The sequence below is a fragment of the Pituophis catenifer genome, unplaced genomic scaffold (genome assembly GCF_029215685.1).
Source record: "Pituophis catenifer annectens isolate HBS135680 unplaced genomic scaffold, rPitCat1.0.hap2 SCAF_4, whole genome shotgun sequence".
In the NCBI taxonomy this organism is placed as follows: domain Eukaryota; kingdom Metazoa; phylum Chordata; class Lepidosauria; order Squamata; family Colubridae; genus Pituophis; species Pituophis catenifer.
Window position 1 is genome coordinate 120908392 of NW_027256884.1, and position 144179 is coordinate 121052570.

Below are 144179 nucleotides of genomic sequence, written 5' to 3' on the forward strand. Positions count from 1 at the left end.
GGCCCATGGTCCTCTCCAGCCTCCTCACTGTCCGACTCTGCTGCCAGCTCTGCAGGCTGCTGGTAGACCACAACAGCAGCCAGATCTTGTCTCCCCATCGAAGGAGCTGGGCCTTGCAAGAGAGTGACAAGGCAACAACAACAACAACAACAAAAAAATGCAATGGGGAAACGGAGCAGCCAGTTGGGGTTACTCCCATCCCTGCCCTCGGCTCCCTCTTGGAGTTGGGGCTGCTGTGCCCGGCACGAGGGAAGAGGAGGCTCCCTGCTCCTCCTTCCCTCATGCCAGCCACTCCATTTCCTGTTTCTCCATTGCAGTGCAGTGCCCAGGAGGACGGCGATGGGCCACCCCTTCTCTTTTCGCCCCCCCTTGTATAAGACGCCCTTCATTTTCAAGTAAATATTTTTTTTAAAAAAAAGTAGCATCTTATACACAGAAAGATATGGTAATTCTGGGCTAAATATGGTTGCAAGTCGAGAACTACCTGAAAATCTTTTAGGCCATAAGAGAACCTCATGTTGAATTCAGACTTCACTATTATAGCTACTGTGGCATGTTGTCTCCAAGAACTGAAACGAAGGAAGAGATCCTTTTTATGTCAGGTAGCAAAAAGATTTGTCGGCTGTTGTTATCCGCAAATTATGAGGAGTTTTGGGGGAGCAGCAGCAACAGCAAATGCTAAATTAGAACAACCCAAAGAAAATGGAAGCTCAAATCTGTCTACCAGCTCTAAGTTTTTGGGTGAGAGCTATAATCATTCAGATCAGGCAAAGCAAATGATTTCTACAACACGAAGGGTGATACACAGCTAGTAATTTAAAAAGATCAATATTTAATAACAATATTTGTTCGCCGAGCTCAGTTAGAAAGCCAATGGAGTAGCAAACGTATTGGCGCAGGCTGGGTGTCCCCCCCCCTCCTTCCACCAGGTATATTAACATTTTAGCACTATTGCAGATGAAGTGTGAAAAACTGGGATTTGAAAGTGTGGATGGCAATAGAATTAAAATTTAAGGATCTTTTCAAAGTGCATTTCTCATTCCCCTCTTTTTTAGGCTGTTAAGCAGAATGAAACTTTTGCTACTCCCTAAATTTAGCATTGCTGAGATGCCTCTCGTGACTCTGGAGAAGAACAACATTTAAATATTGGTTTCGGGGCTGAATGTCGATGCTGATCTACGGTTTTGATGAATTTATCAGAGGTGCACATATTGCTTTTTCTGCTAGACAAGAAAATCTTTTTATAAGAGAATGGGGCAAAAGCCACTTAGAAGCTTGGCTTCCCAGACATATCTCTGTGCTCTTGAAAAACAGTTTGAATAGCACTATCTTAGACTTTCAAAACAGAGCCATACGTCTGAATGTCAGTAAAGATATATTTCTATTTAATTCTCCTTAGCTCTCAAAACACTGAAATAGGCATTCTGCATGACTCACTTTCAACAATGAAATGGCTATAGCTTCACGAATAGAAATGCATTTCTGTTAGTGGTGTAAAATAAACATTTATCCTCACATTTAGAGGAAGAGGCTTAAACATTCATAATTTTATTTTTCAGGGGCAATCAAACATTTGGAAAAAGACGTATTGCATTTACATTGCTGTGTGTCGCCTTTTGTTAGGTGTGTCTCACACAAATTTTCTTCTTGCTTTGTTTTCCGTTGTTTTGCTCATTGATAGCTTTTGATGGCTTTCATATAACAACTGCCAGAGTCTTTCAGACATTTTGCAATGCAAATAGTTGTTTTCTTTCTGCTACAATAAAATGAAATAAATCTAGCACAGGAATTCAAGACCCTAATATGCTGTGCTGTATCTGATATTCAGAAATAAGAAAGTCGACAAATATGTACAAGAGAATAGAATTGCACTATATATAGTCTGCATATGCATATCCCTAGGATTAAGTTTATCAAACACAATAGGATTTATTTCCGAATAAATGTGCAATAAAATTGCTCTATAAAAGTAATCATTTTCTTCCCACTGTTCGTGTTTGCTGAATAAGCTGAATGGAGGCTAAAGTCTAGCAAAGAAAACATTAATTTCAGAACAATCCTTACCCTCAGGAACAAAAGAGAAGATAGAATGCAGTTTTCTTTACAAGATTGTTTTGTTTCTGTTAATTATCATCCCTCTCCCCATCTAATACAATTTTCAGTTGCATCTTAACCTTAGAGAGATATTTAACATCACCTGAAATTTGCTTCTTAGTTTCCAGGTACATAGAAATTTTCATGGACGTACCACTCCATAGCCAGATAAGTGACAAGAAGAGGAGAGGGTAGGACAAAATATGATGGCCCCCTTCTTTTTTGCATTTTGGGTTGGGTGGAATCAAAGGATAACAGAATAACAGATTTGGAAGGGAGCTTGGAGGTCTTCTAGTCGAACCCCCTGCTCAAGCAGGAAGCCCTATACCATTTCAGAAAAATGGTTGTCCAATCTCTTGGAGAAACTTGGATTAACTAAGAACTTGGATGAAATTCATCTGCACTTCCTTTGACTCCTTTCTGCTTCTAGCATCAATTATTACTAACATTGACCTTGGAAGTCCAAGAGAACATATGATAGATTATGGACAAAAAAATTGGACTGTAATAGATTATATTTAAGAAATCATTGTTGGAATACAATAAGTAACCATGATACTCATTTCTCAAAATGTACTTCCTCCTGCCTTGGAAAAGTTTTTTTTTTTTAAATTAGGGGGAGGGATGGTCCATTATGACCCCATCTGCCTCTGGACCTCTTAGAACAATAATATCTATCCTGCTTCAGACTTACGATACTGATTTACGACACTTTATGGCTATGGAAATTCACAGTTTACTCAAAGTCAAAGAGATAACAATAGGCAAAATATGCAATTCAAAACAGAATCTCTGACAGATGTTTGCCTCAATGATTAGTTTTTTAACAGGAGCATACAGAAAAATAGTCCTAAATCAGTCCAAGATTCCGAGAGCCAGGTTACGGTTGTTGGCCTGTTCCAAGGTCAGAATTTTATTGGCAGAATCCACACAAATTTTCATACAAGAGCTGACAATCAGATAGTTGTTTCTAGCAAAGGAAAATGGTCAAGGCTACTTTTTAAATCAGCCTGCAGCCAGCTTTTGCTAACCAAGAGATTTACTTGCTTGCATGGCAAGAACATCTTTGCTCTGCTCTTCTCTTGTCTCAACAGGTGTGGCAGCTGGGAGGTCTTACATCATCCTCAGATGTCTATGGAGGTTCTCAGTCATCCAGGGCAAGGTGGTCCCAAAGGTACTTTTTTTCAAGAGGCAACTAGACTTTCTGGTTTTTCTTTGAAGGCATTTTACTTCTCTTCAGAGCTGAAGAAGCTTCTTGGATGAGAAGTGAAACGTCTTCAAAGAAAAACCAGAAAGTCCAGTTGCCTCTTGAAAAAAAGCAAGGGGACATCATCCTCAGATGTTCAGATGGTTAGTTAGAAAGCTCCTCCAGCCACCCAGATGGTACCTGTTGTTGATCAGCCTCATGTTATTCCTGGCTCGGTGTCACCTGAAGCTGTCATTCCACAGATTCAACTTGAGCAGCTACTTCCTATCCAGAGTCTGAGTCCTGGACCATGACAACATCTAATGGAGGAATGTGATCTTATGGAACTTTTTATCATCTCTGAATAAAATTGTTTACATTTCATGGTTTCAAAATGGGGCCACATAATGGAAGAGAGACATTTTGGACCAATCTGGAATCACTTCAATTAGCTGAATAAATCCTACTTTTTTTTAAAAAAGTAACTATTTTTTACAAGTCACAGCCAATTCTAATTATCCAAAATAATTGGCCAGCACTGTCCGAAGATGTCTCCGTGGTCATGTAGCTGATATGACTAAACGCCAAAGGCACACAGAATGTTGTTACCTTCCCACCAAAGGTGGTCCCTATTTTTCTACTTGCATTTTTTACATGCTTTCAAACTGCTAGGTTGGCAGAAGCTGAGACAAGTAATGGGAGCTCACCCCGTTACGCGGCACTAGGGATTCGAACAGCTGAACTGCTGACCTTTTGATCGACAAGCTCAGCATCTTAGCCACTGAGCCATTGCATCCCTAATTAATATATACCTCAGCACAAAAAGTGCTACTGTGAAAAGGACATTTGTTTACAATAAGTTAAAGGAGTCCCTGCAGATTTTACTCTGTTAGTCATTGCTGACTTTAGGGAGTGATGCTCATCTCCATTTCAAGGCCATTGAGCCGGCGCCGTCCAAAGATATTTCTGCAGTCATGTGGTCAGCATGAGGAGTGGTGCAGTGGCCTAGAGGTGGAACGCTCATCTCACAATCAGAAGGCTGTGAGTTTGATCCTAGATAGAGGCAGATATTTCTCTCTCTGGGCACAATAAGAATATATCTGTTGAAAAAGAAACTCCGCATTGGTGACAGGAGGGGCATCTGGCCAGTAAACACTCAGCTCCGTTCAGTTTCCCAGACTCCACCCCGCAAGGGATTATGAGTCATTAAAAGAAGATGATGATGTGGCAGCATGATATCACAAAGCGCTGTTACCTTCCCAGGAAATTGGTACCTATTTCTCTATTTGCATTTGTATGCTTTTGAACTGCTAGGTTGGCAGGAGCTGGGTCAAGGATGGGAGCTCACCCGGTCATGTGCAGCTCAGCTCTCGAACCTGGGCTGCTGGCTTTCCAACTGACAAGTCCAGTGTCTTAACCACAGAGGCATTGTGCCACCTTATTTACAGTATGAGAGCCAAAGCAAGAAGGCAGAGTGTCATCTTGTTCAGCTGGAATGTGTGTATCAGATGGCTCAATTTTTTTGCCACTGAAAAAAATGTTCCATAAGTGACCATGAAAGCATTGATTTAAACCGGTTACAAATAAATGTTGCGAATAGGTGAATTTGCAGATACGGAATCTGTGAATAATGAGGATTGACTATATTTTTATTATTTGTCAGATTTATATCTCATTTTTTCCTGAGCTCAACTCTTTCAACATTTTATCTCCAAGAAAACCTTGTGAAGTAAATGAAATTGAGAGGCAGTAATTGGCCCATAGTCACCCAATGAGTTCTATTTGAAGGTGGACTAGATCATTGATATCTCATTCTAGTCCCAGAGGAAAAAAAAATAGATGAAAAATAAATTCAGTTGCCCATTTATCTGCAGAGAGTTATAAAGGTACCATATTTTTCAGAGTATAAGACGCATCGGAGTATAAGATGCACCTTAGTTTTTGGGGAGGAAAATAGGGGAAAAAAATCTGCCTACTGGCTAGCGTCATTAGCCTGGTCAGCTTCAGCACATTAGTTCACTCGCTGGTTTTGAGGTTGGGGCTGGTTGGGGCTAAAAAACAGCTTCTAAAGCACAGCTGATCATCAGAGGGAGCAGCAATTAGAAAAGCAGGCAAAGTACCGAAGATTGCTTTGCTCGCGATAGGGGCTGAAAAACAGCTTCAAAAGCACAGCTGATCATCAGAGGGAGCTCCAGTGACTAAAGCAGGCGAAGCGCGGAAGGGGTAAGAGAAGGCAGCAGCTGTTCCGGGTAGTCATTTTGGGCACCACACGTCGCGTTTTCAGCCTCCAAACGCATTGTGTTTTCAGGTGGCAATTGGCAGCGATATGCTTTGGCAATCCCTGCAGCCTTGAAAGGCTCTCAAATGAAGTGTTTGGAGGCTGAAAACGCAATGTGCAGAGCCCAAAAACACAAGCCATTGTCGGTGGCAATCTCTGCAGCCAGGAAGAGGATGCATGGAGGTGAAGGGTGGGGGCCGGCGGGTGGGCGGGATTACATTTGGAGTATAAAATGCACCCACATTTTCAGCCTCTTTTAGGAGGGAAAAAAGTGTGTCTTATACTCCGAAAAATACAGTAATTAAATAACAGGCCAGAAAGGCACTTCATAACTTTACAGTCATATCTTCATTATCATTGCCAACACCCATTTAAAAGGTGTTTTAGGTATCAAACATCAGTAACAAACTGGTGAAATCTTTTACGAACTGAGGGAAATGTTTGTTGTGAAGAGCTTAATCTATCTTTTGTTCACCATAATTTACTCTAAAATTGGGATTTTCCGCAGCTATTAGGAAATGGCATGCTTTCCTATATCAGGAATAAAACAGACCTTGCATGCAATTTTCTGGCCACGGTGAATTATGCAGTTTATATGAATTCCTCTGATAGAAATGGAAATTCTTATATAAGCTTTCAGGCCACTGACATAACTCTACAACAATTTTTCTTTAGTGTTTCTAAATAAATAATAATATATTCTATTTTTTTTTCACCCGTTGGCATTAACAAATGGGCCACTGCTACATATATTTAAAGGAAGTGTTATTAACTTCAGCTCATGCATAGCACCAGATTATTGAAAGATTGCCTTTGACAATTTGAATTTTTGTTCAAGGTTTTTGGAACTCATGGACTTTGGAAAGAATTTTATCACATGGGTGAAATTGATAATATACTTTGCAAGTGGCACAGTTATTTGTAAATGGCGAATTGATTAAATCATGTGAAATACAGAAAGGAACTAGACAAATATGCTTCACTGTTTATTATTCTTTCTGACTCTTGAAGATTTAAATAGAGATATAAGACAAGAGGGGGCATGATGGGTCAGCGGTTGAAGATGCTGAGCTTATCAGCGTGTCAACTGGAAAGCTGACAGTCTGGGTTCGAGATGCGAGCACTGAGTAATGGAGTAAGCTCTCATTTGGAGTAAGGCGTGGTGGCTTACTGGGCAATGGAGTAAGCTCTCACCAATGGGATAAGATGTGGTGGCGCAGTGGTTAGAATGCAGTATTGCAGGCTACTTCTGCTGACTGCCGGCTGCCAGCAGTTTGGCAGTTTGAGTGTCACCGTCTCAAGGTTGATTCAGCCTTCCATCCTTCCAAGGTTGGTTAAATGAGGATCCAGATTGTTGGGGGTAATATGCTGACTCTGTAAAGTGCTTTTGTTGTTGTTAGTTGCGAAGTCGTGTCCGACCCATCGTGACCCCATGGACAATGTTCCTCCAGGCCTTCCTGTCCTCTACCATCCTCTGGAGTCCATTTAAGCTCACGCCCACTGCTTCAGTGACTCCATCCAGCCACCTCGTTCTCTGCCGTCCCTTTCTTCTTTTGCTTTTGTTTTTTTCCTCCTTTAATTGCTTTAATACTTTTTTCTTTACACTTTTCTAATTCTTTCTTTATATTTTGCATTTCTCTTTTTAATGTTGTAAAAAAAAATCTTCAATACAGTGTAGTAAGAACAAAATGGGATCCAGTTACTACCTGCATTTTTAAATCGATGTTCATGCATTTCAGTGCATTTGCTGATATTTTTCTTGAGGTCCATTAGGTTCCTAGCATGTTTGATTTTAAAGATTCTTTTAATTAAAAAAGGAGGGGTAATCTAGCCTGTGATAATGAACAGCTTTGGCCTTAAGTATAACCTTTGTAACCTCAAAGGCATCCCATAACTCAAGGTGACTCCTATTAAGAAAATCCAAAGCGAAGTCAGGTATAAACCAGCAGAGAGTATTTTGGGAGAAGAGGAGGGATTCTGGGCAGATATGCAGTTCAGTAAACCAGATCATGAAATAAAAACTGCAGGAAAGCTAAAAGTACTTTTATTGAAATTGGCTATAATAACAGAAACTTGCAAGTCTGATTGTGGTCTATGGCTGACAATTTTTATATCCCAGTAAAGGAAGAAGATGTCTCTCTGAGCCACATCCAAATATGATCTTCTTTCTCAGGGCCGTGTATATTTCTGCAAAGGCCATCTTTCTTCCTCTATAAATGTGATGGCGATCCTATGGCATGTGTGCATGCAGGTGGCACACAGAATCCTCTCTGCGGGCACGCAAGCCATCACCCAGCTCAGCTCCATTGTTCATGCGTGCACGCCTCCCGCCAGCCAGCTGATTTTTGGGTATCTGCCACGCATGCATGGGGAATGGGGGTGCATGCAGGAGATGCGCACACATGCTTGGGGAATGGGGGAGAACAGGGGGCTTACGACTGTCCTCACATTTTACGTTTTTGCCCTATCTTGTCACCATGGTGAAGAGTAGCAGTTGTGAAATGAGTGACACGGTTGTTAAGAATGCTACAATGGGCATAAATGATGACCAGTCATAAGTGCGAAGACCGGTCAAAAGTGCGAGGACCTGTCAGAAATCACTTTTTTCAGCCCTCCGGGTAGTCCTTTTGTGCATATGGACTACTCAGAGAGCTGAAAAAGTTATTTTTGACTGGTCCTTGCACTTTTGACCAGTCCTCAAACTTACGACTGTCCTCACATTTTACGTTTTTTTGCCCTATCTTATCACCATGGTGAAGAGAAGCAGTTGTGAAATGAGTGACATGGTTGTTAAGAATGCTGCACGGGCATAAATGTGAGGATGGTCATAAGTGTGAGGACCTGTCAGAAATGACTTTTTTCAGCCCTCTGAGTAGTCCCTATACACATAGCCATGGCCACCCGGTCACATGGCCAGCTAGCCACGCCCACCCAGTCACATGACCTTTAAGCCACGCCCACAAAATAAACCATGCCCACAGAACGGGTAGTAAAAATTTTTAGAACCCACCCCTGTCACACATGCATGCGCAGGTGGTGGGGGGCGTGTGTGTGGGGGGTCACACACGTATTAAGTTATGGGTTATAAGTCCAGGGAGGCCCATTTTTGCTCCCAGGAGGCTGCAGGGAGGCCTACTAGGCCCAAAATAGAGCATGGGGGGGGAGGGGAGGTGTCACATGCGCATGCGCAGGGGGGCAGGGCCCATGTGTGTGTGTGTTGTGCACGCATTGCATTATGGGTGCGGGCACACACACACTTTTGGCACCCAACAACAAAAAGGTTAGCCATCACTGCTCTATAACATACTTCCATCGACAACCATTTTAGGGAATGTTCATAATGTGCTCTTAATTATGGTGTTCTGATTATTGATACACTAAAATGATTATTGCTCAGGGGCAGAAATACGTGATTAAACTTTCTGTTCAGATATGTCGGTTCTATTAATTACCATGCTTGAAGAGAGTTCTAAAACATATGTTGGATAAAGAAAAGGAAGTGGTACAGCTTTATTGGTTGTACAAGTGATATCTGCCCATCTTTAAAAATAGTCAGACTTCTGGGAAATATCAGAAGATTGGTACTGGAATGTGAGATAGAAATCAAATAAATATAGGGTTGAGCTGGATATATAAATAGCAATATTTATAAATAGTTTGCCTTCAGAAGTTGTGAGTGCTTCATCACAGGAGGTTTCTAAGAAGAGACTGAACAGTCACTTGTCTGAAATGGTATAGGATCTCCGGCTCAAGCAGAGGGCTGGACTAGAAGACCTCCAAGGTCCCTTCCAGCTCTATTCTGATTCTAATTTCAATAGCACTTAGACTTATATACCACTCCTTAGTGCGTTAAAGCACTCTCTGAGCAATTTATAGAGTCAGCCTATTTTCCTCAACAATCTGCGTTCTCATTTTACTGACCTTGGAAGGATGGAAGGCTGAGTCAACCTTGGGCCTGTCAGGTTGAACTGCAGACTGTGGACAGAATTATCCTGTAATATTGCATTGTAACCATGGGGCTGAGTGTAAAATAGATATATTTTCTAAAAAAAAAAAATAGTAAAGATAAATCAAATTCCAAATGTACTGTCTGATGAAAAGGGGTGGGAATACTTACTATATTGACTTGGGCCAAATTTATACTGATATGATTTAGCTGCAATGTTGAGGGTCAATTCTGGTTGAAAACTTGGAAACCATGAGTTTCAGTCTTGCTTTTGGAGCTTTTTGGGCCAGTTACTTTCTGTCAACCCTAGGAAGAAGGCAATGGCAAACCATTTCTGAAAATAATCTTGCGAAGAAAACTGTAGGGACTTGTCCAGGGGTGAAATCCAGCAGGTTCTGACAGGTTTTGGAGAACCGGTAGCGGAAATTTTGAGTAATTCAGAGAACCAGCAAATGCCACCTCTGGCTGGCCCCAGAGTAGGGAGGGAATGGAGATTTTGCAATATCCTCCCCCCAGGAGTGGGGAGAGAATGGAGATTTTGCAGTATCCTTCTCCTGCCACGCCCACCAAGCCATGCCCACCAAGCCACACCATACCCACCAAGCCACACCCACAGAAAAAAAAATTGGATTTCACCACTGGATTTGTCCAGGCAGTATCCAGGAAATGGATATGATTGAATGGAAGAAAACAAAAACAGTTTCAATGTTACGAAGAGCAACATAGAACAATGGCCTGTGAAGTATGAAGGTTGGTAGTCTCTGAGTAATTGAAAAAAGCATAGAATAACATGAAATTATACCATTCTTCAGTGTTTCGGAGTCAGCTCCAAACAGATGCTTTGGAATACACTGAATTACATGGTACCGGTCAGAGGTGGGATTGACTTACCTTCCCTACCGGTTTGCAAATTCTCTTCTGTTTTTCCTCCTAGACAGAACAAGAAGCTGAATAGACATCATATTAAATTCATCAACTCTCATGACAAAAGCCTTGAATAACAAAAGCCCAATTCACCAAGTATACAACTAAAAATAGGAACATTAAAAATCTGCTTTGTGAGCTGGATGCAGATTGAAAATTCTTGAAGTCAGACCTACAGAAATTTTGATCAGAGATTCCAGTGGGAATCTCTTCTGAACACCATTCATTCGGATTCCTGCCCAATTGAGTTCAGAACCACTGGTTTGTTTTTGTTTTTCAATTTTGTCCTTGAACTAAAGAAAATAATGGGGAATGAGCCACTGAATCTAATTTTTAAACTTTATATTTCAAGAATTTTGCATAACTAAAGAACAAGCAGGAAACAAAGTAGGGGCAAAAAGAAAAGAAACAAATTGGATATTGTTAGAGTTTGCAGCAATCCAATCAGCACACAAGTAAATAAGTCAGCAGGATTCATGTATAAAAGAAACTTCTTTATATACAGTAATATAAAGCATGATGCATGTATACAATACCCATGCAGCAGAAGCCAGAACCAGAACTCAGAATCCAGAAGCACAGAATCAATATAACCACAGAAGTACCAGGCTCTGAGCCATCTCCCATGGCTCACAACAGATCCTGTTTCTTAGTCACCAAACAGTTCCCATTGACTGACTTGTAGTTATGGCTATCCCAACTCATAATTACACTGACAGATATGAATCCAATGTTTCATTATTGCAGTCATTGCTTCAAACAGTAACCATAAAGAAGGGATTATCAACTTGAAACCAATAGGTCCTATATTCCCTGTTTCTTGGGGCATTCTTAAAAGGTAAAGGTTCCCCTCGCACATATTTGCTAGTCATTCCCGACTCTAGGGGGCAGTGCTCATCTCCGTTTTAAAGCCAAAGAGCCAATGCTGTCTGAAGATGTCTCCATGGTCATGTGGCCGGCATGACTAAACGCCAAATGTACACGGAATGCTGTTACCTTCCCACCAAAGGTGGCCCCTATTTTTTCTACCTGCATTTTTTACGTGCTTTCGAACTGCTAGGTTGGCAGAAGCTGGGACAAGTAACGGGAGCTCACCCTGTTACGCGGTGCTAGGGATTCGAACCGCTGAACTTCTGACCTTTCGATCGACAAGCTCAGCATCTTAGCCACTGAACTACCACATCCCTTTATTCTTCCCATTTTATTCTTCCCAATAAAATCATACCGTTGAAATTGCATACACACTGCCAAATTATGGCACTTTTAAATATAAAACCATCAACAAATAAGCCTACCAATACTCCATGACATTTAATAATCTTATTTCCTTGTAACCCAGAAAACCTAGATATTGTGGGTGAAGGAACAAAACAAAAACCACTTACCTAGATGCAATGGTGATGTCGCCATTTTACCACAACGTTTTCTGAAATCCTTGGATGTCTAAATTAATCCATCTATCTATCTGTCCGTCGATCAATTGGTCTTAAAATGTGGAGTCAGTAGGGGCAAAATGACTACTTAATTAAAAGAGAAATAAACCTAGTTTGGAGCAAATAAACTGAAAATCTATATATATAAAAGCCAAATCCACTCACTCATCATGAACTCTCTAGAACTGTAAAGCCTACAAACTTGAAATTTGACATGTATGTTCCCCTTGGCTTCTAGGTGCTTGCTAAGAAAGGATTTTTTGAAATGACCATCAGATCATTAGAATTTCATATACAGTTTATTCATATATGGTGTATTAACATGCTCTGATGCTAAGAAGTTAGACATTCTACTCCCTCTCCCTACCTGAAAAGTTCCAACTGCCAGTTGCCTCACATTCCATTACCTCAGTTCAAACTGGCAGACGTTCCACGCCGTCACTCAGGAGCGGTCTGGGGCTCCTTACGGTACTAAACGTCCCTACTTCACCAAAATGTCTATGCCTTTCACCTATGGAACTGCTTCTGGACTCAAGGTGGTGGGAGAGATATTCCCTTATGTGTTTCAATCACCGACCACCACTGAGCCAACGGATTGTGAACCGAATTTCTCCTGCATAGTGTCCCAGCCCCAACTCACTTCTTACATTGACCGCCTCAGTTCAGACAAATCTGTTCCTTCTATTGTAACACCAGTTAAAGGGGAAAGACTGTTTTTCTGTTGCCCAGAAGTACAATGGATGCTTCAAAATGACCTCTCTTGGAGCCAGAGAGGTGAAAGAGAGAAATTTTATGCCAACATTCAAAGTGCAGGGGCAGGTCTACCACAGGATAGGGAGTATCATGCAGCAGCCTTCATTTCTCCAGATATACTTTGTTGGTGATGATGACAATGAGAGTCTGTCGAGACCATGGGGATGCTAAAATGGTCGTAAGTGTGAAAAATGGTCATAAGTAGCGAAGCACGGGTAGCCAGCTAGTTATCTATAATGTTATTTGCTTTCAAAACAGAGGATGTCTAAAGGCCTTGATATCTTTCAGCCAAGCTATCTTCATTGCATTCTGCAGCGTCTTTGATGACCTCCAAGATGGTATTTTTATATCTTATGCTCTTTCTGTTCTTTCTATATTTTAAAATCACTTTTTTTTACTACTAAATCAAGTTCCTCTTTGATCCAGCGTTGCCCTCTTGTTCAACCCCTGGAAGATAAGTGTTTGGTATAAGAGTTTTCAATTTGCTCCTTTTACTCTGAAGCATCCTTTTGCTTTTGAATCTGAAGCAGTATATATCCTTGTACTTATTACAGACACTTGTGCTCCAGAAAGCTTTAAAAGATCAACATTTTTGGTGGGGAAATTAACAAGAAAAAAAAAGGCCTTCTTGAAATTATTTAAAGTCTCTAGAAATCCCTGCAGTCTGGGGTCCTTCACAATGGATTGTAGCCCTAAGCTACATTCTGTGCAACCAGTAAGATTCAGTTTCTTTAAATGGGAGCCACGTTCGTTTGTTGCATTTGTAAAATTTGCTGTTGACATAATCACACTGATGATATCGAATGTCTAATGCATTAGACATTAATCACATCGATGATATCTAATGCAGATGACTGATGTGCTCTGTGAGCTACACTGGCTATCAACATAGCAATAGTAATAGCACTTAGACTTATATACTACTTCACAGTGCTTTACAGCCCTCTCTAAGCGGTTTACAGAGTCAGCATATTGCCCCCCAACAATCTGGGTCCTCATTTTACCCACCTCAGAAGGATGGAAGGCTGAGTCAACCTTGAGCCTGGTGAGATTCGATCTGCCAAACTGCTGGCAGCCGGTGATCAGCAGAAGTAGCCTGCAGTACTGCACTCTAACCACTGCACCACCACGGCTCTTCTGTGTCTCATTCTAGGTGCTGGTAATGACCTAGAAAGCCATATCTTGTATGGGACCAGAATATTTGAAGGGCCACCTATCTGTAGTTACACTTCATCCAATCAGATTCAGCAGGAGAGGCATATTATGAGTCCTATTCACTAAGTAGTGTCACCTGATGGAATTGAGAAAGTGTGCCTTTTCTGCTGTGGTACCCACACTTTGGAAAATTTTCCCCTAAGATTGGTCTTGACCCAACTGGCCTTTTGAAAGGATCTGAAGATGTGGCTATGTTACTATTCTTGGAGGTCCACTATAAGGTCAATTCAACTGAATGTGATATAGGGATGGATGATGTTCTGTAGCTGGTTATGATTATGGCTTTGTGTATTTTGATACGGTTTTTATAATGGTTTTAGTATGCTTTTGTGTATTTGTTGTTTTTATTTGTATTTTGTTTATTGTTTTGGACTGTTGTGAGCTGCCCAGTGTTACATATGTGAGATGGGTAACTAGATCAATCTATCCATCCATCCATCCATCCATCCATCCATCCATCCATCCAACCAACAGTTAAGTTGACATTTCTGCTTATTTTTGGTTTGCTTAGTATGTCTGATTTTCTTTTTAGTAGAACTCTAGCCAATAACTGCAATAAATTCCATATTCTACTGTACTATACAATAAAATTGCATGGCTCAAAAATATATAGATTGGGAGAAACCACCTTTTTGATGGATCTAGAGTTGGCATTTGAAATATTAATGCTTGATGTCATAGATGTAGCATTGAAGTTGTCTAAAGTACTGTAGCTATTGTTTTAAGGTGCAGATCCTATACATCCAACTCAGTCTGTCTCACCTGTAATTGTGGGAGTAGTAGACCATGGTGCCCAGAGGATGCTAAATGGCTTGCTGTAGTTGTAGAGCAACGGTTAGGCTCCTCTGTTGAGAAAATGATCTTACAAAGAGGAGGAGGAGGAGGAGGAGGAGGAGGAGGAGGAGGAGGAGGAGGAGGAGGAGGAGGAGGAGGAGGAGACATTATAGATATTAGTTTCTAACTTTCCTTATATTATTTATATTTATATATTTATATAAATTTGTGTATATTTATAAACATTTTTTTTTAAAAAAAAATGTGTTTCTGATTTCAATTTTTAATCTGTTATGACCAAAAGAGGAACTTCTGAGATTTCATCGTGATCAACAGTGTGCAACATCATATCATTTTGAGAAGATCAAATTATGCTTATGGACATTTTCAGATACTGTGTATTATGGGCTGTGGTTAGTCAGTGGAGCATCTGGGTGTGACGGAACTGATTTTGAACTATACATCTCTGACATAATTTATAATGGCTCATACATCATTCCAAGGAAAAGGAAGTTATTTTAAACCTTATTACATGAATAATGGGAATATTAGCAGAGCAAAGATAAACTGAAACTGAGCATTGATTGAAAAAATCTATTGGGTCTTTCCCTGGAACAGAGGTCTGCAACCTTAAACACTCAAAGAGCCATTTGGACCAGTTTCCCACAGAAAAGAAAACACCAGGAGTCACAAAACCCTTCCCGTGCCTGACTATTTCTTGAGCAGCCACAAAACTAGCATATGTAGTTGAATTAAACGTTCTGTTTTCTTCTGAATTTTTTTCCCCTTGGATTTATCCATGGTTGGCCTACCGGGGGTTGAAAAGCTCAATAAATCGTGTGCCGGTGGATGTCACAGATTGGCAGTTGTGACGCGTATTTTGAGTGACAGGGAGCCACCGCAGAGAGGTGAAAGAGCCACATGTGGCTCCAGAGCCACAGGTTGCTGACCCCCACCCTGGAAGTTAAAAATGGCTCATACTGTATAAGATGAAAAGAAAGCTGTCAGAAAATAAATTGGAACAAAATGATCAGTTTAGGAGAACAGAGCTCATCATACTTGCATGAGAGAAGGTAATCTTTTTAATTGTTCGCTTGTCTTCAGCATCTGCTACTTCATCCCCCTGAAAGTAGACCTTAGGGAATGAAATGAGCTCTGTCCTTTGCAGTCAATTCCCCACACTGCATTTCAAATACCTGATGGTCTTTCTTCCTATTTGCCTGAGGAAAAACCAATCTAGGGATTAGGGTCACACCAGGGGTGAAATCTACTTACCTTCCTTACCAGTTTGGAAGTGCGTGCACACGTCACATGTGTGCACAGACCCTCTGAGCATGTGCAAAACTTTCTGCGCATGCACAGAGGGTAAAAAACACATTACTTCCTGGTTAAAACCAGGAAGTAACGACACCCGGCCGGGTGGGCGGAACCTCATGCTGCCATCGCTACCGGTTCTTTGAACCACCTGCCACAATCGCTACCGGATCGCCCGATCTGGTCCGAACCGGGAGCATTTCACTCCTGAGTCACACCCATAATACATCTGACTGAAGATCTCAGGTATTTTCAAGACTCAAAAGCATAGGATGAAGCAAGTCAGATTGCCAGCCAGCCAGAGGTGGTATTCAGCCGGTTTGGACAGGTTCACCTGAACTGATAGCGGAAATCGCTGGTGGACCTGCCCACCCACCCTGGCTCTATGCCATCCTATTTAGGCATGTTTTTGAGGCCAGGTGCATGCGTGGAAGGCATGTGTGCGAGCAAAGTGCATGCAGGAAGGCTGGGCGCATGCACGGGAGGTAGGTGCACATGAACTGGATGCATGTGCGCATAAAGGGAGCATGAGCAGATGTGGTGAATCGGTAGTAACATAATGAGAAACCCACCGCTGCAACCAGCCCCATCACAACACGAGGCCAATACTTAAAATCATAATGATCCATTCCTAGCCACAATATTTCAGACACAAATGGAAGATCTAAGACGTTGTAGTCATTCATGAAAAACTCCAAGGAATGCAACTGGAGTTAACTGGTAATTTAGCTTAGGTTGCTGGGCTGTGCAGTTCTTTAATATCAGGAAATCTGTGGCTTTCTAGCCTCTCATTCAAGAGTTCAGTTAACTGTTGGACCACATAGCTGTTTGTGTTCTCTCTTGTTAATCTTTGGTGTTATGGATTAGCATTGTGGTTTAGATCTCCTGTTTGTAAGTTTACAGAATAATAGAGTTGGAAGGGACCTTGGAGGATTTCAATATAGTTCTTAGTTTTATTGTGTTTTATTTTTTTTCTATGGTTATAGTCAGCAATTGCTTCAAGAAGGAAGATGGCAGTTCCAGTGATATGAATGAAACCTTGGCCCTTGAATAGGATCTTGACACATGCTAGCACTGATTTGATGTTCTCCAGTTGGATAAACGTCTGCAAGAAAACCAGGCTCACAGAGCATCAAGGACCCCAAAGTTCAACCCTGAGCTGCAAATATTCTCTTTTTTTGGTATCTTAACCAATGTAAAAAAAGGTCATGCTGTAATCATAATGCTGTGACCACCATTTTGTTCTGTTCTTCCTCCCCAAGTCAATGAAGTTAGGGGAACCATACTTAATATGCCTGTTAAGGAATCTTCAGATGTTTTCTTACAACTTTGTGTAATTATAATGATCTTCGCAAATGTTGGGCTAGGATCAGTGGTGGGATTCAAGTAATTTAACAACCGGTTCTGTGCCCTAATGATTTCTTCCAACAACCAGTTTGCCAAACTGCTCAGAAAGTTAACAACCGGTTCTCCCGAAGTGGTGCGAACTGGCTGAATCCCACCACTGGCTAGGATGTATGTTAAATCTGATGTTCTTGGACTTCTCTTATATTTCTTCCCCACAGAGCAGGGCTGGGCAATTATGGCCCTTTTATGAACTGTGGACTTCAATTCCCAGAATTCCTGAGCATGTTTGCTCAGGAATTCTGGGAGTTGAAGTCCATAGGTCATAAAGGGGCCATAGTTGCCCAGCCTTGCCATAGAGGGTGCATGTACTTGCCCTTAGTAGAGCTGGTCTTATTGTGCTTCTCTCTTATTTGCTCAAAGTATTTTTAGATGGGCTTAAATCAGGACCTCTCTAAGTGAATGGTTTAATCTCAGATGAACTGTTCTGTCAGGTGTGTTTGATTAACTCAACGTTGCAGATAAGAAATTGAAAGATAGGGACTTGCCAATGCTCACTAATTTGTCTGTAAAATTATATTCAAGCCATTGTCTGGGATCATAGTTTATTCTCTTAATTCGTAGGTAACACCATCTGTTGCTCCAGACGAAAAAGTTCACAATTTTCCTCGACTGAAAAATGTATATATTCCCAATGTGGGGAAACTGTGACCCTCCAGATGTTACTGAAGTATCGTCTAAGCAACATCCTTCAGTATTGGCTAGAACTTCTTGGATTGGTAGTGTGTCCACATCTGGAAGGACATCTGCTGTATCCCATAACTGTTGTAGGCTTTTCGTTATAATTTGAAACTGAAGCTTCTACTAAGCTACTGGTCCAAGAACAAAAAAGTTTTGTGGTCCTTATGGTGACTGAATGGAGTTCGAAAGTGGTCAGATCTGAAGTCAGAGCTGGCTCATCTCTTGATTTTTTTTTTCTTCTACAAAATTGTTTTAAGCAGCAGAACAAGCTTGGTTTTGGGAAGTGTTATACCTAAGTGTTGTAACCCCATCTTCTTCCTAAATTATACAAATATTTGAAAGCAAAAGGATGATTTGTTTTAAAATTATCCCACACAGGATTGGCATCTTCCTTTCAGCTGAGCTTGTCAGCTACACCGACTGCAATGGAATTTAGTTTCCTCACATTCAATCCTTAATTTATTTTATAAAATCACCAAACTTCCTATTCAGTTCTTTAGCATCTCTTTTTTTTTTTCTGCTTTATGGCTCAATTTACCTATGGCTGGAACTTTAGATACAGAAGCTATATTAAAATTTCTGGGAATTTTTTGCTTCTGACACTGCATTTTAGAGCAAATTATATTTTTACCTTTTCTTTTGTGCATTTAGGGTATGCTCCTGTAAGGATCGAGTGCCTAATTTTAAACTGTCACCTTAACAGGCTGCTTATCCTAGATTGCAATGGAGCTTTGGGTGTCCAGGGAGAAGAATAAAAAGAAACAGAGGACGAAACGTGCATCACAATATGGTGACAGAAATTGGAAACAGAAATTGGCAAGTGGTTTATGAATGACCAAAGAGGATAAATGTTTAATTTAGAATTTTATTAGGGAGTAATGCTGAAAAAGAAGGTATGGAAAGGATTTTAGTAACAAATGTGAAATGTGATAAGAGAATTTATAAAGGGGTGGTTGATGAATAATTTTTAAAAGAGGAGTTAAAAAGTGTGAGGGAGTTTTGAATCTTGTAGTAAATTAGCATATTTTAGCTTATGCTTGTTTAATGTTATACCCTGTTTTTGCTCTGGGAAGTCGGGGGGGGGGGCGTGGGGAGGGAGGGGTTTGAAAGTTGTGTGGGGATAAAATTGTTGTCTAATTTTTAATAAAATTAAAAGATAGATAAATGTATTAATAGAGAAGTAAGAAATGTGGGGGAAATGTTATAATAAAGGAAATGATAATATTAAGATATGATAAATACTGGAGGAGTAAAAAGAAGACACAAAAGATGTATTCAGAAGATACACTGAATGATTGATTATGTATTGTTTGTTTGTTTGTTTGTTTATAAAATAAAAAAACTTTTTAAATTAAAAAAAAACAATATGGTGATGCAAATTCAATCCATTTGGTACATGCGTTGTGACATTGCATATATGTATATGAAGGGCGGTGTTTGTATTGTGATGTCAGAATGCTCCAGATTTGTGGATGTCATTGTATGTGAGTCAGTGGTGGTATTCAGCTGGTTCTATCCGATTCGGGCGAACCGGTAGTGGCGACTATGGGAGGCTCTGCCCACCTGCCCGGATGTTATCACATCCCGTTTTTGACGCTCTGCACATGCGCGGAAGGCCCTGCACATGCGTGGAAGTGGTGTGTGTGCTCACATTTGCGAACTGGTAGCAAAGGTAAGTGACTAACACCCCTGATGTGAGTGCATAAATTGTTCTAACTGTCACAAAATTTCTCCTTACTTCTAGGTTGGATCTCCTTTTGAACAAGCTTCCATTCATTACTTTTTGTCCTACCCTCTGGTGCTTTGGAGAACAGGTTGGGCTGCTCTTCTCTGTGACAGCCCCTCAGGTATTAGAAGACAGTTATCATGTCCCCCCTAATCCTTCTCTTTGATATGCTAGACCAGAGGTTCCAAACTCAAGGATCACGGGCTGGATCCGGCCTGTGGGATGCTTAGATCTGGCCCGCAGAGCTGCCCTGGAAACAGGGAAGGACCGGCCCGTGGTGCCTCTGCCAGTGAAAACGGAGCTTGTGAGGGCCACATGGCCTTCCCAAGCTCCATTTTTGTTGGCAGAGAGTTGCAGAAGACCATCACAACCAAAAACGGAGCTCAGGAATCCATTTTCACTGACAGAGAACTTGGGCCACCACACATGCCCCTGACATAAGTGACATCGAGCTGGCCATGCCCACCCTGGCCATGCCTACCGCAGGCCCCCGAGGTCAAACACAACCCTGATGCGGCCCACAATGAAATAGAGTTTGACACCCTTGCGCTAGACATACCTCTGTCCCTCAACTTTTCATTATAAGATTTACTCTCAAGAACCTTTATTAAGAGCCGTAGTGGTGTAATGGTTATAATACAGTACGTACTGCAGGCTAACTCACTGCTCACTCCAGGAGTTTGATTCTGAGAGGCTCAAGGTTGACTCAGCTGTTCATCCTTCCGAGGTTGATAAAATGAGGACCCAGATTGTTGGAGGCAGTATGCTAACATTGTAAACTGCTTAGAGAGGGCCGTAAAGCACTACGAAGGGTATATAAGTCTAAGTGCTATTGCTATTATCTTTGTTGCTCTTCTCTGCACACTTTCTAAGATCTCAGCATCTTTTTTTGTGTGTGTGTTATCATGTGGCCTGACTATTGCCTTCTAAAGCAGCATTATCACTTCTCTGTTGATGCAGCCCAAGTTTGCATTGGCTTTTTTGGCTGCTGCAGCACATTGCTGGCTCATATTTAAGTGATGGTCCACTAGGACGCTTAAATCTCTGTGGGGCTGCAGATCAGAGGTGGGTTTCAGAAGGTTCTGACCAGTTCTGGAGAACCGGTAGTAGAAATTTTGTGTAGTTCGGAGAACTGGTAGTAAAAATTCTGACTGGCCCCGCCCCAATCTATTCTCTGCCTCCCGAGTCCCAGCTGATCAGGAAGAAATGGGGATTTTGCAGTAACCTTCCCCCGAAGTGGGGTGGGAATGGAGATTTTACAGTATCCTTCCCCTTCCATGCCCACCAAGCCATGCCACACCCAGCAAGCCACGCCCACAGAACCGACAGTAAAAAAATTTGAAACCCACCATTGCTGCAGATCCAGAATCCAAGACCCAATTGAGGTGCCGTTTCAGATTGGACCAGCTCTAAATATTGTAAGGACTGATTCGAAATGTCTCTGATTGCATCTATTGATGTAGACGTGCATGTATGGAAGACCAATTTAAAATCTAAGGCTTCAGTACTCAATCTGAAGCTTAGCTCCAGCATTCCAACTTAAACTCCTGCTTCCAACCAAAGATTGGAAAAATGTAAATTTGAACAAAATGATGTCTTATATTTGGTCATCTCATGGCCTGTGTGCCTCCCTAAGCTAACCTACCTGCTTCCGTTTAGCCAATCATGTAAATGTGTGAACTATGAAAGAAAGTATGGTTGACTCTTTCTTTCTTTCTAGCAACCATTCACTGCTTCTTCAGATCCCTTCAATCTGTGGTCTGCCTCCTCTCACCAAAACCCATACTGTAAACCTGGGATGTCCAACCTTGTCAACGTTAAGACGTGTGGACTTCAATTCACAGAATTCCATGCTAGCTGGGGAATTCTGGAAGTTTATTTATTTATTTATTTATTTATTTTTCATATTTGTATACCGCCCTACTCCCGAAGGACTCAGGGTGGTGAACAGCCATAATAAATACAAATACATATAGAAGTTAAAAACTATTTAACTTTAAGTTAAAGTCCACAGGTCTAAAAGTTCCCGGTTGAATACCCCTGCTGTAAATATTTGATTGAACATTCTTTCTTATACATATACATCGTTCCCACCACCCATCTCCTTCCACTTATGACTGTATGACTGTAATTTTGTTGCTTGTATCCTTATGATTTATATTGATTGTTTCCTGATTGCTTATTTGTAACCTATGACTATCATTAAGTGTTGTACCTTATGATTCTTGATTAATGTATTTTTTCTTTTATGTACACTGAGAGCATATGCAACAAGACAAATTCCTTGTGTGTCCAATCCACACTTGGCCAATAAAAAATTCTATTCTATTCTATTCTTCCCTTTTTGGTGAATGCAAGCTTGCGTCTTCATTATCTATTCTTAACCTGCATCACTGTAATGTAGATTAAATATATCTTTCTTCAGTTCAGCTCCTACCTATTTCATGGGACCTGTTTCCAGTCCTCAGATTTTCTAAAATAGCATTTATAGTTTTAGGACCAGGGTAAATATTTAAGCTCAGACAACTAGAATGCTCTATCTTTCTGCATGCTTAGCTGAACAGCAAAGATAATAATTTGAACATTCACTAAAACTATATGCTGCCACATGAATGCAGTTGGACAGTTTCAAGTATTTCTTTTATAAAGACAATAGAGTATTGATGGAGGTTTTGTTTGAGATTCCGTGGGTCAAGAGTTACCCTGGAAGGTAGTCTAAAATCCATATACAATCACCTGTGTAGATGAACTAAAATTCATATTGGATATTGAAGGATTGAGATGCGTACATTGCTATTTAGTCACATTTAAAATTTGACTAAAATTTAATAGAATACATTTTTCCTATAATGATCATATCTAATAAGAGAGTGCCTCTAATTTGCATGCCATTAGTGTAATATTTCAGTAATCACTGGTAATTATGAGCCTAAGCTATTACATTTGAAATACAATTCCATATTTAATATAAGAAATGTTCTCTCGTGAACGGTTTCTGACTTTAATTTTCTTTGTGTGTTTTATCCGTGTCATTCACGTCTCGGTTTTGGAAGAGATACTTTGTGTGTCAAAATGAGATTGAGTGGTCTTTTCTATAGATGCTTCCTTGATCATTGTCTCACCAAAGCTTTTGAAAAAAAATAATATCTTGGCTCTAAAAAGTTTTCAGTACTCAGCCTCTTCTTTGAAATTTCAGACTTTTTCTAATAATCTCCTATGTGATGAGGAAAAAGTATGTATATGTTAAGCTACTTCAGTTTAAAATTGGAAAACACTGATACTAAATTGATGGAAAACAAGGAAAAGGAGGAGAAGACATTACAGATATAGGTTGTCCTTGACTTATGACTGCAATTGAGCCCAACATTTATGTTGTTAAGTGAGAATTTGTTAAGTGAGGTGTCAGCATTCCAGAAAACGCCAACTCTGAGTAAAGACACGGAAGCAAGCATTTTCCAAAGTCCTCTTTACTAGAATAGATAAACTGGCACATCTGGGAAAACCCGAATCTGAAAGGTTCAGGTTTTCCCTCAGTAAATCAAAACCCCCCAAACCATCCCCTCACTCCTCAGTCGATCACATGCTCCAATCAACATCTGTCCCATCTTGACTCAGCACTCTGACCACTCCTTCTCCAGATACCGGATTGCCCTGACCTTGACCGACAGGAAGAATGCTCTTATGTCTACAGACAACCCCCCTACTAAATCCCCCCTCCTACTTTCCCCACACATGAGAAGGTGGCAGCATGGAAGCTTCTGGCCTAATATGGCTTCCAAAGCTGACATGAGGTGTGCTCTATTTGATGACATTTCTTGCCACCGTTGTTAAGTGAATAACTGAAGTTGATAAGTTAGTAATACGGTTGTTAAATAAACCTGTCTTCCCCACTGACTTTTCTTGTAAGAAGGTCTTAAAATGGGATGACATGACCCGGGGACACAGCAATGGTCATAAATATGAACCAGTTACCAAGCACTGACTTTTGATCACATGATCATGAGGATGCTGCAAAGGTTGTAACTGTGAAAAACAGTCATATGTCACTTTTTTCAGTGCCGTTCAGTGGTGGTATTCATCCGGTTCTATCTGGTTTGGGCGAACCAGTAGCGGCGGCTATGGGAGACTCCGCCCACCCACCTGGATGTCATCACATCCCATTTTTGATGCTATGCACATGCACGGAAGGCTCTGCGCATGCACGGAGGTGGCACATGTGCTCCCAGTAGCGAACCAGTAGCGAAGGTAAGTGAATACCACCCCTGGTGCCGTTGTAACTTTGAACGGTCACTAAATGAACTGTTGTAAGTCGAGGACAATCTGTATTAGTTTCTAACTTTCCCTATGTTATCTGACTAATGTACAATATTTATAAACTTTTTTTTAAATAGAATTCTTTATTGGCCAAGTGTGATTGGACACACAAGGAATTTGTCTTGGTGCATACGCTCTTGGTGTACATAAAAGAAAAGATACATTCATCAAGAATCATAAGGTATAACACTTAATGATAGTCATAGAGAAACAGTCAATATAAATCTTAAGGATACCAGCAACAAGGTTATAGTCATACAGTCATGAGTGGGAGGAGATGGGTGATAGGAATGATGAGAAGATTAATAGTAATGCATTCTTAGTAACTAGTTTGACAGTGTTGAGGGAATTATTTGTTTAGCAGAGTAATGGCTTTTGGGAAAAAACTGTCCTTGTGTCTAGTTGTTCTGGTGTGCAGTGCTCTATAGCATTGTTTTGGGGGTAGGAGTTGAAACAGTTTATGTCCAGGCTGCAAGGGGTTCGTAAATATTTTCACAGCCCTCTTTTTGACTCGTGCAGTATACAGGTCCTCAATGGAAGGCAGGTTGGAAGCCATTGTTTTTTCTTCTGCAGTTCTAATGATCCTCTGAAGTCGGTGTCTCTCTTGTTGGGTTGCAGAACCAAACCAGACAGTTATAGAGATGCAGATGACAGACTCAATAATTCCTCTGTAGAACTGGATCAGCAGCTCCTTGGGCAGTTTGAGCTTTCTGAGTTGGCGCAGAAAGAACATTCTTTGTTGTGCTTTTTTGATGACGTTTTTGATGTTAGGTGTCCATTTTAGGTCTTGAGATAAGGTAGAACCTAGAAATTTGAAGGTCTCTACTGTTGATACTGTGTTGTCTAGTATTGTAAGAGGTGGAAGTATGGGAGGATTTCTCCTAAAGTCCACCACCATTTCTACAGTTTTGAGTGTGTTCAGTTTCAGATTGTTCTGGTCGCACCACAAGGCCAGTTGTTCAACCTCCCATCTGTATGCAGATTCATCGTTGTCTCGAATGAGACCGATCATTGTTGTGTCATCTGAGAACTTCAGTAGTTTAACAGATGGATTGTTTGAGATGCAGTCATTGGTATAGAGAGAGAAGAGAAGTGGAGAGAGCATACAGCCTTGTGGGGCCCCTGTGCTAATTGTACAGATATCTGATGTGATTCTGCTTAGCTTCACCTGCTGCTTCCTGTCTGTTAGATGTTTTAAATTTTTTTTTTCTGGTTTCAACTTTTAAGCTGTTATTTTTTTCTTTTAAAAAACCATACTTTTCCTGCTTAAAAAAAATCATACTAATTTGCAGAAATCCTGATTCTGCCAATTTTTGAATCCGAGCGGGCACCTCTCTGACCTGCCTCAAAACAGCCACATAAATACTGTGAAGTAGTCACACTGTTGTTGGCAGGGTTGAAGTCTAGTAAATGCTGAAATACTATACTGCACTTATATAGTCTTAAACATCACAGAAGCCGTAATTATTATTGCTCATTCATGAAATATTTAACATTTCAATAAGTTCCTAATGAAGGAGAAATAACCTTTTCGGGGTCAGCATGTAGAATCTAGCTATGTATTTTAGTTCTTTGATTCCTATCAACTGGAAACTATTCTAAATGCAATAACATGGCAATGATGACAATTATATATTACTCCAACCATTTAATATAGCAGCCAATGCCACCCTATACTTGATTTAAGTGAAGCAATACTTTAATAACATTCTTTTTATTTTTCCCCCGTGGAAGCATTTTTTTTTAAAAGTAAGAGGAAGAAAACACCCAGGCAGAAACTGAGCAACGTGGTATATATGGTCCAATGCAGTGAGCCATGTGCAGATCTGTACATTGGGGAAACAAAACAACCACTTCATAAACACATGACACAACATAGGAGAACAAACATATCAGGACTAGATTCAGCATTTAAAAGACGCAGGCCACTCTTTTGAAGACAACAAAGTCCATATTTTGGACAGAGAGGATTGCTGGTTTGAAAGAGGGGTCCAAGAGGCCATCTATGTCAAAATTGAACAGCCCTCTCTCAACAGAGGGGTAGGGGTAGGACATCATCTATCTCAAATCTACAACACAGTCCTTTCAGCAGTTCCAAGAAGGCTCCACACCAATTTGCACCACTCAGGTGACCCTGATGACACAGATAAACCTCCAGGTGACCTTAGCAACCAGCTAAAAGAATGCAAATGATCATCTGTCTGCAAGGAATATAAATGCTTCCATTCCCCACCATCCAGTCAGAGCTTCTTGGATGAGAAGCGAAACGTCTTCAAAGAAAAACCAGAAAGTTCAGTTGCCTCTTGAAAAAAGCACATTTGGGACAACCATGACCTGGATGATGGAGAATCTCCATAGACATTAAGAGGAAGAAAATTAAACAAAATAAAAATTATTTGGGAATTAGTTTAGGGGTAATATGAAGCCTATCCCTGGAGAAGATGCTAAATAAAATGAGAAATGACCTGGGACTTTGAAATTGTTTACTGATCGATGGTTAGATAATAAAGAATATTTGTACTACATAATGGTCTTCTGACATAAGAGACTACAGTTCCTATTAGCCATGACCTATAGCCAATGATTGATAATAGGAGAAGTTGTGTGAAGAGAAATGGAGGGTACTGAACTGGAGAAAGCTGAGATAGAAAACAGCTTTTCAGAAGAAACATGAAACATTACAGTCACCAAATGTTATCTTAACTCTCATGGCCAAAGGTAAAAAATGACGGGAAATTTAGTTCCAATGCAGTGCCAGAAAGATTGCTATGAAACAGCCTTGTGATTCTATCCCAACCAAGGAGATGCTGTGATTGATTAAAAAGTATGTTCATCTTCATCCCAAATGTCTCACAAGCATTGGGGGAAAATAAATTCAAATCTGCCTTGTAACGTGAAGGAGACTATCTAATGTAAACACAATTATTATTTCTCTTAGCCACTCATGAGCACAATCAAGAAGCACGGTGGCTCAACTGGTTGGCATGCTGGGCAGGAGATTAGCAAGCCTGTGTTTGAGACCTGAGAGCTGTCATGAGACGGGGTTGAGCTCTGGTCCTTCACTCCAGCTCCTCCAGGGACATGAAATATGGTGATCTAGGACATGGCACAGAGATAACACAAGAGCTGACAGCTCAAACCACCCCTTTATAGTTCCAAATTTCTCCAAATGTTCCCACGTTTCTGGCAAATCCCAGAGCAAAGTGATGACACACACACACACCTCAGGCAGCCTCTAGCTGCAATTAATCCAGCCCAACGCTGTGAGCACCAGGGCTGCAAAGCAAGAAATCCAGAAAGAATGCAAGGAATCCAGGAAAGTTCAAATGTCGGCACTCAACACTCCAGGAATTCAGTGTTTGTTCCTGACAAATGCCCCCCCTCACAGCATCACCTTAAGGCTCAGTCCCCAGGTGTGCCTGTGAAGAAGGATGGGGCGCTCTCCTCCTGAGTAGTCAGGTCAGTCTGCTCTGTTCTTGCCTTCTCTCCACTCTCCATGCTTGAGGATCAGGAGGGTGTGGTCCTTTCTCATTGCCTGAGCTCTGTCTCTCATATTCACTGCTTAGGCTCTTCTGGTCATCCAGCCCCCCTTGCTCCCTGCCTACAAGCAGTCCCAATTCTGAAAGGCCCTGCCCTGACTGGGCTTGCTCCTCCCCATTTTCCTCCCAAGCCAACAAAGCCGCCCCCTCGATCTCTGTCTGCTCCAGCTCTGGCTCATCTTCTTCCACCAGTTCAGGCTCTGATGGGGGCATGACATGAAAGGAGCACTCAACTGGACATGCCCATGGCTGTGGTGATGTCACTGGTTAATCTTTTCAATCCAGAAGAGCTTCAATGCTTCTGACATGTGTGAAAGAAAAAAGTACACAGTCAAAAGCAGTGATGTGCCCAATTAAATATGGTTAAGTGTGACTAAATTATAGTCATACTTAACAGCTTCTGAAATAGAGTTTATGGCCTTTGAGAAACTTTGATAGAGAAGATGAAATTTGGAATTCAGCAGTCACAAAGAAGGCATTCAGACGTTTAGGGTGAATCATAAGAGGTTGGAGGGATAAGGAACTTGTGACACTTCTGATGTTGCTAAAATAAAGCTTCCAGCATCCTTCACCATTGGCCATGCTTTCTAGAGAAATTGGAACTCATTGTTCAGCAAAATCTACTTCTAGACTAGATTGCTTCTTCCAAACCCATGATCAATTTCATTATTGCTTTTGTTCTTTAAGCTTCTCTCTCATCAGTTCCATCCAATAAAAACTTCCTTGGTTTTTCTCCTCCTCTCAGTCCAAGGTACTCAAGGCACTATAATACTTTATTGATTAATCAGTTGAGCATATCAAACTATGAGTATGCTTTGAGATGGTCAGCTGTAAAACACAATAAAATGAGATTAACAAAATGAGGTAAAAGAGACTCTGGTGAGATAAAACGGAATAAAATGTAGAAAATGTAGTAAGGTGAGATAAAGTAAGGATAAATGAGTAAAATAAGATAGTATAAGATAAAATAAAATGCAGGAATGTATAATAGTGTGACAGGGCTGCGGTGGCTCAGTGGCTAAGATGCTTAGCTTGTTGATTGAAAGGTCGGCAGTTCAGCAGTTTGAACCCCGCATAACGGGAGGAGCTCCCGTGACTTGTCCCAGCTTCTGCCAACCTAGTAGTTCGAAAGCACGTAAAAAAAATGCAAGTAGAAAAATAGGGACCACCTTTGGTGGGAAGGTCACAGCGTTCTGTGCGCCTTTGGCATTTAGTCATGCCATCCACATGACCACAGAGACATCTTTGGACAGTGCTGGCTCTTCAGCTTTGAAACAGAGATGAGCACCGCCCCCTAGAGTCGGGAATGACTAGCACATATGTGCGAGGGGAACCTTTACCTTTTACCTATAATATTGTGAGCTGTCCAGAGTTACCTGTGTGAGAGTTGGTTGGCTATATAAATTTGCATAATAAATGATAAAATAAAATGTATATTAACATTCAAAGCCAGTGTGTTTTGGGTTGAATTCATTACCTTTACAGGCCATCCCAATGTGTTCTCTAAAATGTGTTCTCTGTTGGACACACATTGGAGTATAAACTTACCAATTCTAGTGACTACATATATTTTTGTGCCTTGAAAGAAATAAGATAATATTTGATCAGAGTCCCAGGGCATGATTCCCTCATGTACTGTCTATAAGTATTAGGCTCTTGCTGAGGCGTATAATTGACAATTGAATATTTTGATGTTTCACAAATACATGTTCTCTCAAAAGGTAGTACATGTTAGACCATAGAATCCAGTTGCTCGAATCTTGCTGTGATAAGGGCTCTCCTATGATATTGAGTCAAACCCATTGTCAAGTACTGTATTTTTTGGACTATAAGACGCACTGGAGTATAAGTGTATCAAGATTCTGAAGAGGAAAACAAGAAAAAAAAAGTTTTTGGCCTCTATGCATCCGGTTTTTGCCTTCCCCGGCCCTCAGGAGCACTCTGCAGGCCTCCCAAACCCTCTGTGCATCCTGTTTTTGTGAAAAACAGGTCCATTTTTCGCGCTTATACTCCAGTGCGTCTTATAGTCCAAAAAATACAGTACTTGACAATGTGTTTGACTCAATATCATTTTTCATGAAAATGGGCCTGTTTTTGGCCTCCCAAAACCCTTTTGTCCTCCCCAGCCCCCAGGAGCACTCTGCAGGCCACTCAAACCCTCAGTGCATCCCATTTTTGCGAAAAATGGGCCTGTTTTTTTGGCAAAAATGGGATGCATGGCATGGGGTTTTGGGAGGCCAAAAATGGCTGTATGCAGTGCATAAAACACACCAACATTTCCACCCTCTTTTTTTTGGGGGGGGAGTGTGTCTTATACTTCAAAAAGTATGGTCCTTAGTGCTCTCTGAACTTGGTTGTGCTAGTCTAGGACCCACTCATTTGAACACTGATCTACAAATATTTTCTTTTATTGGTATCACATATTGGTGTCAAATGCTTCAGAAAATGACTACCGGTACTACTGATGATGTTATCTAGTTTGGGTAATCTAAAGCAATCTCAGAGAGCACTAAGCAATCTTCATCCCAATGTTATTATTGTTATTGCACAGATGCCCTAATTAAATCATGAGCTTTGAGTCAAGCTTCAAAATAAATTCACTTATTTATTAGGAGCTTCATGTCTGCACGTTCCCAAGTGAAGCCAGCTTTGACCCCATGTAATTTATGGTCCCAATCATGCCTCTGTTTCCCCCCTTCCCCCAGGGTCATATCAATCACATTCGCCAACAGGGCAATTTCGCAGGTTGTAGAGATCACTCCCCTCCAGCCACTGTAAGTAACCCTGGGATACAGCCTTGAGAGAGATAAGTCTGGAATGTGCATCTGTCTTTGACTGCCATACCCTTTCATCAGTTTCCCATCCCCCTTTTCCAATGGCAACTTGAGAGCAGGCCAGGGATGCTTTGCGAGTTGACAATTAGGCCATTACATGTTGCTGGTCAAATGGCCAATTTAGACGACAATATCTAGCTCAATAAACTGTGGAGAAGACACATTAATATGCTCTTATCTTTTTCAGGAGGCTGGGATTACTATCTTTTCATTTTGGAGAAAACCCATGAGGTATTTTCTCCAGGAAATGGTCCCCGCGAGTATTACTTTATTATTAGTATTTTTTCCCTTTTTCCATTTTAAGATTGGCCTGTTAGAAGGATACCTGACTTCAATGAAATAAGAATTCATTTTTATCTAGCAATTTAGTTGAATGATCATAGATTTGAAATAAAACTCTGTCCCAAGTTCAGGGAATGATTCCTTGCCTTCTTGTGATAACATCATTACTAACTGTGAGATCATTTATTAGCCTGCTTGGTGTTCACAGGTGAAAGGATGATCTCACTTGTTAATGCTCTATATTGACTGAGCAGCATGGTGGCCTAGTGGTGAAGACACTTGCCTCCAACTCAGAAAATTGAGAGTTCAATCCAAGGTAGCGACAGATGTTTCTCTCTCAGAGCGCAAAGAGAAAATATCTGCTGCAAACTCTACATGGCATCAGGAAGGGCATCTGGCCAGTAAATGCTCAACTCCACCCAGTCACCCAAACTCTACCCAGAATTAAGGGATTTCAGGTTCATAAAAAGAAAAAAATATGTTATTGTCAAACTTCGGGGTTTGCCTTACCGAGGGGAAGGGATGGTCCCAGTGGTGGGGGTGAGTTCGTGATGTCAGTGGCTACAGCCATGTGCCAGAGCTACCCTGTTGGAGCACCAATCAGCTGTGTGCCTGGGCGGCAGCCAGACCAAACCAACCAGCCCAACATTCAGCTGTGCAACCGGAACGCCCGACGATCAGCTGTGCTGCTCGGGTGAGTGACTTCCGGGCAGGGCCTGTGCTGGCGGTAAGCGCGGCCTGCCAATTTAACTGCTTTGGGAGGCAAACTTTCTCAGTGCTGACTTTAATTCCGGATTGCACCTGTTTCAATACCAGTGCTTTTTGGAACTCAATAATCCCAGTTATCACCTGCCCACGCATCTGGGGTTGTTACTACTGGAGTAGGTCCGGAGCTCAGACCTTTTGAGAGTTATATATTGATTGAGATGGAGGAATAGTCATACTGTTTATAGTTTGCAACCCTGTATATACTTTCATTTTATTTTAGCCAAGTACTCTTTCCTAATCCAGAGTTTAGTGGATCAAACCTTTCTGTGTCTTACAGATTTTTTTAGGAGATGGTCAGTTCAGATCACATTATCCCGAAAGAACATTTTTGACCACTGGAGGGCTCCCATTTTTCTAATCTCTCTCTCTCTCTTTCTCTCTCTGGTAAAATAGCTAAGAATGAAAAGGAAGTGTTAATGAACAATTTCTTCTGTAACTGGCTAAAGAGTAAGAATGCCTAATTTATGGTAACTCTTGTTTATCCTTCAAAATGGAAGGGGGAATGCTGAAGGAGAAACGAAAGAGAAGAGGGAAAATTCCTTTCTGTATGTCTTCAGAGAACACATAGCAGAACATTTTAGAAGCTAATCTGCCCATGGCTGTAATATTTCATTAGAACTTTTATCATATGCATATTTTAAGGTAAAATACAACATGAAATCGAGTCATAGAATGCATATTTCGTGAAAGAAAGAGAGAGTAAAATGGATGTGATTTTAAAAGTGTGTATTGATTCAGAGATGTGGAGGGATAAATTCATGTGAGACAAATTGAAAATAAATGAGTTTGAGGACTGCGGATCAGTCAACATTTGCTTTGCATCATCAAATCAGTCTGAATTGTTGATACGATTTGACTGAGAATTTGAATAAATCTGATTCAATTCAATGCTTCAGTCTGAAAGGCTGAATTGGGTTAGTTCAGCTCTTTATCTGATTTTTCAAACTAGTTCAGGAAAGGAAAAAAAACACACACTTTCCCTCATTTGGCTCAGTTGAACTTTCTTATGGAGTTCAGTAAGCCAATTCGATCTGAAAATTTATTCAGATGTGCTCTGACTGGAATCTCTGAATCAATACTTTCCCCAGTCCCAATAAAAATCCTACCTTAATTACAACTCAGATACAGATTAACGGAGTTGGAAGGGACCTTGTAGGTCATCTAGTCCAACCCACTGCCGAAGCAGGAGACCCTACACCATTTCTGTCAGATGGCAGTCCAGTCTTTTCTTGAAAGCTTCCAGTGATGAAGCTCCCACAACTTCCGAAGGCAGCTTCTGTTCCATTGGTTGATTGCTCTCACTGTCAGAAAATTTATCCTTATTTCCAGGTTGAGTCTCTCTTTGTTCAGTTTCCATCCATTATTCTTTGTCTGGCCTTCAAGTGCTTTTGAGAATAGCTTGACCCCTTCCTCTCTGTGGCAGCCCCTCAAATATTGGAACACTGCCATCATGTCTCCCCTGGTTCTTCTCTTCACTAGACTAGCCATGCCCAGTTCTTGTGACCGTTCTTCATATGTTTTAGCCTCCAGTCCCCTAATCATCTTGGTTGCTCTTCTCTGCACTCTTTCTAGATTCTCCACATCTTTTTAACAGTGTGGTTACCAAAACTGGATGCAGTTTTAGGTAATCTTTAACATTTTTCTTGGTGAAAAATGTTAACTCAAGTAACCTATAACATTTTTCTTGGTGACTCAGAGTAACAACGATGGAAGAATGCAATACAAGTCATCCTCAACTTACAGCAGTTCATTTAGTGACCGTTTGAAGCTACAATTGCATTGAAAAAAGTGACTTTTGACCATTTTTCATGCTTATGACTATTGCAGCATCCTCAAATTTTGATCAAATTTTGGACATTTGGCAGGTATGACAGTTGCAGTACCCCAAGGTTACATGATCACCTTCTGTGACCTTCTGGCATGCAATGTCAATGGGGAAGAGAGATTCACTTAACAACTATGTTACCAACTGAACAATTGCAGTGATTTGCTTTATAACGGTGGCAAGGAAGGTTGTAAAATGGGACAAAACTCACTTAATAACTGTCTCGCCTAGCAACAGAAATGTTGGGCTCAATTGTGGTCATAAGTGGAGGACTACCTGTAATAGACACAGCTAGTATCTATGTGTTGTTTTATAGAGCTGTGTTTAGTTGGGAAGAGCAGAAGTCACTACTAGATTGTCTTGGGGAAATTCATTATTTATTTATTTATTGCATTGCATTGCATTGCATTGATAGAGCTGTCCTATCTTTCAGCCAACTCTGGGTGGCTCCCAGTCAATACTGAAGACAATGTAAAACCATCTTAAAAACTATAAAACACAACCAGTTAGAATATAAAGCATTAACATCACAAAAACTTGAGTGCCAGTCCATGTTAATGTCCCATCATCTAACTTTCTCCCAATGATTAGGGGAAAAGCTTTGCCTTTAAAACCTTACAGAGAGCTAGAAGCGTGGAGATCTGTTGAACCTCAGGGGACAAAGTCTTCCATAGTGTGATGCCAGTTCAGAAGAAGGTGGTTCCAGGAATGTCAGGGGGGTGGGGTGAGAAGGAGCACCAAGAAGCTGTCAAAGACTCCCAGCCAGGAGTGGAGGGTCAAAACACAATGGAGAGGATCATTGGAGGGACAATCGGACAAAGGGCTGGATGAGGAGAGACAAGAGAGGGGCAGCTGCTACTGGAGAGGTCTGAGGCATGGCTGGAAGTGCAGGGGGCAGAATAGCAATAGCACTTAGATTTGTACACCATTTCACAGTCCTTTATAGCCCTCTCTAAGCGGTTTACAGAGCCCCAACAATCTAGGTCCTCCTCATTTTACCAACCTTGGAAGGATGGAAGGCTGAGTCCACCTTGAGTCGGTGAGAATCGAACTGCCAAACTGCAGGCAGCCGGCAGTCAGCAGAATTAGCCTGCAATACTGCATTCAAACTACTGCACCACCACGGCTCATGGAGAAGATGAGAGGTGGGGAGTAATTGCCTTTTTTACTTGATCCATGGGCACGCAGGGCATTAACAGAAGGTAGATGCATATTATTTATTTAGTTTATTTATTGTGCAGTTTGAAGCGACTCTGAATGGCTTACAATAGAGTCTTTTATGTAGTTAATAAAGTTTGGTGGACAATAATGTTATAAATCAATATAATAATTGTCATTTATCGAAACTGGAGGCTCAGAAGGTGGAGTGGGCTTTCTCCTAATTTATCTCACTATAACAAACCTATTTATTTATTTATTGGTTCGATTTATATGCCGCCCTTCTCTGAAGACTCAGGGCGGCTTACAATGCGTTAAGCAATAGCCTTCATACTTTTGTATATACCTGCTTAGTAGGGCTTTCGGGCCCCCCAAGCGGTGTTCTTTTTTATACAAAGTCAGCTTATTGCCCCACAATCCGGGTCCTCATTTTACCTACCTCGAAAGGATGGAAGGCTGAGTCAACCTTGAGCCTGGTGAGATTTGAACTCACAGTAATTGCAGGCAGCTGGTGCTACTTAACAGCACTTTAGTCTGCTGCACCACCAAGGCTCATATGATAAATGTTGGGGTAATGTTGGGGCATGGCAAACCTAGCAACTTGAAAGAACAGTACAGAACAAAACAGACTAACAAACAGAGTAAAACAGAATAACAGAGCTGAAGGGACCGAAGAGGACTTTTATTCAAGTCCTCTGCTCAAGCAGGAAACTCTATATCATTTCAGACAAGTGGTTGTCCAATCTCTTCTTAAAAACCTCCACTTTTGGAGCACTCACAACTTCTGGAGGCAAGTTGTTCCACTGATTAATTGTTCTAACTGTCAGGAAATGTCTCCTTAGTTCTAGGTTGGTTCTCTCCTTGATTAGTTTCCACTTCGGTGGAAAAGTAACAGTGTTCTGTGTGCCTTGGTGTATAATCAAGCTCGTCACATAACCCGAGAAGCATCTTCAGACAATGCTTGCTCCCTCCTCTGGGAAATGGAGATGAGCATCATGATTTATTGTTGTTAGTTGCGAAGTCGTGTCCAACCCATCACGATCCCATGGACAACATTCCTTCAGGCCTTCCTGTCCTCTACCAACCCCCGGAGTCCATTTAAGCTCATGCCGACTGCTTCAGTGATTCCATCCAGCCACCTCATTCTCTGTTGTCCCCTTCTTCTTTTGCCCTCAAACTTTCCCAGCATTAGGCTCTTCTCCAGCGAGTCCTTCCTTCTGATTAGGTGGCCAAAGTATTTGAGTTTCATCTTCAGGATCTGGCCTTCTAAAGAGCAGTCAGGGTTGATCTCCTCTAGGACTGACTGGTTTTATCGCTTTGCAGTCCAAGGGACTTGCAGGAGTCTTCTCCAGCACCATAGTTCAAAGGCCTCATTTCTTTGGCGCTCAGCCTTTCTTATAGTCCAACTTTCACAGCCATACAATGCAACTGGGAAAACCATAGCCTTGACTGTACACACTTCTGTTGGCAGGGTGATGTCTCTGCTTTTTAGTAAGCTATCTAGATTTGCCTTAACTCTCCTCCCCAGGAGCAAGCGTCTTTTAATTTCTTGGGCATCATGATTAGACAGGGGAAAATTTTCCCTTTTCTTTTAAAGAAAGAAAGAAAGTCTCAAAATCAATCATTAAGTTCTAAGGTTGCTTAAGTCCTGAGCCAGGGTTTTCCTTGGTCCAAGGTTGACATCTTATTTACCACATCTATTGTTATTCCTACCTGTGGGAACTTACCATAGCAAAATAGAACGTTTAAAACAATATATTCTCTACGTTCTGTGTTGTCAAATGAAACAGGACCAGAACTCAGAATGCATTTGTTATTGTCACTAACAATTTTCTAATGCCAGCTTATCAGTGCCCCTTATTAATACTTGCTCTATCATAATTTAGCTCTAGGTGTTCATTTGTTCCTGAAAGCAGCTATTAAAGTATCTTTGTAGACATCTTTGTCTATCAGTCAGTGACAAAGCATAAATGCATTAACATTAGCAGAGTAACTGTGGAATTCAATTAACTTATTAATAAGACATCAAGGTATTTTAGAGCTTGCTGTGGGATATGATCTATTCAGATAAATCTTCTGGAGTATGTAAGTGGCAAGTAGGATAAATCTCCCTGTGACTGACATTGAAAATACAAAACATTGGCGTTGTTAATTAATTTGAGAAGTGATTGGTTTGAAAAGGTGGGAACCGGTGTAGTACACAAACCAAAACCTGTAAAACAGAACAACGCAATCAAATATAACAGACTTGTAGAAGGCTATGGAATACTACAGATAGCCAAGAAGAAAAATGGAGCATAGAACATATCAATTCAGAATTCTCATTCAAGGCACAAATGACCAGGTTCAAATTATCGTACTTTTTGGAGTATAAGACACACTTTCCCCCCCAAAAGAGGGTGAAAATTTGGGTGCGTCTTATACATTGAATGTAGCCCTGCCCACCCCACCCCACACCCTTTGGCCTCTGCCTCCCAGCAGTTTGCCTCCTTGCAGCAAACAGCAAACAGCCCATTTCAGTTTCAGCTTCAGCACAGCTTGATTAGCACAAGCAGCTGATTGTCGGTTGGATCGGCCTCCCAACCATCAGCTGTTTCAGGCTGCAGGGATTGCCATTGCCTATTGCTGCCTCCGCACACCCCATTTTCAGCCTCCGCTGCTTGTTGCAAAGAGGCAAATTGATGGGAGGCAGAGGCAGATTTTTTTTCTTGTGCTAATCAGGATGTGCTGAAAATAAAAATGAAACAGGCTGTTTGCTGTTTGCTGCAAGGAGGCAAATTGCTGGGCGGCAGAGGCTGAGCCGCTGAGAATCGAACTCCTGGCAATGAGCAGTGAGTTATCCTGCAGTACCGCATTCTTACTACTGCGCCACCATGGCTCTTATATACCTCTGTAATGCCTCAACACCAAACTTTCCCTTGCCTTGACATATGTTATACCTCTGATTTCAAATCAAGTTCAGGAAGATATTAAGGACAGTAAAACTGTATGAACTTTGTATATATTTTCAAGCCCCAACAATGACCCACAGATGAATTGCAAACTACTTCAAACTACTGAAGAATTTGAACCGGAAAAATATATTTTTTTGTTCTCATGACAATTCGGAATATTTAGTGCTAAAATCCTGCACTTTAGTTAAGGGTTGACATCTTGGAAAATTTCACTCAGTTCTGCTTTTAATTTCTTTAATGCAAGTTCATTGCTTTAAAGCAATTTATTTCTTATCATATTGAATATTAATAGTTAGAAAAATGCAGAAAAATAATTAACACAGCACTTTTACATACAGCAGTGGCCAAAATTGTGGAAACCTTTTGGGGAAAGTATATTTTTGAGGTTTGATGGCTAATAACACTTTTTTTTTTTTTTTGGAGTTTCAAGATAATCATATTCCACTGATGGAATGGCCTTGGAATATCACAGACCTTAACCCAATTGAAAATCTATGGAGCCAACTAAAGAAACTTGTTAGTCAGAAATGACCCAGCAATAAAACCCAGTTAACAGAAACCATCATTCAATCTTGGTTTCATGTTATAACAGCTGCAGAACTAAAAGATTTGGTTCGCTCCATGGGAAGATGTTGTAAGGCCGTAATTCATGTTAAAGGTTAAGTATTAACTGAAATGGTGATATATCTTATTTTTTCTACATGTTTCACTTTTCTTCTTTATACTGTAACCGCTATTATAATAGCATATCCTTCATAAAAGTTATTGCATTACATTCTTGGTTAAATTATCTTTCCATTGATATATAATTTTATGGTACTATTCCCCCCAAAAAGTGGTGTTATTAGCTAGTTTTAGAAAATACACTTTTCCCAAAAGGTTTCCACAATTTCGGCCACTACTATACACATGTTTGAGTACATACAAATCCACATGAAGACACACATTTCTAACTACAAGTCACTGGAAGATTTTAACCAGAGCTTAAGATTTCTTTTTTCTGTCAGTAAGAGAATGAGATTTATTGCCTCCTTATAGACATTTTCCATCTCTGATTCTGTTTTGCTACGTTACTTAAGCAATTTCCTCTAATAAATAGAATAATTAAGCAACAGCAATGACTATTTCCATGTTTCTGTAAAACAAAACACTACATAAGCAAATAGTAATAACACTGCTGTTGATTGTCACCGGATTTTTGGAACTGAATTACAGATATGAATAGGTCAACCCGAGAAAAACCAATCTTTTACTCACCGTACAATATAATCTTCTCAGCTGGTTTTCAAGATCTCATATTTTGCATCGTTATTACTTCCACTGTTGATACCAAGAGGAAGGATAAATTATTAATGACATTTTCAATGCTGATAGGAATTTGAATGATCTTAGATCCCCGACTGAGTTCTAAGAGTTCTTTCTACTGTGGATGACTTATTAATTACTATCATTATTGTAGAGTCACCCCCCTTTTTTAAAAAAGCATGAATTTTCAGCCGCACTAAAATTTTAAACACCCAAGTTTATTAATAAGGTACAGATCGAGAAGAGTTCAGGGGTGGGGATGGCAATGTATAAAGGGAAAGCATCTTTTATTTAAAGCAAAGGAAGTTATGTAATTTTAATTTCATTACAAATGCATGCATTTGACGAAAGACCACACTCAAATGTATCTCCAGGAGATCATCACATTTCAAATACTAATTCTCTCTCTCTCTCTCTCTTTTTTTTTTTTCTGGCACAATCTCAGCAATGAAATAATAATGATAACAAGAATAATAATGCCGCTTCTGTTAATAAAAGTTCCACTAAATAATGCTTTGTTTTGTTTTAAAGAGGAAAAATTAAACTTTAGTATATTCTAAGTACCTTTCTTTCCTTATACTCCTGTTTACTGCAAGTGCAATGTGACAGGGATATGAATACCGGTTCGTCCCGGTTCGGTCAAAACAGTAGTAGTGGCGGTGGGAGGCTTTGCCCACCTGCCCGGATGTCATCAAATACACTCTGCGCGAGTGAACTGGTAGCAAAGGTAAGTGAAACCCACCACTGATACAGATTTATATATTTATCATCTGGAAGAAAATAATTATGATAAAAGGATAAATGAAGGCCAGGAGCTGACAATTGTTTTACAAGCTGCACAGTGGCAAACAAGCTCTCTTCTCATGTAATGTCTTCAGCTGTGATAATGTGTTTCTTGTGGAGTTTTTGGTGCTCTCTGAGATTGGTAGTTTTCTTGCAGATGTTTCATTATGAGCGCACTGAGGATATTTCCTAGTTTGGTCATGAAATTGTGGGAAGCCAACACACCCCCTCCTAGAAGAATGAAATATTTTGAGAAACATTAAAAACACAGATTATTATATTCCCCTAAATGAGAAATGGAGAAACATGTTTTTTTAAAGGCAGAAAAGCAGCCCCCACTTTTTCTTAATAGTCCACCGCAGATATCAGCACTTAAGAGATAAAGAGCTTATTGAAAACTAGTTAGCTTTTAGAATAGAATAACAGAGTTAGAAGGGACCTTGGAGGTCTTGTAGTCCAACTCCCTGCTTAGGCAGGAAACCCTACACCATTTCAGACAAATGGTTATCCAGTCTCTTCTTTAAAACTTCCAGTGTTGGAGCATTCACAACTTCTGCAGGCAAGTTGTTCCACTGATTGTTCTAACCAGTGGTGGGATTCAAATTTTTTTACTACCGGTTCTGTGGGCATGGTTTGGTGGGCCTGGCAGGGGAAGGATACTGTAAAATCTCCATTCCCTCCCCACTCCAGGGGAAGGTTACTGCAAAATCCCCATTTCCTCCCGAACAGCTGGGACTCTGGAGGCAGAGAATAGATGGGGGCAGGGCCAGTCAGAGGTGGTATTTACCGGTTCTCTAAACTACTTAAAATTTCTAGTACCGGTTCTCCACAATTGGTCAGAACCTGCTGAATACCACCTCTGGTTCTAACTGTCAGGAAATTTCTCCTTAGTTGTAAGTTGCTTCTCAATGGGTGGATTAGTTTCCACCCATTGCTTCTTGTCCTGCCTTCATGTGCTTTGGAAAATAGCTTGACTCCCTCTTTTTTGTGGCAGCCCCTGAGACATTGGAACATTGCTATCGTGTCTCCCCTAGTCCTTCTTTTCATTAAACTAGACATACCCAGTTCTTGCAACCGTTCTTCATATGTTTTAGCCTCCAGTCCCCTAATCATCCTTGTTGCTCTTCTCTACACTCTTTCTAGAGTCTCCACATCTTTTTTACGTCGTGGCAACCAAAACTGAATGCAGTATTTCAAGTGTGGCCTTACCAAGGCGTTATAAAGTGGTATGGACACTTCACGTGTCTATTCATAGGCAAAGCAAATACTGCAGGCAGAAATCTGTTCAAGACAGGATAGTTTGAAGTTCCCTGCAGCAAAGTCTGAACAAAGGCAGAGTGATAGGATTAGCCCTCACTCAAGATCCAACACAGGGCAAAGTCATTAAGCCACAATAAAAATTGCATCACCTGCAGAGCAGTCCAAATTGCAACCAAACCTGGGAGCTCAGACAAACACCTAGGATTTGCATTTCCTCTTTCGCCTATAGTGTCAGCTATGACCCCCTACATAACCCCTACATGACCCCATAGGAATTGGACAACAACCAATAGAATACATGTTCTTGCACTGGAACAGGAAGCTTCCTGTTTCCAGTGTCTTTCTCCCAGCTTGAAACTGAACTAGATGGATATTTCTTCCCACAAAACGTTTGCAAAACTACCAAACTCAGAGACCACCCCCACAGTTCTACCCTGAGCTAAATATTCTCTTCTATCAGTAACACGTTTCTTTCCCATGTTGCTTGGATTAGAAGTAATCTGACAGTTCAGGTAACTACCGGACACAAATTAATGAGATAGGACAGAGTTAACATTAATTAGAATATCTTGAACATTTTTCTTTGTTTTCCAGGTTAATCACTTCTACCATTAATGTAATTATAATTATGAATAAACCTTGTTCTTGTAAAAGAATTCTACAAAGGTGGACCCTCATCCAAAGTTTTTTTTTTTAAAAAAAATCTTAATAATGATGATGATGATGAATGATTCAAATTGCTGACTGTGCAAAGAGGCAGGAAAAAAAATAGTAGACCGTGTACTCAGCTCATACAAAAAGATTGCACAAACGGATCATAAACAACACCCTAACACAATCACCAAAATGATTTATTGGAACATCGGTAAAATTTATTATGTGCCAGTAATGAAAAATTGGTGGGGACATAGAGATGAAAATCAACATTGCAGGATTTCTGAATACAAACTGATAAAGTTTGGCTCATAAAACACCAGATTAAAGTGTGGTTGAAAAGAAGACAGTCTGGATAATTAATGTAGCCATACAAGACAGAGTAGAAGACAAAGAACTGGCAAAAGATCACAAAACATCAGATTGCAGAATAGTAGAGTTGGAAGGGACCTTGGAGGTCTTCTAGTCCAACCCCTTGCTTAGGCAGGAGACTGTATACCATTCTAGGCAAACCGCTATCCAATCGCTTTTTAATTTATTGGTTATTTATTCCACCTGAAGGCAACGAACATTGCAATAAGGAAGTCTTCTTCCCCTCTCTTGGGATTATGGGAATAGCTTTCAAGGAAGTACATTTACCATATTTTTTGGAGTATAAGACACACCGGAGTATAAGACACAGCTTAGTTTTTGGGGAGGAAAATAGGAAAAAAAAAATAATCTGCCTACCAGGTATTCATCTGGCTAGCGTCCTTAGTCTGGTCAGCTTCAGCACATTAGTTTGCTGGTTTTTTATCCCCTGCTTGGGGATAAACAACAGCTTCTAAGGCACAGCTGAGAGGAAGCAGCCATGAGAAAAGCAGGCAAAGCACCGGGAGACCGCTTCACTCAGCTAGCGCCTAGTTAGGGCTGAAAAAAAGCTTCTAAAGAACAGCTGAGAGTTGGAGCAAAGCATGGAGATCGCTTCACTCGCTAATGCCTCGTTAAAGCACAGCGGAGAGTTGAGGGAGCAGCCAAAGCATGGAGATTGCTTTACTCGCTAGCGCCTCATTAGGGCTGAAAAAAATCTTCACAGCTGAGAGTCTGAGGGAGCAGGCAAAGCACGGAGATCGCTTCACTCGCTAGCGCCTCGTTAAAGCACAGCGGAGAGTTGAGGGAGCAGCCAAAGTACCGAGATCGCTTCACTCGCTAGCGCCTCGTTAGGGCTGAAAAAAAGTTTCACAGCTGAGAGTCTGAGGGAGCAGGCAAAGCACGGAGATCGCTTCACTCGTTAGTGCCTCATTAGGGCTAAAAAAAACTTCGAAAAAGCTACATTTGGCATATAAGACACACCCAAACTTTCAGCCTCTTTTAGGGGGGAAAAGGTGTGTCTTATACTCCAAAAAATATGGTAAATTGGCCAATAAATACTTCGGAAAACTTGGACAGGAAGTCTCCAGGTGATTCCTACAATACGAACAACTAGTCCTCAATTTACAATAGTTCATTTAGTGACTGTTTGAAGTTACAACAGCACTGAAAAAAGTGGATTAGACCGATTTTCACAATTAATGACTTTTGTAGCATCCCCATGATCATGCGATCAAAATTCAGAAGCTTGTCATTACTGCAGGCTACTTCAGCTGACTGCTAGCTGCAGTTCAGCAGTTCAAATCTCACTGGCTCAAGATCACCTCAGCCTTCCATCCTTCTGAGGTGGGTAAAATGAGGACCCAGATTGTTGGGGGCAATAGGCTGACTCTGTAAACCCCTTAGAGAGGGCCATAAAAGCACTGGAAAGCGGTATATAAGTGTTGTGACCCCAGCCCCGGAGGCTGATTTATCTTCGCATGCTGAGTCAGAGGATGATATGGAGGAGGAGGAAGCTGTCACAAGTATGTGCTGGAGGGGCCGTCTTCACTGGTGAGTCAGCAAGAACTGACAGTTGATGACATGCCTCTGGATCCCAGCCAAAGTGAGGAGGAAACAGAGGCTGGTAACAAGGAGGGGGAGCCCTTATTGGATGCAAGAGAGAGACGTAGAAGATGTTGTAGAGAACAGCTATTGCCACGTCCCAAGAGGTGTGATCAGGAGATGTAGGGCCACACCCTACAAAGTATAAAAGGGGTGTGACTGGGCTGGAAAGGCGTGGTGAACAATTTGTTGGCCTTTTGGATGTAGTGGATTTACAACTGTTAGTCTGGAGTTTTTTGACAAGAGTCTGCATTCCTGCAGTAGCCTGCTGGCCATCTGCCAAGACCTTTGGAAAATTGCCCGGTAACTATTGGACTGATAAATGCTTTGGAAGAGAACTATTTATTAAAGGGCCAGCTTCAGTCTATCTAGTCTGCATTTGTTACTGCCGAGCTATTTGAGTCTCTGCAAGGCCACTCGTGGGAGGGGACAGAACAATAAGTCTAAGTGCTATTGCTGTTGCTATCCCCTTTTGCAACCTTCTGACGAGCAAAGTCAATGGGGAAACCAGATTCACTTAACAACTGGGTTATTAATTTATCAACTGCAGTGATTCACTTAACAACTAAGGCAAGAAAGGTTGTCAAATGGGGCAAAACTCATTTAACAAATGTCTCACTTAACCACAGAAATTTGGGACTCAATTGTGGTTGTAAATTGAGGATGCTACATGCATTTAGCAATGGGCTAATTATGGGAAAATTGAGTTTGGCGTGTGCATTCCTGTAGATGTTGCTATTGCTAAATCTGGCTTTTGCTAAATATCCTTTGTTTAGAGAAATGGATTAATAAGCAAGAGTGCTAATTAGTGTCAGGTATGCTTCCTTCAAAATCCAGGAAAGAATGACCCAAACTCCATTAATTATAGAGATTAGTACTTTTACTGAAAATGAAGCGATCGCAACCCAGGTAAAGCTGGAACTAAGCAAAATGCGTGAAATTGCATCTAGAAAGCATCTTCCCCCCCTTGTCCATCATCCATCATCCAATCCAAAAGTCTCCCAAAGGTCAGGTGGAATCACATCTGGCAACGTCATCCATCAGGAATGTAATGACAGTTAGTCTGACGGCCCCTTTGGAGAATCGGTTTCGTTTCTTGGAAACGTTTCTTGGTTTCGTTTCTTGTAACGTCTCCTCTTGTGCCCTTCCCCCCCTTCGCCCCCCTAACTGTTTCCCACCCATTTCTTATGGCAGCTGAAGCAGTAAAAGCGGAGGCTGACAATTAGATTCACCCCATGAGGTGACCTGGTATATAAAGGAAGGGGTTTATCCCGTGACTCTTCCCCACTCAGTTTTTACAGATGCTGGGCTTGGCAGGGTGCCACTCATGTTCCCTAGCTAACAGATGAAAATTATGACCCTGGTTAGCACATCATGTAAAGGTAAAGGTAAAGGTTCCCCTTGCACATATGTGCTAGTCGTTCCCAACTCTAGGGGGTGGTGCTCATCTCTATTTCAAAGCCGAAGAGCCAGCGCTGTCCAAAGACATCTCCGTGGTCATGTGGCTGGCATGACTAAATGCCAAAGGTGCACGGAACGCTGTTACCTTCCCACCAAAGATGGGCCCTATTTTTCTACTTTCATTTTTTACGTGCTTTCGAACTGCTAGATTGTCAGAAGCTGGGACAAGTCACAGGAGCTCACCCTGTTACGCGGCACTAGGGATTCGAACCGCTGAACTGCCGACCTTTCAATCGACAAGCTCAGCGTCTTAGCCACTGAGCCACCACATCCCTCATCACATTATGAGAACCTAGCAAATGGTAATGTTGACAACACAACAATGGACTCACAACAGTATTTTCTAATTAAGAAAACTCTGACGCATTGGGCCAAAAGATGGAAACATGTCAAAGTTTCATGCCTGATAATATTCTAAGATCTGGATTTCAGAGTTATTTGAAAGGTCTAACTCGACGTTTGCTAAAGAATAACCTTGAATTTCTTTGTTCATTCTCTGGCTGGGACAGGTCATCTCCCCGAGCATGTCGGACAGTTTAGTACTTTCATGCCCATCTTCCTTTTGTTCTTCTTTTTTTTTTTTAAATTGAGTAGTCAACTATACTTATTCAGATCCCTTTTATTTTTTGACATCCCTGCCGCTTTTGGTTGGGCTACTTGTCAATATATCAACGGTATGGATTTTTTCCTACTTTGAAGTTCAAGAGGTGAAAACTGACATTCTTGAAGAACACTTTTGAAATGTCAAGCCTGTCTGGTCCTGAGTTTTACAGTAGCATTTTCCGTTGTTACTCCAAATGGATCTTTAAAACTAAGCTTTCATTAGTCCTGTGGTAGACCTAACCTTGATAAATTCCATAACTGGAGAACAAACATTTATAATGCTTCTGATCTGTGGTGAATCCTCACATCCTGGATATATATTATTTCAACTTCTACCCTCAAAACAACGCTATAGAGCATTGCACACCAGAACAACTGGACACAAGAACAGTTTTTTCCCCAATTGCCATCATTTTGCAAATAATGTACTAAGACTGTATTATTATCATTCTTCTCTTCCTTACTAGTATCCATCTCTTTCCACTTATTACTATAACCATGTTGCTTGTATCTTTCAATTTGTATTGTTTTTATTTATTTCCTAGTATGATTTGATAGCTTATTAGTAACTTTGACTATTGCTAAATGTTGTAGCTTTTTATTCTTGATGAATATCCAGAGCTGGATAGCTCAACAGACAGAGCACTGTAATTTAACACCAGCTGTCTGCAATTAAAGTAAGATCGAATCTCGCCAGGCTCAAGGTTGACTCAGCCTTCCATCCTTTCTAAGGTAGGTAAATTGAGAAGTCAGTTTGTGGGGGCAATAAGCTGACTTTGTATAAATATACAAAAGTATGAAGGCTATTGCTTAACGGACTGTAAGCCGCCCTGAGTCTCTGGAGAAGGGCGGCATATACATCAAATATATATATATATATTCTCAGGTTTTCGCGGGTGTTTGTATGTAGGTCTTTGGTTATTCGGGTCTTCTCCCACGTAAAATTGGAAGTGTCTTGGTGACGTTTCGACGAAGTCTCATTCGTCATCTTCAGGCTGGTGTTCTCGGCTTCGTGCTTCCAGGAGCAATTGCATGAAGCCGAGAACACCAGCCTGAAGATGACGAATGAGACTTCGTCGAAACGTCGCCAAGACACTTCCAATTTTACGTGGGATTCTCCTTATGTACTCTGAGAGCGTATACACCAAAGACAAATCCCTTGTGTGTCCAATCATACTTTATTCTATTCTATTCTATTCTATTCTATTCTATTCTATTCTATTCTATTCTATTCTATTCTATTCTATTCTATTCTATTCTATTCTATTCTATTCTATTCTACTCAGTGGTGGGATTCAAATAATTTAACAACCGGTTCTCTGACTTAATGACTACCTGGGTAGATGTGGCTTGGTGGTCATGTGACTGTGTGGGTGTGGCCAATTCAACGTCACTCACGTCGATGGGCACTTCGCCTTAGCTATTGCAATGTAATAAGGATTAAGCAGAGAGGCAGTTTCTGTAAGCACGGCAATAAAGATTAAGCTAGAAACAATACCAGAACGTTTCCTTCCTTCCTTCCTTACAGGATTAGCCCTGTAAAGTGGAAAAAAACAAAATAAGATTTCTTCCAACAACTGATTCTCCTGAATAGGTCCGAACTGGCTGAATTCCGCCATTGATTCTATTCTATTCTATTCTATTCTATTCTATTCTATTCTATTCTATTCTATTCTATTCTATTCTATTCTATTCTATTCTAATCTGTGGATAAAAGAAATGGGCAAAAACATTTGGACCTTTCTACTACACTTCCCCCCCGCCCCCCATAAAATAGTAGTTTTGGAAGGGACCTCTGCAGAGGAATATCTCACTTTTGGTTGAAATGGTTTGAAGCCTACTAACTCTTTGAGTAATGGTTCTATAGTAGAACTGCTCTGGTTGTTAGCCAGTTCTGTTTTATATTCAGTTGGAATCTGTCTTCCGTAACTGAGTGCAGAAAAGAACAACCAAGATGATTAGGGGATTGGAGGCTAAAACATATGAAGAGCAGTTGCAGGAACTGGGCATGGCTAGTCTAGTGAAAAGAGAATATCCAGAGTTGGCTTTGTTTTCATTCGTGCCAAAATGACATATTCAATAAAACAGTTCTTTGAGAAAGCCGCAAAGCATCGGATGCACTGCAAGCAAAACTCCACAGCAATGTGCAGGAAAACCATTTAAACCAGAGAGATAACTGTCCAGCTTTTCCTTACAAAATTCTTTAGAAATGGGGAACTCCTTAGGTCAGGGGTGGGCAACTGTGGCCCTTTTACAACCTGTGGACTTCAACTCCCAGAATTCCTGAGACAGCCAAGCTGGCTCAGGAATTCTGGGAGTTCAAGTCCACAGATTATAAAGGGGCCATATTTGTCCACCCCTGCCTTAAATCGATTGTTCCACCGTTATACAGATCTTACAGTCAGGATTTTTATCTTAACTTTTCTTTTAATCTAGGTACCCTTTATGCTCATTGTTTATATTGTTTCTGTGATCATAGTTCATGACTATTAGATTTATTTCATTTATAGGCTGACTTCATCCTGTCTCTACCTTGCCTGTAGCTTTTCTTTATGCGCCTAAACTTGTCATCAAATATTTACGTCTACTACATCTATGCATCCAATTCTTCTTTTCTGCAAAGGGAGTATCCCAAGTTTAAATGGCAGGTCCTTAAGTCGATATATCATCTTCGTTGCCTACTTTGAACCCTGTCTAATTTGTAAATATCATGCTGGCAGTGGGGTGCCAAGAAGTATACACAGTATGTAGGTATGGTCTCTGTACTCTGAAGTAGAAATGAATAATGACTTTTCATGTCTTGATAAATACTTTTAATGCAGCTTAAACTTGTCCTCTTTTTCAAATGTCATGCTCAGCACTGGACATAGTACTTTATCTGCTCAATATGTAATAAATAGTTTAACTATTTAACGTTTAAATTTTCACATACAGACAGTTTAAAGTATATGAAGGTATATAAAGGAAGGGGTTTACGCCGTGACTCTTCCCCACTCAGTTTTTACAGATACTGGGCTTGGCATGGGTGCCACTCATGTTCCCTAGCTAACAGATGAAAATTATGACCCTGGTTAGCACATCATGTAAAGGTAAAGGTAAAGGTAAAGGTTCCCCTTGCACATATGTGCTAGTCGTTCCCGACTCTAGGGGGTGGTGCTCATCTCCATTTCAAAGCTGAAGAGCTAGCGCTGTCCGAAGACGTCTCCGTGGTCATGTGGCCAGCATGACTCAACACCAAAGGAGAAATGTCCAAACAGTGAGAAAAATTAACCAGTTCCCTCAGAAGTTGGGGTGCTCCATCACTGGAGACCTTTAAGACAGCGGTCACCAACTGGTGGTCTGTGGACCACTGATGGTCCGTGAGAAAATTTTGGTGATCCGCAGAAAAATTATTTGCATTTTTTATATTGCACTAAATCAGGGGTCCTCAAACTACGCCCCCTGGGACAGATACGTGCAATGAACATTTGTGTTGCTGCAGAGAGTCTCCCCTTTGGGGGTCTTTTTGTGTGAGTCAGAGGGGGACAGAAATTCTAACTTGGGGTCTGCTTCGGCCTCCTGCTGCAAGGCTTTGGGCGAAGGATGGAGAGAACTGAAACTGGCTTGGAACTGGCTGCCCATCTCAGCCCGCTAAGCCTCCAGGCACCTGTACCCGCAGGTCTTCCCTCTGCTTGGAAAGCCTATGCTCGTAGTCAGTGGTGGGATTCAAGTCATTTAACAACCGTTCTCTGCCCTAATGATTTCTTCCAACAACCAGTTTGCCAAACTGTTCAGAAAGTTAACAACCGGTTCTCCTGAAGTGGTGCAAACCGGCTGAATCCCACCACTGCTCATAATCCTCAGTGAGGTGCTTCTGCTGAACCTCCTTCTCGGTCTGATCCAATTTGAACTGAGCTGTTTTGCCAACTCTTTCTCATGGTGGCTGCTTAGCTCCAACAACTGCTTCCTGTTGGGGCCCTAAGGAGCCTGGGCAGGGAGGGGAGGGGTGGCTGGGAGGGGAGGGGTGAATAGAGGCTGGAAAGATGCTCCCCGACATGAGTGACATCAAGTTGGCCATGCCCACCTAGTCACATGACCATCTTAGCTACACCCACCCAGACGGTCATTAGGCAGATCATATTATTGGTCCGCAGGATTTAAAATTATGAATTTTGTGGTCCCTGAGGTCTGAAAGGTTGGTGAGCCCTGCTTTAAAAGGAGAATGGAGAGCCACTTGTCTGGAATGGTATAGGGCCATGATGGCAAGCCTATGGCACGCGTGCCCAAAGTGGCACATGGAGCCATGTTGCCTGGCATGTGCAGCATCGCCCGGTCCTCTTACGGATTTCTGGCATGCATGCACGCGCAACTATCAGCTGGCTTTTTCGTGTGCAGCTGTGCCGGAAACTGGAAGAGCTGGTCTTCTGTTTTCCAACGTGAGCATGCGCACCAGCCAGCTGATCGTTGCATGTGCATGTGTGCCAGAAACCCGGAAGAGTAGCTGGCTGGTGCACATGCATGTCCCAGAAACCGGAAGTTCATTTTTAGGTGCACACATGCGCCCCGGGCAGCTCCTCTTCCAGATTTTGGCCCAGACAAGCACACATGTGCACCATCACTGGTGTAGGGCAGTGGTGAAATCCAAATTTTTTTACTACCGGTTTTGTGAGCGTGGTTTGGTGGGCGTGGTGTGGTGCAGCTTGGGCATGGCTTGGTGGGCATGGCAGGGGAAGGATACTGCAAAATCTCCATTCCCACTCCAGGGGGAAGGATATTGCAAAATCTTCATTCCCATCCCACTCCTGGGGGAAGGATACTGCAAAATCCCCATTCCCTCCCCACTCCAGGGGGGTGGGTATTGCAAAATCTCCATTCCAACCCCAGTCCTGGGGGAAGGATATTGCAAAATCTTCATTCCCTCCCCACTCCTGGGGGAAGGATATTGCAAAATCCCCATTCCCTCCGCACTCCAGGGGGAAGGATATTGCAAAATCTCCATTCCCATCTCACTCCTGGAGGAAGGATATTGCAAAATCTCCATTCCCACCCCACTCAAGGGGGAAGGATATTGCAAAATCTCCATTCCCATCCCACTCCAGGGGGAAGGTTATTGCAAAATCTCCATTCCCACCCCACTCTGGGGCCAGCCAGAGGTTGTATTTGCCGGTTCTCCGAACTACTCAAAATTTCCACTACCGGTTCTCCGAACTGCTTGAAATTTCCGCTACCGGTTCTCCAGAACCTGTCAGAACCTGCTGGATTTCACCCCTGGTATAGGGTCTCCTGTGATAAGAAGACCTCTAAGGTCCCTTCTAACTCTGTTATTCTGTTTTTCTGTCTCCCTCACACACCCCACAGTGTTATATACTTGTGTTCTTGGCTCAGTAGAACTCCTAGGTCAAGACAAGTTAAAAAGAATTTGATCTCCAACTCATCTTAATGTGAAGGAATAACTTTCTGATCTTTTTTGAACTTTTCTTGGTTCTAGAAAATATCAGTATAGCATTGTAGGGTAATATTCTTCCTTTTCTCTCTCTTTCTCTCTCTCCTCTCTGCACCCACAGTGTTGTGCCAGGCTCTGTTATCTTGCTTCATTGACTTCTCTGGTAGCATCATCCAATTAATCTCCTTAGGGCCATCGGTTCCATACCAACGAGCCTACAAAGAAAACCTTTCTAAACCGCCTGCACGGTGAATATCCATTCGGTCTATTCCTTCCGAACTATATAGTAAGGATGCTGTATTTCCCACCTCTGCTGACTCATGCAAAATCTCTCTTGCATGCTGATCAGGAGAAGCAATCATTCAGGTCATTTGATTTTAATGTACGCTTCACAATATTGTTAACCTTTCAGCATTCACTGGCTGCATTCCTTTATTGCAGCTCAAATTGGCTGTACAAGGGTGGCAGAGGGAAAGGAGCGGACATTTTACTAGAGAAGATGGAAACTCCTATAGGGTTTCTGCTTCTGTTTTACAGATTCCTAGACAAGTCCTTGCTCTGTTCTCCTTTCTATGGCATCTTTCATCGAAGTGGGTCAAAATTGGGTATTTTTGTTATGATATTGGAGCAGTTAAAAGAAACACATTAGGTCTATACCAGGGGTCAGCAACCTGCAGCTCTGGAGCCACATGTGGCTCTTTCATCCCTCTGCTGTGGCTCCCTGTTGCTAGTTGGCTCCACAATTGATAGGGCTTTCGGTTAGGACAGGTGGAGGAAAAAGGATGCCGCGCTAGGAGGAGACTCTATGGTGGGGGAACCAATTTCCAGTTGGCAGAGGAAAAAGGAGACTATGATGGGGGAACTGGACTTTGTCAGGTGTGCTTCCTTCAAAGTCCAGGAAAGAATGACCCAAACTCCATGATTTATAGAGAAAGGTACTTTTACTAGAAAATGAAGTGAACGCAACCAAGGAAAGCTGAAATTAAAGGCAATAAGTGTGAAAAGTGCATATAGAAAGCATCCCCTCCCACTGTCCATCGTAAATCCCCTCCCACTGTCCATCGTAAATCATCCAAGAGCCTTGGTAGTACAGGGGTTTAAGGCACCCTGTTATTAAGCTTATTAAGACCAGCTGCCTGCAATTATTGCAGGGTTCGAATCTCGCCAAGGCTCAAGGTTGACTCAGCCTTCCATCCTTTCTAAGGTAGGTGAAATGAGGACCCAGTTTGTGGGGGCAATAAGCTGACTTTGTATAAATATACAAAAGGATGAAGGCTATTGCTGAGCACATTGTAAGCCGCCCTGAGTCTTCGGAGAAGGGCGGCATATAAATCAAATTAAAAAAAAAAATCCAAAGGTCTCCCAGGGTCAGGTGGAAGCACATCTGGCAGCGTCATCAATCAGGATTGCCACGACGGTTGACCGATAGCAACTTCAAAGATTCAGTTTCGTTTCTTCCAAAGTCCTCCAGCACGCTTCCCCCACCCACAGCCCCCTAGCTCTCCCCCTCCCGTTTCTTATGGCAGCCAAAGCAGTAAAAGCGGAGGCTGACAGACTTCCTGTCGGCTCCAGAATTGAACGGGGGCTTCCAATTAGGACCTTTGTGGCTCTTTGAGTGTTTAAGGTTGCCGACCCCCTGGTCTATATCTTGCTCTACAATGAGTCACAGTGGCAAAGTGGTTAGAATATAGTACTGCAGGCTGCTTCTGCTGATTGCCGGCTGCCTGCAATTTGGCAGTTTGAATCTCACCAGGCTCAAGGTTGACCCATCCTTCTGTGATTGGTAAAACCTCCACCGAGTAAACCTACAATAAACCACCTTGCACTGGTCTAAGAATAAGCAAATTGGGTTTGATCCTGAAAAACAAGCCTTCAAAAAATATCAGGCATGATGAATCTTTAGGTGAAGTTCTAAAAATGTAACCCGTTTATTCCGCTTCATGATGTCAATAAGAATTATGCCCTTCCCAAACATGGAAACATACAAAGATATCTAGCAAGTGAATTTCTCCCTCAACCAGAATTCCACTATTGAGGTTCTTGGAACAAAATGGACCCCAAAGTAGAATATAAATACAATGGCTGTGGAAACAATGTCAGCTGTAAGGATGAGGCCTTGAGTGACAGCTTAGATCACACTTTTTCTTCATTGCACTGCACAGAAATACCAAATATCAAAAATGTTCACATGAAGGCTAAGTTTCTTCTTCTTCTTCAATAATAATAATGATCCAAAGATCTGGTGTACCAATTAAACACCACCGACATTGACAAAATCACCTTCAGTCAATTGCTAAGGCAGCTTCACATAGAACAGCCAAGGTGGTGCAGTGGTTAGAGTGCAGTACTGCAGGCTGCTTCTGCTGACTGCCAGCTGACTGCAATTTGGCAGTTCGAATCTCACCAGAATCAAGGTTGACTCAGCCTTCCATCTTTCAGAGGTGGGTAAAATGAGGACCCAGATTGTTGGGGGAAATATGCTGACTCTGTAAACTGCTTAGAGAGGGCTGTAAAGCACTATAAAGTGGTATATAAGTCTAAGTGCTATTGCTATAAGTCATTCAGGGCAAATGACATTGCAAGTAAGGTTATATAGCTAATCAAATCTTTTTTTAAAAAAAATCACAAAAGTTTTCGGATAAAGATTGGCAATTTCAGATTGATTTTGGATCCATATGTATTGTGGATATTTTCCTTTCTAATTGGGCTTCCTTTTGAAACGAGTAAAACATTAAAGCCCTATTAAGTTATGTCAGTTGTCTATATATTTTTATACTGTACTATTTTCATGGTTTTTTTTAAAAAAAATAATCCTGTTTGTGAATATATAGGACAGACTAGAGTGAAATTTAAATCAATCAATCCCTTTTCCATACAGCAAGCATTGAACCTATGATATGTCTTTAATTTAAATTAAATTAAGTATAATTAATTAGGTTTGATTAATTATTTAAGATTAATCAAATTAACTTTAATTAAATTAAGAAGTTTCACTTACCGTGGGTAACTTACCATGTGTTCTCATCCACATCTATATGCAAACTCGGTAAGCCTCTAGGCGTAAAAAAAATTGGAGAAATGGGATGGAGGTCATGGAATGGAGGAGTAGAGAACAGAGAGGAATTGTTTCAAGAAAGACAATCAAGGTTTTATGAAGGCGCTCAGGTTGTGCAGTGGTTAAAGTGCAGTATTTCAGGCAAATTGTGCCTACAGTCTAGAGTTCGATCCTGATGGGCTTAAGGTTGACTCAGCCTTCCAGCCTCCCGAGGTCAGTAAAATGAGGACCCAGATTGTCAGGGGCAATAGGCTGACTCTGTAAATTGCTTAGAGAAAGCTGTAATATGCTGTGGGGCGGTATATAAGCCTGAATGCTATTGCTATTTATTTCACAGAGCAGCTGAAATCACACTTAATATGATTCCTACTTTTCTTGAATTTAAAAAGCAAGTGAAATGCATCTTTTCCCATGAGCCTTTGGTCTCAGCTGACTGGAGACACTGTTATGTTTTTTATTCTTAATATTTTAGATGCTTTGCCAGTCAGAATTCTGGAAGACTGAGTACTCAAATACTCTCAAATAAATTTAAGCAAACGGGTAAACAAAATAAGATTCCAGGAAAGCACTTGGACTGATATATTCTGAAAAGAGAGAGTGGGTGGGAGAGGGAGACAGACAGACAGACAGACAGAGACAGAGAGAGTGTGAGAGTGATGGAGACACAGAGAGAGAGACAGAGAAAGACAGACAGACAGAGCGGTGGGTTTCAAACCTTTTTTACTACCGGTTCTCCGACCTACTCAAAATTTCTGCTACTGGTTCTCCAGAACTGGTCAGAACCTGCTGAAACCCACCTCTGACACACACACACAGAGATGGAGACAGAGAGAGACAGAGAGACACAGAGAGAGATACAGAGAGAGAGAGACAGAGAAAGAGAAAGTACAATTTGTAGGAAAGTTAAAATCATGGGAGTTCCTTGAGAATTTCATAATACTAGGAAAAGTTGAAGGCAAAAGAAAAGGATGGCCAGTAGCAAGGTGGATGCAGTTGATTATAACACTAGTGAATTACCACTGAGAAATTTCCAAGTCCAAATTGAAGACAGGTGATTCTGGAAAGAATCTACCTATTGGTTGCTAAGAGATGACAATGATTTGGTGGTACGTAATCAATTGATCAGTCAATGATGTTAATTATGACACTGGGAGGGCAATAGCATTGATTATTAAATAATTACTTCCAGTTCATATTGCTGTAAATCTGAACACAATCAAAGCCCTTCCAGATTGTAATTTGGAGTTTATCAATTTTCTTGATACACATTTTACATTTCTTTACGGGAACAATTCCTTCACATTTTTGCCGATAGATTTTGGTATGATAATTTTGTTCAATACTGTAGGCTTGCGGAATATAACTAACTCTTGTTGGTCTGCTATTTAGAGGTTCACCTGAATTCCCATTCCTGTTGAATCACTATTGCACCTAGAGGTTTATTACTCCATAGACTCCCCCCCCCATTCCAGTCTTACTTGTGTGTATCCTGAGTTTCATTGTTAGTTAGTCTCTGTTTGGTATCTTATTGCTCAGTTCTTTGTTGAATTACAATACTCAGACAGCACTGAGATAGAATCAGCAGAAAACAAGAAAAGGGACATAAAATGATAAGTCTTCCACTTAGGCAAGAAAAACCAAAAGTACACATATAGACTTGGTGAAACCAGGCTTAATAGTAGTAACTGTGAAAGGGATCTTGGAGTCTTAGTGGAAACCAATTAAATATGAGCTAACAGTGTGTGGCGGCAGCCAAAAAAATATAATGCAATCCTAAATTGCATTAACAGACGGATACAGTCAAGATCAAGTGGGGTACTAATACTACTCTATAAAGCCTTAGTAAAACCACACCTATAATACTGCATCCAGTTTTGGTCATCGCACTATAAAAAAAATGTCAAGACTCTAGAATGAGTGCAGAGAAGAGCAACCAAGATAATTAGGGGATTGGGGGCTAAAAGATACGATGAATGGTTGTAGGAACTGGGCATGGCTTGTCCAGTGAAGAGAAGGACCTGGGGAGACATGATATCAGTGTTCCAATATTTGAGGGGCTGTCACAGGGAGGAGGGGGTCAAGTTATTTTCCAAAGCACCTGAAGGCCTGACAAGGAATAATGGATGGAAACTGGACAAGGAGAGATTCAACCTGGAAATATGGAGAAATTTTCTGACAGTGAGAGCAATCAACCAATGGAACAGAAGTTGCCTTCAGAAGTTGTGGGAGCTTCATCACTGGAAGCTTTCAAGAAGAGATTGGATTGCCATCTGTCAAAAATGGTGTAGGGTCTCCTGCATGAGCAAGGAGTTGGACTAGATGACCTACAAGGTCCCTCCCAACTCTGTTAATCCAAAATAACTGAATCAGCCTTTACTGTTCATTCTGTGGAATCCTGAGAGTCATGAAGTCCACCAAGGTTGCTGGATTAGGAAATCCTAGATTGAGGAATAGCAATAGCATGTAGACCAGGGGTGGGTTCTACTTACCTTTACTACCGGTTCGCAACAGGATCGTGTGCACACTTCTGTGCATGCGCAGAAGCTTCCTGATGATGTCGGGATCAGTGGACGGAGCCTCCCGCTGGTTTTACTACCAGTTCTTGCGAACTGGTCCAAACCAGGGCCAACCACCACTGATGTAGACTTATATACCGATTCATAATGCTTTACAGCCCTCTCTAAGCAGTGTATAAAATCAGCATATTGCCCCCAACAATCTAGGTCCTGATTTTACCAACCTTGGAAGGATGGAAGCTTGCGTCAACCTTGAGTCCCATCAGGATCAAACACCTGGCTGTGGACAGAGTTTGCCTGCAATACTACATTCTAACTACTGCACCACCACAGTTCTGCTGGTCTAATTCAGTGGAAACTGTTCAATAAATGTGATATATATATTTGGGAATATAAAAAGCAGAGTGTGGGAGGAATAACTGAGGCCAAATTGTGTGATCAGATCACAATGCAGGTACTTTGACCCCACTTTCAAATATTGTGGCAACTGAATCATAGGCAGATGCAACTTCCTTGGGACTAGCTAGATATACTTTCAAAATAAAACATATAGATTAGGCAAATTCCTAAACAACTTGCAAACAAAAAGAGAAAGGAAAAAAAAAACCCTGTAGAATGATGGTCTATAACAGTCAAGGATGCTTTCGACATCATCTGGAATTCAACTTCTTCAGACCACATCAAACAGTTTTGCAAAATTGGTTATGCCATCCTTTAAAAACAAGCATTTCACCATGAAAGTCTGGGACTTGCAGATGAGCTGTTGAGTTATGAAATTGCATTTCCTCTCCCACAAAATTATTGCCAGTGAAGATGATCTTCAGCAGAGGACTCAAGGTTAAGTTGCATCTGTTTTATGTTCCATACCAAAAAGGATGCATATATCAAAAGCCAAAAGGATTGGCGACCGCCTCCGGGGAAATTACATTTTCTTAAAGGGTCACTGGCTTCTTTTCCCCGGCACTCATCAACTCTTGCATAGCTTCAAATGTCCACTCCAGTAGCTGCACCTTGAGTGCATCTCCCTGAATTTCTTCAGCTTAAATTACAGACACCACATTTTTCTTGAATCCCAGCATATGCCTGCTATTTAGGTTTTTATCTAGAGTGGACTAAAATACCGGTAAAGTGGTGGTGGTGGGGGGAAACAGGCTACTCTACATAAAGCAACCAGGACACAATTTTTGAAAACATTAATTATATGTGTTAGGCTAGCTTGTGCAACCAAACCAGGAAGAGGGGTTTCACTTATCTTTACCACCGGTTTGCCGTGAGTGCACACAATCGCTTCATGCATGGGCACGCTGTCCACGCATATACACCTGGCCTTCCACGCATGCACTTTGCTCGCTCACGCACCTTCCACGCATGTGCCCGGCCTCAAAAACATATCTAAATAGTACGACTTGGAGCCGGGGCGCCGCTACAGGTTCGCCTGAGCTGGTGTGAACCGGCACGAACCGGCTGAATACCACTTCTGACCAGGAAGTATGTGGTTCAAAAAAACACTACGTTTTCTTAAATCCCACCTCCTTTTCCCATTATTAGAAGCACAGACTTTGGACCTAATATTGTTCCGAAGTTTAAAATTCAGCAGGGTGTATAAACCACAACACTGGTCACCCGGAAACGAATTGTAGGAGATTTCCAAAAGAAGCTTTGGTTTCGAAATCAGTCAGGGTGAAAAATAAAATACAAGAAAAGTAAGAATAAGCAGCAAGGTGTTTGATGAGCAGCTGCATGATGTGTTGAGAAAAGTCTATAATTCTCTGAAAATACGCATCTTTTTAATTGTGTGTGTGTGTGTGTGTGTGTGTGTGTGTATTTTGACAAACACCAATGTTCTCAGCCAGGGGCTATGTGGCTCTCTAGGGGCCTCGGATATTCCATGGAGGTCACAAGTGAAAAACATGTACAGGTAGTCTAACAATTGAGCCCCAAATTTCTGCTGTTAAGTGAAACATTTCTTAAATGAGTTCTGCCTCATTTTACGACCTTTCCTGCCAGAGTTGTTCAGGGAATGACTGCTTTTTTAAGTTACACGCTTGTCAAGGGACTCTGGCTTCTCCCTTGACTTGGCTTGTCAGAATGTTGCAAAAGGGAATCCACATGTCCTCAGGACATTGCAACTGTCATAAATATGGATCAGTTCTCAAGCATCTGAATGTCGATCACATGGGGACATGGCAATGGTCATACATGTGAAAAACAGTCATACCTTATTTTTTTCCCCCAGTGCCATTGTAACTGGGAAATGAACTGTTGGAACTGTTGCCTGTAACTGAAAACTTCAAGACAAAAGAAGTCAGTGATTAGATTCACCCTTAGATCAATGGTGGAATTCAAATTTTTTTACGGCATGGCTTGGTGGGCATGGCAGGGGAAGGATACTGCAAAATTTCTATTCCCACTCCACTCCAGGGGAAGGATACTGCAAAATCTCCATTTCCATCCCACTCTAGGGGAAGGATATTGCAAAATCTCCATTCCCTCCCCACTCCAGGGGAAGGATACTGCAAAATCCCCATTCCCTCCCCACTCCAGGGGGAAGGATACTGCAAAATCTCCATTCCTTCCCCACTCCAGAGGAAGGATAATGCAAAATCTCCATTCCCACCCCACTCCAGGGGAAGGATACTGCAAAATCTCCATTTCCACCCACTCTAGGAGAAGGATACTGCAAAATCTCCATTCCCACCCCACTCTGGGACCAGCCAGAGGTGGTATTTGCCAGTTCTGCCGAACTACTCAAAAGTTCTGCTACCAGCTCTCCAGAACCTGTCAGAACCTGCTGAATTTCACCCCTGCCTTAGATGTAAGGGTAGATGTAACACAATGTGTTGGCAATAACATATTCATGTCCGTTTAAGTCTCCAGAATCCCTGGCCATAAAAAAATCGCTCTTGTCAGCTTTTTGCTAATAAATGGATGCTGTCGGATGTCTCCTTTCAGTTCCTTGTACTTTTTCCCCCCTTCCTTCTTTTCTCATCTCCCCTTGCTTGTCAAACAGTTTCCGAAAACACAAAGACCACTCAATTAAGCTCTTTGGCTGACATATTTTCTGTGTCAGGAACCTCGAGTCCGTCTTAAGATACGGTGTGAGGAAAAAATACCTCTTCGTCACACTTGCTTTCTTAATTCAGAGAGCATCCCAACACATGCGGTCCTTTGCATATGGAAGTAAAAAGAAAAAAAGAAAGAAAGAAAGAAACATATTCAGGTGTGCACAAATGGAAGGCTGTTTAGCATTACACAACTGAATGTTGAACCAGGCCAACAAAAGGCTGTAATGTAACACTTGAGGGTTTTTTTTTTTGTTTTTTTTTTTTTGTTTGTTTGTTCTTTTGATCAGTCTTCTGGAGTCTTTGCGTTTTTGTTGGCAAGTGGTTTGCCCTTGTCTTTTTCCTAGGGCTGAGAGAAGCAACCTAGGAGAAACGTCCAAACAGTGAGAAAAATTAACCAGTTCCCTCAGAAGTTGTGGTGCTCCATCACTGGAGACCTTTAAGACAGCGGTCACCAACTGGTGGTCCATGGACCACCGGTGGACCGCGAGAAAATTTGGGTGGTCCACGGAAAAATTATTTGCATGTTTTATATTGCGCTAAATTAGGGGTCCTCAAACTACAGCCCCTCAAACTACAGCTCAAACTACTACAGGCCGGATACGTGCAATGAACGTTTGTTTTGCTGCAGAGAGTCTCCCCCTTTGAGGTCTTTTTGTGTGGGTCGGAGGGGGGCAGAAATTCTGACTTGGAGTCTGCTTCGGCCTCCTGGTGAGGGGCTTTCGGTGAAGGCTGGAGGGAAACGCCGCTGGTGGCGAAGAGCCGGAGGGCCTTGTTCCAGTGGGACTGCATCATGGCCTGGAACTGGCTGACCATCTCAGCCCGCTGAGCCTCAAGGCGCCTGTACCTGGCCTTGCATTCCCACCTCAGTGAGGTGCTTCTGCTGAGCCTCCTTCTCGGTCAGATCCAATTTGAACTGAACTGTTCTGCCAACTCTTTCTCGTGGTGGCTGCTTAGCTCCAACAACTGCTTCCTGTTGGGGCCCTAAGGAGCCCGGGCAGGGAGGCAAGGAATGGCTGGGAGGAGAGGGGTGAACAGAGGCACCCCCCGACATGAGTGACATCAAGTTGGCCATGCCCACCCAGTCACATGCCCACCTAGCTATGCCCACCCAGCCAGTCATTAGGCAGATCATATTAGTGGTCTGCAGGATTTAAAATTATGAATATAGTGGTCCCTGAGGTCCAAAAGGTTGGTGACCCCTGATCTAGTTGGTTTTGTACCTAAGGCCAGACTAGAACTCACAGTCTTCTAGTTTCTAGCTTGGTGCTTTTAACCATTATGCCAAAGTAGCTCTCAGCACTTGGTTAATTTCTTGTGTCCTTAGTGTGATGAAAAGCAAAACCATTTTGCTTTACTTATGAGTTAACGTATTGTGTACACCACTCCAAGATACATTTTATTATCTTTTTTTTGCAGCAGTTGTTAAGTGAATTACAGCAGTCATTAAGTAAACATAGGGGATAGTAAGTGAACACCTAAATCCGTGATGGCGAACCTATGGCACGGGTGCCACAGGTGGCACATGGAGCCATATCGGTGGGCACACGAGCTCAGCTCCGGCATGCATGCGTGCGCAAGCCAGCTGATTTTTGGGCCTTCTGGGCCCACCAGAAGTCAGGAAACACACTGTTTCCGGCCTCCGGAGGGCCTCTGGGGGGGAGGCCGCTTTTGCCCTCCCCAGGCTCCTAGAAAGGCTCTAGAGCCTGGGGAGAGCAAAAAACAGGCCTACCGGGCCCACTGTGCCATTGCGTGCCAAAAGCGGAGGGAGCATGGGGGGGGGGGCACATAGAATTATGGATGTAGGCATGCGTGCGTGTGACCCCACCACGCTCCCACCACTTTTGGAACCCGATGGCAAAAAGGTTAGCCATCACTGACCTAAATCATTAAGTAAATCTAGTCATTGTTAAGCAAATCCATTGTCTGGATTGTCATGTTTTCTTGGACATCAGAAGTGTTGTATTTCTTGTGTGGTCAAGAAAGGACATATTTTGAGAAGCATAGCTAACCAAAAGAGAGATGCACTAATCATTTGCAAAGGTAAATAGCTTTATTGGATACACCTAGCATTCTAAATAGTTGGAAGCTTTTGATCTGATTAAAAATGTTCCTCAGATCATTCCAGTAGTCCTCAATTTAACAATAGTTGGTTTAGTGACAGTTCCAAGTTACGACACTGAAAAAAGTAACTTGTTATGACCATTTTTCACACTCACAACCGTTGCAGCATCCCCTTGGTCACATGATCCAAATTCAGATGCTTGGCAACGGGTTCAGACCTACGATGGTTGCCGTATCCCCGGGTCACGCGATCCCCTTTTGTGACCGTCTGACAAGCAAAGTCAAATTGGGGAAGCCGGATTCACTTAACAACTAGGTTAACTTAATTTAAGAACTGCAGTGATTCGTTTAACAACCATGGCAAGAGAGGTCATAAAATGGGGCAAAACTCACTTGAGACATGCCTCACTTAGCAACATATAAATTGGGCTCAATTGAGGTCATAAATCGAGGACTACCTGTATTGCTGAACATTGTTAGAAAAAGGAGGAGGGGAAAATACTGGTTGGCGTTAAAGCCATTATTGTACTGATAGTATTCTTAAGTGGAATGAGAAGGAGTCTGCAGAAATATAGTTTAGATGTTAATCAGATGTTAATATGCTAGCAAAGCAGACGGATTATAAAAGCATTTGATTTAGTAAAGCCTGCTTCCTTTTTTTTTTTTTTTTTGGTAAATACAAATTCCAGCACCTAAAATCCATCCTGTTTCTATCCCATATGGGATTCACAGATATACTGCTGGCATAAAGCAGAGATATTTATATTTATGAAATATAAATATTTCGGCTAAGCTTAGATATACTGCTCTAGTTCTCAGTAACGGTGCCTTTAGAGACAAACAGCCTATGGTACATAAATGGTTTAAGAGAGGGTCCTAAACATTATTCTTGGTAGAAGTGTCCGACTACAAATTGAGCCGCCCAAAAAACTGAAATGTATAATAAACTGGGTAGGCCTGAAAGCTTCAATCTTTCCCCCAAAAATATGAGCTTCCGGGACAGATTGGACTGCTAAGGTCTTCCCTATCATTTTTTTTCCTGTGGGTTTTTCATTCAGATAAATTTAATCCTTCAAAATCATTAAAGCCCAGCGAATGAGTTTGTATTTCTAAAATGCAAACTTCTCACTTGTATAATAGTGGAAAGAAAACCCTGCACTCTCTGGACACTTCCATTTCAAAAAAAAAAATTCCAATGCAAAAAAATGTAGGTTTGGACATAGAATAGATAGAATAACAGAGTTGGAAGGGACATTGGAGGTCTTCTAGTCCAACCCCTAGCTTAGACAGGAAACCCTACACCACTTCAGACAAATGGTTATCCAACATCTTCTTAAAAACTTCCAGTGTTGGAGCATTCCCAACTTCTGCAGGCAAGTTGTTCCACTGATTAATGGTTCTAACTGTCAGGAAATTTCTCCTTAGTTCTAGGTTAGTTCTGTCCTTGATTGGTTTCCACCCATTGCTTCTTGTCCTGCCCTCAGGTGCTTTGGAGAATAGCTTGACTCCCTCTTCTTTGTGGCAGCCCCTGAGATATTGGAACAATGTTATCATGTCACCCCTAGTCCTTCTTTTCATTAAACTAGACATACCCAGTTCCAGCAACCGTTCTTTATATATTTTAGCCTCCAGTCCCCTACATCAACCTATAATTTCCGGTTACATTTTGCTTGGACTCAAAAGCTTTTGCACAGCTGCACACTGTGTCCTAATGATGCAAAAGGCAGTTAGTGGCGTGTTGAACATGGGTTAGAAAAGAACATCCAAGATGGCCTTGGATATGTTTTTAGAAGCCAAACTGAAATTGCGTTAAGCGTTTTCTGGGTTGCCCTACGTAGATAATGCAGTCAATATTCTTTAATTATAGAATGACGCAATTGTTTCCAATGAACCAAAATTGTCTCCTTCACCCATTTACCATTCATGACTTTATATATAGATAAATGTTACACACATTATTGTCTATTTTTAAAACGTGCTCAGTCAAACATTTCTTCTGCTATGTAATTTCTCCTATGAAGGTAGGTAATTTATTATGTGAGTTATACATTAATTGTTATGTTACATTGCGTTTTTTTTTATGTTACATCATGCCACATCATAATGTCATCATATCATGTTATATCATAACAGTGGTGGGTTGCCCCCGGTTTGGACCGGTTCTATAGTAACCAGTAGTAAAATCGGAGGGAGGCTCCACCCACTGACCCCGACGTCATCAGAACGCTTCTGCGCATGCGCAAAAGAGCGCACGTGCGCAGCCCCGTTGCGAACCAGTAGTAAAGGTAAGTAGAACCCACCCCTGAATCATATCATATCATATATCATATCATATACACTATTGTACAAAAGTCTTAGGCTACCAATATATGTATGTATGTATGTATGTATGTATGTATGTATGTATGTATGTATGTATGCATATATATATATATGTGTGTGTGTGTGTGTGTGTGTGTGTGTGCACATATATACACACACATACACACAGTCACACACACATACAGAAACACACATATACACAATATCTATGTATACAGGCAGGCAGTCCTCGACTTAGCAACAGTTCATTGAGTGATTATTTTAAATGACAATTCCACTGAAAAGTGAGTTGTGACCGTTTTTCACACTTACAACCCTTGCAGCATCCCCATGGTCACGTGATCCAGATTCAGACACTTGCCAACTGACTCATATTTATGACGGGTGCAATTGTCCCAGGGTCACGTGATCCCCTTTTGCGACCTTCCGACGAGGAAAGTCAGTGGAGAAGCCAGATCCATTTAACAACCGGGTTACTAATTTAACGACTGCAGGGATTCACTTAACAACTGTGGCAAGGAAGGTCGCAAAAGGGGGCAAAACTCCCTTAACAAATATCTCACTTAGCAGCAGAAACTCAGCCGTGGTCGTAAGTCGAGGACTACCTGCACACACATACAAACACACATTGCAGTGTACATATACACACACACACACATATATATACAATGCTTAGTGCATTGTAAACCACCCTGAGTCTCCGGAGAAGGGCGGCATATAAATCATATATATATATATATATATATATATACATATTCTTTCTAGCCAGGTTTACCTACGTAAACTAAGTTGTTCTGCAGCCCTGGTTCTGTGAAATCTCATTCACAAGCTTCTGGACACATTGTACCTTTACAGGGAGGATATCTGAGAAGTGGGTGTGGCTCACTGACGACGCCTTAAAAGGCAGAAATAGCTATCTGAGTCTCCCAGAGAGCAACACAGAGTTGCAGTTTGTCAACAGAAAGAAAAAAAAAGCCCAGAAGCTTGTGAATGAGATTTCACAGAACCAGGGCTGCAGAACAACTTAGTTTACGTAGGTAAAACCTGGCTAGAAAGAATATGCACATAAAAGCCTACGAAAAAGAAAAAGACATATATATACATATATACACACATATACGCTGCATAGAAATTTCCTCTAATTTTTTTTTAATTGAATTCTAATAACAGAATGAGACGTAATTAGATATGGTCATTATACCATTGTTACAACAATCAATCTAATAGTGGCCTAAGACCTTTGCACAGTAGTAATAGATAAATGAATAGAGAGATAGGGACAGATGATAGAGATATAGACATAATTGTGTTATTTGGTATATATATTCCAACATTTGAACATATTTTTTTTTGTTTGGCACATGTATATAAATGCAAAATGTTTTTTTTTTATTTTATTTTAAAACAACAACAAAACATAAAACCATCTTTATTCCAAACAATTACAGACAATGTGTCGATCGGTTAACATTTTTTTTGTGCTTAATCCCATCTTCAGAATATCAATATATAACCAAAGCTTATTATTCATAAGAAAAAACTTCACATATTTTATCTTTACATCAACTTCATATTTCATATTTCATCTCCATGCTTTGTTATCTATCCATTGATAAAACAAATCCCATACCAAATATATATTTGGTATATATATATTCCTACATTTGAACATATATATTTTTTTTTGTTCGGCACATGTATATAAATGCAAAATGTTTAAACCACATTCCGTGGAAGAAAAAATACATTAAAATGAAATGATCATGAAATGATGGTTCATACGGCATATTTTAGCATAACTTGGAATTAATATTTTTGCACCCCCAATTTTAGGTCAAAGGCTCTTATTTTTGTTCCTTGCAGGAGGGCTTCTTCTGTTCAAAGGGTGCTATAATACTTATAATACTTATAAGCATACCCATCAATTTATTTGAAGACAAGAATCTTGGTTATATTGAAACACTAATCCATAATGTATAATACAATGTTCACTTGGAAATCATATTTCATTTGCTTTCTTGCTAAAGTGAAACTGCAGGTAATTTGTGGATTAACGGTCTTTAAATCTTCAAAGGGATGTATATTAATTCTTATCAAATGAACATTTTTTCCTCCTCTCCAAACTGTCACACTGGGAAAGATTTCTCTATTAACCCTAAGCTGATTCCATGATGCTTTTAATTATTTCTGCTTGAAATGAAAAGCCACTGCCCTGTAATGGGCCAACTGTGATTCACACCTAAACCCGAGATATTTCCAAAGGCACCAGGCAGGAATATACTTGAAATTAATGCTGCACTAAAATCTCTTCCAATTTTCCATCAATTTCATTTCACATAAAAGAAACACCCATTTTGAACCTGTGCATAGGGAGCTTTAGAATTTCTTCCAAATTCCTTGCAATAATGTTTTTTTCAGCTTACTTTATCTTAGGGCGTTAGTGAAGATACCGTATTTCGAGGAAATTTAGATGTCTTCTGTTTGCAGGAGGTGGAGCCAATGAAATGGCATGATTTGATTGGGTTGTGGCTGCCAAAAACATGAGGGTGAGATATGGGGTTTCTATAGGTTTTTATTATTTTAAATGTGGTAAGCTACTTGGAGTCACCTAAGCATGACTATATTGGGCAGCTATATAAATTTGTTTAATAATAAAAGAATGGAATGGAATGGAATGGAATGGAATGGAATGGAATAGAATAGAATAGAATAGAATAGAATAGAATAGAATAGAATGCAGACAAATGCAGGATAGGATAGGATAGGATAGGATAGGATAGGATAGGATAGGATAGGATAGGATAGGATAGGATAGGATAGGATGGTGTGGCGTGGCGTGGCGTGGCGTGGCATAGCATATCATAGCATAGAATAGAATGCAGAAAAATGCAAGATAGGATAGGATAGGATAGGATAGAATGGGATGGTGTGGCGTGGCGTGGCGTGGCGTGGCGTGGCATAGAGTAGGTAGCATAGTGTAGTGTAGCGTAGCGTAGCGTAGCGTAGCGTAGCGTAGCGTAGCATAGCATAGCATAGCATAGCATAGCATAGCATAGCATAGAATAGAATAGAATAGAATAGAATAGAATAGAATAGAATAGAATAGAATAGAATAGAATAGAATAGAATAGAATTCTTTCTTGGCCAAGTGTGATTGGACACACAAGGAATTTGTCTCTGGTGCACAAGCTTTCAGTGTACATACAAACATACAGTTCACATACAAACATAAGTTCTTAGTGTACATACAAACAACCAAGTGATAAATCATAAATCGTAAATCATAAGATACAAGCAACAAAGTGATAAATTAAAATATAGCAATAGGAGACGGTAATAGGAAGGATGAGAAGGATAATAGCAATACCGCCCTACTACATAGGTATTTTTCATTCAGTCATATTAAACATGACATATTTGGGGAATTATTTGATGGGCTCCAGAAACCACATTCAATTTTTTTTAGGGGGGTGGGGGGGTGAGAAACCTCAGGCTGTACACCTCATCCTTGCCATAACAGTTATGTACAAACCACAATGGCGAGTTTCAGATGTCTTGCTAAGATGAAATCAAACTTGTCATGTTGTAATCGTCTGCAGTCTAGAGTTTTATGGTATGTCCTGCCCAGTGGTGGGATTCAAATTTTTTTACTACCGGTTCTGAGGGCGTGGCTTGGTGGGCGTGGCATGGCATGGTATGGCATGGCTTGGTGGCCGTGGCAAGGGAAGGATCCTGCAAAATCTCCATTCCCTCCCCAATCCAGGGGAAGGTTACTGCAAAATCCCCATTTCCTCCCGATCAGCTGAGACTCGGGAGGCAGAGAATAGATGGGGGCGGGGCCAGCCAGAGGTGGTATTTACCGGTTCTCCGAACTACTCAAAATTTCTGCTACCGGTTCTCCAGAACTGGTCAGAACCTGCTGAATACCACCTCTGGGCCTGCCTAGAAGTTAAGTCTGTTTAATTTTCCGGCATTTCGAAGCCTCTGCACATTGTATTTTTTTCTGCAACCGTGACCCCTTTTGTGTGCAGTCTGAGAATGCAAGTAGACTGCAAGCTTTTTGCTGATTACGAAGATAAAAAGAGACGTGCATTGGCGAATTTCAGATCAACTTCATTGATCTTGCTGGGAATTAGTTTTTTAAAAAAATGGGGAAGGGAGGGGGTAGAAATCAATCCAACCACATTGGTCATCAAGCAGAAACGTAAGATTTAAGCAGCGCAGATTTTACAGGATGAAGACCATCGGTTTAAAGGGCACCGATGATACCTGACATGATGGAATGCAGTGGGTATTGTGTCGAAGTGGTTATGGTATTGACAAAAAACTCACACGGGTTTAGCTGAGAAAAATCCAAATAAGGATGCTTGCTGAAGAGCAAGAAAAAGCATAAAGGAAATGTAAAAAGATTTCCCAGCTAGTATATACTGTATTTGCAATTCAGGAGAAGTGCTGTTATATCCACCTGACTATTGATGCAGTTGATAATGAGACTCATAGCTTGGGGTACACAGGATGGAGTGTAAGTATTTGGGGGTTCAAATTGCAAAATCAATTAGAAGCTTTTTTTTTTTTTAAAGATGAGTCTGGAGGAAGAGAAGGTATTTGAAGAACTGGTGGCTGCCTGGGATAGGGCGGCCGCTGGAGCTTTGGACCGCGTCGTGCCTTTGTGGCCTCTGACCCGGTGCCGATCTCAGCTGGCTCCCTGGTTCTCCAAGGAACTGAGAGAGATGAAGCCCGGAAAAGATGCCTGGAGAACGATTGGAGGGCCAGCCACTCTGAATCTGACTGAACACTGGTGAGTCTCATATTAAGATCTACCTAGTGGCGATAAAAGTGGCAAAATCTAATTATTTTTCCGCTCTTATCGGGTCTGCAGAGAACTGCCCAGCAGCCCTGTTTAGGGTGACCCGCTCCCTCCTTCAACTGGGAGCGAGGGAAGACCCCTTACAGGGCAGGGCTGAGGATTTTGTGCAATTTCTGCATGACAAAGTCACTCAGATTCGGGAAGGCTTGGACTCTGATTGGGTAGAATCAGATGGGGTGATGGAGGTGGGTCTTGAGAATGTTATCTGGGAGGGGTTTGACCCTGTGGCTCCCGAGGACGTGGACAGGATTCTGTAGGCTTAGTGCTGCCACATTTTTATTGGACCCGTGTCCTCCTGGTTGGTGCTGGCCTCCCAGGCGGTTACATAAGGCTGACTCCAGGGGATTATTAATGCTTCTTTGAGTGAGGGTTTCTTCCCTCCCTCTTTGAAAGAGGCGGTGGTGAAGCCCCTCCTCAAGAAGCCTTCCCTGGACCTGGCTATATTAGCAAACTATCGTCCAGTCTCCAACCTTTGTTTTGTTGCGAAGGTTGTTGAGAGTGTGGTGGCGCGACAACTTCCCCAGTACCTGGATGAAGCTGACTATCTAGACCCATTCCAGTCAGGCTTCAGGCCGGGGTACAGCATGGAAACGGCATTGGTTGCATTGGTTGATGATCTCTGGAGGGCTCGGGACAGGGGTTGTTCCTCTGTCCTGGTCCTATTAGACCTCTCAGTGGCTTTTGATACAATCAACCATGGTATCATGCTGCAACGATTGGAGGGGTTGGGAGTGGGGGGCACTGTGTTGCAGTGGTTCTCCTCCTTCCTCTCCGACCGTGCACAGTTTGTGTTGGCAGGGGGACAGAGGTCAACCTCGAGGCGCCTTGTTTGTGGGGTGCCGCAAGGGTCGGTCCTCTCACCCCTTCTGTTCAACATTTATGTGAAGCCACTGGGCGAGATCATCCATGATTTCGGGGTGAGATTCCATCAGTACGCTGATGACAATCTGCTGTACATCTCCACCCCGGACCATCCCAATGATGCCCTTGATGTGATGTCCCAGTGCCTGGAGGCCATGCAGATCTGGATGGGGAGGAACAGGCTCAGACTCAACCCTTCCAAGACTGAGTGGCTGTGGTTCCCGGCATCCCGGTATAGTCAGGTGGCGCCATCGCTGACTATTGGGGATGAGATCTTGGCCCCCTCAGAGAGGGCTCGCAACTTGGGTGTTCTCCTGGATGGGTGTTCTCATGGCTGTCTTTGGAAGAGCATATGATGGCCATGGCCAGGGGAGCTTTTTATCATGTTCACCTGATATACCAGTTGCATCCCTTTCTGGACCGGGATGCCCTGAGCATGGTCACTCATACCCTCGTCCCGTCCCATCTGGACTACTGCAATGCTCTCTACATGGGGCTCCCCTTGAAGAGCACTCGGAGATTCCAACTGGTCCAGAATGCGGCCGCGTAGGTGATTATGGGGGCTACTTGTCACATTCACGTGACACCTCTCCTGCGCGAGCTGCACTGGCTCCCAGTGGTCTTCTGGGTGCGATTCAAGGTGTTGGTTACCACCTTCAAAGCATTCCATGGCTTAGGACCGGGGTGTTTACAAGACCGCCTTCTGCCATTAACAGCCTCCCACCAGCCAATACGCTCCCACAGAGAGGGGCTCCTCAGGGTGCCGTCGGCCAAACAATGTCGGTGCCATGGAGCGCTTTAAAGGTGGTGACCAACACCTTGAATCTTACCCGGAAGACCACTGGGAGCCAGTGCAGCTCGTGCAGGAGAGGCATCACATGGGTGCGACGAGTCGCCCCCATAATCACCCGCGCGGCCGCATTCTGGACCAGTTGGAGCCTCCGAGTGCTCTTCAAGGGGAGCCAACCTTGAGCTAGTGAGAATTGCTGCTCAAGTTCAAATCTCACCAGGCTCAAGGTTGACTCAGCCTTCCATCCTTTCTAAGGTAGGTAAAATGAGGACACAGATTATGGGGGCAATAAACTGACTTTGTATAAATATATAAACAAAAGTATGAAGGCTATTGCTTAATGCATTGTAAGCCGCCCTGAGTCTCCAGAGAAGGGCGGCATATAAATCAAATTAAAAAAAAAAAAATTGAACTGCCAAACTGCTGGCAGACGGTAGTTAATAGAAGTAGCTGGCAGTACTGCATTCTAACCACTGTGCCACCACTGCTCATAGATAACAGATTAACAGATTAAAAGAGTTGGAAGGGACCTTATAGGTCATCTAGTCCAATCCCCCACTCAAGCAGGAGACCCTACACCATTTCTGACAAATGGCAGTCCAATCTTTTCTTGAAAGTCTCAAGCGATGAATCTCCCACAACTTCCGAAGGCAGCTTCTCTTCCATTGGTTGATTGTTCTGTCAGAAAGTTCTTCCTCATTTCTAGGTCGAATCTCTCCTTGTTCAGTTTCCATCCATTATTCCTTGTCTGGCTTTCAGGAGTTTTGGAAAATAGCTTGACCCCCTTCTCTCTGTGGCAACCCCTCAAATATTGAAACACTGCTATCATGTCTCCGCTGGTCCTTCTCTTCACTAGACTAGCCATGCCCAGTTCTTGCAACCGTTCTTCATATGTTTTAGTCTCCAGGCCCCTAATCATCTTAGTTGCTCATTTCTGCACTTTTTCTAGAGTCCCAACATCTTCTTTATAGTGTGGTGACCAAAACTGGATGCAGTACTCTAGGTGTGGTCTTACTAGGGCTTTATAGAGTGGTATCAGTACCTCACTTGATCTTGATTGTATCCCTCTGTTAATGCAATTTAGGATTGCATTGGCTTTTTTGGCTGATTGCTTATTCTCCTTAGTTATTTCAGGGATACATACATATCATTTTTCTTGCCATGGTAAAGAATTAGTTTTTATTCTCTTTTTCCTGAGATGTTTTTCCATCTTCCCTAGCTAGCAAGTGACCTTCTGGGGATTTCCCTTCCAAGTCTAAGCCTGATTGACCCTACTTAACTTTTCTGAGATCAATCAATATTAATTTAAATTAATTCTTTTTGTACGAAGATAGCTTTGTGCAAATAAGAAAATAAAAGAAAGAGAATGAACAAAAAGACAAAAAAATAAAAAATAAATCCAGGATAGATCAGCTTGCATGCAAAGTAGCTACCTTGTTTTCATTATGAAAACATGAAAAAATAAAATAGATTTATTTTTGATCTGTCCCAGGGTAACCTAAGACTATTACTTATGGCTGTATCCATGTTGCTTGTATCTTTACAGCTTATATTTATTGTTTCCTAGTATGATTTGATTGCTTATTAGTATCCTGTGGCTATCACTAAGTGTTGCGTCTTATGATTCTTGATGAATATATTTTATTTTTCTTTATGTACAGTAAGAGCATATGCACCAAAGACAAATTCCTTGTGTGTCCAATCACACTTGGCCAATAAAGAATTCTATTCTATTCTATTCTATTCTATTCTATTCTATTCTATTCTATTCTATTCTATTCTATTCTACCCAGAATATCATTGGGCTCCTGCTACCAGCCCTGGACAACATCTTCAAATCTCGCTGTTTGAGGAAGTTGCATAACATCCTCAGTGACTCTTCCCATCCTGCTCACAATCTTTTTGGACTGTGGCCTTCTGGCAGAAAATACAGAACAATTAAAACTCGGACCACACATTTTCTGAATAGTTTTTATCCCAGAGTTATAATTGCACTCAACAATGAACTAAAGGGCCACCATCAGTGAACTGTTGGACAGTACTACTTGGTCTGTTGTGTGGATGTTTAGGGGTGGAGAATTATGGTGGGTGGGAGTGTGTTTGGGGATTGTTATGTGTGTTGGACCTGGTCTTTGGGTGTTAAGTGAATTTAGTTGTATGGGTATACTATGTATACATGTACAATGACAATAAAGATTATTATTATTATTATTATTATTCTATTCTATTTTCTGTCTTTGCAATACATACTGTAGCAAGTTAAGGCATCAGGCTAGAAACCCGGAGACTGTGAGTTCTAGTTGTTCCTTAGGCACAAAGCCAGCTGAGTGACCTTGGGCCAGCCACTGTCTCTCAGCCCTAGAAAGGAGGCAATGGCAAACCATTTCTGAAAAACCTTGCCAAGAAAACTGCAGGGACTTATCCCAGCAGTCTGTCCCGGACACAGTTGAACAAAAGACCAAAAAAAAAAAAAAAAAAAATCAATCCCACATATCGTGATATGAACCAATATTTATAACTATAAGTGGTGAAATAAATGTAATAAAACATTAATTAATTATAACTGATCTTTAATAAGAACAGCTCAGCCAGGTCATTATAAATTTGTTTTTCTCTTTACTCGGTCACCAGAAGTGGCAACACGGAATGTAAGGCCATATTTTTTTTTCATCTTCTAGTAAACTGTTAGGGACGCGGTGGCACAGTGGCAAAGACGTTGAGCTTGTCGATCGAAAGGTCAGCAGTTCAGCGGTTTGAATCCCTAGTGCCACGTAAGGGGGTGAGCTCCCATTAATTGTACCAGCTTCTGCCAACCTAGCAGTTCGAAAGCACATAAAAAATGCAAGTAGAAAAATAGGGACCACCTTTGGTGGGAAGGTAACAGCGTTCTGTGCGCCTTTGGCTTTAGTCATGCCGACCACATGACCACGGAGACATCTTCGGACAGCGCTGGCTCTTCAGCTTTGAAACGGAGATGAACACCACCCCCTAGAGTCAGGAATGACTAGCACATATGTGCGAGGGGAACCTTTACCTTTAGTAACCTGTTAGTTTAACAGATTTTTTTGGGAGGTTCAAATTTAGATTTGCGCAGATCAATTATTGGAACTAGGGATGACTCTATATCCCATGCCTTCCCAAGTGAAGCTTTGGAAATCTTGCATTTACTGGGTTTCTCCCGTGTGCAAATGAATTCTTTTCTCAGCATTGCAGATAATAGCGTCTGCTTGTTATAAGAAGCATCTACTCTGCCTTTGATGTAACAGAAAGTGACACGAGTTGTATGTCAAGTCATGTTTTATATTGGATATTTTGAAGTGATGCAAAATGTGTCAGCTTCAGCGCAAATTGCTGTTCAGTTTAGTCCAGTCCAAAATGTTCAGTTCGTGATGGTTTGAAAGGTGCCGAATCCTGTTCCTTATTGCCAACGAACCATTGCTCACTATGAAAAAGACACTTGCTGATTGTGAGTAGGATTTGTGTAGCAATAATGGGCATGTTACTGCTGAAATGTATAAACTTTTACTGAAAGTGAATACGGAAGATGTATGATTAACTGCACATTTTTTGGGGGATATAATATAACGCTTGATTGGGTAATCTGCTTGAACAGGGGGTTGGAATAGAAGACCTCCATGGTTCCTTCCAACCAGTGGTGGGATTCAGCCAGTTCACATCACTTCGGGAGAACCGGTTGTTAACTTTCTGAGCAGTTTGGCAAACTGGTTGTTGGACGAAATCATTAGGGCAGAGAACCGGTTGTTCAATTACTTGAATCCCACCACTGCTTCCAACCCTGATGTTCTATGTTCAACCTTCATATTGGTTGCATTTCCAACATATATTCCAACATACATATTTCTATTACATATCATTGACAATTGTTAAATATCAACTATACATCATTTTATAAAAATTCTCTTTCAAATTATTATTCAGTGTAAATGGAAGTCCATTATTGCATATACGTACAGTAGTGTATTGCATATATATACAGTAGTGGCCAAAATTGTGGAAACCTTTTGGGAAAAGTGTATTTGCTAAAACTAGCTAATAACACCACTTTTTTTGGGAGTAGTACCATAAATTTATATATCAATGGAAAGATAATTTAATCAAGAATGTAATGCAGTAACTTTTATGAAGGGTTTGCTATTAGAATAGCAGTTATAGTATAAAGAAGAAAAGTGAAACATGTAGAAAAAATGAGATATACAAAAAATATCACATCAGTTATTACTTAGTTAGGTAACTTTTAGCATGAATTACGGCCTTACAACGTCTTCCCATGGAGTGAACCAAGTCTTTGAGTTCTGCAGCTGTTCTAATGTGAAACCAAGATTGAACGATTGCTTCTATTAACTCAGTTTTATTTCTGGGTCGCTTCTGACTAACAAGTTTATTTAGTTGGCTCCATAGATTTTCAATTGGGTTAAGGTCTGTCTGGGCTATTCCCAGGCCATTCCAGCAGTGGAATAGGATTATCTTGAAACTCCAAAAAAAAAAAAAAAAAAAAGTGGTGTTATTAGCCATCAAACCTCAAAAATACACTTTTCCCAAAAGGTTTCCACAATTGTGGCCACTACTATTCAAGCAGATTACCCAATCAAGCATTATATTATATCCAAACAATTTCAGACAAATGGCTGTCCAATCTTTTTTTTAAAGCCTCCTCTCCTTCTCCTTCTCCTTCTCCTTCTCCTTCTCCTTCTCCTTCTCCTTCTCCTTCTCCTTCTCCTCCTCCTTCTCCCTCCCCTCCTCATATACCTTCTTGCTCTCTTTTTTCTTCTCTTTCTTTCTCCTTCCTCTTTTTTCCTTTCTCCTTCTCCTCCTCATATATCAGAAACAAAAGAAAAGGAAATATCGGGCCTCTTTCTTCTTCTTAAGGCCATTAACGTAAGAAGCAATAAATGACAATATATAATGTCAAAGCATTTACTGTTCCAAAGTATAAGAAATGCTGGCATTTGGAGACATATATAACAACCTTGGGGAATACAGAGCTATTATATCTGGGCTGTTATATAACTCATCAATGGATCTGACCTTTCCAACAATCATACCATTGTCCTATCACTCTCTCGGATTGCTCTGAAATAGGCTAAGAACAGTTGTGTGGCGCGCACATCTGGAGAAAGCATTGTGAAAGCTTGCTCCCACTTCTCTCTCTCTCGAAATCCTCCCCGGAAAACTCTCACAAAAGAAGAGATTTGAATGATATCTAGCATATTAGTGAAGTGGATATACCAGCATGAAGGCATTCTGGGGGATGAAATGGACTGGGGAGGATAAAATTGGAGGGAAACTGTCTTTGTTAAGGGGCAGGTTGGAAAATGCTGCAATGCTAGCCATAAATTGTCTTTAATGGAGATATTTCAATGACCACTTTTTATCCTCTCTCAAGGGAAACATTTGTTTCGAAAGTCCTACAGTTGGAAGAAACCAGTTAGGTCTCCGAATCCAACTTCTTCTGAATCCAACTCTTTACGCAGTCCAAGCCAAGCCAAGCCAAAAATGTAAACCAAAGAGGCTATATATAACATCAATTATATTTCTCTGCAGAATAACATGAGAGAACATCGCACCGAATATAGAGAAACTTACATCCAGAATAGACAGACATAGTACAGCACTGGCACGGTTTATATGTTTCCATCAAGAATCACCGAGTCCTTTTGAAGGAACTGTGTGGTTTGGGGTTTTTTTTGGGGGGGGGGAATTGTGTATTATCGGCGATTTATCAAACCTTTCGCCAATACGCTTGGTGTGGGATAACCCCCTCCCCCCCGAAATAAACTGCCTCACAATGCTCCTTTGAAACGGGTAACTTAGAGAGAGAACATTGACTGCTCCAAGGTGATTCATCATGTTTTAGAGCCGAATAGAGCTGTTTTTGAAATTGGATATTCTACCTTAGAATGTAAGTGGCAGATTAAATTAAGTCCGTTGTGTTTGATTAAGTACTATGCATTCTCTTGGCAGATTACATTTCCCTATTTTCCCTTAGAGGAGACTGTATCAACAAACTGGCTGGCAGGCTATAGAGAATATCTGTTGTTTGTCTTTCTGTCTGTTCATCTTTCCATCCATCCATCCATCTATCCATCCATCCATCCATCCACTTACCGCTATCTATCTATCCGTCTGTCTGTCTGTCTATCATCTAATTGAAGAGCTGTGGTGTTGCAGTGGTTAGAATGCAATATTGCAGGCTAACTTTGCAAGCCACTGCCAGGAGTTCGATCCTGACCGGCTCAAGGTTGATTCAGCCTACCATCCTTCCGAGGTTGGTAAAATGAGGATCCAGATTGTTGGGGGAAATATCCTGACTCTGAAAACTGCTTAGAGAAGGCTGTAAATCACTATGAAATTTTATATAAGTCTATTGCTAATTACTATTGCTATTACTATCTATCTATCTATCTATCTATCTATCTATCTATCTATCTATCATCCATCCTTCTATCTATCCATCATCTATCTATCATCTAGATCAGGGGTGTCAAACTCGATTTCATTGAGGGCCGCATCAGGGTTGTGTGTGACCTTGGGGGGCCCGGGTGGGCATGGCCAGCTTGATGTCACTTGTGTCAGGGGTGCCTGATGGCAGCCCGAGTCCTCTGCCAGCGAAAAGGGGCTCCCAAGCTCCGTTTCCAGCTGCGATAGCCTCCTGAAACTCTCTGCCAGTGAAAACGGAGCTCGGAAGGGCCACGTTTCGCTTGCAGAGGCACCACAGGCTGGTCCTTCACTGTTTCCAGGGTGACCACGCAGGCCAGATCTAAGCACCTTGAGTTTGACACCTCTGATCTAGGTAGGTAGGTAGGTAGGTGGATGGATGGATGGGTGGATGGAAGGATGGATGGATGGATGGATGGATGGATGGATAGATAGATAGATAGATAGATAGATAGATAGATAGGCAGGCAGACAGACAGACAGACAGACAGACAGACAGACAGACAGACAGACAGACAGACAGACAACTAGCTACTTTTATTTAGAGCAGCGTTTCTTAACCTTAGCAATTTTAAGATGTATGGACTTCAACTCCCAGAATTCCCCAACCAGTATTGCTGGCTGGGGAATTCTGGGAGTTGAAAACCACGCATCTTAAAGTTGCTAAGGTTAAGAAACACTGCATTAGAGGATCTCATGGTTCTTTGTGACTATGGGGGACATACAAAGAAAGATGAACCTGAAAAAATTAAGTGAAATAATTCATCCCTTTGTTTTTTAAAAGATATCTGCATCATGACAAGATGTTTAATAAATCCTTCTTCAACTAACTTTTGAATGGAGTCTGAATTCAATAAATCTTCCATATAGTTGCTAGGGGTTGGCAACAACTTAATGGCATGCTATCATTATCATTATCATCTGAATTTAATGATCATCGTTTCATACTAATATATCTTCTTGCCAGTAATAATTCCTTTTGTGTCAGAAAGAATTTCATGAGATTTTGAATACTGGTTTAAAAAGATTATCTACTAGCTGATTTAAATTCTCTATGTGAGATAGAGAACCAATTTGGCATAGTGGTTAAGGCACCCAGGCTAAAACCTGGGAGACTGAGAGTTCTAGCTCTACCTTAAGCACAAAACCAACTGAAAAAATAGCAAAGTTGGAAGGGACCTTGGAGGTCTTCTAGTTCAAACCCTACACCATTTTCCGCAAATGGTTGCCCAATCTCTTCTTGAAAACTTCCAATGTTGGAGCACCCACAACTTCTGGAGGCAAGTCTTTCCACTGATTAATTGTTCTGTCAGGAAATTTTTCCTTAGTTCTAGGTTGCTTCTCTCCTTGAAAACTTTCTATCCATTGCTTCTTCTCCTGCCTTCAGGTGCTTTGGAGAATTTAATTTAATTAATCATATTTCTATGCCACCCAACTCCCAAGGGACTCTGTAGAATAGCTTGACTCCCTCTTCTCTATGGCAACTCTTTAGATATTGGGAGTATCATGTCACTCCTTGCCAGGGGTGAAATGCTCCCGGTTCAGACCGGATCACCCGATCTGGTAGCAATGGCGGTGGTGGTTCAGAGAACCGGTAGCAGAAATCTCTGCCCCCCTATGCCCAGCTGAGCCGCGCGATCATCAGAGGCTGTTTTTTTTTTAATGTTTAAAAGCATTTTTTCTACCAATGCTTTTAAAAGTAAAAAAAAAAAAAAGAGCCTCTGACGATCAGGCAACTCAGCTGGGATCGTCAGAGCCTTTTAAAAGCATTTTTTCTACAATCTCTTCAGCCAAAGAGGTTGTAGAAAAAATGCTTTTAAAAGCCTCTGATGATCCCAGCTGAGCTGCGTGATCATCAGAGGCTTTTTTTTACTTTTAAAAGCATTTTTTCAGCTGAAGAGGTTGTAGAAAAAATGCTTTTAAAAGCCTCTGACGATCCCAGCTGAGTTGCCTGATTGTCAAAGGCTTTTTTTTTCTTTTAAAAGCAAAAAAAAAAAATGCTTTTAGAAGGAAACAAAAGCCTCTGACGATCAGGAAACTCAGCTGGGATCGTCAGAGCCTTTTAAAAGCAGAAGAGGTTGTAGAAAAAATGCTTTTAAAAGTAAAAAAAAAAAAAGTTGGCCACGCTCACCCAGTCACATTACTCCCCACCAAGCCACACCCACAGAACCAGTAGTAACAAATTTTACATTTCACCACTGCTCCTTGCCCTTCTTTTCATTAAACTAGGCATACCCAATTCCTGCAATCGTTCTTTGTACGCTTTATCCTCCAGTCTTTATCCTCTTTGTTGCTCTACTTTTTGGAAACATTTTCCCCTCAAAACAGTGAAGTGATAGTGAGCAGCACAGTAACTAGATGTTGCACGACACAAAAAACAAATTCTTATCACTGCTATGGGGGACACAGCTTGACCCCTCCCCCTTCTTTGCCACAGCCTCTCAGATATTGGAAGACTGCTAACAGCTGACCTTGAGCCAATCACTCCCTGTCAGAGTTAGTAAGGAAAGAGGCAGGGGTGAAATCCAGCAGGTTCGGACAGGTTCTGGAGAATCGGTAGTGGAAATTTTGAGTAGTTCGGAGAACCGGCAAATACCACCTCTGGCTGGCCCCAGAGTGGGGTGGGAATGGAGATTTTGCAGTATCCTTCCCCTGGAGTGGGATGGGAATGGAGATTTTGCAGTATCCTTCCCCTGGAATGGGGTGAGAATGGAGATTTTGCAGTATCCTTCCCCTGGAATGGGGTGAGAATGGAGATTTTGCAGTATCCTTCCCCTGGAGTGGGATGGGAACGGAGATTTTGCAGTATCCTTCCCCTGGAGTGGGGTGGGAATGGAGATTTTGCAGTATCCTTCCCCTGGAGTGGGGTGGGAATGGAGATTTTGCAATATCCTTCCCCTGCCACACCCACCAAGCCATGTCCACAGAACCGGTAGTAAACAAATTTGAATTTCACCACTGGAAGGAGGCAATGGCAAAGCATTCCATGGTAAATAATTTTTGAAGAAAACTTACGAAGAAAAGCAGGGACTCATTCAGGCAGGGTCCAAGGATTAGATATGATTGAACAGAAGGGGTGGGATGAAATTCATCATCTTGAGGTGTTTTTTTTTTAAGTTGACAAAATGTAGATTAACGCAGGCCAAAATACAGGTAAACAAGTCAGGGGTGGGTTCTAAAATTTTTTACTACCGGTTCTGTGGGCGTGGCTTATTTTGTGGGCGTGGCTTGATAGTCATGTGACAATTATTTAGGATTTAGCAAAGGTACTGGTCTACCAGGCTTTTAACTGCTTGCAGAGCTGTACCGATCTACCCATTTATTTTTGCAGGCACTGGTCTACCCATTTATTTTTGCAGGCACCGGTCTACTCATTTGTTTTCTTTTAACACTGATCAGCTGTAGGGAGGCCCTTTGAAGCAAGAGTTTAAACAGTTTTTTTTCCCCCTCTAGCCATCAGCTGGGACTCAGGAGGCAGCAATAGATTGGGGGTGGGGCCAAATAAAAGGTAAGAATAACGCGGGGGGTGGGGGTGGGGCAGAACCGGTTCGGTGATGTCATATCATCACCGCTACTGGCTCTGCGGAACCAGGCCAAACCGGGAGGAACCCACCACTGAAACACGTCCCCTAAAAGAAAATCACCAACCAATGTTCAATAATAATGACAATAAGACAAAGAAATTCTGACAGATTCTTTATTGTTTTTCATTTGGTAGCTTGCCCAAAGTATTTCCAAGAAAGCATAAATCCTTCCGCAAAGTCTCCCAATTATATGAGAAGGTACAGCAGAGCAGTTTTATTCTTCTTTTATTTTTATTTTATTTTTTTGCTGTCTTCTTTTCATAAAACGATGCCCAAATAGTGTCTCTTCCGACATCTGTTTGCACTTTTTCATCAATAGCAGAACTATACAAAACGCACTTTTTTTAAAAAAAAAATATAAGCTTCTGGTTATTTGGGCTTTTGGCTGCATATATTTACACCCTAATTCCTCACTTTTATTTCAGATAGTGTTTAACGCTAACATGCTGTATGAGTAATGAGGAAGGTAGGAAGGTAAGAATTAATTCATAACCAAATCCATTCTTTTAAATGTGTTAAGTATTTCTGTAATTTCAGCAGTGGTGGGTTCCTCCCGGTTCGGCCCGGTTCGCCTGAACCCCTAACAGTGACGATATGACATCACCAAACCGGTTCACTTTGTTTGGGAGCTGGGCCTTCCCTCCCCCCCCACCCCCCCGCGTTATTCTTACCTTTTATTTGGCCCCACCCCCAATCTATTGCTGCCTCCCGAGTACCAGCTGATGGGCTATAAGGAAAAAAACTGTTTAAACTCTTGCCGCAGGGCTTCAAAGGGCCGCCCTACAGCTGATCAGTGTTAAAAGGCAGTGTGGTGGTAGACCGCTGCCTCCAAAAACAAATGAGTAGACCGCTGCCTCCAAAAACAAATGGGTAGACCGCTGCCTCCAAAAACAAATGAGTAGACTGGTGCCTCCAAAAACAAATGAGTAGACTGGTGCCTCCAAAAACAAATGGGTAGACCGGTGCCTCCAAAAACAAATGGGTAGACCGGTGCCTCCAAAAACAAATGAGTAGACTGGTGCCTCCAAAAACAAATGAGTAGACTGGTGCCTCCAAAAACAAATGGGTAGACCGCTGCCTCCAAAAACAAATGAGTAGACTGGTGCCTCCAAAAACGAATGAGTAGACTGGTGCCTCCAAAAACAAATGGGTAGACCGGTGCCTCCAAAAACAAATGAGTAGACTGGTGCCTCCAAAAACAAATGAGTAGACCGGTGCCTCCAAAAAACAAATGAGTAGACCGGTGCCTCCAAAAAAAAATGAGTAGACCGGTACAGCTCTGCAAGCAGTTAAAAGCCTGGTAGACCAGTACCTCTGCTAAATGCTAAAGAATTGTCACATGACCATCAAGCCACGCCCACAAAATAAGCCACGCCCACAGAACCAATAGTAAAAACATTTAGAACCCACCCCTGAATTTCAGGTCATCGGGTCAGTTTCAGAGATGGAATAAAGAGAAAACAAATTGTTTAAAAAACAATGGAGTAAAAGGCAGCAAGCAAAATTTATAGGGCAGGCAGAAGATTTTATACAAATTAAAAAGTAAGCAGAAGGCAGAACGTTCACTTGTTTCAATATGCAGGTTGCTAATTTGGATGAATTCACTAATGGAAATTTGGTCACCATGCAATATTAGTATTTCTAGAGTCCAGAAATTACTTCTTAAGTCAAAAAGCATGTACAGAAATATGCTCTTGAGGGTAAAGTGGACAGAAAATGAAAAGTAGTAAAGTCAATTCAGTCTTATACAGAAACATGGTTAGCAATAGCACTTAGACTTCTATTGCGCTTCAGTGCTTTTACAGCCCTCTCTAAGCGGTTTATAGAGTCAGCATCAGGGGTGAAATCCAGGAGGTTCTGACAGGTTCTGGAGAACTGGTAGCGGAAATTTTGAGTAGTTCGGAGAACCGGCAAATGCCACCACTGGCTGGCCCCAGAGTGGGGTGGGAATGGAGTTTTTGCAATATCCTTCCCCCAGGGGTGGGGAGGGAATGGGGATTTTGCAGTATCCTTCCCCTGGAGTGGGGTGGGAATGGAGATTTTGCAGTATCCTTCCCCTGCCACACCCACCAAGCCACGCCCACCAAGCCACCCTCACAGAACCGGTAGTAAAAAAAAAATGGATTTCACCACTGGTCAGCTTATTGCCCCCAATAATCTGTCTCCTCATTTTACTGACTTTGGAAGAATGGTAGTTGAATGGAATGGAAGAATTGAGCCAGTCAGGATTGAACTCCTAACTATAGGCAGAGTTAGCCTGCAATACTGCATTCTAACCAATGCACCACCACAGTTCTTCATCAAAATTAGCATCTTGCATATTGAGACAAATGGATGTTCTCCCTTCTGCCTACCTTTTAATTTGTATAATCCTTTTATCTTCCATATAGGTTTTACCTGCTGCCCTTTGTTCCATTATTATTGTAAACCATTTATTTGTTTTCTGCGTATTTCATCTCAGTAACTGACTCCATAAAGGAAATTACGGAAATATTTAACCTATTTAAAAGAACGAATTCAGTTATGAATTCATTAAACCAATTAAAGAAATGTGGTTGCCACGAGGCTTATTTTATGCAAAAACAAACATGGTTAGAGAAATATTTATGTGTAGAGAAATGTTTACATTTAGAGAAATATTTATTTATTTATATTTATTTATTTATTTAAATTTCTATACCGCCCTACTCCCGAAGGACTCAGGGCGGTGAACAGCCAGAGGATAAAACACATAAATACAAAAATTTAAAATAGAATAAAAACGAATTAAATAATTTGGCTGAATTTAAAATACCCCATAATTTAAAAACAAATTAAAATTTACATTTAAAAAGGGGAGAAGATTTTGGCCAGGCCAGCTTGATGAAATAAAAAAGTTTTAAGCGCGCGACGGAAGGTGCGCAGATCCGGGATCCTCCGTATCTCTGGGGGAAGCTCGTTCCAGATCGTAGGTGCCCCCACAGAGAAAGCTCTCCCCCGACATTGTTTGGCCGACGGCACCCGGAGGAGCCCCTCTCTATGGGAGCGTACTGGCCGGTGGGAGGCTATTGGTGGTAGCAGACAGTCCCGTAGATAACCAGGTCCTAAACCATGGAGCGCTTTAAAGGTGATAACCAGAACCTTGAAGCGCACTCGGAAGACCACCGGGAGCCAGTGCAGCTCGCGCAGGAGAGGAGTTACATGGGAACTCCACGTCACTGGACTGGGTAGTAGTATAAGTAGTAGTCGCTTTATTTTGGTCAAATGAACACTGAATAGATAAGAGGTTTGCCTTTTTTTTTTTCCTTTGTAAAGTAGTCCTCAATGGAAATGGAATTGTGATGAACCAAATTTAATGCTACAAAATAAAAAAAAACTAAGGTGGACAGATTGGACTATTTCTATTATCAAACCTTAGTAAATATAGAACCATTTGTAGCCAATGATTATAAATCATAGATAGGCATGCCAAAGCCAGGGAATTAGCACAATTTCCAATAAGAGGGCCAACCTTCTACCTGGCACCTTCTAGATATGTTGAGAATTCTGGGTGTTGCCATGCCAATACTTTTAGAGAGCTTCAAATTAGGAAAAGCTTAAGCAGCTTTTCAGCTGAAGATCTTGTAGTCCAGGAAGCCAGCATAGCTCCAAAATATATGGCTTCAGTGCAGTGGTGGGTTCCTCCCGGTTCGGTCTGGTTCGGCCGAGCCAGTAGCGGTGACGATATGACGTCACCGAACCGGTTCTCCCCCCCACGCCCTCCCACCCCCCCCACCCCCACGTTATTCTTACCTTTTATTTGGTCCCACCCCCAATCTATTGCTGCCTCCTGAGTCCCAGCTTATGACTAGAGGGAAAAAAACTGTTTAAACTCTTGCCGCAGGGCTTCAAAGGGCTGTCCTACAGCTGATCAGTGTTAAAAGCAAACAAATGAGTCGGGTCGTAAGTGCGAGGACTGGTCGTAAGTGCGAGGACCTTCCAGAAATGACTCTGACCAGCTAGCCCTGCCCACCTAGTCACATGACCTCCAAGCCACACCCACAAAATAAGCCACGCCCACAGAACCGGTAGTAAAAAAATTTAGAACCTACCCCTGCTTCAGTGGCTACCAATGGCAGTGTAGATTTATTTCATTTCATTTCATTTTATTATTTTATGTTTTAATTTATAAATTGAATACCATTCAACATTCGACATAAAATAAATAAATAATGGATGAAAATAAAGGCAATCTGATTTTGTGAAGTAAAGTTGATGAATCATCACCATCTTTTAACAACCCCATAATCCCTTGCGGGATGGAGTCTGGGCAACTGAAGGGAGCTAGCAGAGTGTTTTAATGGCCAGATACCCTTCCTGTCGCCAATACGGAGTTTTGTTCAGAAGATATATTCTCAGTGTGTCCAGAGAGAGAAATATCTGCCTCTACCTATGATCGAACTCACAGCCTCCTGATTGTGAGGTGAGAGCTCCACCTCTAGGCCACCGCACCACTCAGTGAAATTGATGAATGCATCCAGCAAAATGAAACTGTAGGTTGAATTGTAGATCAGAGAACATGGATTCGTATCACCTGGGCTGTGTGTATGAAAGTTGGAATTCACTGGTTAATGACAATTTTTTATGTTCTAGCGAATGGTGATAATACAGAGGTGACTTTATAGGGGAAAACATGCAAAGTTCTGAATGAATCTGGGGCAGGGAGGAGATTTTGGGGAGAACATGTATTGTTTTACTTGTTTGTGTATGACACTGAAAACTGAATGTTTGACAAAAGCAACTCAATAAGTTTATACATTCTCAGTATTGTGTACCGGTTTTACTTATTTGTTTATAAACAAGTCTTCAAGAGGACAGGATTGTGCAAACATTGTCCATGCGTGCATATATAAATACTTTCGACTTCAGCAAAGATGATAAAATGCTGCCTGGTCTCTGACTACCATGAGACGAATGCAAAACAGATTAAACAGTTGTACCCAAACGAATGTGTCTGCCACATGGCTTTCTCGCTTTTCCTTCTCAATTATTTTGTGTCTTATTTGACTGAAGAATGAGGGTGACAGAAAAACACTATAAGGGACAACGTCTACACTCAGGGGAATCTTGACGAACCGGTAGGATGGGCAGAAACCAACAAGATGAGCTTCAAGAGAAACTTCGGTCAAATGCTACATTTATGAAGGAGACGTAGTCAAGGAAGTGATGGTAGTAGATCCTGCACTGGGCGTGATTTTGGACTAGAATATGTTCCAACTTTGATGTCCTATGCTTTTATGATCAGCATAGAAAGCAGAACATAGGGAATCAACATGTTTTGTTTCAGATGCCACATGTATTTTTGAGGGTTTGTTTTAAGCTGGGGCATTCTTAAGCTTTTAATATTTCCCTAACTATTTGGAGAGAAAAATAGTTTGGACAGAAAAACCAATTTGAGCAATTTAGGAAGGGCCTTTAGAAGACTTTAAACAATCAAAGAAATAGATCAGCAGTTTTCAACTGCTGCAAAAGGTGAACAGGTGTGGCACATCAGATAGAGCCTGGACTCTATGACATGACTAGAGTGGACTGCCTTCATTTTGTGTCTCATTCTTCTCCTGAGTCCCAGCAACTTGTGACATCCCAGGACGTTTTGTTCACAATCCAAAATTCCTGCCTATGAAATGGGTGCTTTGTGATAATTACCAAGTTGTAAGGCTTACAATGTAAACCATCCATTTCCAGAGTCTCTTGATAGTGAGATTGTTGTTGTTGTTAGTTGCGAAGTCGTGTCTGACCCATCGTGACCCCATGGACAACTTTCCTCCAGGCCTTCCTGTCCTCTACCATCCCCCAGAGACTGTTTAAGCTCATGCCGACTGCTTCAGTGATTTTGTTGCAGAGAACAGCAACAAAGATGATTAGGAGACTGAAGGCTAAAACATATGAAGAACTGGGTATGTCTAGTTTAATGAAGAGAAGGACTAGGGGAGACATGATAGCAGTCTTCCAATATCTCAGGGGCTGCCACAAAGAAGAGGGAGTCAAGCTATTCTCCAAAGCACCTGAGGGCAGGACAAGAAGCAATGGGTGGAAACCAATCAAGGACAGAACTAACCTAGAACTAAGGAGAAATTTCCTGACAGTTAGAACCATTAATCAGTGGAACAACTTGCCTGCAGAAGTTGGGAATGCTCCAACACTGGAATTTTTAAAGAAGATGTTGGATAACCATTTGTCTGGTGTAGGGTTTCCTGCCTAAGGAAGGGGTTGGACTAGAAGACCTCCAAGGTCCCTTCCAACTCAGTTATTCTATTCTATTCAATCTCTTACTTCATGATTCCCTAGGCAGCCTGTCTTCTCTCCCATTTCCTTCCCTTCTTCTAAGGTCATTCCCACATGCCATTATAGATTTCGATGAAAGGTTGGTTTAGAGTAATTTAGGCACTTAAATATTGTGCCTCACAGCAAAGAGAGGGGCTTTCAGCTCTTTAGATTCCTTTTCATTCCTGTAACTTGATGTTAGGAACCTTTTAATCTGGAAGGATACATGATGAGCAATAATTAGGGTGTTCATGAACTTCATTCTGGAAGTCATTTAAAATGGAGCTCTAAGAATGTGTAAAAACGACTGTTTCTTTTTTCAGTTAATTGAGCATCAAGAAAGAGATCAAATTTGCTGGCACATTTTTAATATTTAAAGAAGTGCTGTCGGCTAGAAACACCAGCATTTATTGTTAAGAAAAAAGGCACTGCAGATCCAGTTTAAGGAAGGCAGGTTTTTTTTTAAAAAAGAAAATCTCATCCTCAGTTGCTGTGAACTAAATTGAAAGTATTAGGTTTTAAACCTTCTACTATGCATTTAGAACAGAACAGAACAGAACAGAACAGAACAGAATAGAATTCTTTATTGGCCAAGTGTGATTGGACACACAAGGAATTTGTCTTTGGTGCATATGGTCTCAATGTACATAAGGAGAATAAAATAAAAAGATACAACACTTAGTAATAGTCAAGGTTATTAATAAGCTATCAAATTGTACTAGGAAACAAATAAAAACAATATACAGTATTATTCGGAGTATAAGACACACCTTAGTTTTTGGGGAGGAAAATAAGAAAAAAGCTGATTGGCAGGTGGATCAGCCTCCCAGAATACCCCCAATCAGCTGTTCCCAGAGGTGAATTTTAGCAACAGGTTCCTTGGTTGTTTGCTCTGTGCCTTGCTTTTTTTTTTTTGCTTTTTTTTTCTGCCTCTGAAATTTCTGAAACTCTGTTTCAGAAAAAACTTTCTGAAAGCCTCCGAAACAGCTTCAGAAAAAAAAGCCTCTGTTTGAGAAGCTGGGCGGGGCTACATTCGGAGTATAAGACACACCCAGATTTTCACCCTCTTTTTGGGGAAAAAAGATGTGTCTTATACTCCGAAAAATACAGTAAATTGAAAGATACAAGCAATATGGTTATAGTAATAAGTGGGAAGAGATAGATACTAGTAGGGAAGAAAAGAATAATTGTAATACAGTCTTAGTAGTTTATTTGACAGTGTCGTGGGAATTAGTTGTTAAGCAGAGTGATGGCATTCGGGAAAAAACTCTCCTGATGTCTAGTTGTTTTGCTGTGCAGTGCCCTATAGCATCTTTTTGAGGGTAGGAGTTGAAACAGTTTATGTCTAGGATGTGAGGGGTCTGTAGATATTTTCACAGCCCTCTTTTTGACTCGTGCAGTATACAGGTCCTCAATGGAAGGCAGGTTGGTAATTATCCGTTGAAGTCTGTGTTTGTCTTGTTGGGTTGCAGAGCCAAACCAGACAGTTATGGAGGTGCAGATGACGGACTCAATAATTCCTCTGTAGAACTGGATCAGCAGCTCTTTGGTCAGATTTTGAAAGATGAGTGTAGTATATATATATAGAATGGACTAATTTCCAGTTTTATTCTTCTTTCACTTTGATTTGACCAAATTACCTCTTAAAATGGAATCTTCATTGATGGATTGAACCAACTACCTTTGAATTAATTTGGAGATTATTTGTGTGCACTGCATTCTCCGCTTCTTCAGATTGAAGCTTCAAATCAAATTGATTCAATGATTCAAATTGAAAAAGTAAATAAATATGTGGGTGCTAAGAGTTGAAAATAATTTGATGGCACATAATCAATCAACTGGAAAACAAAATCTACAAAAATTATCACCATAGAAAAAATGAGATATACAAATATTATCACCATGTCAGTGAATACTTAGTTGGGTAACCTTTAGCATGAATTATGGCCTTACAACTTCTTCCCATGGAGTGAACCAAGTCTTTTAGTTCTGCAGCTGTTACTGTATAATGTGAAACCAAGATTGAATGATGGCTTCTATTAACTGGGTTTTATTGCTGGGTCATTTCTGACTACCAAGTTTCTTTAGTTGGCTCCATAGATTTTCAATTGGGTTAAGGTCTGGGCTATTCCCAGGCCATTCCAGCAGTGGAATAGGATTATCTTGAAACTCCAATAAAAAAAGTGGTGTTATTAGCCATTAAACCTCAAAAATACACTTTCCCCAAAAGGTTTCCACAATTTTGGCCACTAATGTAGGTCCTGAATCAAGTTCAGCATAGTTACAGATTAGCCCAAAGTTTTTAGCTGGGTGATTTGGGATCCAATCCATCTCTTGGCCCATAAAATAAAAATATAATCTTCATTTGAGTCATCTTGAGCTCTTTGCAGAAAAGGCAGAATGTAACTCTAACAAAAAATACAATAAAAAGCCAGCCAAATGGTAGTAAGATGTTCCACGGGGGTTAATTTGCAGTTCAGAATAGAATTTCTTCTGAAATTTCTCTGGTGCTTCTGATGGGAGGGGGATTAATTGAGTCTTTTGGGTGGGGGTGGGGAGCAGGATAGGGAAAGCAGGTCATTAGAGCCTTTTGTTTAAAAGGTATTAAATATTACCAACAGCAATACAGATGCTTGACGTTCATTCACTTCTAAAAGGAAATTATCTATATTCCCAGGTGGGAAGGCAGATGGATTTTATTCACAGAATTTGCGATGTTGTTACAAACCTTAGGTCTCGTTCCTGCTCAACCTTTCACATCTTGTATGTGACTACAGCTAAGTCTGGTGACTGTACAGAATAATTAACAATTCCCCATATCCTTTCTTTCCACCACCTTTAAACAACTGTAGTCTGGCACAATCGTTCGATGAATCTGATTAAAGTGGAAACAGTGCTAAATCTTCTTCTTCTGTTTTTTTTTTTTTACAGTAAGAAAGCAGCAAAATAACCTTGTAATAATCGAAGTCTGAGCATGCAATGTGACCCAATTTATTACACAAAATGAGTGCAATTGATGGCAAATGTTGTGAATTATTCCGGATATCAATTAATCGTTATTTTGTCTAGAAATGAAAGAATATCGGTGTGGACAACGTCTATGGAGATTCTCAGTCATCCAGGTCATGGTTGTTCCAAAGATGCCTTTTCAAGAGTCAGAACTGAAGGAGCTTCTTGGATGAGAAGTGAAACATCTTCAAGAAAAAACAAAGAAAGCCCAGTTGCCTCTTGAAAAAACATCTTTGGATCAGTGTGGTCATCTATACAGTTCTTTATGGCATTGGGCCAGGATATCTGAGAGGCATCTTCTACAATTGTTTCTGCCCAAATGGGTATGTTCCAAGCCAACTGTTACATTCCTGGTATGTTCCACAGGGAGTGTGGTGTCTCATGTCATTAAAACACTGGGTTGACAATTTGTAAGCCTGCGTTTGAGACCCGAGTACTGCTGTGCGATGGGTGAGCTCCCATCATTTGCTCTAGGTCCTGCTGACCTAGACATTCGAAACAGTGATGAAATCCATTTTTTTTTACTACCGGTTCTGTGACCATGGCTTGGTGGGCATGGCAGGGAAGGATACTGCAAGATCTCCATTCCCTCCCCACTCCTGGGGGAAGGATATTGCAAAATCTCCATTCCCACACCACTCTGGGGCCAGAGGTCTTATTTGTTTGTTCTCTGAACTACTCAAAATTCCCGCTACCGGTTCTCCAGAACCTGTCATAACCTGCTGGATTTCACCCCTGGTTTGAAAGCATGGAAAACGTGAGTAGATAAATAAGTACCACTTCAGTGGGCTCATTAACGGGGACAGGAAAGGAGACCCCAAGTGGGTGTCCCTGGACAACCATCATGTCACCAGTTAATCCTTTCAACCCAGAAGTGCCTTGGTGCTTCTGACACAAGTGTGATGCAGTATGTAGCAGTTCAAAAGCATGTAAAAAATGCAAGTAGAAAAATAGGGACTATCTTTGGTGGGAAGGTAACAGCGTTCCGTGCACCTTTGGTATTTAGTCATGCTGGCCAGATGACCACGGAGACGTCTTTGGATGGCGCTGGCTCTTCAGGTTTGAAACGGAGATGAGCACCGCCTCCTAGAGCCGGGAACGACTAGCACATATTTGCGAGGGGAACCTTTACCTTTACCTTTTACATCTTCTTGAGGGACCAAGGAAGTGGGCTTAACAGACACAATGAACTGGAACAACATGGTAAGCTAATCAGAAAAACATATTTATTGCTACTTACCTATTTACAAGAATCTCACGAGACTAATTGGTCACTATGGTCATAAGCCAGGACAGTTGAAAAGTGGGTCACTTATGTGACCAATCCCATCTTATGAACTTTTTTTGTGCTGAATATTAAGCAAATACCACAGACATTAAATAAACTAAGTATTCAGTATGGGGTGTTTTTGCCAAAAGCTGGAAATACCAGTTTTAGACAAAAACATAGTAAAACACAGTTGCATGACTGTGGGATGCTGCAAACGGCCACAAACGTGGGCCAGATGACCCTGGAGAAGTTCATCATAACTTTGACTGGTCGTTAAACAGTTGGTTGTAAGTCAAGGACTAACAATATATATTTCCTTAAATGGAAAAAGCCACATAAAATTGGTGTCCTGTGTAGCACACATTCCGTGCAACTTCCTTATCATAGAGCCGTGATGGCGAACCTATGGCACATGTGCCACAAGTGGCACACGTAGCCATATCGGTGGGCATGTGAGCTCAACTCAACTGATTTTCGGGTCTTCTGGGCCCACTGGAAGTAGAGAAACAGGCTGTTTCCTGCCTGCGGAGGGCCTCAGGAGGTGGTGGGGAAGGCCCGTTTTTCTCTCTCCCGAGGCTCCAGAGCCTTTCTAGGAGCTTGGGGAGGGCCAAAACGGCCATTTTCACCCTCCCCAGACTCCTAGAGGGGCCCTGGAGCCAGGTGAGAAAGAAAAATGAGCCTACCGGGCCATCGCGTGCCAGGAGTGGGAGCAGCAGGGGGGGGTTGCGCGCATGTACAGGCGCATAGAATTATGGATGTGGGCACACACGCATGCGACCCCCCCAATCCCCCCTCCTGGCACACGATGGCAAAAAGGTTAGCCATCACTGCTATATAGCATAGTATTCTGTATCCCCTTTATCTTTTATTTTTAAGGTTAGTCTGTCCATTTCCACACAGACCAGTATTTTCCTTATTGTCTCCTCTTAAATTCTATTATGTTCTAAAGGTCATATCCTGTCCTTAGATTTTGGGTGGGGAATGTAGATTTTAGGAGTCTTTGTTTTTCTACTTTTAATCCCTTCTGGGAGAGTTGGGCTGAAAGTGTTTTGTTTATGAATAGGCTGGCCCTGGATGCAGAATAGTGGTGAAATCCAATTTTTTTTTACTACCAGTTCTGTGGATGTGGCTTGGTGAGTGTGGTGTGGCTTGGTGTGTGTGGCTTGGTGGCATGGCAGGGAAAGGATACTGCAAAATCTCCATTCCCACCCTACTCCTGGGGGAAGAATATTGCAAAATCTTCATTCCCACCCCACTCTGGGGCCAGCCAGAGGTAGTATTTGTCAGTTCTCTGAACTGCTCAAAATTTCCACTACCGGTTCTCCAGAACCTGTCAGAACCTGCTGGATTTCATCCCTGATGCAGGGGTCTCTATAGAAAATGGTAAAAAAAAAAAAGATCAAGGTGGCACCTGTAGTGGAGTGGCTAAAACTCCACCAGTTTTTAGATGCACATGCAACACAACTTTAAAAAAAGAAGAAGGAGTGAAAGAAGGAGTGGCAGAGTCAAGAAAGAAATATAGATGCATATGAGTGAATCTTGGCACTTTGAACTCTTGGGGACAGTTTCATTCCCTCCATTCTTGCATAGGGAGACAAAGTTTTGAAAGTGTTCTCAGCTGTAACTAATACATCTATTTAATATTCAGAATAAGCCTCCTAATGAATTAATCTATTTAGCATTCATAATCTTCTGTCTATGAAATTATCTTAGGTTCACTTTCAAGAGATTAAATGAACAGAAGAATATAATATAAAGTTACTTGTCACCCTTTGGGGAAAAAAACGCAGCTTCTCTCTTTGAATATTAGTTTTTGAAGTGAAATATGGGTTTAGGAGATGGAAGGAGGTAAGAGATTAAAAGTGGATTACTCTTTAAATCATTAAGTTAGATTACATGCAATGCAAGACATATTTTTATATAAAGGTGTGAACTATCTTACTGTTTAACATACCCTTAAAAACATACAGATTTTATGTTAATATTAAAATTGAGCTAAATGTAATTAATGCTTTTTCCAGACACCATATTATAAAGAGTTCAGTTTCGGCATTCTAAGTCAAAGTTTCCCTTCCTCACTTAACAGAATAACAGAGTTGGAAGGGACCTTGGAGGTCTTCTAGTCGAACCCCCAGCTCAAGCAGGAAATCCTATACCATTTCAGACAAGTGGTTGTCCAATCTCTTCTTAAAAACATCCAGTGGTTGAGCACGTATATATCTATATCTTGTCATTCCTCCATCTAACTTCCATAATGCCATGGCAATGCCGAATCTTATGTCTGCATAGTATTACAGGACATCTGATTGGATGAGATCACCTATTTGCCTAATCAGAAAACATGGAAAATGTGAAGAATAGAATAGAATAACAGAGTTAGAAGGGACCTTGGAGGTCTTCTGGTCCAACCCCCTGCTTAGGCAGGAAACCCTACATCACTTCAAACAAATGGTTATCCAACATCTTCTTAAAAACTTCCAGTGTTGGAGCATTCACAACTTCTGGAGGGAAGTTGTTCCACTGATTAATTGTTCTCACTGTCAGGAAATTTCTCCTTAGTTCTAAGTTGCTTCTCTCCTTGATTAGTTTCCACCCATTGCTTCTTGTCCTGCCCTCAGGTGCTTTGGAGAATAGCTTGACTCCCTCTTCTTTGTGGCAGCCCCTGAGATATTGGAACAATGTTATCATGTCACTCCTAGTCCTTCTTTTCATTAAACTAGACATACCCAATTCCAGCAACCGTTCTTCATATGTTTTAGCCTCCAGTCGCCTAATCATGTTTGTTGCTCTTCTCTGCACTCTTTCTAGAATCTCAACATCTTTTTTTTACATTGTGGCGACCAAAATTGGATGCAATATTCCATGTGTGGCCTTACCAAGGCATTATAAAGTGGTATTAACACTTCACGTGATCTTGATTCTATCCCTCTGTTTATGCAGCCTAGAACTGTGTTGGCTTTTTTGGCAGCTGCTGCACACTGCTGGTTCATATTTAAATGGTTGTCCACTGGGACTCCAAGATCCCTCACACAGCTACTACTATTGAGCAAGGTACCACATATATTGTACCTGTGTATTTTACCTGTGTATTGTATCTTTGTACAATTGTACCTTTGTACCTTCCAGTTTGTGTAGGAAAAAAGCAATATAGTTTGATGAAAAGAAGGACTAGGGGAGACATGATAGCAGTGTTCCAATATCTCAGGGGCTGCCACAAAGAAGAGGGAGTCAAGCTATTCTCCAGAGCACCTGAAGGCAGGACAAGAAGCAAAGGATGGAAAGTAATCAAGGAGAGAAAAGCAATCTAGAACTAAGGAGAAAATTCATGACAATGAGAACAATCAATCAGTGGAATGGCTTGCCTCCAGAAATTGTGGATGCTCCATCACTGGAGGTTTTTAAGAAGAGATTGGATGGACATTTGTCTGAAATAGTATAGGGCAAGGCTATCAAACTCCTGGCCCGTGGGCTGGATGCATTATGCGCTGGCCACACCCACACCCAGTTTAGAGAACAGGGGAAAAGTTCCGATACATCACTTGATGCCGCTGTGATGATGTGAGTTTGACACCCCTGGTATAGGGTTTCCCACCTGAGCAGGTGGTTGGACTAGAAGACCTCCAAAGTCCCTTCCAACTCAGTTCTTCTGTTATCTAGTTACTGCATGGACAGATGCCTGCCCTTATTCTGTGCTGGTCATCTGAGTCTAAGCTGAAAATGGTGTAGAAACATAATCGAGATGATGACCTATTTCAGTGCCATTTGCCTTTGACTGTTCTTTCTTCTCTGCAGTTGGCCATGAGATTTAGCCTGGCTTTTTCTTTTCTTTTCTGAAGCACATTCCAGGGTCCCTAGAGGCAACTTGGCTGGCTGTGAGTGCCATCTCTTTAGAAACACCTGCTGTTAGTTTGTGGCCTCTCTGCTAGCAGTCAGAAATATTCCTTTGTGAAGCATGGAGATTAAATTCGACCGGCAGTGAAGTATGGGAGCTGAAACCCAATGTAATTTCAATGCATTGCACCGAGGCAGAATTTACTGTTAGCTCAGTAACCACACCATTTCTCCAAACTAATTTGGATTATAGTCCCCTAAATATTCAGGGCCTTTTTGTCTGCTGCTGTTGTGTGCTGCAATCCCATTGTTCTGACCTAGGCATCCCAAAAGCACAAAGCTGAGTCCTCGTCCTGATAAAACCCCTTTTATTTAATCTACAGTGAATTCCTCTCCAGCAGAGACTTCCCTCTCCCACAGTCTTTCAAGATAGTTCACAATTACTGACCTTTATCAGGCTTGGAGAGTGGCCGGGCCGATATCTTTCAGACGCCGCAATATTTGGCAAGAATGCAGGAATGAACTAATTGTCTCCTGCAAACACCCGTCCCCTTTCGCTCCTGTTTTATTCCCTATGGGAAGGGCCCTTCATCGTCTACCTGTGGCCTTACTCCCAAGTCGACCCTTGTTCCTTAGTTATTCCCTTCATCTGGCAACTCTGTGCATGCACACACTGGGAACAGGCTCCAGCTGTTTGTCTACCTCACTGATGTCTGACTCTGAAGGCAGCTGATACCTGTCATTCGGCCCTGGCCCCATCTCTGCCTCTGACGCAGAGCACTCGTCAGAGCCTTCCCCAGACTCCAGGACTGGCTCATGTTCCTCCCCAACCTCCTCACTGTCCGAATCTGCTGCCAGCTCCACTGGCCACTGGTGGGCCACAACACCCATCTTGTGATCGGCTTTGTGGAGCCTTATAAGTGCTTTCTGTAAAACGATGAATGAGCATTTGCTTTTCATTTTATCAATTAGGCTTGGAACTGCTGCCAAAGTTTTGGATGGCTTGTAATACCAAAGCTACATCTGTCAGGAGTTCTCCTCGAAAAGAAGACCAGGATGATTAAGAGAAGACAATGTAGTTTTAAGAGTTGGCTTGGATGAAATGATGACAAGTGTTCTCTTCCATATGGTGGGGAGTAGGATTAAGAACAAGAAGAAGGAATACAGGGCCAGCATACCTATCTCTCCTTTGAGAGTCACTGGACTGCAGTAAAGTCTGTGTAGATAACATTAGAGTTTATGTCTATATCGGCATATATCCTATACCAAGTTCACAGTTTTGTCTAGGGAATCAATGTTAATTTGCTAACTGTCAGTACTTATCCTTCCATCCTTCCACCATCACAATTAATGAAGCTTCTTGGATGAGAAACGAAATCTTTTCTTCTTCTTCCTGCAGGAAAAAAATCCAGTTTCCTTTTGGAAAAGCACTTTTGAGACAACTGGGACCTGGATGACTGAGAATCTACATCAGGGCAGGGGTGAGTTCTACTTACCTTTACTACCGGTTCGCAACGGGGCCGCGCACATGCGCAGAAGCGTTCTGATAACATCAGGGATGGTGGGCGGGGCCTCCCTCTGGTTTTACTACTGGTTCTATAGAACTGGTCCGAACCAGGGGCAACCCACCACTGCATCAGGGGTGTCAAACTCAGGACAACACATTGTCGTCACGTCATGTATCACAACTTTTTCCCCCCTTCACTAAACCGGGAGTGGGCGTGATGCATCCGACCCATGGGCCATGAGTTTGACACCCGTGATCTACATAGACCAGAGGTGGGGAACGATGGTCCCTTTATGACTTGTGGACTTCAACTCCCAGAATTCCTGAGCCAGCACATTTGTGTGATTGTATACATCAGTGTTGGCGAACCTTTTCGGCACCGAGAGCTGAAACGGGAGCATGCGTGTGTGCATGACAGAAACCAGAAGAGTAGCCACCTGGTGCGCATGTGTGCACCGGGCGGCTGCTCTTCTGGTTTCCGGCACACACATGCACACTGGCCACCTGGTGTTCCAGTTTCTGGCGAGCGTGCATGCATGAAGACCATGTGGCCGGTGCATATGCGTGTGCTGGAAACCAGAAGAGCAGCCGCCCAGCACACGCACGCGCACCAGGTGGCTGCTCTTCTAGTTTCCAGCGCTCCCACGTGTGTGAAGACCAGCTGGCTGGCGCGCCGTAACCCGGAAGAGCAACAGGCGATGGCTTGTGTGCCTGGAGAGATGGCTCTGTGTGCCACTTCCAGCACGTGTGCCTTAGGTTTGACATCACAGATATACACGAATATGCTACAGCTACATACCACTATACATTATAACTGCATTCATCAATGGTAGAGTAGCAGCTGCGAGCGTATAAATTATATCTCTGATTCACACCTAGCTCTTCTTAGGTTATTTAAATACACAGGATTTATCCTTATCATTGCTAACTCTAGTCCCATTGCCGTCAATTTAGCTACTCTGTGGAGAACCAACTTTGCAGCTAAGCCTAAAATGTGATTGGTTCAAAATCTTTTAACTGTCTCTGTGACCTGGTTTCCAGGTGGATGAATGGGAAAAGCTTGCTGTTCTAGTTGGCTTACTTTCTCTTTTATCAAAACTCATTTTCTCCTCTGTCAGGGGCCAGTTCAGAGCCAAGATGGTTCAGCTGAACTATTTTACAACCTGGATATGTTGAAATGTTATTTCTAGGGGGCGGTGCTCATCGCCATTTCAAAGCCGAAGAGAACTACTCAAAATTTCTGCTACCGGTTCTCCAGAACTGGTCAGAACCTGCTGAATACCACCTCTGGTGGGTTAGAAAGAGGGCTCAAAGAGGCCATCTATGTCAAAATTGAACAGCCTTCTTTCAACGGGGGAGGGGGAAAAATACAACATCATCTATCTCCAATTTACAACACAGTCTTTTCAACAGTTCCAAGAAGACTCCACACCCATTTGCACCACTCAGGTGACCCTGAGGACACAGATAAATCTCCAGGTGGCCCTAAAGAATGCAAATGACCAGCTGTCTGCAAGGAGTATAAATCCTTCCATTCCCCACCATCCAATCAAAGCTGAAGAAACTTCTTGGATGAGAAGTGAAACGTCTTCACAAAAAAACCCAACAGTCCAGTTGCCTCTTGAAAAAGCACCTTTCGGACAACCATGACCTGGATGACAGAGAATCCTCATAGACATACAGGTAGAATCTATTTACAGAGTGGTAACTGGCATTCAAAACCATAGATTAATAAATGCTGGAAGGGTCCTTAAAGAACATCTAGTCTAGCAGAACTCTACTGCTAATTGCATCCTTGATAGAGGGACATCCAGCTGCTGCTTATGGGTCTCTCCAAAGAAAAATCCTCCACTAACAAGAAAAGCAGGGGAAAAAAAACAACCAATGTGTATTATTTTTTGCAAGCATTCCCATAGCATTACGGAGGGTCTGATTAGCCTTTTCACCCGAAGTGCCAAAGATATCTAAGCCCCTGATTTTCCTTAACTCCTAATCTGTAAACTAGCCCTCGCAATCATACATTCTGCAATTTTGCAAGTATTTCCTGCCCTGAAGCTGCCAATGAATCATGACCCAAAAGTAAAGTTAACAGGTCTGTAGCCTCCACATTAAATCGAGAAATGATTCTGTGTAATAATTGAGGGTTGTCAGGTTGCATCCAAGTCAGACAAATTTGCCATCTGCAAAATAATCCCCTTGGACTTCCTGAGGTACGTAGAGATGGAGAGTGAGTGTGTCTAATGTACTTACTCTGCATCACCTTTGCTGCTCTTTTCCTGTCATTGCCATGATGGATGGATTTGTTAAAGTACAGATGAAAGGGGCGTCTCTTGATAGGGCTAGATTTAAAAATGTGTTACTACATATTTATTGCTTCGGGAAGGTTTTGTCCTTCTCCTGCATGATCGGCCCTAATCTGTAGAGCATGAATCTGCAGAGGAGGACGAGCCAGATCTGGAGCCAATGGGCGGCTTCGTTGGCTTCAGAGGAATGTGGGGAGAAGCAGGACGAGGCAACCCAGGGCCCCTCAGGATTGGGATGGCTTGTTAGCAGGGAGGAACAGGGGCAGGATGACTAAGAGGGGGCAAGCAGAGGACATAAGGAGTGATGAAGCTCAGGCGATTATCAAGGAATGCCCCCTCCTGATCCTTGAGCATGGAGAGTGGAGAGAAGGCAGGAACAGCACAGGCCGCCCTGACAACTTGGAAGGGGAGCGCCCTACCCCTCTTCACAAGACAAACCTGAGGACTGAGATTTAAGAAGGCACTGTGGGGAAGGGCGTTTTTTGGGAACAAATACTGAATTTGTAGAGTTTGGTGTGCTGGTACAGACATTTGGAGTTTGCAAGACTGCTTGTTTCTTCCTTACTTCGTGAACTCAGTGCCTTGTTCCTGACTTCGTGGACTCATTGTTTGTTCCTTGTTTTGTGGACTCATTTCCCTGTTCCTTGTTTTGCTGGACTGGGCACAGCCAGAGGCTGGCATGCGTGTGTGTCTGTGTGTGCACGCACGTGCACTTTGATCTGGGACTTGCCAAGTACATGAGAGTGTTTGCAGGGAAATTTGGAGCACTGAAGGGGAGTTTGAACTCTCAGCTGGCTGTGTGACCTTCGTGCCTTGTCCTAAGTCATCACACCAGTCTATCTATTGTAAAAGAAATGGAGAAGCCTAGAACTATTGGAGGGGAAAGGACCAGATAAATTCATACAACCACAGGTAGTTCTTGAACCAAAACCATTCATTTAGTAACTATTCATTTAGTAACCATTCAAAGCACTAAAAAAAATAATGATTTACAACAGATCCTCACCCTTACAACTGTTGCAACATCCTCAAGGTTCCTTGAACAAAATTAGGGTGCTTGGGAATCAGGCATGCATTTATAATGCTTGCAGCATCTCGGGGGGTCATGTAATCCCCATTTGCAACCTTCTCAGCTGGCTTCCAATGAGCAAAGTTAATGGGGAAATACGGATTTGCTTAATAACCACATGATTCAAAGGTCTTAAAATTGCAACTCACTTAACAACAGAATGCACAACAATGGGAATTCTGGTCCCAATTTGTGTTCGTAATTTGAGGGCTACCTTTAAGTAGATATGGAGTCTGGTAGCATCTTTATGCTTTATGCTCCATCTTTATCATATGGAGTCTTAGTGGATCAACTTAATTAGAAAATAAGCATTCACAAAAACCTATGTTGGTCTGTCTTGACCTGATGTCTATTAGACCCCATGTCTATTTTAAAGGCATATGGATCTTAAAGAAATCAAATTTAGCTGCTTGTTAGAACCTGAAAAGATCTACCTTCTTTATTAAGAAACTTCTTCATTTTAAGATGTCTAGGGAGTGACATGATAGCAGTGTTCCAATATTTATTCAATTTATTTATTTCGTTTGTCAAACATGTACGAGATAACAGGAATAAGTATAAACGTGGATATGAATAGAGGAAATGGGTACGAATAAAAAGGGACAGCAGAACAGGGATGGTAGGCACGTTGGTGCGCTTATGCACGTCCCTTACAGACCTCTTAGGAATGGGGTGAAATCAACAGTAGAAAGTTTAAGATTAAACTAATGGGGGTTTGAGGATGTAACAACAGATTCAGGTAGTACATTCCAGGCATTGACCACTCTGTTGCTGAAGTCATATTTTCTGCACTCGAGCTTGGAGTGGTTTACCTTGAGTTTGTATCTATTGTGTACTTGTGTATTATTGTGGTTGAAGCAGAAGTAGTCATTGACAGATAGGACATTGTAGCGGATAATTTTGTGTACTATGCTTAGGTCAGGCCATAGATGGCATAATTCTAGGTTGTCCAAGCCCAAAATTTCAAGCTTGGTGGCATAAGGTATTTTGTTGCGAGCAGAGGAGTGGAGTACTCTTCTCTATCTGAGGGGTTGCCCGGAGATGAGTTCCACCCAGAGATGAATCCCACCACTGTTGTATCATCTGCAAATCTAGTAATAGTATTACTAGCATGAGTGGGAATGCAGTCATACACATAAATATAGAGTAAGGGACTCAACACACAACCCTGTGGTGTTCCAGTGTTAAGAATAAGGGCTGAAGAGATATGATTATCTAACCTGACCCTCTGAGAGCAGCCAGACAGGAAATCCATAATCCAAAGGCAGTGTTGTGGATCTGTTACCTGAGCCTGTGTCATCAGCAGGAGAGGACTCCGAGAGTGAAGGAGAGGAGTTGGCAAGGCCTCCCTCTCCAGGATCCTCCTCTCTGGCAATGCCTTCAGTGTCCGCCGAAGGGCAAGAGATAGGGCCGGGGCCAAGCACGTCCACGCAGCCACAGATGGACAGTGATGAGGGTAATGAGTCTTGGCTGGATCCACACCAGCGTCGCAGAGATAAGTGCACGCAACAGAAGAAAAGGCGTGCCCGAGATTAGGCTGAGTCACTGGACCACACCCCACAGGGTATAAAAGGGAGCGTGGTGGCCAGTCAAGCCTTGTGACGAACAAAGCTGAAAGCTCCCACGCCATTCTGCATTGCCGGACTTTTTGCTATAGACTTTGCTGGATTATTTCTGGACTTGATTAATTCCATAATTATTGAGCTGTTTCTTTTGATGTATCAGAAGTGGGGAGAAGTTATCTCTCCTCTTCATAAATAATAAACTCTTGGCAGGCAGCTACTAGGTTGTTGCCAAGTTCCGTTATCAGAAGGAAAAGGATTTTGCCGGCTGGTTTGGTCTTTAACTCTTGAACGTCTGTTGGTGTGTGTGTGTGTGTGTGGTTGGGGACAGAACAGGCAGATTGAATAAGAAAGCCCAAGGTCCATAAGTTTAGACACTAGTCTATGTGAAAGTATTGTGTTAAATGCAGAGCTAAAATCTACAAAATGCATCCTCCCCCTGCTGTTTCAAATGATCATCACTTTAGGTTGGGCTTAGAAGCCTACTAGCAACCGAAAAAGTCCTGATGCAGTTACTCAGTGAAACCAGCCGCTCCCTCTGCTATCCTAGCTTAGTTATTTCAAAAGTGAAAAATGAATTTGGAGAACAGCTGGCCTTCCCCAGTGTGGCCTATAATTCTACAAGAATAAAAAATTAATGGAATATGGCTACAGGGAGTCCGTAAACCAAGTGATCTCCAGGCTATAATTTTTTTTTTCATCTAGCTCATAATAAAGTTTATTATTACCAGACATAGTTGTGTCTAAGAGACACAAAACTGTTGGGGATAAATCTGTCCAATGGTTGATTACGTTGATAGAAGATGAAAGAGTAAAAATAAGAGAATCCTTCCTCTATACCAGGGGTCTGCAACCTTAAATACTCAAAGAACCATTTGGACCCGTTTCCCACAGAAAAGAAAACACCGGGAGCCACAAAATCCTTCCCATGCCTGACAATTTCTTGAGCAGCCACAAAACTAGCATATGTCATTGAATTAAACGTTCTGTTTTCTTCTGAAACTTTTCTTGGATTTATCCATGGTTGGCCTACCGGGGTTGAAAAGCTCAATAAATTGCGCACTGGTGGGTATCGCACATTGGCGGTTGTAACGCATATTTTGAGTGACAGGGAGCTGCAGCAGAGGAGTGAAAGAGCCACATGCAGCTCCAGAGCTGCAACATTGCTGACCCCTGCTCTATACGGTATATTAGAACCTAGAAAACATCTACAAGAAAAAAGACTTCACTCTTTTCTTCCTACTACGAACATCCAGCCAGTCAGTATTGGAAAGATCTTGACCTGAATTAGTGAGTTACTCCAAGAATAATTGTTTTACAGCTATAAAGCTTTGCAACTTCTGTAATAGAGCAAAATGAATCCAGGGCCATGCCTACTTAGACAAAGTGAGGGATCAACTCAAGTAGCTGTTAATGATGATAACAGCTGTAAGTCCTGAACTGTTTCCTTATATCACCAATTCTTCCTCCTTAAAGAATGGAGCTACATGTCCAAACAGACTACTTGCATTGGCGTGATTTTGAACTGCTAGGTTGGCAAGAGCTGGGGCAGGAATGGGAGCTCACCCCATCAGGTGGTGCTTGAGTCTCAAAAGAGTAACGTAGAGTAGAATGGAGTGGAGTGGAGTGGAGTGGAATGGAATGGAATGGTATGGAATAGAATAGAATAGAATAGAATAGAATAGAATAGAATAGAATAGAATAGAATAGAATAGAATAGAATAGAATAGAATAGAATAGAATAGAATAGAATAGAATAACAGAGTTGGAAGGAACCTTGGAGGTCTTCTAGTCCAACCCTCTGCTTAGGCAGGAAACCCTACACCACTTCAGACAAATGGCTATCCAACATCTTCTTAAAAACTTCCAGTGTTGGAGCATTTACAATTTCTGGAGGCAAATTGTTCCACTGATTAATTGTTCTAACTGTCAGGAAGTTTCTCCTTAGTTCTAGGTTGTTTCTCTCCTTGATTAGTTTCCACCCATTGCCTCTTGTCCTGCCCTCAGGTGCTTTGGAGAATAGCTTGACTCCCTCTTCTTTGTGAGATGTTGGAACACTGCTATTATGTCTCCACTAGTCCTTCTTTTCATTAAACTAGACATACCCAGTTCCTGCAATCATTCTTTATATGTTTTAGCCTCCAGTCCTCTAATCATCTTTGTTGCTCTTCTCTGCACTCTTTCTAAGTGCCAACCTTCTGGTTGACAAGCCCAGCGCCTTAACTGCTTGGCCATCCCACCCCCTACAATGAGTACCCAACAATAAAAACAATGCCTAACCCCTACACAATCCCATAAATATTGTAAACTCCAAAATCAAGGAAAAATACAGGAAGAGTGAAGAGCTCCAATTGTTTTAGGATATGAATAGATTCTTGACACATTGCTACTTTTCTTCCTCTTACTTTGTCCCATCTTCCAAGCTGAATTTAAGCTTCGTCTATCTCCTGTTGGTTGACATTTTAAATAGGGTCATCTTATCTTCCAAAGGAGCTAAGTCAAAGCACTATGTGTCCAGAATGTGTCCAGAAAAGACACAATGAACGTGTCCAGAAATATTTCACGAGAAGAGTCCTCCACTCCTCTGCTCGCAACAGAATACCCTATGCCACCAGACTTGCAATTCTGGGCTTAGAAAACTTAGAACTACGCCGCCCTTGGTATGACCTAAGCGTAGCTCATAAAATTATCTGCTACAATGTCCTACCTCTCAATGACTACTTCAGTTTCAACCACAACAATACACGAGCGCACAATAGATACAAACTTAAAGTGAACCGCTCCAAACTCGATTGCAGAAAATATGACTTCAGCAACAGAGTGGTCAATGCTTAGAATGCACTACCTGACTCTGTGGTTTCATCCCAAAAGCCCCAAAATTTTAACCTTAGACTGTCTACTGTTGACCTCACCCCATTCCTAAGAGGTCTGTAAGGGGCGTGCATAAGAGCACCAGCATCCCTACTGTTCCTGTCCTAATGTTTTCTCTATTTGTATCTAAATTATGTATCCAATCTATGTTTATACTTATTACCTAGTACGTTCTTGACAAATTAAAAAAAAAAACAATGAATATGTAGCACAACACTATTGATTGTGAAACACTTTTCTTTCAACATGATTAGGCCTGTCCGATTCCAATTTCCTATAATCTTTTCAGTTCCTTCTGCCCTACAAATTTCTTTGCATTTCATGACCTGGTTTAGCTAGTAGCATTCCTTAAATTAATTCCCAAACTCGAACAGGCACTGCTGGTTGCTATTCTGCCAATTGATTTGAATGTTTTCCTCTCCCTTGATGTACACAACAAAGAAAATTGTATGGAGCAAGCAATTTGGATACAGTTGCACGAATGAGGGCATGAAAGCTGCATTAAAATGTATGTGCATTGCTCTTTATACATATACATATGCAGTCACCAAGATAATGTACGAAAAGTATCATTTCTATCTGAGAACTTTGGGTGGATTCTGAAGTTATTGAAAATAATAAATACATTAGTAAATAGCACAGAGTAATAACTAGAACAACAATAATACCGCCATATAAAATGTCACTGCTGCTTAGTTTTAAAAAACCCTCTTCAAATGTAAAAACAAGAGCAATAGCAATTCTATTGTTTCTAGTGGAACAGGCGAACTAGAAAAAGTCACAATTCTAGTTATCAACTGCATATTTTGGATGAGAGACAGATCGGAAATAATTTTTATCTAAGTTCGTTAAACTCATCCTGATACATTTTTAAAATGGCATTTTTAGGATAAACATCTACCATACAGGGGGTGTTGTGACCCAGGCCCAAGTAGTTAGTATTAAATGCAAACAGTTCGAAAATAAACAGACTTTATTAGAACAGCTGAGAATTAACTCATGCTCAGCGTAGTCCAAACTAAATGAAAGCAAATTCTTCAAAACACCATTCCTCAGTTTATCACCGACCTTGGGATAATTAGGCAAACTGCCAAAGGCTTTTTGTGGCGAAAATTCAGAAGCAGAAGATGCCAACAAGAAATGAATACAGTGAAACAAGAACCAATTCTCTCAACGTTGTTTTCTGGCAAAGAGGCCAAGAGACATTGCTAGTCTTTTAAGCCGTATGGGAGGGGCTAATCATCTCTTGGCCGTACTACTAAGTCGTCCTCTTTGCTTTAGTTGCTCTTGCCTTCTGGCAGCTCTTCTTATACATGCACTAGGAACAGGCTCCTCCTGTTCCTCTGCCTCTCTACTGTCAGCCTCTGGAGGCTCCGAAGTCTGCACATTACTCCCCAGAGATGGCCCCATCTCTGCCTCCGATGCAGAGCCCTCATCCGGGCCTTCCCCAGCCTCCAGGACTGGTCCATGTTCTTCCTCAGCCTCATCGCTGTCCAACTCCGCTGCCAGCTCCGCAGGCTGCTGGCGGACCACAACACTTACGACCATTGCAGCATCCCCATGGTCACGTGATCAAAATGCAGACACTTGGCAACTGATTCATATTTATGATGGTTGCAGTGTCCCGGTGTTATGTAATCACCTTTTGCAACCTTCTGATAAGCAAAGTCAACAGGGAAGCCAGATCGACTTCACAAACCTGTTACTAACTTAACAACTGCAGTGATTCCCTTCACACTTCTGGTAAGAAAGGTTGTAAAATGGGGGCAAAACTCACTTAACAGCTGTCTTGCTTAGCAAGAAAAATGCTGGGCTCAGTTGTGGTCGTAAGTTGAGGACAACCTGTATTTCAACTGTTTGGACATCTTTTGTGGAGGTTGTTCCTTTGTTCTATTCTGCATTTGAGCCTCCTCACTAATTGCAGCAAGAAATTCAAATAGTGAAATTAAGAAAAAAAATCATAATCACAATCATCTTTATTGAAACAATGCCTTTGGAAGCATTTATGAAATTCTTTTGAAAGGTCTTTCCTACTTAGATATCTTCCTTGCTACTCCATTAGCAATTTGCAACACTGCGGGAAAATAATTATATTTTGATCGTTAGGATTGACAATAACTTTTAAAACAATAAAGGGATTTTTTTCCCCTTTATATTTATTCAAAAGACAGGCTGTTGGCTTTCTTCCCATTTTTCAACCCCATTCCCCTCAAAAAAATAAAATAAAATAAACCCCGGTATTTGTGAAACGCTTATGGGAATCTACTGATTAAACATTCAAAGAAAGCCAGAGAATTGATAAAGCTGCAGTAGAATATAAGGATGTTTTCTTGTCAACGTGAAAACAGTCCTGTTCCTTTCAAAATGAAGAATGATTTATGGTTTTGATATGACCAGAAGTTCCAATCCAGATATTTCTCCAGCAAGTTTTCTGGACGAACAATTGGATATAAATGTAACCAATAAAGAAGTGAAAAACCGAATAATGGGTCTCCCAGGAGAATCCGATGACTGAAAAGGGGGCATATGCAGGATTTCTGTGATGTCACAGTCATAAATCATCTGCCATCCACCAAATGGGTGAATATATGCATTTTTAGAGAGTCGGATCTTGCTTCTTTCATCTCCTAATGGATGTAGCCCTATCTGTCATACTCAAAACCAAACACTCATACCAATACCCCTTGAATCTATTTCTGTCAGACACTAAAACAAAGTTTAATGATGCCCCAAGATACTTTAACAAACAAACAAAGCTGGAGTGCACAGCTTTCTTTTTCCTTCCCATAGATCACAATCTGCTCCTAAACCCCTTTCCGATGACTGTTGAGTAAACATCATTGTTCTCTGTAAGATTTCTTGGGATTGAGTGGTATAGAAAGTAGGCAAACAAATGATTTTCTTTTCTTTTAATGACCCTGTAATCCCTTGCATTGGGTAGCATTGGGACAACTAAATGGAGCTCAAGCATTTACTGGCTGGATGCCCTTCCTGACACCTTTGTGGAGTTCACAGCAGATAGAGAAACATCTGACACTGCCTAGGATCGAACTCACAGCCTCCTGGTTGTGAGGCGAGAGCTCGATCTCTAGACTACCACACCACTCATGCAAACAAATGAATAAATGATTTAAATGGAATAGACTTCTAATGACATACATAGACAAATTATATTGTTGCACAGAAAGCTGATGGGAATTTCCCAGAATATCCTACCACCTAATGATGGGAGACTCTAGTTGATGGCCTATCACAACTCTCTCCAACTTAAACCCTGAAAATGTGCTGAACTCCAAATTTCAGAATCCATCTCAAGATTTTGATCTACTCATTGGACATCCTTCTTGTCAAATCAAGGCTCAGAAATCACAGACTGTGGAAAACAATTTCAAACCACATCAACCCATTGGGCTGTCTACCTTAATATGACATTGCCAGTGGTGAAATCCAAGGTTTTTTTTACTACCGGTTCTGTGGGCGTGGCTTGGCGGGCATGGTGTGGCTTGATGGGTGTGGCTTGGTGGGCATGGCGGGAGAAGGATACTGCAAAATCTCCATTCCCACCCAACTCCAGAGGAAGGATACTGCAAAATCCCCATTCCCTCCCCACTGCAGGGGGAAGGATATTGCAAAATCTCCATTCCCACCCCACTCTGGAGCCAGCCAGAGGTGGTATTTGCCGGTTCTCCGAACTACTCAAAATTTCCACTACCAGTTCTCCAGAACCTGTCGAAACCTGCTAGATTTCACCCCTGGATGTTGCATACATCTGTTCCCATCTGATTCTTTCAGACATATGGAAGTCTTGGCCAAAGATCTGGGACTGTGCTCACCCTGTGGAGAAATTTGGATCATCAGATGTCTATGGAAATTCTCAATCATCCAGGTTATGGTTGTCCCAAAGGTGCTTTTTCAAAAGGCAACTGGACTTTCTTGGGTTTTTGAAAAGGTTTCACTTCTTGTCGAAGAAGCTTCTTCACTTCTGACTGAATGGTGGAGAATGGAAGGATTTATGCCCTTTGCAGTCATCTGGTCGTTAGCCCTCTGAGAGTTGGTTGAGGCCACTTGGGGTTTATCTGTATCTTCAGAATCACTGGAATCAAAATGCAAATGGATGTGGAACATTCTTGGGAGTGCTGAAAGGACTGTATTTTAGACAGGAGATAGGTGGTACATCCCCCACCTCCTCTATTGAGAGAGGGCTGCTCAATTTTAATATAGATGGCCTCTCTGACACATCTTTCAAACCAGTGGTCCTCTCTGTCCAGAATGTAAACTTTGCTGTCTTCAAAAGAGTGACTGTTGTCTTTCAGATCTTTTGAATGATGAATAAGCCAGATGCAGTTAGGTCTACCTTTTCCAAGGGGCCTACGCAGGTGGGTATATCTGAAACTATGCCTGAAATTTCTATTCCATTTCTGGTTGGTTGGTTGGTTATCTATCTATCTATCTATCTATCTATCTATCTATCTATCTATCTATTTATTTATTTATTTATTTATCGAATTTCTATACCACCCTACTCCCGGAGGACTCAGGGTGGTGAACAGCCAAGATAAAATACAGATAATACAAACATTAAAAGTCCATTAAAATTATTAAATATTTTGGCCGAAAAAGAAATTTAAAACACCCAATTTATAAAACAAATTAAACGATTTAAAAATTTAAAAGGGAGAGTTAGGCCAGGCCAGGCCAGCCTGCTGAAATAAAAATGTTTTGAGAGCACGACGAAACGTGCTTCATTAATGGTTGGTGGTTAATAGCATTTTTTTTTTAAAAAAGAAGCCCACCATTCACATCATTGATGATAGAATAGAATAGAATAGAATAGAATAGAATAGAATAGAATAGAATAGAATAGAATAGAATAGAATAGAATAGAATAGAATAGAGTTCTTTATTGGCCAAGTGTGATTGGACACACAAGAAATTTGTCTTTGGTGCATAAGCTCTCAGTGTACATAAAAGCTATAAATGATAAATCATGATCATAGTCATCATAAAAATACATTCCTCATTAATCATAAAATACAACACTTAGTGATAGTATCTTAGTGATAGTCCTAGGATACTAAATAAGCAATCAACATAAATCATCACCTTTGAGATCCTAGGCCAACGTTTTGACCAATTGTAATAGAAGTATAAGAGCCTTGGTGGTGCAGCAGACTAAAGTGCTGTTAAATAGTACCAGCTGCCTGCAATTACTGCAAGTTCAAATCTCACCAGGCTCAAGGTTGACTCAGCCTTCCATCCTGCTTGGGGTGGGGGGGCGAAAGCCCTACTAAGCAGGTATATACAAAAGTATGAAGGCTATTGCTTAACGCATTGTAAGCCGCCTGAGTCTCCGGAGAAGGGCGGCATATAAATCAAACCAATAAATAAATAAATAAATAAATAAGTATGCAAATGCAGCCTACAAAGTAGTGGGGGGGAAGATAAAGGTTTCCCTTGTCCAGTCATGTCCAACTCTAGAGGTGGTGCTCATCTCCATTTCATAGCCAAAGGAACCAGCATTGTCTGAAGACACTTCTGTGGTCATGTGTCCAGCATGGCTATACGCCAAGGGTGCATGGAATGTTGTTACCTTCCCACCAAAGTATGGTACCTATTAATCTACTTACATTTGTATGCTTTCGAACGGTTAGGTGGGCAGGAGCTCAGACAAATGACAGGAACTCACTCCATTGCATGGAGCTTGGGTCTCAAACACAGGCTCTCAACCTCTTCAGCTGGCAAGCTCAGTGTCTTTAACCACTTAGCCAGTAGAATGCATGGATGCAGGATGTATATAAACTTCCCAACAGCTTTTATGATATTTTAATGTTCCTTTCTTTGAATGACACTCCTTTTGTTTCAAAGTAATAATAACAGGACTCTGCCTTCTGTACCTCTAGACAGGGTGGAAAACCTCCAATTTTTTTTACTCATCACTAAGCTCTATGCTAGACATTTCCTGTTACATTTCCTGCCCTTCTTGTGACTTCTTGTCCTGCCTCCAAACAGCCACCTGTGATCCTGTTCCCTCTACCCAACATTCCCGTCATTTTTCAACAGCCTTCTCATTACCATAAGGTTATATATTTGGAAAATTAGCTAAAGAAAATATGACTTTTCAACAGATGGGTGTCTTGATTTTTCACACAGACTTGAAAAAGAGCAACTCCACCGTCGCAAGAAAAGCTCGCATATGCGCCATGCCAGGTGGCAGATCAAATTTACAGCAGCCAAAAAAGCATTCGTGACACCATCACATTTACATTGCTATCCCCTTTTAAGAAGAAAAGGCATTATTATGCACATTGCAAATACCTTCTCTGTAAAGACCGGGAGTGAAGGTTTTCATTATACACAAAGAACACTCCCCTAGCAGGTCATATCTGCATTTGTTACATTAAAACGGTTGTTTTCAACCTTTGATGGCTGTTCCAAGAGCACAGAGGAGCTGACATACAACACAATTTAGCACTGCAGTGCATTTGAGTCTTGGTATGTCGTAGAATTTGCTGGGGTCCAACTGTAGGAAGAAATATCCTTCTGGGTTCAGCTCCAAGTGGGAAAAAGACACTGGAAACATGAAGACTGCTTGGAAAGATGGTTTAATGGACGGGATCACATAGTTTGAGTTCCTGAACAGAAAAGGGGCCGAGATGCAGCGAGTCCCCGGGTTTTATGCCCTCTCTGGCTTTGAACTTCCTGGGGCCCTGAAAGAGTATCCTGATTGGTTGTCAGATTCCCAGGGGGTGGAGAGCTTAGCTAGCCTTGCTGGCTGATGTAATCTTAACAGGTGCCATGTGGTGAGTTTCTGTTGCTAGATGGATCCTGTTGTGTTAGTTTCTGTTCCTAGATGGGTCCTATTGTGTTGCAGATGATGGTCCATTGACAAAGATGGGAGGGAATTGACTTTCTGCCTCTGGCCCATTGACAAAGGATGTGGGGGGCAGGAAGGTGGGAGCTGCTTCGTCTTTAAAACATGCTTCTCCATTTCTCATCCAGGGAAACATAATATTCTGTCTTTTTAATATTTCCTAAAATATTTCATTCTTCTAGGAAAGGGGTGGGTGCTAACTTCCTACACAACAATGAAATCAACCATATCCAAGGAACTCTTTTTGAATATATGTTTTATTGATACATTTTTTTTCCTTTAAAAGCATAAAAATTCCATGTCTATCTGAACAGTGTGTTGTCTGGGCGTAATTAATTTTGATGAAAGATACAACAATAACCATAATCATACTAGCAGTGGTGGGATTCATATTATGTTGCTACTGGTTCACCCCGCACACACACGCTCGCTTCTGCAGTTATGGTTTGCAGGCTGGTTATATCATTTTATTCCATCAAGCCACAGAAAATGACTTCCTGTCTTATTTTTTTATTTTTTTAATTTGATTTATATGCCGCCTTTCTCCAGAGACTCAGAGCAGCTTACAGTGCGTTAAGCAATAGCCTTCATACTTTTTTATATTTTATACAAAGTCAGCTTATTAGCCCCACAAACTGGGTCCTCAATTTACCTACCTTAGAAAGGATGGAAGGCTGAGTCAACCTTGAGCCTGGCAAGATTCGAACTTACTTTAATTGCAGACAGCTGGTGTTAAATTACACTGCTTAGTCTGCAGAGCTATCCAGGCTTATCCTGAAACAACTGGGTTTTAAAAGCATCAAACCAAACGAAAAAAATATTTATATATTACTGAGAATATTGGTTGGGGAATTTTTTTTTAAACAATTAAACATGGTACCCACTTTAAATGAAGGAGGATTAGTTTCAACTGTTTTTTTTTTTTTAAATTTGATTTATATGCCGCCCTTCTCCGGAGACTCAGGGCAGCTTACAATGCACTAAGCAATAGCCTTCATACTTTTGTATATTTATACAAAGTCAGCTTATTGCCCCCACAAACTGGGTCCTCATTTAACCTACCTTAGAAAGGATGGAAGGCTGAGTCAACCTTGAGCCTGGTGAGATTTGAACCTGCAGAAATTGCAGGCAGCTGTGTTAATAACAGGGTGCATTAAATCACTGTACTACCAAGGCTCTTTGGTCATTTACATAGCCATTATAATTCCTGGTCTTTTGGCTCACTAAATTTTTTTTTCTTTTTGCCCTGCTGCAATCATAAAATTCTTAGTGGTATGCAAAAATGGAGGATAAAATATCCATGATACAAATCATAATCCCTATTCATCTTAAAAGAAGGGCCACACTGTCAGAGTTTGTTGCAAAATCAAATCCAGAAAGCACACACAGGTAAACTGATTCAGCAGGATTCATTAACTTCTTTATGTACATAATAATACATGAAGTAAATTTACAATACCAACAGCAGATTTCTTCCAATGTGGTAGAAGTTACAAGCAAAAGACAAGCAGAGCTCAGCAGACTAATTTCAGTTCAGAGCAGGCAAGCCCAGATTTGTTTAGATCTCAGCACAAAATCGGACTCAGAGCTTAAAGCTGCAGGGCTAAGCCACGCCCAGACTTCTTACTTAAGTTTCTGTTTCTAAACAGTCCCCATTGGCTGACTTGTTACCATGTCTATCCAAAGTCCCCATTGGCTGATTTAGTTGCTATGCCTATTCATTGGCTAATCTACTCCAGTCTATGAATATTCATACTCTGACACACATCTATAAAAGAAGTAGTCACATACAGCGATTAAATTATATCCCTCAGAAGGGCTCCATCTTAGTTTGCTAATGGAAGGCTATCAGAAGTCTAACTTTCAGGAAAAGTCATTTCCATGCCATGGAGATCATGGTTTTCATTCAACCCACACAAACACACATACACACTTATTTCACCATACGATAGTGATGAATAGCATATAAAAAAGACCACAAGGTACTTAAGAAACATTTCTTCTGAGTGATTGATTAATGGGGGGGGGAACATGACAATGACACCACCAGCACCTTCTCTATCCTTTTATCCTTTGTAAAATGTGGATAAAATTTTGACTGGCATGTTTATACAATAAAGCATCTATTCATTATGCCTGTCAGGCAACTACTGTGGAAGATAAAAGGTTTACTGTATTACACTTTCCAATACCGGATAAGTATCATGTTTTCTTGTTTGCCTGTCTTCACCTACACTTATGTGCTGTGTGTTAATGGACAATTTATTGGAGTATCTCAATAATAATAATAATAATAATAATAATAATAATAATAATAATAATAATACGACGTGTATACGTAGTATACAGAAGTTTGGATTTGAGTACAGCAAAAGCCACTGGGAACATCAGGTTGAGAAACTCAAGATCTTGTGGGACTTTAGGATTCAGACTGACAGGCACTTGGTCCACAACACACCTGACATAACAATAGTTGAAAAGAAAAAAGTAAGGTTCATTGACATTGCAATACCTGGTGATGCACGGATTGAAGATAAGCAGCAAGAAAAAAATCACAAAGTACCGGGACTTGCCAATTGAAGTTGAGCGACTGTGGAAAAAGGAATCGTGTCTTGTCCCGATTGTAATTGGAGCCCTTGGAGCAATACCCAAAGGGCTATTTAGAAATTCTAAATTTACCGGACTTGAACATTTTGACTCTACAAAAAACCACCTTACTCGGAACAGGTTACATCCTCCGACGATACCTTAACAGTTCCTAGTCCTTGGTTAGGACTCGAGCTGCTGAGCTATTAACCAGCCTCAAAGGCTGTGAATCTCACTAAAGATTAACCAATAATAATAATAATAATAATAACTACTACTATTGTCATTGTACGTGTATACATGGTATACCCATACAATGAAATTCACTTAACACCCAAAGACCAGGCCCAACACACATAACAATCCCCAAACACACTCCCACCCACCACAATTCCCCACCCCTAAACTACCCAAACATCCATACAATAGACCAAGTAATGCTGTCCAACAGCTCACTGATGGTGGCCCTTTAGTTCATTGTTGAGTGCAATTATTGCTCTGGGATAAAAACTATTCAGAAAGTGTGTGGTCCGACTTTTAATTGTTCTTTATCTTCTACCAGAAGGCAACAGTCCAAACAAGATTGTAAGCAGGATGGGAAGAATCTCTGAGAATGTTATGCAACTAACTAACTAACTAACTACAGTTTGACCTTTCCGGAAAGCTGCAAAAGGTGAAACTCTGTAATGTTGAACTTAATGTAATGTATCCACCTGCACAGGTGCAGTGGATGTTCTCAAGAAATCCTCAAGCCAGCAATCCACTTATTCATGTACCTCTAGTATCTAACCCAATTATTAGCAGGTCAAGACCCTAACAAAATGATGCATGCCTTTGAATATCAGAATAGAATAGAATAACAAAGTTGGAAGGGACCTTGGCGGTCTTCCAGTCCAACCCCCAGCTTAGGCAGGAAATCCTACACCACTTCAGACAAATGGTTATCCAACCTCTTCTTAAAAACTTCCAGTGTTGGAGCATTTACAACTTCTGGAGGCAAGTTGTTCCACTGATTAATTGTTCTAACTGTCAGGAAATTTCTCCTTAGTTCTAAGTTGCTTCTCTCCTTGATTAGTTTCCACCCATTGCTTCTTGTCCTGCCCTCAGGTGCTTTGGAGAATAGGTTGACCCCCCCTTCTTTGGAGTAGCCGCTTAGATATTGAAACACTGCTATCATGTCACCCCTAGTCTTTCTTTTCACTAGACTGGACTTACCCAGTTCCTGCAACCGTTCTTCATATGTTTTAGCCTCCAGTCCCCTAATCATCTTTGTTGCTCTTCTTTGCACTCTTTCTAGAGTCTTTAATAGCTCTGGTTGGTAATTATGTTGCTGGTTTGAGCTCCAAGCTTGGCAATTTGGTTGCAAATGTTTGGCAAAGTATCAGCAAGGTATTTAAAGGCCAATGCTCCCCCAGACAAGCACAATCCAAAACGCACTGAAGATGTCTCCTCAAATGGGGATGAAACATTTTCAGCCAAATTGCCAAGCTCAGAGCTCAAACCAACAACATAAAATGGTGTGTTCCTTGTCCTTCCCTTTGGGATTGGAAGTGACAAAAGCATAGTTATTTAACGCAAGTCCAAATTCTCTAAAGGGTTACTCGCTGCCAAAAAAACTCAAACAGATGTATGGTAAGTCAGTGCAACAACCAAAAGCCAACTCAATTTAAGATCTAGGTAAGGTTATAGAAGATAAAGGTATGAGAGCAGAGGTCATAATCCGGGCAGTGCAAAGTTAATACACCAGGAAAATCCATCACTGCTAGAACTGATGAAGTTACCTAGTAGGATAATGAAATGTCTGCAAGAAAACAACTAAGTTCAGAGACCACCAAGGACTCCATCGTTCAATCCTGAGCCACACGCATTCTCCTGTAAAGGATGATATTAAATTGTACATGCTTAGAATCTATGGAGCATGACCACATAACTACAGAGTTGAATTTACCATAGAGTTCATCTAATCTGGTCCATGCTCTTTGCAAGATACACAAAACATCTCTGACAGAGGACCAGTGGTGAGTTTCTATCAGTTCACCCCGGTTTGGGCAAACTGGTAGTGGCAGCGGCAGGAGGCTCTGCCCAACCACCCAGACGTCATCATGGACTCTCTGCATGCAGACACCACATATAAGTGAAGCGAGCACACGTGCGTTCACAGTTCTGAACTGGTAGGACCATCCCACCTTCTTTGAAGAACTGTAGTGAAGGAGAACTTACCAGAAGATCATGTGGTAGCTGCTCCATCATTGGAAATATTGTATACTAATGAAGGAGAATATTTGTAGCTCAGGGTTGACATGAGGTACGTGTTAACCTTGATGGGGTCTCTGAGCTTGGTTGTTTTCTTGCAGATGTTTTATTACCCAACTAGGTAACATCATCAATGCTAGTAAGGAGTGCCCCCATCAGTACTGACAGGCAAGCCACTAGAATATAAACTGAGAGCAAACCCCACCCCTTACTAGCACTGATGATGATTGCTATGGGTAATTAAACGCCTGCAAGAAAACAACCAAGCTCAGAGAGCACCTGGGACCCTTCAAAGACTGTAGAGTCAGGAATGTTATTCTGATGTCTTAGTCTGAACTAGCTTGCTGCTTCTGGTTTTGTTCTTTGGGGCAATCAAGAATAAGTCCATTCCTTCTTTCCTGCAGCAACCCTTTAAATATTTGACATTTAATCAATCCGACAATTTGCCCATCCCATGTGCAGCATATTCACACTTTATTTTCATGATCACACTTGATTGGCTTGTTAGAGGTATAGGAACCATAATTAGACTTTATAGGACTAGCATTCAATGGAGACTCAATTGAGGATTTGATGTTAAATTCTGCTAGAACGTGTATTTCTCCCCCCCCTCCTGTTATGGTCATCCAGTCTGTGCTTGAACCTCCCAACCTGTTGGACAGCCCCGATATAAAGGCAGAATTGTGTTTCTGGCATCAGTGGTCAGTGTGATTTGCTGTATAAAGTTTTGGATGCATTTTGGAACAACAGGGGCAATTAAAAAGGGCTATTGATCATTACAACCTAAGGAACTCCCTGGGGCATGCTTAGGAGAGAATGGCATTATTTGGACTTCGCTGTCAGTAGCCGTTCAATTTCCACTTTTTTTCTAAAGGAAGAAAAAAGGAAAGGAGAAGGAGAAAACTCTGTCCATCACGCTTGATTTAATGATCTCCTGTAGCAATACATTCCGAAGTTTGACTCACAGGCTACATAAAATAACTGTTGTTTTAAATAGGTTGCCCTTTCATTTAATTGAGTGTCCCATCGCTCTTACAATCCAAGCAGAGGAGGAGGAGGAGGAGGAGGAGGAGGAGGAGGAGGAGGAGGAGGAGGAGGAGGAGGAGGAGGAGGAGAATAGCAATAGCACTTCGACTTATATACAATGCTTTACAGTCCTCTCTAAGCAGTTGTTGAGTTCTGCCGGAGCTCGCCATCGATGGGGGGTGTGGGAGACGAAGGAGTGGAGATAAGCAGCCGCAGCGAACACACAAACAGTTCCTGGATAGCAGCATTCAGGGTGATGATTGATGACGTTGCTGGGCCTCTCCGATTCTGCTGTCCTCGCTGCTCGCAGCTGTTACTGTTAAGGGAGTGGGGGGTGCTTGATTGATAATCACCGGATGTATGTTTAAGGGGCTGAGTTTTTGTTAAATAGCGCTGTGGTGTGATTACACCCAGCGCTGACTTTGAACCAAAACACCGACTTGTACTTTACTTTTGACTGCAAGCTTATCATTGCCAAAGTAAACCCTGATTCTCTGTGTGTTACTGGTGATTATTTCCTATCGCAGTTCTGAACGAACGACAAGCCGAGAGCAGTTTACAGAGTCAGCTAATTGCCCCCAACAATCTGGGTCCTCATTTTACCCACCTTGGAAGGATGAAGGCTGAGTCAACCTTGACTTGGTGAGATTTGAACTACCAAATTGCAGGCAGCCGGCAGGCAGCAGAAATAGCCTGCAGTACTGCATTCTAACCACTGTGCCACCACGGAGAGGAGGAGGAGGAGGAGGAGGAGGAGGAGGAGGAGGACGACCAATAGTACTTAGACTTATATACAATGCTTTAAAGCCCTCTCTAAGCAGTTTACAGAGTCAGACTATTGCCCCCAACAATCTGGGTCCTCATTTTAGGATGGGAGTCTGAGTCAACCTTGAGCCTGGTGAGATTTGAACTACCAAATTGCAGGCAACCGGCAGGCAGCAGAAATAGCCTGCAGTACTGCATTCTAACCTTTGCACCACCATTGTGGTGAGGAGGAAGAGGAGGAGGAGGAGGATGGTGAGTCTTTCCTGAGACTTAATGCGGAAAAGCTACAGCTGAGCTTTTTCCCTGCCTCTTTTCCACCCAGGCGAAATCAATGAAAGCCATTCTGACTTTAGCAATCCCGTCCAAAGTGTTTCTATTATGCCCGCTTTTGCAAGCTGGTTTTTTTTCCCCTCCCCTCCTCCCTCTTTTTTTTCTTTCTTTTTACACAGTATCTTTTCAATCTGTGCTATTTTGCTGCTGGTGGTTTTTGCAGCCCTATGGGAATTCACACATCTCTGCTTCTTCATTGATTCAGTAGCTGCACTTCCCAGAAGCTCTTCAAGCAACCCAGATCGGCAATTAGGAGCGATGCCATCATTTGGAGATTTTTTTTGAGAGAGAGAGAGTTTTGGGCATTGTATTTCAATCCCTCTCATAAGTTAACTTTTCTTTTTTTGTGTGTGAATGGAGGGAAACAGACATGGACAGTGTGGGAATTATAGCAATAGCACTTAGACTTACATACCGCTTCACAGTGCTTTACAGCCCTGTCGAAGCGGTTTACAGAGTCAGCATATTACCCACGACAATCTGGGCCCTCATTTTACCCACCTCGGAAGGATGGAAGGCTGAGTCAACCTTGAGCCTGGTGAGATTTGAACTGCCAAACTGCTGGCAGCCAGCAGAAGTAGCCTGCAGTACTGCATTCTAACAACTGCGCCACCTCAGCTTTTAATGCTAGTAAGAAGAAGAAGGTGGTGGGGAATATAGCTATATAAACCAGGCTTCAATTGCTTAAATATGAGCCAGCAGTGCAGTGGTGGGTTTCAAAAATTTTTACTACCGGTTCTGTGGGTGTGGCTTGGTGGGTGTGGTATGGCTTGGTGGGCATGGCTTGATGGGCATGGCAGGGGAAGGTTACTGCAAAATCCCCATTTCCTATCGATCAGGTGGGACTCGGGAGGCACAGAATAGATGAGGATGGGGCCAGTCAGAGGTAGTATTTACCGGTTCTCCAAAACTACTCAAAATTACCACTACCGATTCTCCAGAACTGGTCAGAACCTGCAGAAATCCACCTCTGGAACAGTGTGTTGCAGCTGTCAAAAAAGCCAACACAGTCCTAGGCTGCATTAATAGAGGGATAGAGGCAAGATCACGCGATGTGTTAATACCATTTAATAAATGCCTTGGCAAGACCACAGTTGCAAACAGTTTTGGTCACCATGATATGAAAAAGATGTTGAGACTCTGGGAAGAGAGCAGAGAAGAGCAACAAAGATGATTAGGGGACTGTAGGCTAAAACATGTGAAGAACGGTTAAAGGAATGGGTATGTCAAGTCTAGTGAAAAGAAGGACTAGGGTTGATATGACAGCAGTGTTCCAATATCAAGGGGCTGCCACAAAGAAGAGGGAGTCAACCTATTCTTGAAAGTACCTGGAGGCAAAAGAAGAAGCAATGGATGGAAACTAATCAAGGAGAGAGCCATCCTAGAACTAAGGATTAATTTCCTCATAGAACAATTAATCAGTGGAAAGACTTTCCTTCAGAAGTTGTGTGTGCTCCATCACTGGAGATTTTCTAAGAAGAGATTGGATAACCGTTTGTCTGAAATGATATAGGATTTCCTGCTTGATCAGGAGGTTGGCTAGCATCCAAGAGACTCTATTATTCTGTATTATTCTGTTATCTCTTAGGACTGTCAATTTACAGCACATTCGGGCTGTTTTCGGGATAACTGAAAACAGGGAACTATCTGTGGCCATGAATGGAAGGATCTGGCAGTTTGAGCCTCCTGTTTAGATTTGTTGGGTGAAAATGGGTTTCTTAACCCTGGGAGAGAAGCTTGTAACCCATACTTCAGCCCTTGAAACCCTAGTTTCAAGTTGATTGGGGATTTAAGAGGTAAAATGGAGCTCTTAAGATTAAGAATGACATGGATAATTCGGCTGAATATTTGTCAGGTGTGAGAAATCAGGAAATCCAGGCAACTCAAATGAATATAAAGGTTTATTGCACGTTTATGTTCTCTACAACAATCTGAACTACTAATGGTCAAAGAAAATTGGAGATAGGGAAGAGTCAATGGAATTCAAGGTGGGCTGAATTTAGATCTCTTGTGGGCACAATGGGACTCAAGACTGATGACACGTTTGATCCCTCCCTCGAGCTCAGCCTGGTCATCTCCCACAATAATACTCATTTTAATTCCAGTGGTAGTGTGATATCATCTATTGAGATGTTTCCAACTCCGTGCAGAAACCAAAGTGAAATTTGAGAAAGGTTGGCCATTCCTGCTCTAAGTCTTCAGATTTTTTAAAAAAAACATTTTTATTCTATTTATTTCTGAATCAGACCATTGGACCTTCCAGACCAATATTGACTGGTTGATTCAAGAGAAAGGGAAAAGATGTTTTTGTCAACAGGGTAAGTCTCAGACACCAAATAATCTTGGAATAGTTTAGTCTCCTCGAAAATATCCAGTTACAAGGAACATTTTTATGCAATCCTAAAACATTCAGACCAGAGGTGGGTTTCACTTACTTTTACCACCGGTTCGCCCGACGCGCGCATGCTTGCTTCTTGCACGCACTTTCCACGCATGCGCCCAGCCTTCGTTGCATGCGCTTTGTTTGCTCGGGCACTTTCTGCACATGTAGCAATCGTCGCTACCAGTTCGCCTGAACCGGTGTGAACCGGCTGAGTATCATCTCTGATTTAGACTGACATTATTACCTTCTTCCATAATTCTCCAGAGAAAGCCTATTTCTCCAAGCCATTAGGCAATGGTCCTTGGTGTCGACTTCCTTGTAATTGTATGTGTGGATTCTTCCAACTCTGGACAAGGGATGATATCCAAACTATATTAGTCAAATCCATTAAAATCACAGGCATAATTGGATTATGATTTAAATTCCATGATTTTCAATGATGCTTAAATTAAGCAGATTTACTTGAATTCAGTTTCTTTTTTCCTTTTGTGTGTCTGTGTGTTTACCCTCCATCCCCCCTGATTTCTGGAGCCAACCATTGTAGTCCATTTGGATGGGCAAAGTCAACATTTAGAGAAGAACAATATCACTTCGGTTTCTGGAAGTCTTAAAGTGTTATGAAACAATGACAAACATACCTTTTAGGAGGGGGTCAGGAAATTCTATTTCTTTTGCAAATTACTTCCTCTATTATTTTCATCTACCCAGTTCTTCACATTTTTTGAGAAGGGACAGTTCTCATGACCCTTCTCAAAAAAATATGAAAAATTGGGATATTATTTTTAGTAGCTAGAGTCAGCGGAGCTGTTCAGGATCACAAAAAAGATGATTCAGAATCTATATTTGACTCCAGAGCTACAGGTTAGACATTTGGTTCACGGCTAGGTCTGCTGGAGTAAAATTAGAAGGGTGATTATTTGGATGTGGCTGAAGCGACATAGAAACCCTGACCAGAAGATGATGATGATGATTATTATCATCTCTTTTATTCATTAAACATGAGACTCAGTCAATTGAACTTTTAAAAACATGTCACAAATACGATTGTCTGGTGCTAAAGGTTGATACGGGTTGCTGCCAGCGTCCTAGGTATCAACCAAGTATCTTCTTAAAATATATGATGTTCTGAGTGGCACAGTTTTTTGCAGTTCCGCTGGTGTTATTGCAGGAAACTGCAATATCTTGATGTGTTTTGTAAAATTCTTGGACATGGTACCAAGTGCCCCGATGACAATGGGTATCACTGTGACATGTTTCATCCATAGCCGTGTAGTTTCGGTGGCCAGGTCACAATATTTCATGATTTTTTCCAGTTCTTTTTCTTTGACTCTGGCGTCTCCTGGTACAGCAATAGCAATAAACTGTGTGCTTCAGCCCTCAAAAACCGTGATATCTGGCGTGTTATGTTCCAAATGACGATCCGTCTGTATTCAAAAGTCCCACAAGATCTTCACTATCTCATTTTCGATAACTTTTTCCACTTTGTGCTCCCATGACTTTTCGGATACAGGTATATCATATTTTTTACATAATGACCAGTGGACTAATTTAGCAACTCGATCATGTCTAGCTTTGTAATCAGTTTGCATGATTTTGCTGTACATTATTATTATTATTATTATTATTATTATTATTATTATTATTATTATTATTATTTAATCTTTAGTGAGATTCACAGCCTTTGAGGCTGGTTAATAGCTCAGCAGCTCGAGTCCTAACCAAGGACCTAGGAACTGTTAAGGTATCGTCGGAGGATGTAAGCTGTTCCGAGTAAGGTGGTTTTTTGTAGAGTCAAAATGTTCAAGTCCGGTAAATTTAGAATTTCTAAATAGCGGGGTAGCCCTTTGGGTATTGCTCCAAGGGTTCCAATTACAATCGGGACAACACATGATTTCTTTTTCCACAGTCACTCAATTTCAATTTGCAAGTCCCGGTACTTTGTGATTTTTTCTTGCTGCTTATTTTCAATCTGTGCATCACCAGGTATTGCAATCATCATCATCATCATCATCATCATCATCATCATCATCATCATCATCATCATCATCATTTGTCACACTGTTATCCAGATGTCCAGACTGGATCTGGCATTATCAAATGTATTTGTCACCCATCTCCCAGTTCGAAGCAACTCTGAGCAGCTTTACGACAAGATAAAATATACAAATCTCAAAACTAGATACAAAATTCGAAAGAATTATGAATATGTTTAGTTTAGCTTGAGAATGACTTGGGCAGAGGATGCTGTCTTCCTTCCGCAAGGAAATCCTCATTGTTTTCAAGAGGAGATTGGGCGCCCTTCGTTGTCCAGCCAAATGGACTGCTAGATAACACAATTGTGACAAGCAATCAATCCAGATGGTACGAGAAACTCCTCTGCATGGACAGGTAGGAATTAAGCCGACAAGAACTGCTTTTTATTTTAATCGTGAGTTACACAAATCGCACGCCATGCATAATTACCCTTGATTAGCCGAACATCAACCTGCAAAACGCCAATTTCACAGTGGTCTTTTGGAGAAGTAGCCAACATACCTTCAGCTCCTGCTGAGGAATGTGCTGGAAGGCAAAGGACTTCCTTTAAGACATGAATCTGCGCTGTTGCAGAGGAAGGAAGCTAACAGACAGCCTAATACGGGGTGCTTCTGCTGGCTTTTTGAATGCAAATCCCAGCTGTCAGAGCTTAATTAAAAAGTACCAGTCAGCACTATTTAACAAATGGAAGAGCACTAAATGGTAGGTTACTTGGTGCGGGGATGTATGCAATTTCTAAATCCAGTAGGTAGGATGACAGGTATGTAATTATCATCCCATCAAGGAAAGGATGGGAAAGTGATGGCAGTTCCTGAAGCTGGTGGAACCTTGCCAATGTTACATCCATAGCCCTTTTGTAAATCCATAGCTTTCCAAAAAAAGCCTTCCCTGTGCAGATTGACCCTGACTCTCTTAGGAACACACAACATTGTGCAGAAAGGAACTTTACAGGAGGGGAAAAAAGGTTGGCATCATCTTGCAGGATCCAATCTGGGTCTGTAACCGGGACCAGAGGTTTATGTCAGAGTACGAATATTCATAGACTGGAATAGATCAGCCAATGAATAGGCATAGCAACTAAGTCAGCCAATGGGGATTTTGGATAGACATGGTAACAGGTCAGCCAATGGGGACTGTTTAGAAACAGAAACTTAAGTAAGAAGTCTGGGCATGGCTTAGCCCTGCAGCTTTAAGCTCTGAGTCTGATTCTGTGCTGAGATCTAAACAAGTATGGGCTTGCCTGCTCTGAACTGAAACTAGTCTGCTGTGCTCTGCTTGTGTTTTGCTTGTAACTGCTACCACATTGGAAGAAATCTGCTGTTGGTATTGTAAATTTACTTCATGTCTTATTATGTATATAAAGAAGTTAATGAATCCTGCTGAATCAGTTTACCTGTGTGTGCTTTCTGGATTTGATTTTGCAACAAACTCTGACAGTTTAGCCTTCTGAGTTTTCGGACTCGTGCCCATCCTCAGGGGACTTCTCTCTAACCAGAAGGTCTGCTTTGGGCTATTCTATCCATAGTATTTCTGTGGTGCCTGGTTATGTGTGGCTTTTTAGTTGTTGTTTGGGGCATTGGTGGCCGGCTATTAAATTGTGATGTTTCCTTGTGCTGCCAAGTTGTGGGTTCCTAAGCAGGGGTGAAATCTAGCAGGTTCTGACAGGTTCTGGGGAACCGATAGCGTAAATTTTAAATTTTAAAATAAAGAGCCTTGGTAGTACAGTGGTCTAAAGCACCCTGTTATTAAGACCAGCTGCCTGCAATTATTGCAGGTTCGAATCTCGCCAGGCTCAAGGTTGACTCAGCCTTCCATCCTTTCTAAGGTAGGTAAATTGAGGACCCAGTTGTGGGGGCAATAAGCTGACTTTGTATAAATATACAAAAGGATGAAGGCTATTGCTGAGCACATTGTAAGCCGCCCTGAGTCTCCGGAGAAGGGCGGCATATAAATCAAATTAAAAAAAAAAAAAAATTCAGTAGTTTGGAGAACCGGCAAATACCACCTCTGGCTGGGCCCAGAGTGGGGTGGGAATGGAGATTTTGCAATATCTTTCCCCCAGGAGTGGGGAGGGAATGGGGATTTTGCAGTATCCTTTTCCTGGAGTGGGGTGGGAATGGAGATTTTGGAGTATCCTTCCCCTGCCACGCCCACCAAGCCACACCCAGAGAACCAGTGGTAAAAAAAACTTGGATTTCACCACTGCTCCTAAGTACCAGGCACCACTATCCTGTCAGAATCTGAAGAAGCTTCTTGGATGAGAACTGAAACGTCTTCAAAAGAAAAAACAAGCAAGTCCAGCTGCCTCCTGAAAAAAAGCACCTTTGGGACAACCATGACCTGAATGACTGAAAATCTCTACAGACTTTTATCAGGCACCACATACATGCTTGGCATAAAATAGCCTAAAGCTAAAACATTCTGGACAGAAAGAAGTTTGTTTGTTTGTTTGTTTGTTTATAAAATGTATTGGCTGCCCATTTTACCATAGGGTAACTCTGTGTGCCTTTCAGTTACCTATATAGGGTGGAATATAAATAAATGAGTTAATAAACAAAGAACGTGTCAGGGTTCCATGTAATAACCCCTAAGCAATCAAAACTCTGTGGCCTAGAGGTTCCTCAAGGCATAATTTTATTTGGGATGTCATTTTGGCACAGCTCAGTGAAAACCCGACTCTGAGGGACCCACGGTTTTCCCCACCCAAATCAAAGCCCAAAGTTCATGCCCTCCAGGCCACATATCCATCACATGGTCCAAACAGGTCATAGTCCCACCTCTGGCTGGCTTTGGTCCACGCCCTTCCAACACCTGGTAGAGCGTCCTTGGCTCCCACGAGAAAGAATGTTATTATGATTACAAATCAGAGGTGGTATTCAGCTGGTTCAGACCAGTTCGCCCGAACTGGTAGCAGAAATCACAGCTGGGCAACCCCCCTCCTACCCTGGCTGTATGCCATCCTATTTAGACATGTTTTTGAGGCTGTGTGCATACACGGAATTTGCGCGAGCGAGCTAAGCGCATGCACGGAAGGCCGTGCGCATGTTTGGATGGGGCGCACTCACATTTGCAAACCAGTAGGGAAAGTAAGGGAATGCCACCCCTGCTACAAATCCCCCCGCTATCTCTACCTCCCCCCTTATATTCCCACAGCTCTACCCAGCCTCGCTGTGGCAGCCCTGAAGATGCTCCCCAAAATAGCTTCAGGATGACAGAAACAAGAAACAAGCTAGCTTCTGGCTTCTACTTTAAGGCAAAATTGCACATGAAACCAGGGGCATCTTTAGGTTATACATCAAAATCTTGGAGATGGCAGATATGTAAACCCTGTGCTTTGGTTACATCCGTGGAGCATGTTTTGCCACGCCGCCTAGGCAAATACCCTTGCATAAAACAAAATCCATTATTAATAGAGCTGTGCAATCTGGGATGCTGTGCAGGAGCTGGCTCAGAAGTGGCTGAACACAAGCTGCCTGGAGGATGATCTGTTCGCATTCTCCAAGCACCTGGAAAAGCTTTAATATGCACTATGGAGGGCATGGGCCTTATCTCCTCTGCTGCACTTACTAAAGCATAAGTGGCCCCTTTCTGTGCACTGTTTGTCGTAGCTTTGATGAGTGTTTCAAAGGGGCAAAGTCTTTAATTTTTTTTTTCAAATTCCAGATGTAGCTCTCTTCTCTCATCCAGCGTCGTTCATACCAAGGATTTGTGCGTTGGGCTGGAAACAGGCTCTTCAATCTTCTTTAGAATGGAATAGATCTTCCCTTTCATCTTCTCCAGCAAAAGGAGATTTCTTCTCACTCATCTCTGGCACAGAAGCCTCTTCTTACTCAGACTAATAGTCTAGGAGACAAAGAGAAGTAAGTTTAGGAGACAAAGACAAGTTTTCTAGCAAGCAAAACTGTTCAACAATTGCTATATATGTTGCCTCTTTGCTTCAGTGAAGAGTTCCACTTCAACTCTACCGGATGAACTTACAATAGCTCACCTTGTTGTTGTTGTTAGTTGCGAAGTCGTGTCCGACTCATCGCGACCCCATGGACAACTTTCCTCCAGGGCTTCCTGTCCTCTACCAACCCCCAGTGACCATTTAAGCTCACAGTGACTGCTTCAGTGACTCCATCCAGCCACCTCATTCTCTGCCGTCCCCTTCTTCTTTTGCCCTCAGTCTTTCCCAGCATTAGGCTCTTCTCCAATGTGTCCTTCCTTCTCATTAGGTGTCTAAAGTATTTGAGTTTCATCTTCACGATCTGGCCTTCTAAAGAGCAGTCAGGGTTGATCTCCTCTAGGACTGATCGGTTTGATCGCCTTGCAGTCCAAGGGACTTGCAGGAATTTTCTCCAGCACCATAGTTCAAAGGCCTCAATTCTTTGGCGCTCAGCCTTCCTTATGGTGCACCTTTCACATCCATACATTGCAACTGGGAAAACCACAGCCTTGACTATATGCACTTTTGTTGGCAGGGTGATGTCTCTGCTTTTTAGTACGCTGTCTAGATTTCCCATAGCTTTCCTCCCCAGGAGCAAGTGTCTTTTAATTTCTTGGATGTAGTCCCCATGTGCGGTGATCTTGGAGCCCAGGAAAATAAAATCTGTCACTACCTCCATTTCTTCCCCATCTATTTGCGTCTATTTGCCCCATCTATTGCCCCATCTATTTGAGCCCAGGAGTTGAGAGGGCTGGGAGCCAAGATCTTAGTTTTCTTAATGTTGAGTTTCAAGCCAAGTTTTGCACTCTCATCCTTCAGCCGCATCAGACGGCTCTTTAGTTCCTCTTCACTTTCTGCCATTAGAGCAGGGGTGAAATGCTCCTGGTTTGGACCGGATCGCTCGATCCGATAGTGATGGAAGCGGGTGGTTTGGAGAACCGGTAGAAAAAAATCCCTGCCCCCCCCATGCCCAGCTTAGCCACGCGATCATCAGACACTTTTTTCCTTTTAAATGGCTCTGACGATCCCAGCTGAGTTGCCTGATTGGCAGAGGGTTTTTTTAAAAATGATCAGGCAACTCAGCTGGGATCGTCAGAGCCTTTTGAAAGCATTTTTTAAAAAGGCTTTCAATTTTTAAAAATTTTTAAAAATGGTTTTAAATTTTTTTTTAAAAAAAGTTGGCCACGCCCAGCCAGTCACATTACCCCCCACCCACCAAGCCACGCCCACAGAACCGGTAGTAACAAATTTTAGATTTCACCCCTGTATTAGAGTGGTATCGTCTGCATACAATAGCATATTGTTGATATTTCTTCTGGCAATCTTAATAAGGAGCCTTGATAGTACAGTGGTTTACGTACCTTGTTATTAACACAGCTGCCTGCAAGTTCTGCTGGTTCGAATCTCTCCAAGGCTCAAGGTTGACTCAGCCTTCCATCCTTTCTAAGGTAGGTGAAATGAGGACCCAGTGTGTGGGGGCAATAAGCTGACTTTGTATAAAATATACAAAAGTATGAAGGCTATTGCTTAACGCATTGTAAGCCGCCCTGAGTCTCCGGAGAAGGGCGGCATATAAATCAAATTAAAAAAAAAATAATTAGCAAATCGGATGTGATCCTGAAAAACAAGTCTTCATAAAATATCAGGCATGATGATACTGTGTTTCCCCAAAAATAAGGTCATGTCTTATATTTTTTTGAACCCTGAAATAAGCGCTTGGCCTTATTGCTACGCGCTCAAAAGCCCGATTGGGCTTATTATCAGGGGATGTCTTATTTTGGGGAAAACAGGGTATTTTTAAGACGAAGTTCTAAAAATGTAACCTGTTCCTTCTGTTTCTTGATGTCAATAAGAATTATGCCCTTTCCAAACATGGAAACATACTAAGATATCTAGCAAGTGAATTTCTCCCTCAGCCACAATGCCACTGTTGAGGTTCTTGGAACAAAATGGATCGCAAAGGGGGAATATAACTACAATGGCTGTGAAAAGGTTGTCAGCTATAAGGATGCGGCCTTGAATGACAGCTTAGATCACACCTTTTCTTCATTGCATTGCACAGAAATACAAAATATCAAAAATGTTGACATGAAGGCTAAATTTGTTCTTCTTCTTCAATACTAATAATGACCCCTAAACATCTGGTGTACCAATTAAATACCACCGACATTGACAAAATCACCATCAGTCAATTGCTAAGGCGGCTTCACATGGAACAGACAAGGTGGTGCAGTGGTTAGAGTGAAGTACTGCAGGCTCCTTCTGCTGACTGACTGCTGCCTGCAATTTGGCAGTTCGAATCTTACCAGGCTCAAGGTTGACTCAGCCTTCCATCCTTCCGAGGTGGATAAAATGAGGACTCAAATTGTTGGGGGCAATATGCTGACTCTGTAAACTGCTTGGATATGGCTGTAACGCATTGTGAATTGGTATATAAGTCTAAGTGCTATTGCTATTATATTTTGCCATGATTCCTTTACTACCATCAAGCCAGTGGTGGGTTCCTCCCGGTTCTCCCGAGATGGTAGCGGTGACGATATGACGTTACTGAACTGGTTGTGCCCCCTGCACCCCCCGCGCCACCACCCCCACGTTATTCTTACCTTTTATTTGGCCCCAACCCCAATCTATTGCTGCCTCTTGAGTCCCAGCTGATGGCTAGAGGGGAAAAGACTGTTTAAACTCTTGCCGCGGGGCTTCAAAAGGCCGCCCTACAGCTGATCAGTGTTAAAAGAAAACAAATGAGTAGACCAGTGCCTGCAAAAATACATGAGTAGACCAGTGCCTGCAAAAAATAAATGAGTAGACCAGTGCCTGCAAAAAATAAATGAGTAGATCAGTGCCTGCAAAAACAAATGAGTAGACCAGTGCCTGCAAAAAATAAATGAGTAGACCAGTGCCTGCAAAAAATAAATGAGTAGACCAGTGCCTGCAAAAAATAAATGGGTAGATCGGTACAGCTCTGCAAGTAGTTAAAAGCCTGGTAGACCAGTACCTCTGCTAAATCCTAAATAATTGTCACATGACCATCAAGCCACGCCCACAAAATAAGCCATGCCCACAGAACCGGTAGTAAAAAAATTTAGAACCCACCCCTGCATCAAGCATCAACTGCCTATCCCAGGTCTTTGAGAAGGACTCAATAGGTGGATCAAAATACCAAATCGAGGCTAAACATCTGGCTGACGGTGTGAACAACCATAATAACAATCAATTACAAAACTGAAAAGGCAGCTTTACTTGAAACAGCTTACATCCTGCAGCAATATCTTTACTATCATCAAACAACAACATCTTCCTCTCCTTGGTCCTTGGGAAAGACTCCATGGGGGGGTTGGACTAGATGACCTACAAGGTCCCTTCCGACTCCGTTAACCTGTAAATCTGGATGGATAAAAATGCCAAAACCAGTCTTAACCTCTGTCTGATTGTTCAACAAACCATAATTCAAGCCTTCACTACTGGTACTTATGATTTTTTGCTCTTTCTTCTTGATGTACATCAACTCCAGTCTTTCTGTGCAATCGGATACAGAAAAGTGATTCTTCGCCCAGTGTTTGAAATGAAATTATGTACATCAAAAGAAAGTCTTTTTTTTTTCTTACAGTTGTGGAGATTTACCGTTGTGAGTCCCCCTGTATAGGGCTGTGGATCGCTCTCGTAGTTTTCTTTATTACCCCCAATAAAAGCTTTTGTCTTCATCTGGCTTTTGAAGTCCTCCAGTTCTTTTGATGCTGTCTTTCCCATTTGACTGATAGTTACTTATTATATGCTACTTTGTGTACCAGCAATGCTGCTCATTCTTCAGATAATGGTTTTTTTTTTTTTTTCTGGAACTCAAAGTGTATGTAACTCTATCAAGTCTTCTTCTTCTTCTTCTTCTTCTTCTTCTTCTTCTTCTTCTTCTTCTTCTTCTTCTTCTTCTTCTTCTTCTTCTTCCTCCTCCTCCTCCTCCTCCTCCTCCTCCTCCTCCTCCTCCTCCTCCTCCTCCTCCTCCTCCTCCTCCTCCTCCTCTTCTTCTTCTTCTTCTTCTTCTTCTTCTTCTTCTTCTTCTTCTTCTTCTTCTTCTTCTTCTTCTTCTTCTTCTTCTTCTTCTTCTTCTTTGTGCAGGGATGGCTAACCTTTTCTGGACCGAGTGCCCAAAGCGTGCGTGTGTGTATGCGAATGTGCGCTCGCACCTAAATCCCTAAAATGTAATGCGCCCATGGTCCCTGTGCATGAGCCCCGCCCCCCAGGATGTATACACGGCTCCCCCACACCCATGCCCCTGCACATGTGCGCACAACCCCCCTGCATGTGCTCTGCCCCCACACATGTGACCCACTAAACATGCCCCCCGCATGTGCCCCACCCCCCCATGCATGCATAGCCTTCCCATATGCGCCCCATCCCCACATGCGTGGCAGAGACCTGAAGACCACCTGACCAGTGGGAGGCATGCGCGCATGTGCAGCGGAGCTGAACTGGGGTGATGCTTGCATGCCATCAGAGAGGGTGCTGCACGCCACCTCTGGCAGATGTGCCATAGGTTCACCATCACGGTCCTAGTGTAGTCTTGAAAATGCAGGGTCTGCTTTTCGGATCATTGAATGCCACTTTGCAAAGTCAACTGCATTTCCAGGACGCAGGCCCACGGCTTGCATATCTTTATTGATGGTGTCTTGTAATCTCTGTTTTGGACACCCGCGGGGTCGCCGGCCATTGACTTCTAGTTGGTAGGCAGTCTTGGTCACGGTGGAAGGTGCTGCTCTCTGGACACATCCATACCAGCGGAGTCGGCCTTCTCTCATCATCTCTATAATTGGTGCCACACCATAATGTTGTCGAATGGTGTCATTTGTGATGTGGTGAAGAAGGGAGATGCCCGATATCCAATGGAGCATTCGCATTTCCATGGCATGGAGATAGTCTTTGGTCCCTATTGTTGCTGCCCAGCATTCAGTGCAGGGATGGGTTCTAAATTTTTTTACTACCGGTTCTGTGGGCGTGGCTTATTTTGTGGGCGTGGCTTGATGGTCATGTGACAATTATTTAGGATTTAGCAGAGTACTGGTCTACCAGCCTTTTAACTGCTTGCAGGGCTGTACCGATCTACCCATTTATTTTTTGCAGGCACTGATCTACTCATGTATTTTTGCAGACACTGATCTACTCATGTATTTTTGCAGACACTGATCTACTCATGTATTTTTGCAGGTACTGGTCTACTCATTTGTTTTCTTTTAACACTGATCAGCTGTAGGGCGGCCCTTTGAAGCCTTGCGGCAAGAGTTTAAACAGTTTTTTTTCCCTCTAGCTATCAGCTGGGACTCAGGAGGCAGCAATAGATTGGGGGTGGGGTCAAATAAAAGGTAAGAATAACGCGGGGGGGGGCAAAACCGGTTTGGTGACGTCATATCGTCACCGCTACCGGCTTGCGGGAACCGGGCTGAACCGGGAGGAACCCACCACTGATTCAGTGCCATACAGTGCAACAGGGTGGATGGAGTAATTATCAAGTAATTATTTACTTGATAGAGTAAATAATTAAATCAACAAAGAAATGGAAGGCTAAGGAGAACATACATGTGGTGTTCCTTTTTTTGCCAAAAATTTTTATTGTGGTTTTTTTCCTTTTCCAAAATTCCAGTACATAATCGATCAGACAGCGTTACTTCTCCCACAGGTTAGATTAATTATTCCTATATATTCTATAACTCCTAAATATATATACGTACCTTAAACTTTATACTAGTCTTTATCCATTTTTAATTTGGTTATCAATCCACCTGTACCAATTATCCCACACCGTATAGTATTCTGAATCCTCTTTTTCATTTAGTTTCTAATGTTAGTTTATTCATTTCGGCACAATCGAATATTTTTTGAATAATGGATTCCTCTGGTGATATATTGTTTCCTTTCCAATGTTGTGCATATGTTATCCTCGCTGCCGTGAGTATGTGTATGATTAAATATCCTGTTTTTTTTTTTTCATATTTAGTTTTTAGTACTCCCAGGAGAAAAGTTTCTGGAATCAATTCGATTTTATTATTAATTAATTCTTGTAGCCAATTTTGTATTTTACTCCAATACCTCTTCGCTTCGGGACATGACCAACATGTGGTGTTTCTTAAACTCCTAACTGCCAGTTCTTTCTGCCTCTGAGCTTATTTTAATGTTTCTCCGTTCCGTTCTATCACAAAAAGGATGATCCAGGATGGATCGCTGTACGGTGTTATTATTTCATGCTGATTTTCTCTTTGCCATTGCAAGGGATTCGGTGGGGCCTTGGGACCTATTAGCTTGGCCTATTAGGACATCACCTCCACTCTCGGAACCTACTGTGAATCAATGGCGTCTTTTCATTTGATCTGGTAAAGCAGGAATAAAGCTGGGAGGCAGAGGCGATACCATGCCGGGAAAGAGACTTTTAAAAAAATAAAATTGGATGGACTTTATAGAAAATAACATACAATTAAAATTTGACTAATGAGGGATGAGTGGAAGAGCTAAAACAAAGCACAAACGAGCCTTGGGAGAGTAGGAGTACAGTGGAGAACAAATCATTAAAGAACATAATAAGCAGGGAAGGAGAGGAAGAATATTAATTGCTCTGGAAGGGTATAATTATGAGTAATGGGATGATAACATAAAAGAGAATATTTAAGCCAATCAATAGGAAGAGCTACCTCTTGGTGTGACGTCTAGGAAAGCAGATTATAACACACAGATATAAATCGCAGGTGAAATGCTTTCCAGAAAACATTTTGTACATATTGTTGTTGATTTGCTTGCATGCAAGATGGTATGAAAAATAAAATCCTCTTGTATTATTTTCCTGTGCAGGAAATCTGATTTGCAATACAGAGTGGTAGAGAACACGATCCTATGTTCTCTTGAAAAAAATATTTCATTTCTCCCCTTAATAGGTACCAAGATATTTGCTAAACCGAGAGCTGTAGAAATCTTGGACTTTACAAGAAACCGAGAGTGGGTTGAATGCTGAAAGTTTATGAAGCCTTCAATCATCTGTCTTTGTGTTCAGGAATTATGACAAGTAAAGTCTGAGTGGCTGGTTTTGACCGTAATCTGCGGTGTTGACGTGGCACAGTGGTTAGAATGCAGTATTGTAGGCTAATTCTACCAACTGCCAACAGTTCAATTCTGACCGTCTCAAGGTTGACTCAGCCTTCCATTCTTCCGAGGTCAGTAAAACGAGGACCCAGATTGTTGGGGGAAATAGGCTGACTCTGCAAACTGCTTAGAGAGGGCTGTAAGGCACTATGAAGTGGTATATAAGTCTAAATGCTATTGTTATTGCTATCCAGATTCCAGCTGACCAGGGCAAGTATTGCAGGCTAATTCTACCAACTGCCAACAGTTCGATTCTGACCGTCTCAAGGTTGACTCAGCCTTCCATCCTTCCGAGGTCAGTAAAACAAGGACCCAGATTGTTGGGGGAAATAGGCTGACTCTGCAAACTGCTTAGAGAGGGCTGTAAAGCACTATGAAGTGGTATATAAGTCTAAGTGCTATTGTTATTGCTATCCAGATTCCAGCTGACCAGGGCAAGTATTGCAGGCTAATTCTACCAACTGCCAACAGTTCGATTCTGACCGTCTCAAGGTTGACTCAGCCTTCCATCCTTCCGAGGTCAGTAAAACAAGGACCCAGATTGTTGGGGGAAATAGGCTGACTCTGCAAACTGCTTAGAGAGGGCTGTAAGGCACTATGAAGTGGTATATAAGTCTAAGTGCTATTGTTATTGCTATCCAGATTCCAGCTGACCAGGGCAAGTATTGCAGGCTAATTCTACCAACTGCCAACAGTTCGATTCTGACCGTCTCAAGGTTGACTCAGCCTTCCATCCTTCCGAGGTCAGTAAAACAAGGACCCAGATTGTTGGAGGAAATAGGCTGACTCTGCAAACTGCTTAGAGAGGGCTGTAAGGCACTATGAAGTGGTATATAAGTCTAAGTGCTATTGTTATTGCTATCCAGATTCCAGCTGACCAGGGCAAGTTGGGATAATGACATCAGTGACCAGAAATAAAATGAGATACAAATTTGCACTCTAGTTCTATTGCTAAGAGCTGGCCCAGTGAACTATATTCCTTAGTGCTGGCAAGAGAACTAATGTTCCAACTCCCATCTCCAATTCTCATTCAATTTAATAAAATTCACATTAAGAATTTGAGCTAATTCAGAGAATTTGTCAAAAGTGAACTGGCACTTACTCAGTTATATGTCATGTATGTTTGTGTATGTCATGGTTTGTGGAAATAACTTTGTAGGAAGAGCCACAACTAGGGGAACAGCCAGGAAAGAAAAGGCAGTTAAGCCCTTAACATGAATGTGAATATGACAAAGATTTCAGAAGGGACTAGGAACTGCAGTCATGACATTAAAAGACGCTTGCTCCTTGGGAGGAAAGCTATGGCAAACCTAGACAGCATATTAAAAAACAGAGACAAAGTCAGAGAAAGTTGAGAAATGATATATGTTAGAATACTTCTCTTAGAATAACAGAGTTCGAAGGGACCTTGGAGATCTTCTAGTCCAACTTCCTGCTTAGGCAGGAAAGCCTACACCACTTCAGACAAATGGCTATCCAACCTCTTCTTAAAAACTTACTTCCAGTGTTGGAGTATTTACAACTTCTGGAGGCAAGTTGTTCCACTGATTAATTGTTCTAACTGTCAGGAAATTTCTCCTTAATCCTAATTTTTTTTTTTTTTTTTAAATTTATTTTTATATGCCGCCCTTCTCCGGAGACTCAGGGCAGCTTACAATGTGTTAAGCAATAGCCTTCATACTTTTGTATATTTTATACAAAGTCAGCTTATTGCCCCCACAAACTGGGTGCTAAATTGCTTCTCTCCTTGATTAGTTTCCAGCCATTGCTTCTTGTCCTGCCCTCAGGTGCTTTGGAGAATAGCTTGACTCCCTCTTCTTTGTGGCAGCCCCTGAGATACTGGAACACTGCTATCATGTCTCCCCTAGTCCTTCTTCTCAACAGACTAGACATATCCAGTTCCAGCAACCGTTCTTCATATGTTTTAGCCTCCAGTCCCATAATCATCTTTGTTGCTCTTCTCTGCACTCTTTCTAGAGTCTCCACATCTTTTTTTATATCGTAGTGACCAAAACTGGATGCAGTATTCCAAGTGTGGCCTTACCAAGGCATTATAAAGTGGTATTAACACTTCATATGAACTTGATTCTATCCCTCTGTTTATGCAGCCCAGAACTGTGTTGGCTTTTTTGGAAGCTGCTGCACAATGCTGGCTCATATTTAAAGTTTTAAACAATTGTCCACTAGGACTCCAAAAATGTGAGAATTCTCATATTCTCATATGTGAGAATATACATTTCTGTGAAATGACTTTAACCATAAATGCTTGGGTTTTTTTCTTTCTAAATGTAACTGTGATGTGAAAAAGAGATTTTTTTATTGCTGAGATGAGGAAGTTGAGGAAGGAAGAGTGAAATTATTTTTATTGTGATCCTAGGAAAACTCATCCAATCATATGAATGAATTGGGCTTTTTTTTAAGGGTGTGGGGATCCTTTTGATTTGGTTGCAATGTATCTGGTATCTTACGTAGTATTATCTTTAAAAAAAAGTTTCGTCATTTTGATAACCTTTTTAAAGGAATGACAGAAGGATGGGAAACTGCAAATTCTTCCCAAAAATTCAACGAAGTTGAACTGTGTTCTTTTTTTTTTTCAGTACTAGCTTTAAACTGTGCTAAATCAATTCTGTGTTAATGTTACGTTTAACTGTATTATCTGCCAATGATCTGGAAAGAAAGACCCAATTCAGATAATTTTAAAAAAGCATTTCCTTCCTCTTATGATTTATTAACCCACGAGACCTGAAAGAAAATGGAATTGCCATCTTTGGAGATAAAGTGGGGTACATTTTCAGGAAGACATGTATTACATGATACTATTGTCATTCAAAAAGGGATCATTTCATCGGCTTGATAGAAGCACAATTCGTGTTTGACATTACACACCTGATCCATTATTCCAAAATAAAAGGTATTTTGTCACATTTAGTTAGATACTTTAAAACCCAGTTTAGCAATAATCAATGTATTATAGGTATATTTTCTTTTCCTTATGCAGAAGCTCCATCTCATTGTATGTATGTCTTAGTAGAAACAATAGCCAAAAAAACCCCAAAACCCAATGGTAGGCATAATCATCTGATATTTAAAAAGTGCATTTTTGATACAATTAGGGCACTGTATAATGTCTGTACACCTGTTAAATTGCTGCGAATCCTGTGGAATTGTGACAAAATAGGAATAGAATGAATGAACGAAAAGATAAAGGAGGATAGGATAGGATAGGATAGGATAGGATAGGATAGGATAGGATAGGATAGGATAGGATAGGATAGGATAAGACAGGACAAGGCAGAACAAGAGAAGACAGGAGAAGAGAAGAGAAGAGAAGAGAAGAGAAGAGAAGAGAAGAGAAGAGAAGAGAAGAGAAGAGAAGAGAAGAGAAGACATGACATGACATGACATGACATGACTTGACTTGACTTGACTTGACTTGACTTGACTTGACTTGTGAGATCCAGGTATATCTTAGTTCGACCTTTTGTTTCTCATAGCAGAATCCTTTGGGTTGCTTATATGCAGAAGATGGAGGCTGTATTCTGTACTTCTAAATGATATTTTGAGTACTTTGCACCCAATCCAGAAGTAATCCTGAATTTTCAGGGCCAGCAGCTTTTCAAAACTATTCTATTTATCTCTGTGTCTAATGTAATGAATTCCACAAGTTAATTATCTGCTGTAGGAAGAAGGCCTTGTTTTTTTCTGTCCTAAATCTCTCCCCAATGATCTTTGAGAAATGACCCTTAATCATAGTATTTTGAGAATGGGAGAAAAGTTTCTTCCTGTCCACTTTCCCCATGCCATGGATGATTTGTTCACACTTCAATCATATGTCCTCTCAATCACCTTCTTTCTAAATTACAGAGTCCCAAATGTTCTAGTTTTTGTTTTGTTTATCTATATAAAAGGTGTTTGAGCCACATGGTTATTTCTGGCCTTTTTCCAGCTCTATTATAATCATTTTCAAATGTGGTGCCTAGAAATGTACACAATATTCCAGATGTGGATGTTCCAGTAAAAGCATCACAATGTTGACAGTTTTATTTTTGGGCCCTTTTTCTAATGATGCCTAACATGGAATTTGACTTTTTCCCAGCTGCCACATTTCAAGTCTACATCTTCACTGAGATAGCCATTATGATCCTAAAATCTTTTTTTTTTTTAACCTGGTTTGTTAGAGGACAATATTTAGAAAAAAGAAATATCATTTTTATCTACAGGGTAGCTTGTAGACAATTGCTATGGGTCCATCAAATGGTGCTGGATAAGGAATCAAGTGATGCAAGACAGAATGAATTCAGGATAAGGTCCCCGGGGGGGAATCGATCTCAGTTACAACAATTTGTCAAAACATTTGATATATGAATCTTGTTGATGAATGAATCTGGAGTATATTCCCAGAAAATACAATAACAACAAAACATATATTATCATTCATCTTTGGTTTCTTGGATCCAAGGAAATGAAGAGAAGGACTACAGGGGACATGTCTTCCAATATTTGAGGGGCTGTCACAGAGAAGAGGAGGTCAACCTATTCTCCAAACCAGCTGACAAGAAGTAATGGATGGAAGCTTATTAAAGAGAGAGATCCAACCTAGAATTAAGGAGAAATTTCTTGTCAGTGAGAACAATTAATCATGGCTTGTCTTCAGAAGTTGTGGGTGCTCCAAAATGGACAGCCATTTTTCTGGAGTAGTATAGAATTTCCAGCTTGAGCAGAGGGTTGACTAGAAGACCTTCCAAGATCTCTTTCACCTCCGTTATTCTATATTTATAAATATCCTCTATACGAGTCAATAAGTTTGATTTTTTTCCCCCCTTCCTTTCTCCCATTTGAATGTTCCAAAGGTATGTTAAGAAATCAATGAACGGTCAGAAACAAAGATATTCATAAGCCAAGACAGAATTTTCATCCCAACCTTTAAATAATGAAATCAGCACACATTTCTTTAAGGTGTAGCTTTTGTTAGCCTTCTTTAACAGATCAAGACTCACCCATTACAGACCAAATTATTTTAAAATATCTTACAAATAGGGAAAAATAATCAAAGAGGGTTAACTGGAATTGCTACCCTGAATCAATTGCATTGACATGAGCGGCTATGGCATTGAATAAGTAAGTAAATAAGTATATTAAGTAAGTAAGTAAGTAAGTAACTAAGTAGATTATATTTGAACATGTTCTTCAAAATAGTTTTGAACATAGAATTCACTACAGGAAGGAAGGAAGGAAGGAGGGAGGGAGGGAGGGAGGGAGGGAGGGAAGGAAGGAAGGAAGGAAGGAAGGAAGGAAGGAAGGAAGGAAGGAAGGAGCTTAATAATGGGTGGAAATGTTCTTCTCCGTAGACAAGAATTCAATAAAATAAAAAATAATAAAGCACATGAACAGAAGGAAAAAAAGAAAGTGGAAAAAAATAGTTTTGAACATAGATTTCACTACAGGAAGGAAGGAAGGAAGGAAGGAAGGAAGGAAGGAAGGAAGGAAGGAAGGAAGGAAGGAAGGAGCTTAATAATGGGTGGAAATGTTCTTCTCCGTAGTCAAGAATTCAATAAAATAAAAAATAATAAAGCACATGAACAGAAGGAAAAAAAGAAAGTGGAAAAAAAAAAGAAAGAAAATGGTCAGCATTGGAAAAAAAAAATACAGAACTCCAGATTTTGGAAATCCTATCTTATTTAAGAAGGGGAAGCTCCATATAGATGTTATTAACTATGAGATTGGCACTCACAATTATTATTTGTGGTACGTGGTATTATTTTTAGATGCTGCTCAAGTTGGATTTCCTCCTCAAATGGGCCCTTGAAATTTTTTGCATAATTCTATAAGCAGAAACCTGCTCTTGAAAGTGCCAAGGCTATTTAAAAGAAGGAGGATGCATTTGGAGAATACCAAATGTATGCTGCAGCAAGTAAATATTGTAAAATACTTATGAGTGAGAGAGGAATAAATTATCCAATAAGTAAATCCAAACATGGCCCATTGCTATTTCGCAATCCGCAATGTGGATAACTCTAAATTCAAATGCTCCACATTGCTAGTGTTACAATATTAGCAGATTGTATTAGCAGACATGAAATACATACGGACAGACAGGTTAACAAAGAGACCAAATTGACCTGGGTCACAGAAAGATTTATGTGTAGGAAAATGGCCAAGCTTAATTTTAATCTGGAAATAGTTGTGGGGTTGTTTGGTTTTTTTGGTACTTTCGAGTCAATTTTAACTACTGGGGATTACTTGGACTAGTCTCTGCAGTTTTCCTGACAAGGTTTTCAGAAGTGCTTTGCTACTGCCTCTTTTTTCCTAGGGCTGAGCAGGTCAAAGGTAGGTCCAAGGCAGTGGTGAAATCTGAACCGGTTTGCTACCAGTTCGCTGGCTGCACATGTGCGCTGCGCCCCAAGCGCACGCTGGGCACATGCATGCGCAGTTCGCACCAAATGTGTGCTGTGCACACATGTGCAAAATACACCAAAAGGAGGCTTGGAAAGGTAAGTAGAACAGTGGGGGCGGGAATCAGCGGTGGCGCGCGATCTTGGGAACCTTTTTAAAAACTTTTTTAAAGCATTTTTTACTACCGGTTCGGGCGAATAGGTCGTTAAAAAATGCTTTAAAAAAGTAAAAAAAAAAAAGGCTCGGATGATCACAGCTGTGCCGCACGATTGTCTCAGCCTCTTTTTTTTAAACTTTTTTAAAGCATTTTTTTTTACTACCTATTCGCCCGAACCGGTAGTAAAAAAATGCTTAAAAAGTTTTTTTTACAAAAGTTCCAATGATCAGCTGAGTGACTCGGGATGGTAGGAACTTTTTTTTTAAAAAAATACTTTTTAAAGCATTTTTAACTACCTGTTCCGGAGAACCGGTAGTAAAAAAAATGCTTAAAAAGTTTAAAAACAAAGTTCTGATGATCAGCTGAGTGATGTGCGATGGTCAGAACTTTTAAAAAAAAACTTTTTAAAGCATTTTTAACTACTGGTTCTCCGGAACCAGTAGTTAAAATGCTTTAAAAAGTGTTTTTAAAAAGGTTCCGACCATCGCGCGTCGCTCAGCTGATCGTCGGAACTTTTTTTTTTTACTACCAGTTCGACGAACCAGTAGCATTTTTTAATACTGGTTCGGGCGAACTGGCCCGAACCGGTAGCATTTCACCCCTGGTCCAAGGTCACCCAGATGATTTTGTGTCTAATTCCCATTTAGAATTCATAGTCTCCTAGTTTTTAGCCTGGTTCCTTAACCATTATACAAAGTGGCTCTCAACAACAACAACAACAACAACAACAACAACAACAACAACAACAACAAGAATAACAACAAAACATAGCCAAAGTAAAAGAGAAAGAAGTTTAACAGACAGGGAGGGAAATTGGAGCATTTGGACAGCATGAGAAGCTAACAGAATAAGAGAGTTGGAAGGGATCTCGAGGTCTTCCTGTCCAATTTCAGAACCTCTATATCATTTCAGAAAAATGGTTGTACGATCTCTTTATAAAAACCTCCAGGGTTGGTGCACCCATAACTTCTGGAGACAAGTCGTTCCACTGGTTAATTGTTCTAACTGTCAGGAAATGTTTCTTTATTTATAGATTGCTTCTCTCCTTGATTAGTTTCCATCCATTGCTTCTTGTCCTGTCCTCAGGTGCTTTGGAGAATAGGTTGACTCCCTCTTCTTTGTGGCAGCCCCTTAAACATTGGAATCCTGCTATCATGTCTCCCCTAGTCCTTTTTATTAAACTAGACATGCCCATTTCCAGCAACCGTTCTTCTTATGTTTTATCCTCCGGTTCCCTAATCATCTTTATTGCTCTTCTCTGCACTCTTTCTAGAGTCTCAACATCTTTTTTATATCGTGGCAATCAAAACTGGATGCAATATTCCAAGTGTGGTCTTCCTAAGGCATTATAAGAAATGGATTCAAGAATAAAAGCTGTTGGGGTAGAACATGAGATTTCTAGTCTTAAATCTATCCTCGGTCATTCTACTGCATAGTATTCTTCTATAACTGGAGTCTCCAAACCTTAAGACTTGTGGACTTCAACTTCCAGTATTCCTCAACCAGCCCTGTTTGGAGATCCCTGCTCTATAGAGAAAACCCTGAGGATGAAGTATCATAGACACTTCTTGAACTCCTGAAAGAAAGGAAGGTACAACATCTAAATAATGAACAAACTCAGCATCAATATTTTTCTTTTCTTAACTCTTTGTTCTAGGGGTAGCAAAATCACCATCACTTCTCTCCTTGAATGTTATGGATGGAGAAATTGTTCTGAAAATCACTTTACAAATGATTTTCAAGTGATTTTTTTTTTTTGTATTTGTTTGCTTTTTGGCATGGTGTTAAAAGTTCAGAATTATTTACAGAGGCATGAAGCTGAACCCATAGATTACTGTTGCAATAGATTACTGTTGCTTGCACTTATGGGAATGGCTTGAAAATGAAGCTGAATAAAATCACTAGGTAAATGGGGAAATGCAGCTAGCAGAAAATGGTAGGGAAAGCCATCTGCTAGTGTGTAGAGAAAAAGGAAGGAAGGAAGGAAGGAAGGAAGATAGAGACAGAGATAGATAGATAGATAGATAGATAGATAGATAGATAGATAGATAGATAGATAGATAGATGATAGATAGATAGATAGATAAAAAGGAAGGAAGGAAGGTAGAGGAGGAGGAAGTGGAGGAAGAGGGAAAGCAATAGAAGAAAGAAAGATAGAAAGAAAGAAAGAAAGAAAGATAGAAAAAAGGAAGGAAAGAAGGGGAGGAGGAGGAAGAGGAGAAGGAGGAAGAGCAACAGACGAAAGGAAGGAAGGAAGGAAGGGGTGGTGGAGGAAGAGGAGGAGGAGGGAGAGCAAGAGAAGAAAGAAGGAAGGAAGGGGTGAATCTGAGTGATCCATGCCTGAAACACACATGTTGTGCTATTTTGGTCTATGTGTGGAATGAAATGGGTCTATTCAGTGGTGGGATTCAAATAATGTAACAACCGGTTCTCTGCCCTAATGACCAGCTGGGTGGGCGTGGCCATGGTGGCATGACCAGGGGGTGTGACAGGCAGCACTCAGCCTCCTGCACCCCCCCTGGGAGCAAAAACAGGCCATGAGGGGGAGGGACACTCCCCCCAGCGCCCTGTTTTGGGCCTAATAGGCCTCCCTGCACTTACCTGGGAGCCAAAATGGGGCGAGTGGGGACTGCTGGAAGGGGCAGGATGGGGCAGGTCCAGCCAGCAATTTAACAACCGGTTTACCTGAACTGGCCTGAACCGGCTGAATCCCACCACTAGGTCTATTGTTTCTATTTTCTTCTGGGCAGAAATGTTCTGGGAGAGAATGGAAGGAAAGCCAAGGACTTTGGTAGCTAATGGGATGAAGAAAGGAAGGAAACTGAGTTAGTGGGAAGATTGGGGGGGGGCTAGCAGTGAGATACAACATGGTGGGAGTTGCTAAAGGAAAAGGAAGAATGAATAATGTGTAACAGATCTATCCTGGAGTCTGTATCAGATCAGATAATGTGTACTAGATCTATCCCAGGATATGTTTCATACTGTCGGGAAAAAAAATCCACCTAGTTCAGTTCCAAGTGGGGAGTAAGACACTGGAAACATGGAGGCTGATTGGAAAGATGGTTTTGAGATGGTCTTGGGCATCTGAACAATGGAATGGAGAGTGAGGGTTATTTATATCCTCTCTTGAGCCTTGCCCTTGAGCTTCCTGTTCCTGTGGCAAGGGCATGTATTCTATTGATTGCTGTCAGACTCCCATGGGGATATGCAGGGGGTCATAGCTGATTTTGTAGGTTATCTGAATCACATTTGTGCAGTTTCTATTGTGGCTGAATGGCTTTGCCCTGAAGGATAATCCCATCATCCTGGAGTTGAAGGTCTTTCACTTTGTAGATAGGCTGGCCCAGTCCTTCTCAATGGGCACCAAATATCTGCTGGGGGCAGGGAGCTGAAGCTCTGAGTTTCTGTCTTTAGGAACATGTTTCTCCTTTGGGGAAAATATAATATTTGCCGTTTTAATATTTCCTAAAATTATTTCATTCTTTTAAGAGGGGTGGGTGTTAACTTTCTACAGTACCAAACCTGGAATAGCCAAAGCAGTCTGGGTTTTAGTTCCTTCAGACCAGGGGTCTCCAAACTTGGCGAGTTGAAGAATTGTGGACTTCAACTTCCAGAATTCCTCAGCCAGCCATGCTGGCTGGTGAATTCTGAGAGATGAAGTCAACAAGCAGTGGTGGGCTGCTACCGGTTTGGACCGGTTCAGGCGAGCTGGTTGTTACGATTCTGCACAGTTCGGTGAACTGGCAAATCCCACCACTGGCCCATCCTGCCCCACTCTGCCCCACACTCTGCCTTCTGTTCCTGTGGCAAGGGCTTACTGTATCCATATGGCTGTCAGGGAGGGGAGGGGGTCCAGGCCAACTAACCTAGGCTGTCTGTGTCCCAGGCTTGTTTGAATCCCCAGTGATGAATGATGTGTGACACTGTTATTATTATTATTTTTTAATTTGATTTATATGCCGCCCTTCTCCGGAGACTCAGGGCGGCTTACAATGTGCTCAGCAATAGCCTTCATCCTTTTGTATATTTATACAAAGTCAGCTTATTGCCCCCACAAACTGGGTCCTCAATTTACCTACCTTAGAAAAGATGGGAGGCTGAGTCAACCTTGAGCCTTGGCAAGATTCGAACCTGCAGTAATTGCAGGTAGCTGGTCTTAATAACCAGCTTAATAACAGGGTGCCTTAGACCACTGTACTACCAAGGCTCTTGG